The sequence below is a fragment of the Dama dama genome, chromosome 2, assembly GCF_033118175.1.
Source record: "Dama dama isolate Ldn47 chromosome 2, ASM3311817v1, whole genome shotgun sequence".
NCBI lineage: Eukaryota > Metazoa > Chordata > Mammalia > Artiodactyla > Cervidae > Dama > Dama dama.
This window is the reverse complement of record NC_083682.1, coordinates 6,828,525-6,945,209: the sequence shown is the minus strand read 5'-3', so window position 1 is coordinate 6,945,209 and position 116,685 is coordinate 6,828,525. Positions and strand designations below refer to the sequence as shown.

The following is a 116,685-nucleotide window of genomic DNA, read 5'->3' as shown; positions in this document are numbered from 1 at the left end:
TACCACAGGATAGGCGAGCTTCTTGGAGGTGACGCCTGAGCTGACTGAGCTTTGTAGTAGGATGAGCAAGAATGCTTCCTGGGGGGTACTAACCACCAATTCACACCCCCCCCCCCCATCATTAGGGCCTGTGGCTCCCATAGCCCTGTTTCTCCCTCCAGGCACCAATGGCCCTATATTAGCATCTGCCCACTTAGCATCTGTCTACTCCTGTCCTCTTAAGGCCAGATCCATCTCCACATCCTTAGGATTGCCCAGGACAGGGTTGGCAGAGGGCCTCTGCTGAATAAAGACAAGAGGTGGAGTGGGGTACTGGCAGGCAGGGGCCATGCAGGGACAAAAGCCTGAAGCCCTCTTGTGTATGTGTGTATGGGGGTCCTCCTCCCCCTCCTGACCTGGTTTCCCTTTTGTGGTTTCTCCAGCTCCACCCTCTCAGCCCCTCCACCTTGGTCTGCAGTTTCCTGCCCCAGACACTCTAGTCTGCTGCATCATGGCACCAACTGTCCATCTCTCCTGCCTTCTGGCCCTGCTGGTGGCAGGCTTGGCTCAAGGCATCAAGGGCTCCCTCAGGGGCCAGGTAAGTGTCCCCAACTTTCTCCCCATGCCTGGGGCTCACCCTGGCAGAAACAGGGCTTTGTTCCTACTTCTCAGAGGGAGCGACTGAGACTGAAGGGATGATCCATGTGCTCAGGCCCACACAGGGAGAAAAGCGGGTGAACCGGCTGCTTCCCTAGTCCAGTCCCAGCTTGGGTGGGAGCTGAGGTGTGGTCCCGGCCATGACTCCTCACCTCACCCCCTCCCCACTACTCTTTCTTTTTACACCCCCCCTGCCCTGCACCGCCACCCAGGACCCAGGTCCCCAGCCACTGGAGCTGAAAGAGGTCTTCAGATTGTTTCAGATGCAGTACAACCGGAGTTACCCAAATCCAGCAGGTATCCCGGGGCACGTGCATCTCCAGTCTAACCCCTGCTCTCATTTAACAGACAAGGAAATTCAGGCTCAGGGTGGGGAATGCATTTGACCAAAGCCACTCAGGACAGTGACGCGGGGCTGGGAGTGTACTCCCTGGTTTCCCAAATGCAGAGGCGGGGACAGGATCCTCCTTGGCTATGAACCTGGAAGGAGGTGGTGGCTGTTGGGGGTTTGACTGGTCCGAGAGGATCTTCACGTTCCAGAGCCACTTTCCTGTGACTACAGTAGCAGGAGACTGCTAGTCATCCAGCAAGCACCAAGGGTTACCCATTTTGTGGATTCCCTCTCCACCCCCATGCGTTGCCAGCCCTGTTTCTGCCCTCTGGATCTCATCTCCCATGGGGGAGGTCTATTGGCACCTTTCAGCCTGACTTCCTGTGCCAGGGACTTGTACCCCAACCCTCCCCATCCATGTTCCAGCCACAGACTTGCGGCCAGAGGTGTGAAGTATAGATAGATATGACCTGGCAGGAAGTCGGTCTCTGACCACCCACCTTTCTCTTGTCACTAGCCCTCGACCTTTCACTTGGCTTCTTCCCCAGGTGGGCAGATACTCTCTTCCTGCCTTCAACGAAACCCCAACTCTAGGGGGAATGGGGAGCCACTTCCTTGGTCCAGGTGTCTGTAGCGGGGTCTGCAAGGACCATAGGAAAGGAGCCAGTGCTTACCTGGGAGAGTGTGGGTGGGAAGCCAAACTGGTGGCTGCTTCCTGTCCCTGGGGGCTTGTGAGCCAGACTAGGACAACCTCCTTTCGGTCTAGAGCATGCCCGCCGCCTGGACATCTTTGCCCAAAACCTGGCCAACGCTCAGCGGCTGCAGGAGGAGGACCTGGGCACAGCCGAGTTTGGGGTGACTCAATTCAGTGACCTCACAGGTACTGGACTCCCGGCCCTGGGTGGCAGGCAGGGAAGCAGGATCTTTCCCAGCAGATACCAGGCTGACTTGGCTTCTGTTCCCCAGAGGGACTCCTGAGGACCACAGGCTTGGGGGTTTGCCCCGAATCCGAGATCAGGGCAGGAACTCTGTGGAGGCCTGGGCGGCAGCCCAGATCACACAGACAACAGGTGCAGGGCTGTGCACCCCAGCCAGGAACCTGGCCTTCTTCTAGGCCTCAGGGTCCTTATCTTTCTGCCTCCCGGGGCATTACAGAGACTCAAATGGCTCTGGATGTGGATGGCTGGGGTGGGAGGCAGGATGTGGCGGGGCGGGGCGGGGTTCAAAACAGTGAACTTCATGGCCCCATGTGTCCCCAGAGGAGGAGTTTGTCCAGCTTTACGGAAAGCGGGTGGCTGGAGAGGCCCTCGGTGTGAGCAGAAAGGTGGGGTCTGAAGAGTGGGGGCACTCAGTGCCCTCAACCTGTGACTGGCGCAAGGCTGGCACCTTCCCACCCGTCAGGAACCAGGTATCTGCCTCCACACCAAGCCCAGCAGCCTGGCCCAATCCGGCCCTGGGCGGGGGCGGGGGGGAGGAGGGGGTGCACGTGGGGAGGCGGGGGCCTGCAGTCCTTCCCCGCCCCCACCGCTACCATCCTTTCACCATTAGCAACACTGCAACTGTTGCTGGGCCATCGCGGCAGCGGGCAACATCGAGGCCCTATGGGCCATCAAGTTCAATTGGTCTGTGGAGGTCTCCGTGCAGCGTATGGCTGGGGGCTGGGGCGGGGGGCCGAGGGAGGCGGGGGTGCCTGAGGCCTGGGCACACACACTGTCCCTTCTGGCACCAGAGCTGATCGACTGTGACCGCTGTGGGAACGGCTGCAAGGGTGGCTTCGTCTGGGATGCATTCCTCACTGTCCTCAACAATAGTGAGTACCTGGCTGCTCCGGGCAGTCGTGGTGGGGGAAGGACGGGGTGGGTACTGTTCCCGAGCTGCACTGAGCTTCCTCCTGGGCCTCGCTTATCTCTAGGAGGCCTGGCCAGTGAGAAGGACTATCCATTCGATGGGAGTGGCAAAACTCACAGATGCCTGGCTGAGAAGCACAAGAAGGTGGCCTGGATCCAGGATTTCATAACACTGCAGGCCTGCGAGCAGAGTGCGGGCAGGATGGGGACACGGGCGGGTACAGCGGGGAGACAGACAGACTAGGACAGACGGAGCTATAGACAGAGACGGAGGGATCTCTGGGGGCGGGGGGTAGAGGGCAGGAAAGAGGAAGAAATAGATAGAGAGAGATGCCTATGAGCCAAGAGCAGGGGTCGAAGGAGAGGCAAGGCTAGATGGTACCTTCCACCCCCAGGCATTGCCAGGCATTTGGCCACCCAAGGCCCCATCACCGTGACCATCAATATGACGCTACTGCAGGTGAGATAAGGTAGGGAATGGGGCGGGGGGGGGGGGGGGGTGGCGCATATAGGGGAGGTGGCCCCAGACTCAGCCTCTCTGCCCCTGCAGCATTACCAGAAGGGTGTGATCAAGGCCACACCTACCACCTGTGACCCCACACAAGTGAATCATTGTGTCCTGCTGGTGGGCTTTGGTAAAACCAAGTCGGTGGAGGGGAGGCAGGGGAAGGCGGCCTCATTCGGATCCTACTCTCGCCCTCGCCGCCCCATGGCATACTGGACCCTGCAGAACTCCTGGGGGACTCACTGGGGTGAGAAGGTGAGTGTGATCTGCTGGGGGCAGACAGGGCGGACAGACCTCTTCCCACTGTCTGGCGCTGATGGGCCCTAACTTCTTAGGGCTATTTCCGGCTGCATCGAGGGAGTAACACCTGCGGCATCACCAAGTTCCCGGTCACTGCCATAGTGGACAAACCTAATAAGCAGCAACAAGTCTCCTGCCCTCCCTGAGGCCGCCTGGCTGCCCTTTGGCTCTCTCCTGCTGTGCCAGTTACCTCCCCCTGCCACCCGCCCCAAGGTTTTTGCAGCCTCCCAGTATTCTTGCTGGGGATTGAATAAAGCAAGACAAGACCCCTGTCTTTGGAGTGGACACAGCTGGGGTGGGGAAATGGATGGGGAGCAAGTAGATACCGTTCTCCGACATGTCCTTGTCCCTGTGGGGTCAACAGACACATACATCCTCGTACACCATGACACTCAAAAAGAGACGTACATGTGCAACGGGCACACACTTGCATGCGCGGACCCATGTGTGTACCCACTCACAGCCTCCTCCAAAGTCATGGCAACTTTATTGTCAATGTGGCCAGGGCGGGGGGAGGGGCCTCAGTCATGATAGAGGCGCAGGAGGCAGCCACGGAGGGTGCCCATGTAGCGGTCCCAGAGCGCCTGGTGCCTGCAATGATAACAGTAATGGGTTGGCTGATGTTGACTGGATCCCCATGACCCTGCTCCGCGTGCTCTCTACACCTTCACTTGTTTAATCCTCACAGGATTCCTCTAAGCCTTACTGCTGTCACCCCCAGCTTATGTCTGAAGGAACTGAGGCACACAGAGAGAAAGGAACTTGTCGAGATCAGGTCAGTTTCTCAGCAATGGAGCTGAGACTCTGGTCAACAGAGTGACTTCCAACCCCAGGGCCAAAGAACAGGGAACTCAGAGTCTGCAGGAGGGCTGGGCCCCAGCAGGAGGCCAGCAGGATAAGGAGGCCTGAGGTCTCTCACCGGAAGCCATCCAGGGAGTGGACCGAAGCCGAATACTGATTCAGGAAGAGCCGCACATCATTCAATGGCCAGTGGTCGGAGCGGCAGGGTTCCACGAACTGTGGGTCCAAGGTAACATCTAGCACTGGCACAGGCCAGGGACAGGCCAGGATGGAGTCAGAGGGCAGCCGGCAGGACAACTCACCTTCTCCACGAGGTCTACAAACAGGTCTCTGACATCCTTATTGTGGGTCAGCTTGGCGGCGACATTCACCAGCCCCCGGGACAGGTTCTGTGGGGCAGGGAGCCTGGGAGTTCTGCCTTCTGCCCGAGAGAGGCTGGGGGCTGAGACCACATCTATCCACCTCCCTCAATCAAGTAATTCCCCAGCGTTTAAGAGCTGGCTCCCCCCAGGGGCAGGCAGAGGGAACAGCAGCACCGCCTGAGGCCAATAGCAGAGCTGCTGAGGGGACAGGGCTCTGGAGGCTGAAGATGCCCCAGTTACAGAGGCTGGACTGGGCCACAGACCTTGAAGTTGGCTTCCATCTCTGAAAAGACACCAAGCTTCCCCCGGAGGGCAGTGCACACCAAGCTGAAGGAGGATAGGGTCAAGGCCTGTGCTGCCTGGGCGCCCACTTCAGGCCCTGCCCCACAGACCCCTCAGGTCACCTCTTGTGCAGGTCTAGAAGGTCCTTGTCAGCCACAAGCACCTTGAGCTCCTTCAAGTCCTGGAGAAACTCCTTGTCTAAGTCCATGTCCATGTCATCCACCTGGGAGTCTGAGTGAGGCCCATGAAAGGAATGGAGGTGGGAGATAAAAAATACCTCCTGTGATAACTTGAGCCTTCCCCCCACCACCTCATGGCACCCCACAAGACAAAAGAGCATGCTGGGTGTGAGAGAGCTGGAGGGACTGGCCCCAAGCCAGAGAGACGCTGTGGGTCCCTTGTTTGCAGACAAGCTATGTGTGGGGGCGCTGGGCCATGAGCAGAAGCAGCTGGGCAGGGGCCCTGAAGAAGAAAGGCTGCTGGGAACGGGGGCCTGCACCTGGGTCAGTGGGGGCCTCACCGACGGCTCCGAGGGTCCAGTTCTGGATCATGAGCTCAGCACAGAAGGCAAAGTCCCCAAAGCTCAGATACTGCAGTTTTTTCTTCCCTGTCTCAAAGCGATTGTTGGCAAAGAAGACGATGGCTGCATAGTCCCTGCGGGGTGAGGTGGGGGGGCATCCATCAGGGCTTGAAACTGCTTCTTAGCAAGCAGTTCCCAACCACAACATTGGCGCGACCGCCGTGTTCTGGCCTCTCTCTACCCTAACTCACTGTGTGATGTGTTTCAAGTCACGTCTCTCTGGGCTTCCTCCTCTGGGCAAAGAGAAGGTTTAAGCCCGGATCTCCTAAGGGACACAGTGGGAGACCACAGGGTAACAGCGACCATTTCCTGAGTACTTACTAAGCCCCAGGGACTGTGCCATCATGGGCTTTACCCATGGCACCTCACAACAGTCTAGCTGATGAATGGCCAGGCTGAGATTCAAACCCAGGCCAGTCTGAACCAAAGTACAACCCAAGAGAGGGATAACCATTGCTCCCGTACAGTAAGCAGGTCATGCGGGTTGGGGCAGAAAATAAGGGTCAGCCTCAGGGCACAAGGAAGGAGTGTGCAGGAGGGGGAGACAGTTGGCTCCTCACCTGGCCCCTCTCCTGGCCCCTCACCTGGCCAGCCGGTCGGATAGGAGGAAGTGCTGCTGGATGTTATCCACCAGGGAGCCCCGCATTTCCTCCACCACCTTGAAGACGCGCTTGAAGTTGTCAAACTGCAGGGCAGTTAGAGGAGGAGGAAGGACTGGTCAGAGCTTGCTCACCCAATAAACTGTTGGGTTTATCCACAGTCACTTTCCCACCTATCCAGTCACCAGACACTGATGAAGCATTTGCTATTCCTTCAACAAACTATTATCTCCTGCATAGGCAGGTGGATTCTTTACCAATGTGTCACTTGGGAAGCCCTATTAATTATTAATATCTCTTATCAATCCCCCAAATGTTCACCAGCTTCTGCCATCTTGCCTTGGATAAATGTTTACTCACTCTTATCAACAAATTCACCGCGATTTTAGCATCATGCTCTCTAGTTCTTCACTAGTTTGTGCCGAAACTGACCTTCCTGGCTAAGTCCCAGGAACTCAAAAAAGAGCAAATACTAAGCCATCTTGGGGAGCTCACAGGAGTCACAGAGGAAAATGCTAAAGGCCCAGTAGAAGGGTTACTTCTTCCTGGCACCACTGGCAAGGCTTTTGGAGAAGGTGGTATATGACCACGCCCCTCAATCCCCAGCCATGCCTTAGATTTCAAGAGGTAGATATGTCCTAAAATAATAACCTATAAAAATAATACAGGTAGGGGCAGATGAGCAAAAGAAAGCCAGGGGCTGGGGAGTCTAGAGAAGGGGGCAGGGACAGGATGATAGGAGGGTCTGAAGGTCAAGACCAAGGAATGTGGCTGCTATAGGAAAGAATGGGAGCCATTCAAAGTTCGTAAGCAGAAGAAAGCTAAGGTAAAAATGTAGGCTTCTGAGAGGTCACTCTGGCTCAAGAGTAGGGGATGGCTTGGAAGGAGCTAAAAGAGAGGAGAGTGGAAATGAAGGCACTGCCACAGAGGTGTTGGAGTGGGCTGGAGGTGAGGCAGGAACCAAAGGGATGGTGCAAAGGGCTGGGCTGCAGACGGGTGCAGTGCCCACCTGTCTCCGGCAGCTCTTGAGGGTGATGCCTGTTTTGGTGCTGATATCATCCAGGTCTTTCTTGGTGCCCTTGGACAGTTTTTTGCCCAGCACCTCCCGCACGAAGGCCTCGTCAAAGGCATAATACCTGTGGGGAGTTGGGGACGACACTACTGACTTCCCATAAAAAGAGGGAAAAAGAAAGCTGGCAGGACCTGGGTTTGGCCCCTTCCGCTCTCAACATTCTCCCGGCTTGGGTAAGTCCCGTCCGTCCCCGGGCCCCATCGTCAGCCTGCAAAATGGGTACATGGACAGACTGGTTGGCGTCCCCACCACCCGCCAGGTGAGCACCTCTCGATGAGCAGCGCCTGTCGAGAGGGCGGGATCTGGAAAATGAGCTGGTGAAGCAACTTGGGCGGCGCGTGGAGCAGGCGCTCGAGCATGTGGAAAGTCCGGTAGTGGTCCATGGTGTCGCTCTGCAGCACCGCTGCTGTGGCGCCGGTCTGCTCCAGAATTCCCGAGCGCACCCTCAGGGCCACCGCGTCGCTCACTGGGAAGCGAGCGCTGGCATCAGGCCCCGCCCCGCCGACCCTAGAGGTTCTACAGGGATTTCAGCCCCAAGCCCCAGACATTTCATACTCCCAGGCCTCTGCCCACTGCCCTATAGGATGCCTAGTCCTGGTTCTGCCCCCTCTCCCATCCAAAACAACCGCTCCGCCAGACCGGCTCCCCCAGTCTGTCCCCCACAGACCCGAATAACCGTCCAGCCAAAGGCGATACACGTCCTCGTCGATGAGGGTCGTGTTCCCCACGAAGATGTCCAGCTCGCTGGTCATGGCGACGCCCGGACCCGGGCGCTACCGCAGCGCCCCAGCAGGAGCGAGCACTGCCCGGGCCCGGCGCGCCGCCACCGGGCCACTTCCGGGAGCACCGACATTCGTCTCCCGGCACCCGGAGCCAGAAAAGGACCACTTCCGGGACAGAGCGAGTCTGGGCAGGAGCCGCGAAGAAAGAGGCTGAGGCCGACACGGTTGGGTAGCCCCTCCTCCCAGCGGGAGGGGGAATCTCGGGATCCTCAGTTCCCAGCCCAACCCAGCCCAGCCCACCCCACCCTCATGCCAGCCGGGTTTGCAGGAGGGCATCCAGAACCAAGGCCTCTGGCTAGTTGCCCCTATCCCGGCAACCTTCACCCTCATATCCTCCTGGTTATTCTGTGCTCTTTTGCGGGGAGCCCCAGTACTTTGACCTGTATCCTGAATGTAGGAGCTCCACAGGGCTTTATGGGGGTTCCTGGTGGCTCAGCGGTAAAGAATCCACCCGCCAATACAGGAGATGCCGAGTTCAACCCCTGGATCGGGAAGAACTCCTGGAGAAGGAAATAACGACCCACTCCAGTATTCTTGCCTGGGCAGTCCTTGGGGTCGCGAAAGAGTAGGACACGACTGAGCGACTAAACAACAACAGGGCTCTATCCTGAATCTTTTTTATGCAAAAAAAAGTTGTCTGGAAAAAAAAAAAAAAAGTTGTCTGGCCCGTCTTCAAGGGCCCTTGCTGAGAGCCCCTCAGCCCATCCTGCAGATGAGCCCCTCCTGAACATGGGGTACCTACTCCCATGGTTTTAAGCCAACCGCCCCGCCTCCACCCCTCCAACTAATGACCTCCCTGATACAGCTTAGAGCTCTGTCTGGAAGTCCACATCCAGACGGCCACCAATCTGTAACTCTTTCCACTCTGTTCCCCACAGCCAGACCTGTTGGTTTCCTGATCTGTTCCCACCCCCATCCCCCACCCCGTGTTCCTATCTCAGGAACAGCCTCTACATCCACCTTGTTCTCATACCAGAAACCTGGGCTTTCTCCCAGACTCTTCTCTCTCCACATTCAGGTCTGCTGATTTGCCTCCTGAATATTTCTAGTATCTGTTTTGTCCTCTCCACCCCCACTGCACTGTCCAAGCCCAGTCCTTCTGCATAGCTCTCCTTGCCCACTGACACATTGTTCTCAGTAATCTTTCTGCCTACATTCCCTCCCTATGGTCCATCCCACACAGAGCAGCCCAATCAACTTTTTTTTAAAATGTATTTTCAAAAATGTTACTCCCCTGCTGAAATCCTTACTGGCCTGTGTAAATGCTCCAGCTTAGTATTTAAAGCCCTTAAGAATCTGGCTTCTGACTACCTTTGTTGCCTGCCTTCCTCTCTTACCACTTTCTCTAAGCACTGCCTTTCCAAAACAAACATGAAAAACCAGTTTACTCTCGCTGTTCCTAAAGCATGGAGGCTCTTTCAGTCCCCAGACTTTCATCGTGCTATTCTCTCTTCCTCAAATAGCTCTCTCATTACTCGCCAAAGTCCTATACATCTTTCAGGGTCCCTCAGGTAGCACCTCTTTGGGGAAAGCTTCCCAGATGGCCGTAGAACCCGCCTGCCAATGCAGGAGACATAAGAGATGTGGGTTCCACCCCTGGGTCGGGAGGCTCCCCTGAAGGAGGGCATGGCAACCCACTCCAGTATTCTTGCCTCGAGAATCCCCATGGACAGAGGAGCCTGCCAGGCTATAGTCCATAGAGTCGCAAAGAGTCGGACACGGCTGAGGCGACTTAACACGCACTTTGTGGGTGGGGGCAGTCCCTCAAAATGTGGTCTTCCTCCATTTGCTTCTTCTTCATCGCAGCTTGTCGCCTCTGCCAGATCAAGACCTCTTTAAGGACAGTAGACGGATATGACTCGTTTATTTCTGCTTAACTCTTACACACAATAAAAGTTTACTGAACAAACAAATCCGTTGTATGCCCCTCCCACCGGACAGGAAACGGTCTGTGAGAGGGAGAGTAGGCTGATGATGTGAGCCAGGACGTTTGGACTTAGGTTTCCAAGGACTGAAAGCGATGCTCAGTGAGTCGAGACTCTACAGTTCGAGCAAATCTAGGAAGGATGGAAAGGCGATCCGTCTGGATTTTGTCAGAGGGTGGGCGCAAGAGTCGGGGGTCGACACTGGAATCTTGGTTCTCAGAGGGAGTCGAGAGGCCTGGGCTCGAGCTTGAGGCGGTTTGGAATTGGAAGGTACGAAGCGCCTACTTTGGGGCTGTCTGGAACCGAGGTCGGGGACGCGGATACCCAGTCAGCGAGCGTCAGGGACTCCGCGGTCCGAAGTGGGCGGGGAAGGGCTTCATTCTGGGCGCCTGGACCCCGCCCCTTTCCGAGGGCGCTATCCCGGATTAGCTGTTCGTCCTTGACGTCTTGGGGCCCCGCCCCGGCGCGCGCCCCGCCGCGTGCCCACCCCCGCGCGGTTGCTGCATCCTACTCTAGCTCCGCCACAGCTTGTCCACTGAGCGGGTGCCTGAGCCCCAGCGGCGAGGAGCTCGTCGTGGGGCTCCTGGGCCGCGGCGGCGGGCAGGCGATGCTCCAGAAGCTTAGGCAGCCATGGAGGCCGAGACGGGCGGCCTGGAGGAGCTGACGGATGAAGAGATGGCGGCTCTGGGCAAGGAGGAGCTGGTGCGGCGCCTGCGGCGGGAGGAGGCGGCGCGCCTGGCGGCTCTGGTGCAGCGCGGCCGCCTCATGCAGGAGGTGAATCGGCAGCTACAGGGTCACCTGGGCGAGATCCGCGAGCTCAAGCAGCTCAACCGACGCCTACAGGCCGAGAACCGCGAGCTGCGCGACCTCTGCTGCTTCCTGGACTCGGAGCGTCAGCGCGGGCGTCGCGCCGCGCGCCAGTGGCAGCTCTTCGGGACCCAAGCATCCCGAGCAGTGCGCGAGGATCTGGGCGGTTGTTGGCAGAAGCTAGCCGAGCTGGAAGGCCGCCAGGAGGAGCTGCTGCGGGAGAACCTGGCGCTCAAGGAGCTCTGTCTGGCGCTGGGCGAAGAGTGGGGTCCCCGAGGCGGCTCCGGCGGCTCGGGGGGCTCTGGCGCTGGGCCGACACCCGAGCTGGCCTTGCCCCCCTGCGGTCCTCGTGACCTGGGCGATGGAAGCTCCAGTACCGGCAGCGTGGGCAGCCCCGATCAGTTGCCCCTGGCCTGCTCCCCAGATGACTGAGGGCACAGCTTCCCGCCGATGCCCGCCCGGATTGCTCCTCAAGCGACGAGACTGCGGTGAACCTGGGGACCCAGACGCCGCCCCGGCCGCGCACGAAGGGCCGATGGAATGGACTTAGAAACCCTAACACTGAGGAAGGCCCCTGGCTCTCGCTGGCGGGGCAGTAGGGGGACTGGAGGCTGGAGTGGAGGGACTTACTGGGGGCTGGGTGGAGGCTAATAAACTGAGGCGGAAGCAGAGCCCATGGCTCGGGCGCGTCTGTTTGGAACTCGCCGGCGTTGGGACGAGGGCGGGGACCATTGGGGGTACCATTCCCATCTGGAGGGACTGTAGAACTAAGGTGGCTGACTCCCTCATTACTTCAGTCCTGGGGCGGGATGTGGGACAGTGGTGAGCCATTGGCTCCCCCCATCAGGCCCCAGGACAGGCCGTGATCCGGCCCCAGAAGTGGCTCCAGCTCCCTTCCCGGCTCCTTCCTGTCCAAGACAATGGAGCAGGAAGCAGGTGCTGGGGGCCTAAAACCCACTCAGCCGCCTCCCGAGAGGCTGGAAGGGGCCTAACAGCGCCCTCCGGTGGCACAGGCGGGAGCACTGTGGGTCCCCCACCGGGAGGAGGATAATCCTCTTGGCTTGGCACCTCACAGCACTTCTCTTCATCTTCTCAGTCCTGGAGATGAGGCAGAACAGATGTAGCCTCATTTGTCAGATAAGAAAATCGAGGTCCAGAAATATCAGTTTGTCCAAGGTCAGGTAGTGAGTTGGTGGAGCTGAAATGGGAGCCTGAGGCTTCTGGTTCCAAATGGTCTCCCTTTAGCCTCTGGGTCCAATGAGAGCAGGCTAGAGCTTCAAGCCTTTTATTCCATTTTGGCAGGTTTGTATAAAAATACTCTCTTTAGGAAAATAAATAGCAGCTGCCCACGCTGTGGAGGCTTGGAGCTAAAGTCTTCTCAGAGCTGGGGGCCGCAGGTCAGCTCTGGCACTCTCCTGAGCCGTTCCTTTTAGGAGGCGCTGGCAGAGTGTCCTGGTTCAGTAACCTGGTGCTGCTCGCAGTGCGGCTGGGTGAGTTAGTGTTCTAGGCTGGTAGAGTATCATCATCTGTCAGGGGTAGGGTTGGGTGGATCACAGGAAGAGGCGATGAAGACCATAGGGGTGATCTGCAGGGGATTAGGGCTCCAGAGGACCTCTGAGAATCTACAAAGTCCCTTGGGAGCTGCCCAGAATTCCCTCCAACAAGTGGGAACTATTTTGTCTCTGATTTAGTGCAAATTGTGCTAGAGAGGCCAGCTCTGGAGAACCAGTGGGCAGCTTTGGCTCTACTAGGAAGCAAAATATGCTCAGTCTCGTCTGGAGGGATGGAGAAGAATCTGCTGGGGTTGGACATGGGATATGATCCAGGCCAGCTGGACTAATGAGCAGGGAAATACTGGTTAGGGTGGCACCCACAGGGAGCAGGAGCTGGAGTGCCTCATAAGGCCAGGAGGGTTGGGGAGCCCAGGGGATCAGAAGAGGGGTCCCCACTGCTGCTGCTACTCTTGCGATGAGCTGAGGCACAGGGCTCTGGCGTGCTGGGGTAGGTGAAGACCAGACTGGGGGTGAAAGGAGTCAGGGAGGGTGTGGTCATGAGCGTGGGAGTGTGCAATGCTTCGGGTTCAAGTACAGGCCCTGGGGAAAGGGAGATACATGGCACAGGGCGGGAGGGGCCTGGCGGGCTGCTGCTGCCGCTGGCACCGCCTGTGCCGCTGGGTTCGCTCTCCTTGGCCCCTTCCGGGATTTTGCAGATGGGGCGGTGGGCTTCGAGCACCAGCTCCAGGCGCTCCTTCTGCTTCTGCAGCTCCTCAATCTCTCGCTGCAGTCCAGATTTCTCATCTTCCAGTTTGTCGGTCTCCTGTGGACGATAAGGAAAGGAGTCAAGAAGAAGAGGGCTGAATGTCGCAGAGCCTCCCGCGGTGGTAGTGATTGGCATGTTGGGGCGCGGGGGAGGGGAGGCTGGGGGGAGTAGAGAGTCTCCATCAAGTCTGGACTACAACTCCCATGAGCCCATAGGAAAATAGGGGCACGATTCCCATCAGGCTCGGGAGCACCTTTGAAAGATATTGTCGGGCCTGCTTCAGCTCTGCTATGTTCAGAGCGAGACACGCTGCAACTAATTTTTAACCACTTTTTCCTCGTCTCAGTGCCGCTCCAACGGGGAGCTTGGGGGAGGGGATGTATCTAATGGCGCCCCCTGCGGCCCTTGGGAACTGGGGGCTCTCTGAGGTTGGGTGGGCCGGGACCAGGGCACCCTCTGCACTCGCTGGTGCTCACCGCCTGCAGGAAGTCGGTCAGTTCTTTCCTCCGGTTCCTGCACTTGGCCGCAGCTAGCTTGTTCCTCTCTCGCCTCACTCGACGGCGTTCCTCCTCCTCGGGGCTGATCTGGGGGAAGGAGGGTTACAGAGAACAGTGAGGTGGACTCTGTGCTGCTGGCCCAGTGGTAGGACCCTGGCAGAGGGCATGGCAGCGCAGGGGCGCCTTCACACTGCACTCTGGGGACCTCCCCACCCTGACCCGTTCCATATTTAGTAAGCTTGGATTAGTCAAATTTCCTCCTCCCTCCCAGCTTTTGCTACCTATGATTCCTCTGGGAATGTCCTCCCTGTCCCTCTATAAATCCTAACCCTCCTCTCCCAGGACTCAACTGAGATCCCTCAGGCCACCACGACCCTTCCTGGAAGTCTTCTTTCATTCCACAGCTGTAAGTGGCCGTTGCAGCCACTCTTTTTCAAAGGAACCTCATTCTTTTCAGTCACTTGATAACCAAACCTCCTCTTCCCCAGGAGCTGTAAGCACTAAGAGGGGCTAATGAGAGCTTCTATGTAGTTATTTATTGGGAACCTACTGTGTGCCAGCTAAGTGCTTTATATGAATCCTTAACCCAGCTTCTCTTGTAAGGACCCAAAAGCCAGGGAAGATGAATAACTTGTTTGTGGTTCCAGAGCAGAAATGAAAATCCATGTGGTTAAGAATCTGCTTTGCAGTGCTGGGGACACTGGTTTGACCCCTGGTCCAGGAAGATCCCACATGCTGCAGAGCGACTAAGCATGTGTACCACAACTACTGAGCCAGAGCTCTAGAGTCTGTGCTCCGCAACAAGAGAAGCCAACACAATGAGAAACCTGCACACCACAAAGAAGAGTAGCTCCTGCTTGCTGCAGCTAGAGAAAGCTTGAGAGCAGCAACAAAGACCCGCCACAGCCAAAAAATAAATAAATCTTAAAAAAAAAAAAATCCATGCAGTCTATTTAACACTGAGAAAGGGGCCAGCTGATGGACACCACCTCTCCCAAAAAGGAGCCCATTCATACCCCATCTAGGAGTACCCAGGATCAAAGAAATGTGGCTGAAGGAAGTCCAGGAGCCTGCCTCTGGGGCTTACACCATAGTCTCCTTCCATCTGGTCACAAAAGCCAGCCATTCTTTTTCTGGAAAAGCCACCCCTGACTAATCGCACATTTCTCAGGATTCTAACTGTCCTTTCCATCCTCTACCCTGCTGTCAAAGCAAACTCATTAAGGGGCAGCCCTCACCCACTACAGTCTCAGATACTGAAATGCCCCAGGGAGAGCAAACAGGAACCAGTACCTTAAAGACCCTCCAGCTCTTAATCATTTATTTGGGCAAGGACTTTATTACTAGCAGTGAGCAGCCAAAAACCCTGGTTTGGAAGGCAAGTGTTCCCAGCTCTTTCAACTTTAAGCCTCCTCTTACCACCTGGTGAGACACTGTGGCTTGGTGGGTATGATCTGACTTTAGAATTGGACAGTCCTGTCTCATTACTCACTCCTTGTGTGACCTTGGGCAAGTGACTATCTCTCTGTGCCTTCATCTCTTTAGCTGTAAAATGGGGGAAAGCCAGAGTTCATTCCCAAGAGGGTTTTTGTGAGGATTAAATGAGTTAGAGAAATTGAGACTCAGAGTAGCTGAAGGAAACCCTTTCTGTTTTCACCTCGGCAACACAGCCAGCCTAAGCCCACCCTCTCCACACCTGTCAGCAGGTGGAGCCCCGCTACTGCCCACACAAGCGTTCCACATACACACCTTACATGTTCTCACCTCTGCCTCCTTTCCTGCTCCTGCCATCCCCTCTACCTGGAATGTCTTTTCCATAATCTTTCTCCCTATGCAAATCCTACCCATCCTTCTAGGCTAATATGCCTCCACCTCCAGGAAGTCTTCCCTGATCGAGAAGTGACCGCATTGCCCTCTGGGTCTCCCCAGGGGCTCTCATCACTTTCTGTCTTGGCCAATAGTAATCAGTGAGCCTGTTCTCCCCACACCCCTTCTCAACCTGTGTTCTGCTTCCAGACAAGAGTTTATTTTCTGCACCTCAGCACCCCTGTGGACTCAAGAACCTTCGTGAGCACCTCTGCTTCTTACCTGTTCACAGGGCCGGCGACGCACCCCTGGAGTTGGGCCCAGGGCCCGGATGACTCCTGGCCGGGGCTGCGGGGGACTGTACGGGGGATAGGCCAGAGGCCTGGGGTAGCTGCTGGGTCCCAGGAAGTGAGGCTGAACCATCCACTGCAGCTCCTGGTTGCCACTCACAGTGTTGATGCTTGGCACGAGGTGGAACTTCTGAGGGATAAGACATGGAGGGCCAAGGATAAGGTCTGTGTGGACTGAGGGGCTTCCAGTAATAAAGTGTGAATTCCAGGTGCTGTCCCAGACACTTTAAAAATACTGACTCCTTATAATTTGCACAACAGTATCTTCATTTTAAGGGCTTCCCTGGTGACTCAGCGATAAACAGTCTGACTACATTTCTGATGCCAATGCAGGAGATGCAGGTTTGATCCCTGGGTCAGGAAGATATCAGTTAGTGGAGAAAATGCTAACCCACTCCAGTATTCTTGTCTGGAGAATCCCATGGACAGAGGAGTCTGGTGGGCTGCAGTCCATGGGGTTGCAAAGAGTCGGACACGACTTAGTGACTAAACAACAACAAATCTTCATTTTCAGACAGGAAAACGGTTGTCCCTAGATAGACAGTCAATAAGTGGGAAGTGAGGTTTGGGCCCAGGTGGTCAGGGTCTTACCAGCTCCTGCACCCTGCCTGAGTCCCATTTTCACAAGGAAGATAATGACAGCCCCAGGAAGATTCCCTGGGGAAGGAAACGGCAACCTGCTCCAGCATTCTTGTCTGGGAAATCCCATGGACAGAGGAGCCTGGCGGGCTACAGTCCATGGGGTTGCAAAAAGTCAGACACAACTGAGCAACTTAGCACAACTTCAAGCGTGACGATGAGAATCAGGTAAGAGAATGTGTGTGCGACAGAGCCTGGCAAGTGGCAGGTACCCAACATACAGGGGCCATGGTAGGCAACAGCCACTGCTCTGGGTTCAAGCTAGCCCAGTTCTGATCTTACCTCAGCCATTTACTGGCTGTCAGAGTAAATTATTTATCCTCAATATGCCTCCATTTCCTTGTTTTTAATATTGTCATAGGTTAAGATCATTTCCCTGATGCCAAGAAGTACCCTTCAGTAGCTCTGAGGTCACAGTTTAATTGACAAATTAAAAAAAAAAAATAGTGGCACAAAATAACGGGTTTTAAAATCAATGGGGTCTTAGGTTCTGTGAGACAAGGTAAAAAATGAGGTGGAAAGTGCCCAACACAATGCAAGACTGCACAATATGCGCTGCCACGATTCTTTCAGCCAGAAATGTGAGGAATGGGTTGAGATAGGGACTCAGTGTTCCGGAGGAGAACTGAGTTCAAGCCCTGGGGCTGGGCCCTGGGTGTGGGCGCCCAGCCGTCCGGGAAGCTCCCTCAAGCCCAGGCAAGTCTAGACAGCAGTGTCCCCGGCTCAGCGCTGCGGGCCCAGTGGCCCAATGACCCTAGTTCCCGGCCTACGTACCGCCGGCGGCATCTCCTGCTCCCGACGTTGTCAGGGCCCGGGCCGCTCCGGGCCAGGAAGGGAGGGGCGCCCGGGGTGAGTCACCCACCGTGACTCGGCCGCCGTGACTCGGCGGAACGGACGCCGCTCCTTTCCACCCCTAGCGACACGTGCTCATCGCCCCTCGACAGGAAATGGGCACCTGCAGCCTCCCGGATCCCCCCAACCGGCAGCGGGCGCCGTTCGATGTCGAGAGTCGGGGGCGCGGGAGTTGCCGGTTGCACTACCCCGCGCACGTCCTGGCACCTCGCGGTCTCCACCCGCCCCAACCCGTAAAGGGGTCAAGAGCCAGTCTTCCGGAGCCCACCAGCTCCACTGCGGCTGGACGGGGATGAGAACTTGGCGATGGGGTGGAGAGGGACAAACAAACAGGCAGGCACACGGACAACCACAGACAGACTGCTCAGGATTCCCAGTCTGTCCGGGCAAGCCGGCTGGGGGAGCCAGTGCGTGGGGACCTCTCGGCCGCGGCTCAGACTCCGGACCTCGGAAACGTCGTCCGAGATGGATCGGACCCTCTCTGATCCGGTCGGGGCTGGGACTAATCCCGGACCAAGGGGGTCCCCTTCCGAAGCAGATGGGACAAAGAAATTAACGGTGAACAGGAGGAAGGAGAGGAGGTAACAGAGACGGAGGGACAGAGAGACAACGGACAGAGGGGGAGGGGGACGTGCGCTTGGGCAGATGCTCGCAGAGATGTGTTCCTCCCGCCGTGCGCGCTCTGCTGGGCTGTGGGGCAGAAAGTGCCTTTGGACAGCGGAGAGTGGGCAGAACCCGCTGCCACGGCTCCGAGACCTGGTCTCTCCCCCGGTTCCCGGTCCCAGTCCCCGAGTGTGCCGGAGCGGCCCGCGCTCTCCTCGGCGCTGTCCACCTGTGGACTCCAGGTGTCTGGTTCCTCTCACCTGCTGGCCTGTGGCCGGGGGCTGCGTCGGGCCGCCGTACGCACCGCCGGCGCCGGAGCTCGGTCCGGGTTCCCCGTAGTCTCGGAACATGCCCTGGGTTGGCGGCTCTGTGGGGTCCGCGTCGGCGGCTTCGGTTCTGACTCACTCGCTCCTAGCGGAGTCTTTTCTTTTTATGAATGAAAAGTCCTCGGGCTGAACCACTTCTACTGGGGGGGTGGGGGGGGTGGGCGGAGGAGGGCGGGCGTTTCGCCCCGGCTCTGGTCACCTCCAGGCTCCACCTCTCCAGACGCGCCGCCTTTTATCAATCCGCCCTGAACTTTTCTGTCGCCTCCCACAGTCCAGTAGCCACAGACTCTCGGTGGGGAAAAGGGGCGGATCTGGCGGCTCCCAGGGACAGCCGCGGGCCCGCCCCCTCTGACGTAGCTGCCCAAACATGGTGCGATTTCCTCGCCGCGCCCAGGTGGAGCGAAGGATTCCCCCGCGGACCTACGCACCTGCGAGCAGCCGGGCGCCCCGCCCCGCCTCGCCCCGCCTCGCCCCGCCCCGCCCCCAAGAGCCGATTAGCCTCCCCCCCCCCGCCCCCCGCGGTTCCCCCCGCATCCCCACTGCTTGGTCTAGCCTAGTGTTTGCATGCGTAAAATGGGACAAAATAATCACAGAGCGACCTTGCCACGCGTGGGAAGTTGGAATGAAGAATATGAAAGAAGTCTGGAAACTGTACATCGGATTATAAATGTGATTGATGTTACTAGTATTACCATCATCATCACCTACTGGGTGCTTATTCATGCCCGGAACCATGCTACTGCCATCCAAGTCGTGACATGAGTCCCCTTCACTGGCGCTGTTTTAAGGTTCAAGTACACGAAAAAGTGAACAAATGACAAACCAGAGTTACAAAAATGGTGTGTATTTTAAATAATTATAAGGACATGTTAATACTTTGAACTACCCACAGATACAAAGCAATACAATTGCCTTACTCGCAGGATAATTTCAGGAACTGTAGCAAGGTTTAATTCAGAGCCCCTACCAGTAGTGAGAGCCTGTCACCTGAGCCAACTGGACACAGTTCTGTGTTCTGATACACGCCATCTTCCTTAAATACTGTAACGGCTTTTCCAGGACTGTGTTGTCATCAGCCTTGTTTGGAGATTATGTCAAAGGTTTGTGTGAATGTGAGGCCAGGACCAAGTGTCAACAACCAAAAACCAACAACTCTGGGAGGAAGGTCCCTTTATCAGCCCCATTTTGCAGATGGGGAAACTGAGGCCTGAACAGAGTAAGGAGCTGCCGGAGTCACACAACTACAGAGAGAGAGAGCTGGGCTGTCCTGCTTTCCACTGGTACCTCCTTTTGACTGGCTCCAGTTTTGTCCTCAAAGAAGGGAAATTTCAGGAAGATGGGGTCCTGGACTACCTTCCTCAGGGACAGACGCCATGGTTGGTGGATGTATTCAGGACTTAGAACCAAGAGGCCAGCTTGGCCCTGGGCTTCCAGTCCCAGAGTTACCATTTTCTGTCTCTGTTACCCTGGGCAGGTCACCTTCCTTCTGAGTCTTGCTCCCAGTGGGAATAATTGAGCCTCCTGCTGACCTCATGGGGCGGCTGTAGGATTAAATGAGATCACAAATGTGAAAGTGCTTTGTAAGCTGTAAAGTGAGGCGCACTCAGAAGGTGGTTACGTCTGGTGCCTCTCCCTTTTCCTTATTCTACTCAGTGCTTGTCATTGTCTAAAAAGAAAAGAAACCACCAGCAGTTTGCCAGAATGAGAAATACATGGGTGTGTGTATGTGTGTGTGAGTGTGCATGCATGCGTATGTGCACACATGTGTGCATAAGTGGGGGGGAGAGGCAGTGTGACTCATGGAAAAGAACATATGTGCTGGAATCATATGCCTGGGTTCTGAATTCGAATTCTTCTTAGGCTGCTCGCCAGCTGTATGACCTTGGTGAGGCACACAATCTCTCAGAGTCTCATCTGTGAAATGAGGACATCTGATGACTACAAAATGATAAACATCTCAGGGTTGTTGGAGAATAGATATCAAATAATGTTTCATGCTGCGTACAGCATATAGTAAGAATTTGACATATAGCAACAAAAAATGCACGTTAAGAAAAAGCCCCATGGGTGGAAGCTTTGGGGGTTCTGATCACATGCTAAGGTACTTGTGCGTATGCACACACACTGATATCTGAAATTCTTGGCTGAGCCTAAGCAGGACAGGTCAGACTGCAGGGGCAGACAGGTGGTGGCACATGGGAAGCCTAACAGGTCAGCCTTGACTGCATTTGTCTGCCAGCTCCAGAAACACAGACTGGGACAGTGATTGAGCAGGGGCTCAGGTCTCAAGTGTGTGTGTGTGTCTGTGTGTGTGTGTGTGTGTGTGTGTGTGTGTATGATTACATGGCTCTCAAAGTCCCTTCCTGCCCTAACCGTCGGTGGAGCCACAAGGAGGTCTTTTCAGAGGCTGCACATTCCAAGCTTCTCAGTCACTAACTCCCGCCTCGTGGCTGCAGTAACGTTCCTGGCCCTTGACCTCACTAGCTCCCACCCAGGGAGGCCTGGTGAGAATTCCAGGGGGCCACAGTGATTTCAGGAGTCTGGGGGCTGGGAGGTCTGAGAGACCCAGGACTTGTCCTTTGGCAGCTGTGTGAGCCTGGCTCTATCAATTTCCCTCTCTGAGCCCACCTCCTGGGGCTGCAGTGAGGCAAAAGGAGGTAGTGGATGAGGCTGTTCCGCACCCAGTAGGTTCTGTCAGTGCCCTCAGGGCACTGAGGTGATGTTTATGTTTTCCAGTTTCCGTTCACTTTTTACGTTGAAGTTTACTTTTTTAAATTGAGGTGAAATTCACATAACATACAATTATCCATTTTAAAGCATACACTTGAGTGGGATTTTGTGCCTGCATGAGATTGTGCAATCACCACTTCTCTCTAGTTTCAAAACTTTTTTTTTTTCAAAACTTTTTAAATCGTTCCAGATTTAAAACACTCCATGTCCATTAAATGCTAGTACTCTGTCGTGTCTGACTCTTTGCGACCCTGTGGACTGTAGTCCATCAGCCTCCTCTGTCCATGGGATTTCCCAGGCAAGAATATTGGAGTGGGTTGCTACTTCCTCCTCCAGGGGATCTTCCTGACCCAGGGATCAAACCCACATCTCCTGCGTCTACCTGCATGTCTACCTTCATTGGGAGGTGGACTCTTTCCTGCTAAACCACCTAGGAAGCCCATTGAGTAATGGCTCCCAATTCCCTCCCTGGTAACCATGCTCCCATCCCCTAGTAACCACTCATCTGCTTTCTATTGCTACAGATTTGCCTGATCTGGACACTTCATGCAAATGAAATTATACAGTTTGTGACCTTTTGTGTCTGGTTTCTTTTACTTAGCATAATATTTTCCAGGCTGTCAATATTATAGGATATATCAGCATTTCATTCCTTTTTATGGCTGAATAATAGTCTATTGCATGGCTATACCACCATTTATTTATTCATCAGTTGATGGAATTGGCTTGTTTCTACTTTCTGGCTATTATGAATAATGCTTCTATGGACATTTGTGTACAAACTTTCATGTGGACATATGTTTTCCATTTATCTTGGGAATATACCTACACTGACTGTAATGGAATTGCTGGGTCATGTGGTAACTGTATGGATCACAACAAACTGTGGAAAATTCTTCAAGAGATGGAAATACCAGGCCACCTTACTTGTCTCCTGAGAAACCTGTATTTGAATCAAGAAGCAACAGTTAGAACCTTACATGGAACAACTAACTGGTTCAAAATTGGGAAAGGAGTATGACCAGGCTGTATATTGTCACCCTGTTTATTTAACTTACATGCAGAGTACATCATGTAAAATGCCGACTGGATAAAGCACAGGCTGGAATCAAGATTGCCGGGAGAAATATCAATAACCTCAGATATGATACCACCCTAATGGCAGAAAGTGAAGAGGAATTCAAGAGCTTCTTGAGGAGGGTGAAAGACGAGAGTAAAAAAACTGGCATAAAACTCAACATTCAAAAAACTAAGACCATGGCATCCGGTTCCATTACTTCCTGGTGAATAGAAGGGGAAAAAGTAGAAGCTTGACAGATTTTATTTTCTTGGGCTCCAAAATCACTGCAGCTGGTGACTATAGCCATGAAATTAAAAGATACTTGCTCCTTGGAAGGAAAGCTATGACAAACCTAGACAACGTATTATAGAGCAGACATCGCTTTGCCGACAAAGGTGCATGTGGTCAAAGCTATGGTTTTCCCAGTAATCATTATGGATATGAGACTTGGACATAAAGAAGTCTGAGCACTGAAACACTGGTGCTTTCTAATTGTGCTGGAGAAGACTCTTGAAAGTCCCTTGGGAAGCAAGGAACTCAAACCAGTCAATCCTAAAGGAAATCAACTCTGAATATTCATTGGAAGGACAGATGCTGAAGCTGAAGCTCCCATACTTTGGCCACCTGATGCAAAGAGCTGACTCACTGGAGAAGACCCTGATGCTGGGAAAGATTGAAGGCGGGAGGAGAAGAGGGCCGCAGAGGATGAGATGGTTAGATAGCATCACCAACTTAATGGATATGAATTTGAGCAAACTCCAGGAGATAGTAAAGGACAGGGAAACCTGATGTGCTGCAGTCCATGGGGTTTCAAAGAGTCAGACACGACTTAGGGACTGAACAACAACGATGTTGTTGTAATTTTCTGTGTAATCTTGTGAGGAACTGTCTCACTGTTTTACAAAGTGCTTGTACTGGTTTACATTCTTACTAGCAGTGCCTGAGGGTTCTAATTTTTCTACATTCTTGCCAACATATTATTTTCTGTATTTAAAATACATCCTAGAGGGTGTGAAGTGGTGGTATCTCATTGTGTCTTGATTTGCATTTCCTTAACAGCCACTTGTGTTCCTTAATGACCAGTGAACATCTTTTCATGTACTTGTTGGCCGTTTGTATATATTTTTTGAACAAATGTCTATTTAGATCCTTTGCTATTTTTAATTTTCTTTTTTCTTTTTGTTGTTGAATTATTTGAGTCCTTTGTTTATTCTAGCTACCAAACCCTTATCAGATAAATGATTTGCAAATATTTTCACCCATTCTGTAGGTTGTCTTTTTACATTCCTCATGATGTACTTTGATGCACAAAAGGTTTTATCATTTTTTTGAAGTCCAATTTATCTGTTTTTCCTTTCATTGCTCATGCTTCCAGTGTCCAATCTATGAATCTATTGCCAATGTTGAGGTCATGAACATTCATCCTGATGTTTTCTTCTAATAATTTTAAAATTTTGATTCTTATTTTTAGGTTGTTGACAAAATTGCAGTTTAATGAACATACAATAAAGTCCACTCATCCATATGTTCAGGTCAATGATTTTTTTTTACATATATGTACACACATGTAGCTGCTGCCCTGATCAAGGTATGGGATATTTCCAACAGCCCACACCTCTTTGTGTCTCCTCCCAGTCACCACCCACCATCCATATGTAACCACCATACTGACTTCTATCGTCACAGATCAGTTTTGCCTGTTCTTGAACTTCATGTAAATGGAACCATATAGAGTGCACTCTCCTGGGTCTCCTTTCTTTTACTCAGCAGATCTGAGGGATTCATTTACATTGTTGCATGAAGCAGTAGCTTGGTCTTTTCCATTACTGTGTAGTATTCTATTGCACAACTATCCCATAATCCTCCTCTCCATTCTCCTTCTGCTGATATGGATGGCTTTCTGAGTTTGGGCTCTTATGAATAAGACTTCTGTGAGCATTCTTTTTTATTTTTAAGTTGTGCCCAAACTCATGTGAGATCTTAGTTCCCTGATCAGGGATCGAACCCATATCCCCTGCAGTGGCAGTGTGGAGTCCTAACCACTGGATCACCAGGAAGTCTGTGCATTCTTGGTATGTCCTTCCACGGCCAATTGCACTCACGTCTCTTGGCTGTCCGCCCAGGGGTGGAACTGCGGGTCACAGGGTACTCGTTAGTTTGGCCTTCATTCTCTCCAACGGTTCCCATCCCGCCAGCAATAGGTCAGAGTTCCAGTCTTCCTACATCTGGAGGTGACATTTCAGTTCACGTCCACAAAGCTTTCTTCCCCTTGGGCCTGGCCCCATTCTATCTAACCTGGATATTCCCCACAGACTTCAGCTTGCTCCCTTCTCTTCACTTCCCACCCAGCAGCCCGAGAGATTTTCTATTTTATTTTTATTTACTTATTGTTGGGCTCCTGGTTTGTGAGATCTTAGTTTCCCAACCAGGGATTGAACTTGGGTCCCTGGCAGTGAAAGCAGCAAGTCCTAAACTCCCCGAGGAAGTCCCCTGAGGAAATTTTAAAATCCTGACAATATTCACAGAAGAACCTTTCATAGTTCTGACCACTACCACTTTGCCCTGACTTGGACCTTTCCAAGACACGGAACATTTCAAATTGCTTCTTAGGAGGGTCTGGGGTCTGGGAAGGGGTAGGGTCCGGATGCGTGACATATTCTGTATTGTTTTAGGTTGTGTGTTGATTGAGAGGATCGAAGGGCCAAGAGAGTCATACACTAGTGTCTCACACTCATATATGCTGTTGTTATTGTTTAGTCTCTCAGTTGTGTCCGACTCTTTGTGATCCCATAGACTGTAGCCCACCATGCTCCTCTGGCCATGGGATTTTCCAGGCAAGAATACTGGAGTGGGTTGCCATTTGCTTCTCCTGGTATCTCTTATGAACCAGCCACTATTTGAAGTAATGCATTAATGGTCACAACCATCCTGTAGAGACAGATAATAATGTTCACCTATTTTATAGATTAGGGGATGGAGGCATAGAGAAATTGAGCAAATTGCTAAAAACTGCACAGCAAGGAAATGGTGGAGCCAGGCTGTGAATGTAAGCAGTCAGTCTTCAGAGCCTGAGCTTCTCACTGCCTTGTTAGTCTGTCCCTTGAAAGCAGCCAGAATCCTGAACATGGCGACAGGCTGTTCCCTTTGCCCAGGATGCTTGCCCTCACCCCCTTGCCTGGCCAGCTGTCATCCTGCAGGTGTCAATTTCCCCTCCACTTCCTCAGGAGGCCTTCCTAGAGTCCTTAACCCAGGTTAATCTCTCATGCAACAGAGCCCCACAGCATTATGCAGGCTATTCAGTTCAGTTGCTCAGTCGTGTCTGCCTCTTTGTGACCCCAGGGACTGCAGCACACCAGGCTTCCCTGTCCATCACCAACTCCCAGAACTTACTCAAACTCATGTCCGTAGAGTCAGTGATGCCATCCAACCATCTCACCCTCTGTCGTCCTTCTCCTTCCACCTTCAATCTTTCCCAGCATCAGGGTCCTTTCCAATGAGTCAGTTCTTTGCATCAGTTGGCCAAAGTACTGGAGTTTCAGCTTCAACATCAGTCCTTCCAATGAACACCCAGGACTGATCTCCTTTAGGATGGGCTAGTTGGATCTCCTTGCTGTCCAAGGGACTCTCAAGAGTCTTCTCCAACACCACCATCGTAATGTAAGCTATTACATGTTTTTAATCTGCTCAGAATAATTTTTAAGAATTTTATGTTTTAGGGATTCTCCCTATCTCTTGTTCTGTGTGTGTGTGTGTGTGTGTGTGTGTGTATAGATGTGTGTGCAAGAGAAAAAATATTTTAAAACTTGATTTTTTTTACTTTACCTTATGTTTTTAAACTTTCATCTCATTTGTTTTTCAACTAGGAAATATGTTTACACGCTTCAAGATCCAGAAGTCACCCAAGCATATACAGGGAAAAGCATCCCTCCGTGTTGTAAGCAGTCTCTTGTGTATCTTTTTACCCAGAAGTTAAACTGCTCTACACCCTGTTGGTTTCTGTTTTATGTTTTGTTTATCTGGCTCAAGTCATGTGGGATCTTAGTTCCCCAACCAGGGACAGAACCCGTGCCCCTGCAGTAGAAGCATGGCGTCCTCAACTCCTGGACCACCAGGGACGTCCCCTTGCTGTTATGTTCTGTGCCGTGTGGACCGTTTCCTCTGAATGCAGGACACCAGGGGCTCTGCTGCTGGAGCCCACGAGGCTCTGCCCGCTCAGCTTGGCCCCTTGGGTTTCTTAGAGTAGCTCCTGTCCCCTGAAGTCCCAGGCCTGGGGCAGTTAGGGCCTGTCACCGAGATCTTGGACTCTCCTACCCTCCTAGGCTGAGGCTTCCTCCCACCCCTGGGCTCCGGGTGCCAGCCCCGGCTTCGGGCCAGCCCAGGGATGAAACTCTTATCCTGGGATGAAAGGCTGGCAGGCCTGGGCTGGGCCTAGCAAACGCTACACCCTCCCTGGGAGGATCTCTGGGCACCGGTGTAAACTGAGTCATGGGGGGCGAGGGGGTGAGTCATCGGCCCATGAGTGTGTCTAGATGAGGCAGAGGCTGTCTGCATGGAGCCCTCCCTGGGCCACGCTTCCCAGAGCCACGTTCTCAGGTCCCCTCCAGCCCCCAGGGGGACCCTGGCCCAGGGCAGAGGGAGCGGGGCCCACCGGGACCAGGGCCGGGAGGCCAGACTCTCTGCGCGGAGAGTGTGCCTGTGTGTACGTGTGTGCGTGTGTGTACATGTGTGAGTGTGTGTGTGGGGTCAGGGAGGGGGGAGGCAGACAGGAAAGGAGGCTCTGACTCGGGAGGAAAGGATTGGGGTTTGGAATCGAGTCAAAGCCTCCAGAGGCAGATTTTGGCGGGATTGCCTCGCTGCTCTCTCCCGACCTCTGCGGGTTCCGCCGAGGTTTCTCTGCAAAAGCCAGCTCTCTCTCCCTTTGGCCTGGGAGGAGCCAGCACCCCATGTGTGACCTGCCTGTCCTCAAGGGTTTCCAGGGGCCTGAGCTGGGAGCTGAGGGTAGAAGGTCCCCAGAAATCACTTCAGACGTCACCCCAGGGAGGCCTCTGCTCAGGGCACAGGGGAGAGCACCCTGCCTCAGGGGTGTGTGCAGGGCTCTTGGGAGCTGTGGAGAGCCTCCGGAGCGTTTCCAGCCTTGACCGTGGCCAAGTGACTTAACCTCTTTCTGCTCAGTTTACTCCTCAGGAAAACGAGGGCTGTGAGAACCGAAATGAGTGAATGTGTACACATTGCTTAGAGCAGTGCCTGGAGCAGCGCAGATCTGCGTGTGTGTCTGCTCTGGCTCTGGGAGCCTCTGTTTTCTCATCTGAAAAATGGGTGAGGGGGGACACCTGAGGAGCCCCTTGTCCGGTTGTTGCTCTGGTTCCAGTCGCTGTTATTATTTCCTAGGAAGCTGCCCCGGGGCCCTGCTGCCCTGCCCAACTCTGTCCCTGGGTGGTTTTCCAGCCCTGCTGGGAGGCCGATAATCAAGGAAAGATAGGTTTGGTGGGTTTCTGGGCTAGGTGCCCTTGGGTTACCCCTCAGCATCTTGGGGATGCGAGTCAGAGAAAATGGGGAGTTTCCCTCCTCAGATGAATCAGTTGTGTGACCCAAGCCAGGTCCCTGCCAGGGCCCCTCCCAGTGGGCGGGAGTGGGGCACAGTTGCCCTTCTGGGAAAATCCCCAAAACCTCGCCAAAGCTCTGGCTGAAGCTTTCTCTCGACTCAGCTGTTTCCTGTCCTCCCAGGTTCAGCCCCTAGCCCCAGCTGGAATCAGGGGTCGGCAGGGTCCCCTCACTCACAGGCCAGTCCCTCTGGAGCCTTCTCTCCAGGGGCTGGGGGTTCGCCGTGGTGGGGGTGGGAATAGGTGGAGTGGGGGTGTCATCCTTTTCCTGGCTCAGTCGTCCTTCTGTGGTTTCATAAAAGGGAGCAGAGCACAGAGCCTGTCCAAGTTTACCCAGCCTAACCTGCCCCGGGTCTGGGCTGCTTCCTGAGTCCCGCACAGGAAGGGGCCGGCCAAACAGTGCAGAAGCCCCTGCCAGCCTGAGCAGGGGGTCCCACTCGGAGGGGCTCCTGCTGCTGCTCCTGGCAGAGGGGCAGTCCCCACTGGAGGCAGGTAGATCCCTCCTGCTCGGTAGGCTTGGTCACTATACTCTCTGGGCCTCAGTTTCTCCATCAGTAAAATGGGAATCTTAGTCTTGGCCCAGCCTCTCTCAGCTGGTTCAGAGGACTGAACCTATGTGCTTTACACATCAGATCCTACGTCCTCGCTGGGTCTTGTTTATCTCTGCAGCGCGCCCCTTCTCCCCAGCAGCACTTTCATATAGTAGGGGCTCAACAATGCACTGGGCACTCTGGTGTGCCCAGTTGCTTACTTGTGTCCTACTCTTTGTGGCCCCGTGGATTGTAGCCCACCAGGCTCCTCTGCCCATGGAATTTTCCAGGCATGAATATAGAGTGGGGTGCCATTTCCTACTCCAGGGGATCTTCCTGACTCAGGGATCAAACCTGTGTCTCCTGCGTCTCCTTCATTGACAGGTGGATTCTTTACCACTAGTGCCACCTGGGAAGCCTGGAGCTGGATGACCTGGATTGACATACTGAACTTTGTAACCTTGAACCAATGACTGAACCTCTCTGGACCTGTTTTACAGAGCTGAGAAAGGCGTAGATGAGAAACATAGCTACATACTTAGCACAGTGCCTGGCTCTTGTTATGAACAAAATGAGGAAACTGAGGCCCAGGCACAGAGGGTGACTTTCAGTCAGTCACTCATTTTATTCTTTTTTTTTTTTTTGGCACTTAGCTAGGCCAGGTCCTACGCTGAGGACACCCTGGGGGATAAAGCGCAGCCACTGTCCTTGAGGGGCTTCAGATGCCCAGGCGAGAGCCACAGGTAGGTGGGCATTATGGGAAACTGGGGAGCAGGCGAATGAGGGAGGGGAACCTCTGAGAGGATGACACCTGAGATCTGGAGTCAAGCACAGAGCGGAGGAGATGAGGCTGGAGGGACTGGCAGGGGATGGATTTGAATCATTCATTCATTCAATAATATATGAAAAGGTGGCTCTGGCCACACACTGTGCAAGGCTCTCTGGGGACAGGGCTCAGATTTAGGCATTGTTCCTGCCTTCACAGAGCACAGTCTGGGGGGCCAGCGAGAGACAGACATTAATCCAGTGATTACAGAAGGAACCATTCGATCCTTGCTGCAAAGCAGGTTGTTCAAGCAGAAGGAAGAGCCTGAGGCCCAGCGCTGTGTGCCAGGGGGTGAAGAGAGAGCCAGCTGGCTCCAGCGTGGTGAGCATGGGCAGAAAGGGGGGCCTGAGGGAAGCTGGCGGGGGGCAACTAGGTCATAACAGGTGCAAGAGTGGACTTAAGTCACAGGCTGTGGGGGGGTCACAGAAGGGCTTTCGGGAGCGGACAGACGCTGGACAGAGGCTGCCCTGCAGGACAGCTGGCAGTGGGGGGAGAGGGGAGAATGGGGCAAGTGGCAACGGTTTGGGAGAGAGAATGAGGAAGGGGCTCAAGTGGGACCGAGGAGGGAGAACAGGGACGAAGTGTGTGAAATGCTGAATTGTGGAAGAACCAGGTGGGGTTGATACCACTTGGGCATCTTTGTGGGACCCACGAAGGCCTGGTCAGGAGCCCCCCAAGCCTTGGCTCAGTTTGGGCAAGTGCAAGACACTGATCGTCTGAGGGAAGCAGGGCCCCAGGCTCCGGCCTGGAGACCACTCAGCGCTGGGGACTTCCCAGGGCTGGGCTGAGGGGGACTCAGCTTAGGGCGGAGGAAGCTGGGAAGGGGGCCGAGCCAGCATGACTCACCTACTTCCACCCAGTCAGCCTGGTGGCATCTCCGCTCCCCTGCTCCAAATTCCAATTCGATGAGGCTGCTGGAGGCTGAGTCAGTTCCAGCACGAGAGCCGCATCCCTAGGGGCTCCCTGCCAGACGCCCTGGCCTCCAACCAAGGCCAAGGCCAGGGCCAGGGCTGCAGCGCCAAGCTCCCAGAAGCTGTTGCAGCCTCAGCAGAGGGCATGGCCCAGGAAGATCACGTGAGTGAACATGCCAGTTGCATTGTAGAGTTCACTCTAGGTGAGGCTGGAGACCCCTATCAGCCTGGTGAGGACTAGGGTAACTTTTTAAAAAATATTTACTTATTTTTAGTTGTGTTGGCTGGATCTTAGACTTGCCACGTGGGTTCTCTAGTTGAGGTGCGTAGGCTTAGTTGCCCCATGACACACTGGATCTTACGCTTCCCGACCGGGGATTGAACCCATGTCCCCTGTATTGGAGGGTGGAGTCTTAACCACTGGACCACCAGGAAGGTTCCTGGGGCACAAGTCTTTTAACGCTCTCTGCCCATGACTCATCTAACTCTCTCCCCTCTTGGTCTCTATTTTCTTGACCATAAATTGAGCCAAAATCTTCTGATGGGTTGTGAGAATTAAACAGTCCATATGGAAGAGCTTTGTAAACAGACCGGTGGCTTCTGATGGTCTGGGTGGTAGGAAGCAAGTATAAACAGGAGAACTTAGAAGGCTTTTTAAGGCTGTGTACTGCACGATATTTCACTGCACAAGTATATTTCAGCCAAGCAGGTCGAAACCCAATTTAGCCTCTACTCACTGGACCATGTGCCCTCGTGGAGAAGCAGGGCAGGAGCAAGGAGGTACCTTTCTCTAACGGGAAAGGGTCACAGAACAAGGATATTTCAGCCAAGTGGGTCAAAACCCAACCCACCCTCTACTCACCGGACCATGTGCCTGGTGAAGCAGGGCAGAACCAAGGAAGTACCTTTCTCTAACTGGCACGAACACACCCTGTGGGCTAGTAGTAGTCCCTCAGACTTTACTGGGCCAAGTCCTTGAATTTGTGGGAAATCACCGAACAACTGACTCTGATTCTTGGGATGGAGGTGAGACAGGACTGACTTTGAAGAGGCTCTCAGAGACATTCCCAGCTTGGTCGTTGAGGGCAATCAGGACAGAGGGGGCAGTCTCTCCTGGCCCTGCCTCTCTCCACCAACCAATGCAGGTAACCACCAACACAGTATTGTAAAAAACACTCAAGACACAGACCCAGGCTGGGTTTATTGAAATGCCAGGAGTACGCATGTGACAAGGGAGCCAAAGAAAGGAAGAAGGTGGTGCGGGCTATGAGGTGGCAGGGACAGGCCCTGTGTCCTTGGCCCTGGCATGCACGCTCTCTGCTGGAGGCAGAGTGGGAACCATTACCCACTCTCTCCCAACAAAATGAAATGCTCAGGCCCACAGGACCTCTGCCCCCTGCACTGTGAAGGCCCCGAGGAGAGGGATTGGAAGCACTAGTTTTTTCTCTTGTAAAAGAGGAGGAGAAGGGGAGGATGCAGGAGGAGGGGGAGGTGCAGCCAGGGATGACGGTGGCCAAGGAAGGTTCTCCTGCTGGCATCTGCAACCCCGCCTGTGGTTCTGGATGACCAAGGGGAGGCAGCAGCTAAGAGAGGCTGAGGGTCCGGCCCTCAGGGAGCCATTGCCTCCAGCCAGCGGGGACTGGAGTCACCCCGAACACAGGACAGAGGTTCAAAGAGATCAAAGATGCAGGCAGTTCCCGAGTGACCCAGTCCTCAGAGCTGGAGAGGCTCGGCCTCCGTGGGACAAGGAGGGGGAAGACAGACGGAGGCTCCAGACCCAGCAGCGGGGGCAAGGGCCGTCTCCCTCATGTGGCCCTATTAGGTCAGTTCCACATTGTTGGCACGGTCCAGCACACGGGAGCCACGGGCACTGCCCCCCAGCTGGAAACGGCTCTCATAGAGAGTGGGGCAGAGGTGCCAGCGGTTGGCCCGGTAGATGCCCAGGTAGGTGTAGACGTCAGGCTTGTAGGTAAGCAGACACTTCACACCTGCCGCACGGATGGCTGCATCTGCCTCCAGAACACCCAAGCGGTCCGTGAAGTCGTCCGTATAAACACAGATGACCTGCCGCCCTCCCTCCTTGGCCCGTGGGCTCACCTTGGCCACCTGCAGCCGGCCCTCAACCACGGCCCGAGCAATGCCAGCCCAGGCGTGGTCCAGCTTGAAGCCAGGTGCCAGGTGTATTAGCCATTTGCCAGACAGCACCTGGTGGGTGATGGCCAGCTGGCGCAGGGTACCAGGCGTTATGGGCCGCCCGCTGGTCTGCAGAGCTTCCCAGGCGGCCTGCAGGCCCTGCACATCACCCGAGTTGGGGATGTAGCCCTGCCCGTACGCTGCAATCCAGCCCACGGGCTCAGAGTTGGGTGAGCCAGGGTCCCCATAGCGGGTAACTTGGGATGGCGGGTACTTGGCCAACCAGGCATCCAGCTCTGTGGCAGGTGTCGTGCGGGCATCAAACACCAGCCAGGGGTCCATGTCGGCTGCCATGGCCTCCGCAGCCAGGTGCTCAGCAGTGAAGCCATCTTCACGACCACCTGGAGAGTCCTCTTCCTCCAGCTCCTCACCTGGTTCCATCCTGTGGGAGGGAACGGAATCAGGGCAGGGCCGGGACAGACTCAACTTGCTGGGTCCTAGGGGGTGCCAGGCACTGAACTGAACTTGAACGGTGTGGGCCCGAGCCTCCGCTGCCGCATCTCCACGATGGATAACAATTTGTTACTGCCTCAAGCAGTTGTGCAGAATTAACCGCCTGAGGTGGAACAAAAGCTATATAAATGTAGTTAGTGTTATTACTGCTCTCCCTGACCTACAAACGGGGAAACCGAAGCTCAGAGAAAAGAGCCTCACTGCAGGTCACACCTTCAGTGAGTGACAGGGCCGAAATGGGAACTCAAATATGGGAACCGCCGGCCGAGCTACGCCTCCTGGCCCTGCCAGAGCCTGGTCGCTCTCCCGGGCGCTGGGATTTAATGGAGGGAGGCAAAGCACACGTCCTCGCAGCACCGAGGCAGGGCCCATGGGGCCAGGCCTCCGGGCGGGCGTTATCCAGCCCACTTACAGACGAGGGCACTGAGGCGAGAAACGGCAGTGTCCGATCCGAGACCAACGGGGCGGTGCCTGGACTCGAACCCAGGCTGTATAGAGGCTGCAAAAGGGCCTGCCCCCCGCCCCGCCGCGCCCGCCGCCATTAGTGCCCGCGGCCCGAGCTGCGCCCCTGCCCTGCCCTGCCCCCTCCCGCCAACCCCAGCGTCACCTCCGGCCTTCGCTGCGCTCGGCGCCCGCCCAGCCCCGGGCCCGGCTCCGTTCCTGCCGGGGTTCTGCGCCGCCGCCACCGCCGCGCCCCGCCCCCGCCACGGCTGCCGCCGCCGCCGCCATCTTAATGCCCCGGCGCCTCAACAACAACTTTATAGACAAACGCACACAGGGCGGGGCCGGGGAGGGGGCGGGGCCATATGGGGCGTGGCCATCGGGGGAGGCGAGGAGGGGCGGGCCTGCGGGAGGCGGAGCTAACGTTCGCTCTTCAGGTCTTGGGGGCGGGCGGGAGTGGCGGTTCTGTCCCGGACGGACGCGCACAGCCCGGGAGGCTCTAAAGAGGAGGGCGCTCGGGCCCTGCGGGCGGAGTCCTGACCGGCGGTGCTAGGACCCTGTGGGGAGCGGAGGGGGCGGAGCCGGCAGCACCAGGAGCCGGGGGAACCGCGGCGGACGGGCTACGAGCAGGCCCGGGTGCCGGGAGGCTGCGGGCGGCGGCACTGGGCCCGGCGCGGCGGGAGAGGCCTCGAGATGCCGAGCAAGAAGAAGAAGTACAACGCGCGGTTCCCGCCGGTGAGTACGTGACCGGGCACCGGAGGAGCGGGCCGGGCTCTCGAGAGGCTCCGGCCCAGGCCCGGCTAGGGAGGCGGGCGCATCGCGGTGTTCGGGGGCCCATACGCCCCGCCCTCTTCCGTGCCCTTCTAGCGTGGGTGCCCCCCGCCCCCTTTCTCCCGGGATGGATGTTCCCTCTCTCTGCCCGGCTTAAGCACCCTTTCCGGGATGGAGGCGACGGGGTCCGAGCTGTCTGCCCCCTCCCCAGGCGCGAATCAAGAAGATCATGCAGACGGATGAAGAGATTGGGAAGGTGGCGGCGGCCGTGCCTGTCATCATCTGTATCCTGTCGAGAGCTGTCGGGATGCGGGTGTGGGGGAGCCCGGCAGCCCCGGGGTCACTTTTTGTGGAGTGGGCCACCACCCCGCGTTCTCCTTGACCCTCCTCAGCTCGGGCGCTCGAGCTTTTCTTGGAGTCACTGTTGAAGAAAGCTTGCCAAGTGACCCAGTCCCGAAACGCCAAGACCATGACCACATCTCACCTGTGAGTGGCTCCGATCCTAGAGGGCCCGGTTGGGGTCTTCCTCCAGGAGTTCACACGCCTGGGGGAGGCTGTGCCCTGATAAGGAAGTGGCAGGCTGCTGGGAAATTTGTGGATTTGAGGAGGAAGGTTAGGATGTTCTGGCCAACGGGGAGGGTTAGGGTGGAAATTTTCCAGGTTCCAGTCCCCTGACATCCACAGAGTCCGTACTGTCCCCTGCTTAGGGCCCAGATGTCTGGGCCCCATCTGAGTGCCATCCCCTTCCCACGTCTTCCAGGAAGCAGTGCATTGAGCTGGAGCAGCAGTTTGACTTCTTGAAGGACCTGGTGGCATCTGTGCCTGACATGCAGGGCGATGGAGAAGACAACCACATGGATGGGGACAAGGGTCCCCGCAGGTAGGGAGCCGGGGTCCAGTGTCCAGGTGGGGAAGGCCAAGGCCCCTGGACTTAGGAATGGCTGGGGGGTGGCAAAGGAGTGGGGAGACCTGTGGGCAGATGTACTGTACCTTCCTGAAGGGGCCGGAAGCCAGGCAGCAGTGGCCGGAAGAACGGTGGGATGGGAAGCAAAGGCAAGGACAAGAAGCTGTCAGGGACAGACTCCGAGCAGGAGGTGAGTGAGGCCTTAGGCTTCTGCCCCACAGGGTGGACAGGGCAGCCCTACACCAGGCCAGGACAAGCTGGCTGGGGGCCTGGTCCCTCACCTGTGACCTTTGTATTGGTTTCTTTGTAAACTGGGGTTACTGAGGTCAGCCTCCTGTCCCTGCTTTCAAGTGATGGGCCCATGCCCTTCTAGTCTCTGATTCCTGTCTTGTTCTCAGGATGAGTCTGAGGATACAGACAGTGACGGAGAAGAGGAGACACCACAGGTTCCGCCCCAGGCCAGCCACCCCCCTGCCCACTTTCAGAGGTAAGCAGCTCGTGGCACTAAGAGGGGGCCGACTGACCCCAAGACTGACCTGTCTGTCCCTCCTGGCCTCCCTGGCCACTTGGTTCTGTTGGTCTTGGCAGATTTGGGGGACGGAAGGGGAGGAACTAAGAAGGAGTTCAAGGCTGGGGGCTGTGCTCTCAGAAGGTCTCCTTCTGCTAGGTGGGGCTGTGTGACCTGCCCTGGGTCCTTCCCTTCTCTGGGCTTGCTCCCTGTTGGTACAGAGGGCGGTGGGCTCCGGGGATGCCCAGGTGGGGCTGAGTGGGGGATGGGCACCAGAGAGTGGCCTGATCTTTCTTTCCTGCTTTCTCCCCTGCAGCGCCCCGACACCCTTCATGCCCTTCACCCCGACTCTGCCTCTGCCCCCAGCACCCCCCGGCCCCTCAGCCCCTGACGCAGAGGAGGAAGAGGATTATGACTCCTAGCGCCCTCCGCCCCCCAGGCCGCACCCCCTTTTAGTTTGTTTTAGTTGCTCTGGGGGGAAGAGAGACCATAGAGCTGTTCTTAAATTTATTAATAAAATAATAATAAAAGGGAACGCTCATGTCTGTCCCGGTTTTTGTCCAGGGTTTGTGGCCTCCTTCTCTCCTTCCACCTCCTTCCTGACACTGAGCTGGGACCTGGAGCCCCGGGGGGCTGGGCAGCAGCTGACTGAAGAGGGGGAGCGTACGGGAGGCCATGGTTCTGCCAGCGCAGGGCCAGGGGTGCCAATGGAAGAAGGCCGGTCAGAGTGGCAGAGAGCCTGAGCCAGCTGGAGCTGGTCATGCCGGGGGACAGCCTGTCTCATGGTGCTGTCTGACCCTGGGCAGCTTCCTCTCCTTCTCTGAATGGCTTCTGCTTGGCTCTCAGATGTGGACCATTTTTGTTCACTCTGGGTTGCTGCAAAGGGACATGTAACAGAAGTGAGTCTGGGAAACTAGAACTTGGGCCACTTGCCTTAAAGGACATGAGGCACGGTAGTGGGGGCAGAGGCAGGTGGTGTGGTGGGGGCCGTGAAGGCTGGCTGGTGAGCAGGCACTGACTGAGCAGACCCTGGAGCTATGCGAACGAGGCAGATGTGTGTCTTCTGGGAGCAGTGGCTTGGTGAGGCGGGCAGGAGGCGTGGAGTGCTGCGGGCAGTCTGGAGGCCTGGGTTGGGAGTAGACTCGAGTGCTGATGGAGGGAGGGGATCTTCAAGGACTCTTGGGTTTCTTTGGGTGGGGACATGGGGACATAGAAGAGGGATCTCAAGTAAGATCAGTAGGGATCTTAGTTAGATCTCAAGTTTGGCTGTGATGAGTTTGGGGTGCCTGTGAGGCCGCTGAGGAGAGGCATGGGGTGGGCACTTGGATGTAGGGAGCTAAAGACAGGTGTGTGAACCTTGAGAGTCGGGGAGAGGGGAGGGCTGGGGTGGCCCACCAAAGGAGACTGAAGAGCAGTGAGCCCAAGGGCCCCTGGGAGCCTCTCTGGTGCCCACCCAGGGGCGTCTGGGAGGAGGAGAGGTCAGCTGTCAAACGCCTTGGTGGGCTGGTGGTGCTTGATGAGACGGGGAAAGCTGGAGGTGAGAAACTCAGAGGTGAACGGAAGCAACACTCAGAACCATGCAGTGGAGATGGGAGAGGGCAGAGGCTCAGAATGAGGACAGAGGAACAGATTTGGTTTTGTTTTTGAAAATAATTTAACTAAATTAATTATTTTATTTTTAGATGTGCTGGGTCTTCTTTGCTGCTTGGGCTTTTCTCTAGTTGCAGAGCCAAAGCTTCTCATTGCAATGACTTCTCTTGTTGCAGATCGTGGGCTCTAGGACACGCGGGCTCAGTAGTTGCAGCTCCTGGGTTCTCGAGCTCAGGCTCAGTAGTTGCGGCACACGGGCTTAGCTGCGCCATGGCATGTGGGATCTTCCCAGACGAGGGATGGAACCCATGTCTCCTGGATTGGCAGGCAAATTCTTTACCACTGAGCCACCAGGGAAGCCTTGGTGTTGGTTTGTTTTTTTTTTTAAGATGGCAGATATGCAGGCTGAAGTGGCTGAAGGGATGAGAGAAGAGGACTAATGGAGTGAGTGAGGTGGGGTTGCCTGAGGCCAGCCCCAGCCCAAGAGGGGAAAAGGTGAGTGGGTTTTGGTGGGAGGTTGAGATATTCAGTTTTTATCTGGTGGCGTGTGACTTCTTTATGAAGTCAGAGTCAGGGGGACAGCCTGGAGGGGCCCAGAGCAGCTGGAGCCTGGGGACACGTGGTCCTGTCTGCTGCTCATCTGTTCCCGCTCCAGGTGTAAGAAAAGAAAGCGTTTTCTTTAGGGGTGGCTTCCCTTGTGGCTCAGCTGGTAAAGAATCTGCCTGCAATACGAGAGACCTGGGTTTGATCCCTGGGTTGGGAAGATCCCCTGGAGAAGGGAAAGGCTACCCACTCCAGTATTCTGGCCTGGAGAATTCCACAGACTGTATAGTCCATGGGGTCGCAAAGAGTCGGACACGACTGAGCGACTTTCACTTTCACTTTCTTTAGGGAAAGCATTTCTACTCAGCCTGTGGTGTATGCAGCTGACCTCACTTTGCGGGGTGGGATTGAGGCATGGAAACCGCCAGCCTGGTCAACCAAACAGGCCTGCAGGCAAAGCAAGGAGATCAAACCAGTCAATCTTTTTTTTTTTTTTCAAATACTCCATAATAAATGTTTATTAAAAACTTAATAGATTTTTACATACAACATGTTTATGCCATTTTGTAAACATATAATCACTGCTGCTGCTAAGTCGCTTCAGTCGTATCCAACTCTGTGCGACCCTATAGATGGCAGCCCATCAGGTTCCCCGTCCCTGGGATTCTCCAGGCAAGAACACTGGAATAGGTTGCCATTTCCTTCTCCAAAACCAGTCAATCTTAAAGGAAATCAACCCTGGATAATCTTTGGAAGGACTGATGCTGAAGCTGGAGCTTCCAATACTTTGGCCACCTGATGGGAAGAATCAACTCATTGGAAAAGACCCTGAAGCAGGGAAAGATTGAAGGCAGAAGAAGAGGGTGACAGAGGATGAGATAATTGAACTGGCATCACAGATTCAGTGGACGTGAACTTGGGCAAACTCTGGGAGATGGTGATGGACAGGGAAGCCTGAAGTCCATGGGGTCATGAAGAGTCAGACATGACCTGGCAAATGAACAACAAAAATATGTACTAGTTGTACCTATTAATTAGGGTGAAGGATTCTCCAGGCAAGCATACTGGAGTGGGTTGTCATTTCCTTCTCCAGGGGATCTTCCTGACTCAGGGATCGAACCTGAGTCTCCTGCACTGCAGGCAGACTCTTGACCGACTGAGCTACAAGGGAAGCCCCAGGGTGAAGGACTAATGTAAGAAACTCAAAATGTATAGATTCAAATATAATGGAAGTTTATTTCTTGTCCACATAAGGTTCATAATGAGATCTATCTGATCAGTGGGCTGTGCTTCTTTAGGAGGGACTTCTGGGCTCAAACTCCTTCCATCTTGTGGCCCCACCATCCTCAGTTCATGGCTTTCAGAATCGCTGTGGAGGGACTTCCCTGGCTGTTGAGTGCTTAAGACCCTGCACTTCCATTGCAAGGGGCATGGGTTTGATTGCTGGTCAGAAAACTAAGGTCTGGTGTGTTGTTTGGCATAGCCAGATGAATGAATAAATAAACAAAAATACAAGGTCACTGCGGAAGGGGAAATCTCAGAGGCCAGGGAAGTCTTCCTGGGCCAAGACAGGCAGTGGCCCCACTGCCTCCGTTTCTCTCTCCAGTGACCTGTCACAGGGTCCCACTCAAGGGATGCTGGGAAAGGTGGTTGAGCCAACCTGGGTGACAAGCCAGTTTCAGCCACAGGACCTCACACACCTTTGGCAAGGGTCTGACCCAGCCTTCAACAACTGTTAGGAGTGCAGTCAGAGGGCAGGGGCCCAGGGAGACAGTGCTCCTGGCTGGGCCTGGCCTCTGGATAGCTCCTGGGAGTGGGGAAAGATGGCTCTGCCCTGCTGTGTGTATCAGTGGGCATGGGGAGGGGGCACCTGCCAGCACCCCATCTGCGGAGCTCTTTTTGGGAACCAGGTGATTTTCATTCTTTATCCACTGGAGAGCCTTGAGCCTGAATGCCTTAACCTGGCGTTGACTGTGCCCCAGGTATGAGTGACCAGAGTGTGAACAGAGGAGCAGCTTCTGGGGCCAGCGTGGCAGCCAGGATTGTGATCCTCAGGTGAGGAGTGTGGGTCCACCTCTTCCTGCCACTCCCCTGCTCCACAGCCCATTTGGGAATCCATTCAGCAAACACTTATTGAGCACCCAGCATCATCACCCAGCAGGGAAATGAGGTTCCACAGTCATCCATCAGAAGCCTGAAACTAAAAAGTCTTATATCAGGAATTCCCTGGTCCAGTGGCTAGGGTTCCATACTCTCACTGCAGAGGCACATGTGTGCTCAGTCCTGTCCGACTCTTTGCAGCCGCATGGACTGTAGCCCGCCAGGCTCCTCTGTCCATGGGGATTCTCCAGGCAAGAGTACTGGAGTGGGTTGCTATGCCCTTCTCCAGGGGATCCTCCCAACCCAGAGACTGAACCCAGGTCTCCTGCGTTGCAGGCGGATTCTTTTACCATCTGAGCCACCAGGGGAACCAATGAATACTGGGAGTGGGTAGCCAATCCCTTCTCCAGGGGATCTTCCCGACCCAGGAATTGAATTGAGCTACCTGGGAAGCTGGCCCTCACTGTTGAGGGCCTGGGTTCAGTCCCGGGTTGAGGAACTAAGATCCCACAAGCTGTGCCATGTGGGCAAAAATAATAATAATAAATAAATAGTTCCTTTATTAAATAAATAAAAAGTCTGATATCACCAATGCTAGGGTTGGAAGTGGTGACATCAGAACTCACATTACTGAGGGGAAAGGCAGTTGGTGAGGCCACCTTAGAAAACGGTTTGGCAGATTCTCATGGAGTCCACGAACATGCACTTCATGTGAAATGGCAACACTACCCCTGGGCACACGTCCACCAACAGACACACACGAGAATGTCTGTACTCCCAACTGGGAACAACCTGAATCCCATGAACAAGATCATGAGTAAATAATAGAATATTGTATAACAGAACAGCAACACAAAAGAGCAAACCACCATGACACAGAACATCAGAGTCAACCTTGTAGATGTTATGTTGGCAAAAGAAACCAAACAAACAGAAAGCAACCAAACAAATTACAGCAGTTCATTTAAATAAAGTTCAGGGGCAGGTGAAACTAGCTGATGGTGATGGAAGTCAGTGTAAGTACCTTGGTGTGGTGACTGATGGGGGGCACGCGGGAACCTTCTGGAGATTTTCTATAGCTTGAACTGGTGGTGGTTATTTATAACAATGAATCCAGCTGCCCACTTCAAATACATGCACCTTTATGATACCTGCTGAAAAATTTTATTTTATGTACATATCTATTGGGCGTTTCCCTGGTGGCTCAGATAGTAAAGAATCCGCCAGCAACGTGGGAGATCCAGGTTTTATCCCTGGGTCAGGAAGATCCCCTGGAGAAGGGAATGGCAACCCACTCTAGTATTCTTGCCTGGAGAATCCCATGGACAGAGGAGCCTGGTGGGCTACAGTCCACGGGATCACAAAGAGTCGGACATGACTGAGTGGCTCACACACACACACATGTCTATCAAGAACCGATTGCATGCCAGCTGCTATTCTAGGTAGTGGTGATTATATGAACAAAGTGTTTCCTGGAGTTTATTTCTGATGGGAGGAGACAGACAATAAAGAAGATAAACAGTATGTCAAATGGTGATACATGTGCTGGGAAAGGAAAGTGTAATAAAGAAGTGGGGAGTCCCGGGCAGGATGCTGGCCCAGCCGTTCTACGCAGTGCTCAGGGGAGACTGAGACGTGAAATTTCGGTAAAAAAGCCTACTAAGCGCGGAGTGTGGAGGCCACAAGCTACCTCTGGGGAGAGGGCAGAGGCAACAGTGAGGGCAAAGGCAGGGATCGAGACTTGGTTCTGCCAGGTTTCCCTGTGGTCTCCCCACCGCTGGCCCTCATTTCCTCCTCCACCACCCAAGCACCCAATTCAGGAGCCACCAGCCCCAGACTCGGCTCACCTCAGCTGAGGGGGTGTCCGGGCATTGGCAGCCCCTCAGGGTCCCAGAAGCTTCGTGGAGGGAGAGAAGACAGCTGTGTGGGCTCCTCCCCGACACCTGCCCTTCTTGCTTCCAGATGAGCAAGCCCAGGGGCTGAGGAGGAAGTGAGGGGCGGGAGAGATTCGGGGTGGGAGTGACCTCACCCGCCGCCCACTGGCCTGGAGGAAGGACCTCCGAGCTGTGTGACATGTGTGACTTCACCACCTCACCTCTCCAGCCTCCATGTCCCTCATAGGGGGCGGTTTTTATTTTTTTAAGTTCTTCCTTTTTCTCTCTTTCTTTCTTGAACAGCTTTCTTTCCCTATGGCTGCCCTGGGTCTTCGTTGCTGCATGCGGTTTTCTCTACGTGGAACAGTGAGGGCTACTCTCTAGTTCTGGTGCGCGGGCTTCTCATTGTGGTGGCTTCTCTTGTTGCGGCGCACGGGCTCCAGAGTACAGGCTCCATAGTTGTGGCACATGGGCTTCGCTGCCCAGGGGCATGTGGAATCTTCCTGGACCAGGGACTGAACCCGTGTCCCCTGCAGCAGCAGGCAGATTCTTAACCGCTGGGCCCCCAGGGAAGTCCCCACCTGAAGCTATTGATACCGCCCCTCATGGTCGCCAGGACACCAAATGTGCTGCAGTAGCTCATCGTCCTGCTCTTGTTCATCTGAGTCCACTCTCTCAGAAAGGTGTCCTCGTCACCACCCATTTCACAGAGGAGAAGATTGAGGCTCAGCAAGTGAGATGAGTGGCCTGAGTTTGTTCACTGGCACAGAGATTGTACACAGGCTTGTGCAGGGGTCCAGAATGTGGGAGGTGGAGTTCATGAGGTTTCCCCCCCATTCTTCCTCTGGTGTGGTAAGTTTGTCTCCAGGACATGGATGGGACCAGGTTCCCACCCTTCTAGGCTATGGGTACTGCAGCGGGGGCATGGCAGCTGTGACCCAGGTGCTCCACCAGGGGCCTGGTCCCTCCTCTCCTTGGGCAGAGTGTTCGGTGAGAGTGGCAGGTGGCTCTGGACTCTCAGGGGGCTCCGTGTTGCTGGGGAGAGGGGCAGGACATGGGTGACCCTCAGCTTCCATCATTATAGTTGAGCTATCTTCGTTCTGAAATCATGTCTTTTCTATTTTGTGTGCTCATGTGTGTTCAAATGTTATTTTTAGAAATGGAACAAGGGCTAACACTTCTGCGCCCACTTCAGTAATTGGAAAGCTACAAGGGAAAACAAGATCTCACACAAGACACATCAGATTGGCAAGAACAGAAAGTCAGATAAGGAAATTCCCTGGCAGTCCAGTGGTTAGGACTCCACACTCCCAATGCTGGGGCCGATCCCTGGTTGAAGACTGATGATACTGCCAGCCCTACCCAATCCGAAAAGGAAAGCCAGATAAGACTGATGGCTGGTGGGAGCGGGGGGCACATGGAAGTCTGGTGCTTCTGGTGAGAGTGTAAACTAGAGGCATGTCTGAAACGGCAGCTTGGCAGTTAAGTGACCACCAGATGTTCCATTTCTGGGTAAAACCTCTCACAGGAAGAAAGACATATCACAGGCGTGGTTAGAGGTGGCAAAGAGGTGGAGGCTCCAAGTTATCTGTCACTGGGGCGCGGCACGGCTGGTAGCAGTGTGGACAAATCTTCCCCGCATCCGAAAAACAGGAAAATGCAGAACAGATCTATAACACAGCAGTGTTTATGGAAAGTCAAAACACAGACAGCACAACAATGCTATACATTTCTGTCACTTACTCTGTGACCTTGAGCCAGTGACTTAAGCTCTCTGTGCTTCAGTTTCCTCATCTGTAAAGTGGGGACAATCATAGCACCTCCTATGACACATAGAGTGCTTAGCACAGTACCTAGCACATAGTGATAGGGATAAAGTCAAGGGACTAAGTAGGTGTTTAAATAGTTAATCCCACTAGGGTATTGTAAGTAGAAAACTATGGGAGACCCCTGTAAGTTAATGATCACTCAAGAAAGCAGGTTTGTTTAACCACAAAACCAAGCAGGCTTAGAAGCACAAGATGTGCCCCCAAACAATAAAACAATGGTCGCATGAGACCCACATCCTGCCCAGTGAGCTCAGCAAGTTAATGATCCCTAGGACATGCTCTCTGTACATATAAAAACAATAATTTTGTGGACTTAGCGTGACCATGTAGGGACAGGAAAACTTCCCTGCTCAACCTGGAGGAGGAAATGATAATGGAAGCATGATGTCTACTCAAGAAAGATAAAGAAATTCTTCTCCTCCCCACTCTTCCTTTGGTTATAAAACCATAGCCCATGGAGAAGGAAACGGCAACCTACTCCAGTACTCTTGCCTAGAAAATTACATGGATGGAGAAGCCTGGTAGACTACAGTCCATGGGGTCGCAAAGAGTCGGACACAACTGAGCGACATCACTTTTCACTTAGGCTCCAATCTGTTATTCCCCAAGGCAAAACTTAACTACCCTTTACTGGCAAGAGGCTGATCTCTTTTCTTCCTACACAATCACTTTCAATAACTGAAAATGAGATTAATAAACTTGTTCAAATCTTAAAAAAAATAAACCAAAAAACCCATAGCCCAGTAAGTTCTCAGGGCATGACACCCCCTCGCCTGCCTACTTGTAAGTTTCACAAGCATCCTATTCTAATAAATCACTTCTAAAAAAATTATTTATTTTTTATTGAAGGATAATTGCTTTACAGAATTTTGTTGTTTTGTCAAACCTCAATATGAGTCAGCCATAGGTATACATATATCCCCTCGCTTTTGAACTTCCCTCCCGTCTCCCTCCACATCCCACCTCTATATCTAGGTTGATATAGAGCCCCCATTTGAGTTTCCTTAGCCATACAGCAAATTCCTATTGGCTATCTATTTTACATATGATAATAAATCACTTTTTATCTATCACTTGCTCTCAATGAATTCTTCTCTGTACTGAGACATAAAAGACTATGGTACCAGAGCTCTTCAGAGCCCCAAAATGACAGCAACCTGGTTGTCAACTTAAAAAATAGTCACAACCTAAAAGCTGAGAGAGATGTTTTACTTGGTGGGAATTTTCAGGCCTTCAGACTGGGGAGACATCATCTCAAGTGACCCAAGAGAACTGCTCAGAGAAAGTGGGGGTGGGGTGAGGTCAGGTTACATGGATGTTTGCAGCCAACAAAGGACAGGTAGTCTGAACATCAAAAGTATTTTTGTGAATTAAAGAAAACCAGATGTCTCAAGTTAAGGAATTTAGGGCTTTTCTACATATGGGAAGATGCAGGAGTTTGGGCTCACTGAGATCATTCCTTTCATGTGCATCTCAGCTCTCTGGGGCCAGCATCCCGTGTTTTTCCTCCGTGCTCACCTTAGGGAGCAGCTACGGCCTGGTGGCTGCTGGATCCTGGTATTGTTCTTCTTCCTGAGTGGCCTGGAGGGCTGGAATCCCTGATGACTGTGATATCCTTGTTTATTGATACGGCAGGAAATACTCCACTTCTCAGGTTTCAATAGTAAGCATTCAATAAATGGTGCCTGTAACTGACACGTATGGAAATAAATGCCTGGAAAGCAGATTGGAAGGACATGGGCTAGACACACGAGAGTGAGGTGCTGTGGGGAGCAGGAATGGGACTGGGGATGGGCTGAAAGGGAAAGTCTATTTTATTTTACTTATTTATTATTTATTTTGTGGCCATGCTGCATGGCATGCAGGATCTTAGTTCCCCAACCAGGGATCAAACGTGCGCCCTCAGCATTGGGAGCAGAGTCTGAACCACTGGACCACCAGGAAAGTCCCTGAAAAGTCCATTTTAAAGGGAGGCTTTTCAGGACCATGGGGATAACCTGGAATGCCCAAACCAAGGAGATAGACTGCTAGGTCCATGCAACCCATGTTGAAAGCAAAACCAAGAAGTATTGTCAATCGTCATCTTCAGAAAGGGTCAAACCAATTGATCCTCCTGGATAGTGTCTATAAAGACAGGTAAACAGTGGCCCTGTGGTGTTCTTGGGCTTATAGGCGCCTCCTTCCTTCACTCACTCAACAAATATTTCCTGAGCACCTATTCTGTGCCAGGTATTGCTCTGGGCTCTGGGGACAAGAGCACAGAAGAAAAAGGACAACCTGCTCTGGTGAACAAATGCTCAGAGGACCAGTGCCTAGGGTGTGGGGATGGGGTAGGGTGGGGTGGGGATGGGGTGGGGTGGGGTGGGAAGTGTTGTGAAGGAAGCAGGCAGGGAGGAGGGAGAGGGACGGGGAGCAGTGTGCTGGCTATTCTGGGAACTTGGAGGAGGCCAGTGTGTGGAAGTAGTTGCAAGCGGGTGTGTGGTGGGGGGAGCCTGACCATTTGCGAGAGGGGCAGGGGGTGGGGAGGGGCGAGTGCCACCCTTTTTTCCAGCCACCAATTCCCTCCCACCCCCTGCCCTGTGCTGGGGTTGGTTTCACTTTCCTATTCCCCTAAATTCTCTGAGTTTTGTTTCTGCCTGTGGGTTCCCCACCTCCACCCACCACCTTTGTCTGGAGCCACCGCTGAAGTCAAGCAGGGAAGCTGGTCACTTTTGGGGTGGGGCTCCATTCCTCCTCCAAAGGCCCTATTTCATCCCTGGACTGGTCCCATCTCCACTCGGGATCCACCTTCCCATCATTCTCAAGGGACTGGAGTCCTCCCAGGAAGAGTCTTGGCTCTGGGCTGATACTCCTTGTATGTATTAAATATTTTGGTTCTAGTGTCACTGCTCACCAGTCTTGTGGCTTTGAGCAGATAACCCAGCCTCTCTGTGCCTCAGTTTCCTTATTAAATTAACATCGTATTAGGATTGTTTACAGGGATATTTGGGCTTCCCTGGTGGCTCAGTGGTAAACAATCCACCTGTAATGCAGTAGACGCAGGAGCAGGTTTGATTCCTGAGTTGGGAGGAGAGCAAGGCAACCCACTCCAGTATTCTTGCCTGGAGAATCCCATGGAAAACGGAGCCTGGCGGGCTACAGTCCACAGGGTCGCAAAGAGTTGGACATGACTGAAGCTGCTGAGAACACACGCATGCACGGAGATATTTATAGACATCTGCCAACCACCTACCTTGTGCCAGGCTGTTCTAGACTCTGGCCTTAGGCCACGAACAAACTCAGCTCCTGGCCCCCGTGTACCTGACCTTTGTTGAGGACAGGGGTCTAACCTTTGACCACATATTGGAATCACTGGGGATCTTGGAAGGTGACTGATGCCCGGGTCCATCTCCAGAGATTCTTGTCTAACGAGATGAGGGCCCAGGCCTGGTATGTTTTAAAGACTCCCATGTTGTTTAGTCGCTCAGTCGTGTTGCAACTCCATTTGCGACTCCATCAACTATAACCTGCCAGGCTCCTTGGTCCATGGGATTCTCCAGGCAAGAATACTGGCCTGGGCTGCCTTTTCCTTTTCCAGGGCTCTTCCTGACCTAAGGATCGAACCTGTGTCTCCTGCACTTATTCTCTACCACTGAGCCACCTGGGAAGCCCATTGTATTTTAGATACTACTCTTTTATTGGATATATGATTTGTAAATATTTTCTCCCATTTTTGTGGACTGTCTTTTCACTTTTTTGATGGTGTCCTTTCAAGCACAAAGTTATTTAAAATTTTATTTCATTGAATAGTTGATTTACAATGTGCTTATTTCTGCTATATAGGAAAGTGATTTGGCTGTGCATATATATATATATATATATATATATAGATAGATAGATAGATAGATATTCTTTTTTATATTCTTTCCATTATAGTAGAAACCAATAGAATGGGAAAGACTAGAGATTTTGTAAAAAAAAAAAAAAAATAGAGATATCTAGGGAATATTTCATGCAAGGATGGGCATGATAAAGGACAGAAATAGTAAGGGCCTAACAGAAGCAGAAGAGATTAAGAATAGGTGGCAAGGATACACAGAAGAACTATACAAATAAGGTCTTAATGGCTTGGATAAACACGATGGTGTGATCACTCACCTAGAGCCGGATATCCTGGAGTGTGAAGTCAAGTGGGCCTTAGAAAGAATTACTATGAGCAAAGCTAGTAGAGGTGATGGAATTCCAGGTAAGCTACTTCAAATCCTAAAAGATGATGCTGTAAAAGTGCTGAACTCAATATGCCAGCAAATTTGGAAAACTCAGCAGTGGCCACAGGACTGGAAAAAGTTAATTTTCACTCCAATCCCAAAGAAAGGCAATGCCAAGGAAAGTTCAAACTACCGTATAATTGCACTCACTTCATATGATAGTAGACTATGTTCAAAATCCTTCAAGCTAGGCTTCAGCAGTATGTGAACCAAGAACTTCCAGATGTACAAGCTAGATTTAGAAAAAGCAAAAGCACAGAGATCAAATTGCCAACATCTGTTGAATCCTAGAAAAAGCAAGGGAATTCCCCAAAAACGTCTACTTCTGCTTCATTGACAGTGCTAAAGCCTTTGGCATTGTGGATCACAACAAAGTGTGGAAAATTCTTAAAGAGATGGGAATACCAGACCACCTTACCTGTTTCCTGAAAAACCTGTATGCAGGACAAGAAGCAACAGTTAGAACTGGACATAGAACAATGGACTGGTTCAAAATTGGGAAAAGAGTATGTTAAGGCTGTATATTGTCACCCTGATTATTTAACTTATATGCAGAGTACATCATGGGAAATGTCGGACTGGATGACTCACAAGCTGGAATCAAGATTGCTGGGTTATATAGATAGGTTTACACTAAGTTTTCTTTTTTTTTTTTTTTGGCGTGCTATACAGCATGCGGGATCTTAGTGAGATGGAAGTGTGGAATCTTAACCACTGGCCCACCAGGGAAGTCCCTCCACTAAGTTTTCAAATCAGGAAATGTAAGTCTTCTAACTTTGTTCTTCTTTTTCGAGATTGTTTGGCTACTCTGGGCCCCTTGACTTTGCATGTAAATTTTAGGATCAGCTTGTCAGTTCCTGTAAAAGGCAGCTGAGATTTCAATAGAGATTGAGTTAAGTCGGTACGGAGAGTATTGCCATCTTCTGGGTTGTTTTAATTGACAGATATTTTCTCCTGGTTATTAATCAGAGTATTCTTTGTATATCTGTTAATTGTTTACTGGACGCCAAACATTGCATTGTGAATTTTACATTATTGATCTGGATTTCACTGAATTTCTTTAAAGAGTGTTGGATTCTTCCTGGCAATTTGGTTGTTACTCCTGGGTTAGCCTGATCATTTCGAGATTTGTTACAAGCTCCTGAATGGTGAGTCTAGAGTAGCCTTCATTAGGGGCTGATTTAGGTTCACTTCTAAGACATGGCTCTTCTGGGTTCTCTACTGAATTTTCTAAGCATTCAGTGAAATCTCTCTACTTTAACTGGAGAGAATCTTATAAGGATTTCTAGCCCTGCGTGAGCTCTGGGAATTATTCCTGCTTCCCTTTCCTCGGGGATTACAGTCCTGTGCTACCAGTTTTCTAGCATCTGAAAGCAGGGTTGTTTCTTATACTCATTGGAAAAGACCCTGATGCTGAGAAAGACTGAGGGCAGAGGAGAAGGGGACGACAGAGGACAAGATGGTCGGATGGCATCACTGACTCAATGGACATGAATTTGAGCAAACTCTGGGAGATGGTAAGGACAGGGAAGCCTGTCATTCTACAGTCCATGGGGTCATGAAGAGTTGGACATGACTGAGCGATTTAACAACAACAATCCAGTTTCTTAGTTGTTTGCAGCCAAAGGATCCACCTGACTTGTTTGTGGCCAGAATCAGAAGTCCTCTCTCCTTTGAACTCCCCAAGTCCTTTGCCCATCCCTCTTCCAAAGTTCTGCCCATGTTGTGGTTTGGATTACAACTGTGTGTGCATGTTTTACCTCCCTCACTGGTCTGTGACCATCTCAAGGCAGGGAGGCTTATCTTATTCATATCTGCATCTGTAGGATATCTGTTATAGAGACATGACAGGCATGTTTTTGTACTATGGTCTGCCCTGACCCTCTGCCTTCAAGTCACCCCACATCACATCCCCAACCTTGTAAAAATTAATGCAATTAAAACTTTCCCCTTTTAAAATTTGAAGTATAGTTGACTTACAATATTGTACTAGTTTCAGGTATACAACATAGTGGTTTGGTATTTTTATAGATACTCACCATATTGAGTTATTTATAATATTGTTGACTATATTCCCTGTGCTATAGATTACATCCTTGTGACATTTATTTTATTGACTTGTTTTGTTTTTTTTTTTTACTGGCCATGCCTCAGTATGTGGGATCTTAGTTCCTCACCCAGGGATCAAATCTGTGCCCCCTGCATTGGAAGTGTGGAGTCTTAACCACTGGACAGCCATGGAAGTCCCAAGGTTTTTGTTAGCTTTATATATGTGTGTGTGTGGGTGTGGGTGTGGGTGTGTGTGAAGTGAAGTGAAGTGAAGTCGCTCAGTCGTGTCTGACTCTTTGTGACCCCATGGACTGACCTGTGTGTGTGTATACATGTATATGTACATATATAACTGGTAGTTTATACCTCTTGCAAGCATGTGTGCTCAGGTCACTTCAGTTGTGTCCAACTTTTTGTGACCCTATGGACTGTAGCCCGCCAGGCTCCTCTATCTATTGGATTCTCCAGGAAGAATACTGGAGTGGGTTGCTGTGCCCTCCTCCAGGGGGTCTTCCCGACCCAGGGATTGAACCTGCATCTCTTGAGTATCCTGCATAGGCAGGGGAATTCTTTATCACTGAGCCACCTGGGAAGCCCAGTTGACACTTCTTAATCCCCTTCTATCTGCCTATCCCCTCACCCCACTCTCTTCTGGCAACAACCAGTTTGCTCTCTTTATCTGTGAGTCTATTTCTGTTTTGTTGTATTAGTTTTCTTTTGCAGATTTCATGAAGTAAAACATACAGTATCTGTCTTTCTTTGTCTGACTTATTTCACTAGCATAATACCTTTCTGTTCCATCCATCTTGTCACAAATGGCAAGATTTTATTCTTTTTTTTTTTTTATGGCTGAGTAATATTTTAATATCTGGCTAAGGAAATGGCAACCCACTCCAGTATTCTTGCCTGGAGAATCCCATGGACAGAGGAGCCTGGTGGGCTACAGTCTACAGGGTCGCAAAGAGTTGTACACAACTGAAGCGACTTAGCAAATATTCTAGTATCTATCAATATCTATCTATTTACATATCACATCTGCTTTATCCATTCATCTATCAATGGGCACTTAGGTTGCTTCCATATCTTGGCAATTATAGATAGTGCTGTGTTAAACATTGGGCTGCATATATTTTTTAGAGTTAGTGTTTTAGTTTTTGTTGGATAAATATCCAAGAGTGAAATTTCAGGATTGTATGGTAGTTCTATTTTTAATTTTTTTGAGGAAACTCCATACCATTTTCTATCCTTGGAACACCGCTCCTCCCACTCTACCCAGAAGGTACCACAGTACAGCGGGTCACAGTCCTTGTCCCACTAGGTCCCTGGGATTGGTCCAGGGGTGGCCTTGAGACTCAAGGCAGGAAATGTCAGAATCCTTGCCTGGGGTTTGCTACCTGTATATTTGGGAAGAGTCCTCTCGCTACTCTGGTGGCAAAGGTCCAAGGACAGCAATCTGGTGCTGCCCTCAGCCAACACTCCCATTGGAGAAAATGAAGCCAACACAGAGGGAGAAATGACGATGAAATGAGGAAGAGAGAAAGACATTCACACAGACACACACGCACACACACATACACACACGCACAGACGCATGCACACACACACATGCAAAGGGGCTCAAGCCTTTCAATCCAGGCAAAATTGAGGTCAGGCCCTTTTTATTCATTAGTAAAATAAGCCAATTACTTTGTTTATCCTTTTGGCTTAATTTAGCTCTGTCATTTGCAAACCAAAGGAACTTAACTAGTATAAGTCATCGCCATATATTTGCTGAATGGTAGAATTAATTTGCATACCTGCCTCATTCCCAATGTAAGTGAGGTAACTTCTGACAAGAACAAAGAAGATAAAATCTTAAAACAAAAATGGAGACTCAGGAATGTGAAAAGATAGTTGAAAAGAAAATGTGAGGATCTGGAGCAAGAACATAAAGATATAAATATGCAGGTCTATTATTAAGTAAAGCCCATAAGACACTCTGGGCTTCCCAGGTGGTGCTAGTGGTCAAGAACTCACGTGCCAGTGCAGAAGACGAAAGAGATGCTAATGCAATCCCTGGGTCGGGAAGATCCCCTGAAGGAGGGCAGCACCACCCACTCCAGAATTCTTGCCTGGAGAATCCCCACGGACAGAGAAGCCTGGGGGGCTACAGTCCGTAGGGTCACGAAGAGTTGGACTTGACTGAAGTGACTTAGCATGCACACATAAAGCATTCTATTATCTGCAGATCAAATTTGGCTTTGAGCTTCCAGGGAGCCAAAGCAAAAAGGGAGATGTAGTAACTCAGCTCCACCACCCACCCACCCCCGCCCCCCACGCCAGAGATAACAGGGTACAAGTTCCTCAGGGGAAAGAATATTTTTCTGAGGCCAATCTTAGCCACATTTAAATAGCCAACGTTTGTAATGCACCTTCTACGTCTGGCCTTTGGAGTTAGGCCTAGGGAACAAGTGAGGTTGCCAAATTTAGTTCACTCGGTCAGCCTTGCATTGACCTCTCAGTGGCTCTTGTCAGAGCTGATCACCCACTCCTTTTTGAAACACTTACTTCACTTGGCTGGGAGCCCTCCTTCTCTGGGCTGACTTCCTCCCTGCCAGCCTCTCTTGTCTGACGTCCATGGCTGTTTCCCTGTCCTCCCCTGATCTCTAAATGGGGGTGGGCCCAGGCTCAATCTCCAGACCTCTCCTCTTCTTTCCTCTCTCTGCCTCCCTGGCCCAAGTCCTCTAGTCCCTCTCCTGGACAATGGTCCCTCTTTCCACCCTGGTCCTCCAGTCTAGTCTCTACACAGCAGCCAAAGGGAGCTTTTAAAAAACCTCAATCAGGGTGACTTTCCTGGTAGTCCAACGCAGGGGGCCTGGATTCCACCCCTGGTCAAGGAATTAGATCGTGCAACTAAAACTCTGTATACCTCAACTAAGGATCCTGCGTGCTGTGGCCAAAGTCAAAGATCTCATGTGCTGAGACTAAGACCTGGCACAGCCAAATAAATTAAATGCATTAAAATAAATAAAAATGTTAAAAAAAAACCCCTGAGTCAGCTCCTCTCACCTCCTCTGCCGTGTGTGTGCTCAGTCATGTCTGACTCTTTGCGACCCCGTGGACTGCAGCCCGCCAGGCTCCTCTGTCCGTGGAATATTCCAGGCAAGAATACTGGAGTGGGTTGCCATTTCTTTTCTAGTCCAGGGGATCTAGTCCACTCGGGAAGACCCAGGGATCAAACCTGTGTCTCTTGTATGTCATGCATTGGGAGGTGGATTCTTCACCACTAGTGGTACCGGAGAAGCCCATCACCTCCTCCCCCCACCAAATCTTCCACTGTGATGACTACTGTGACCAAATGAGATGCACGGGATATAATAAAAGATAATTTTTGTCTCCCAATGTCCCTCTGAAATCCATAAGGAAATTTGTCTCTGCCCCCAGATGAAGTCTTGACTTCCTGTGCCATATTTCCTGAGTGCTGGCCATTCTGACCACGGCTCTGAAGTCCTTCTGAAAGTTTCCTGTACACTTGATCCATGGGCCTGCCAGGATCTCAGGGAGCCCCTCTCAAATTCCCTAGATTTAGGATTTGAAAGCAGCCCCTAGCCCCAGCCCCAATCTCATCACAAAATTCCCTTTTTAGAATCCACCTTCCAACCCTTCATAATCTTGAAGCAGACTGGGAGTTTTGTGTTGACAAAATGGGTTCTTCTATAACAATATCCTTTCACCCTTTCCATCATGCCTAGGGCAAATCCCAAGACCTTCCCGCAGCCACTGGGCCCTACATGATCTGAACTCTGAGCCCCCAAAGAAATCTAAAATGTCAAAATATCAAAGAATATTACAAATAATTGTATGTCAGTAAAAATAAAAATGTAATGTAAAGGCATTTTCAGAAAAAATAGATCAATAACCAGTAAAAAAAAAAAAAAATGATAATCTAAGACTCCAGTGCAAAAGAGTCCCAGTGGAAGGGGAACAGATGGTCCTTATCTGATACTAGTTGTTCCAGAAAACAGAGAATAAGAAGAGGCTGCCCACTTCCTCATCGACTCCCAAACCAAATAAGGACAGTATCAGAAAAGGAAGAGTATAGAGCATTCCAATCTGAACCTGGAAGTTAAATTATGATCTACTAGAATAAAATATAGGAGAAGGGTCCAGCTAGGAGTAGGGTAAGGATTTAAGACATTCAAAATGCAAACCCTCATGCAAAACCTTTATGGATCTGACTACATCAAAATTAAGGATTTCTCCAAATCAGGGACACAGAGAATAGACTGCTGGTTGCCAAGGGGGACGAGGGTGGGAGAGGGTTGGATTGGGAGTTTAGGATTAGCGGACACAAACTGGTATATATAGAATGGATAAGCAACAAGCTCCTACTATGTAGCACAGGGAGCTATATTAAATATCCTGTGGTAAACCATAATGGAAAAGAATATGAAAGAGGATAGATGTACACATGTATAACTGAGTCACTTCACTGTACAGCAGTCATTAACACATTGTAATTCAACTATATTTCAATTTTAAAAAATGAAAAAAATTAAGGATTTCTGTTCCACAAAGGCCCTCAGAGAAAATACTGACAGAAAGCTGGTTGCAATCTAGTGAATACGGAACTCCTGCACAAGTTAATAAACAAAAGCCCAGAAGTATAATACGCGGCCATGAACAGAAACAAGCAGCTCACAGGATGCGCCCAGAGGCAAAAAATAATGAGGGGTGGGTCAAAGAAGTAATCATCACAACTCAGTTAAAATTACAATGAGGGGACTTCCCTGTCTGTCCAGTGGTTAAGGCTCCGTGTTTCCAATGCAGGGGGTGCAGGTTCGATCGTGGAAGAAAGTGAACGTGTTAGTCGCTCAGTCGTGTCTGACTCTGTGACCCCGTGGACTGTAGCCTGCCAGGCTCCTCTGTCCATGGTATTTCCCAGGCAAGAATACTGGAATGGGTAGCCATTCCATTCTCCAGGGGATCTTTCCAACTCAGGGACTGAACCCAGGCCTCCTGCGTTGCAGGCGGATTCTTTACCGTCTGAACCACCAGGCAAGTCAATCCTTGGTGGGGGAATTATGGTGCCGCATGTGGCATGGCCAAAAGATTTTTTATTTTTAATTATAATGAGATATCATTAAAAAAAAAAAAAAACCGGGAGGCAGGGAGAGGGAGAGGGACACGGCAGGTACTATCTGCTATCTTCACAGGGTGTGAAGACCCTTTGGGACGGGTGGTCCAGAGATTCCTTTGAGAGATGGAGAAACACAGGCTGAGCAAGGGCAGGGGGATTACACCGGGTCCGCAGGAGTCCTGGAGAGGCAGGACTTGACCTGGACTCTTCCTCAGCGTCCTGGCGAACTCTCCCTGCTGGAAGGAAGCTAGCCTTACATAGAGCCTTCTTGGTCTGCTTTGGCCAGAGCCCTTAAGACAGGCTGAGGACTGGTTGCCATAGAGATGGTGGGCCGGGCAGTTCCAAGGTTGGCAGATGGGGGTGGGGGATGGGGCAAGACACCAATATGCTAAACGCCCACCAACAGTTGGTCAGGAGACCTGGGCAAGACGCACGGCAGCAGGCTCCGGGGACGGCCACAGGTCTGCTCAAGCTCCTCTCAAGCACCCACCACACTGAGCAGGTGAGGGAGGCCCTGCGGGGAGACTGGCAACCGCTCAGAGGTAGGCTGGCTCTCTGGGGTGCGAGGTCAAGGCTGAGGGAGGCCACAAGATTGAAGCCGAGGCCCAGGAGAGAGTCAGGGAGGTCCGAGATGCGCAGGGACGTGGGATGAAGGGGAGGATGATGCCCAGTTATGACCCCCAGGCTTCTGATGGAGCAGTTTTGGCAAATTGGGAGGATTTGAGTTTCAGGGAAAATAATGAGTTTTTCCCTCCTTGGCTTTGCAAGTCCAGAGTCCTGTGGGGCACTGAGAAGAGCTGTCCAGGACCCAGAGGCAACCCAGGGCAATGGGGGCAAATCTGGGCTTTAGGATAGTCCACATGTTAGATCCTGGCTCTGCTTCCTGGCTGCGTGACTTTAGTCAAGTGACTTCGCCTCTCTGAGCCTCAGTGTTCTCATCTGCGTGATGTGGGTGAGAGTAAGCAAGGACCTCATAAGATCCGTGTGTGTGTGTGTGCGTGCGCGCACGCACGTGTGAGTTCAATTGCTCAGTTAAGTCCAACTCTCTGCGGCCCCGTGGACCGTAGCCTGCCATACTCCTCTGTCCATGGAATTTTCCAGGCAATCATACTGGAGCCAGTTGCCATTTCCTTCTCCAGGGCACCTTCCCGACCCAGGGATCGAACCCACACCTCTTGTGTCTCCTGCATTGGCAGGTAGATTCTTGATGACTAGAGCCACCTGGGAAGCCCCAGAGGGTCCTTGGGAAGGAAGGCTAAATGAGTTAATGCATGAAAGTCCTGAGCATGCAGCAGGTGCTCTGTGAATAGCACTGTTGGTTTTTAAGATTTATTTACTTTTGGCTGCTCTGGGTCTTTGTTGCTGCAGGTGGGCTTTCTCGAGTTACAGTGAGCGGGGGCTGCTCTTCCTTGCGGAGCTTGGGCTTCTTATTGCAGTGGCTTCTCTTGTTGCGGACCACAGGCTCTAGGTGCTCAAGTTTCAGTAGTTTCGGCTCATGGGCTCTAGAGCGCGGGCTCCTGAGTTGTGGTCCTCAGGTGCAGTGGCTCTGCAGCATGTGGGATCTTCCCGGATCAGGGATCAAACCCGGGTTCCCTGCGTTGGCAAGCAGATTCTTAACCACTAGGCTGCCAGGGAAACTCACTGTTGCTATTTTAACATTAATAATTCAGGTCGTGACCCGTCAGTTCCAGGGGTAACAAGGGCCCAGAGGGGCCAGCCAGGGTGCGTGGGACTGTCCCCTGGGTGAGTGGCTCAGAGCTAGGCCTCCTCTCCTACCTCCGCCCAGAGGAGTCTTGGGAGCGGTGATGGTGTTATCCACGCCCAGAAGCAGAGGTCTCGGAGTGCGGGGCAGACACCAAAGAAGGACCGGAGGCTCAGAGGCCGGAACAAGAAAGGGCAAAGCTCTGCGGAAGCTGAGGAGTAAGTGGCTGTGGAGGGCCGGGAGGGATGCAGGGGGCCAGGCCCCGCTGGGGGCCGACTTCCGGACCCTGACCCCTGCCCTCTCCCTCCTCAGTCTCATCCCCTCTCCTCCTCGGAAACCCTCCTTCCCCTTCCAGTGGGCCTGGGAGAGCTTCACCACAGATGGCCGGGTCCTGCATCAGCCGAGCTCCGTCTCGGCCCCTGGCCACCAGGCCCTGCCCTTGCCCCCGGCGGTCCATCACCACAAGTTCCGGCACAAGTCCACGGCCGCCCTCCCAGAGGCCCACGGCTTCTGCTGGAAGACAGACGGGCAGAACCTGGAGAGGAGACAGCAGCTCAGGTCCAGCAGCTGCACCTCCATCCCTCCGGGCAGGGGAAAGAGCCAGGAGCTGGAGCCGCCCAGGGAGTCAGGCCTGCAGTCGCCCAGGAAGTCCTCAAGGTCCGGGTCGGAGCCCGAGGAGTCTGAGCCAGAAGACCCGGGGGCCGAGGAGGCCGAGAGGGGTCTGATTCCAGGGGAACTGCCCCAGCTCCCCAGGAGGGGGTTGATCTTGGAGGAGGAACAGTTTTCAGAGGCCACAGAGGAGGCCGAGGACGGGGAACACCAGGCCCCCTGGAGAAGGAGAACCAGTTCTCGAAGAAAGGGGCGGAATTCTGGTGAGGAGGCCTGGGATGAGAGTGAAGTGCGGTGCCTGGGGAGCGTTTCCAGCTCCACCAACCTCCGAGGACCTCAGAGGAGGAAGCCAAGGGCCAAGGAGCTGGAGGGGCCGTGGGACCTGGAGAAGCTGCAGAGGCAGCTGCAGCAGGAGTTGGACTGTGGTGAGTCCTGGGGCTCAAAGCCCAGGTTCCCCACAAAGTCACACAGTGTAGAGAGGGGCTGGAGCCAGCGACCTGGGCCAGGCATTCAGACATGGCCGGACTGGGCTTCAGGTGCAGGGAGGGATTGCCCAAGGAAACAGGGGGGACAACAGTCCCTGACTTGTCCCTCTGTGGACAGGCCCGGAGAAACAGCCCTGGAAGTCTTTGCGGGCTGCTGTTCAGGCCTCCAGCTGGAGCAAGAAGGCCCACGCCTTGGGAGATGATGAGACTTTTCTGTTTGCAAACTTCCCTACCCGCACCTTCCACAAACGACAGGAGGCTACCAGGTGAGGTGGAGAAGGAGGGTGGGGGCGAAGCACAGGGACTAGAGACGGAGCTAGTTCCCCAAGAGACACTCATTCATTCATCCCTTCATTTACCCATCCATTAGTCTTTCTGATCATCCAGTCATCCGTCCAACCGTCCATCCATCCCCTTGGCCAACTGTTTATTGGCATAAGCCACTTTTCACTCACTTCTACCCACTCATTAATCTATTAGCTAAATGATTAATGCAACATACATTGAGTATCTGCTCATGGGTTCTCAGGATATAAAGGTAAAAAAAATTGGTTTCATCCCTAAGAAGCTCAAAGTCAGCTGCAAAAGGAGACAGATGGGGGAAAACAGGGACAATGGCAGAAGAGTTAGATCATTACTATCCTTGGGGCTTGAACAAGAGACAGTGGGAGCAGGAGGGAAGAATGGGGTGGGGGCTGCTGGCAATATCTAGGTGAAGGCTTGAACCAGGTGGTCATGTGAGTGAAGAGAGAAGGATTTATTTGAAAGGATATTTGGAGGCTGGCTTAGTGGGCCTTGGTGACCAGTTAGAAGTGTGGGGTGAGATCCAGTCAGTATTCTGATAGCACCCTTTGAGTCTCCCCCTGTCATCCCTGCTTGAGATCTTCCCATGCTCCCCAGCGCCCCAAGGATAGAGCCCAGATCCCTTGGGAAGGTGCCGGGCTATGTGTCTATCCCTTTGCACAATGTGAAGGCTCCTCCAGGGAAGTTGCTGGATCTTTTTGATAACAGCCCCTGTCTGGTGCCCTAAAAGGGCCTGGCACAGGGTTGGTGCTCAATAAACCTGTGCTGAGTGTATGTTTGCATCTACCCCTCTGTATGTCTACCTGTCCATCTTTCTATCTGACCATGATTCATGTCCTTACTGGAAGGACTGATGTTGAATCTGAAGCTCCAATATTCTGGCCACTTGATGCAAAGAACCAATTCATTGGAAAAGACCCTGATGCTATGAAAAATTGAAGGCAAAAGGAGAAGTGGGCAGCAGAGGATGAGATGGTTAGATGGGGGTGTCACTTCTCAACGGACATGAATTTGTGAAAAATCCAAAGATAGTGAAGGACAGAAGAACCTGGGGTACTTCAGTCCAAGGGGTCACAAACAGTCAGACACAACTCAGGGAGTGAATGACAACAATTATGCATGAACTCACTCATATTGAGTTTCCGTCTATGTTAGGCACTGTTCTATGTGCTGGGGATACTTTGGTGGTGAAGAGGACAGACAAGGAATCCTGCTCTCATGAGGCTTACATTCTACTTGGAAAGAAGGATAATTAATAAAGAAATGAACAAAACAGAGCTAGAGATGGAAAATCTCTGGGAGGTAGATGGGGTGCTGAGGTCTCACTTTCTCTGACCTTTGAGCAAAGACTTGATTGGCAAGAGGAACTGATCATCAGACCCGGGGGAAGGTGTTCCAGTGGACTAGGTACTATCTATTCAACCATCCACACCATTCATCCATTACACCCACGGATCCCAGCACCATTTCTTTCTCTTTCCCATTCATTCATCTGTCTGTCCCTCAAACCAACGGGCATTACTCTAGCTCCTACTAGATGTGGGGGTGAGAGAAAGAAAGATCTGGGCCCTGCTGTTAAGGAGAGCTGCTTTGCAAGGGGAAGGTGAGGTCACAGGTGTGTGTGCTGAGCTCCACAAGGCTGAAGACGGTCAGAGTTGGGGCACACCACTGGCTGGAATAGGCAGGAGGCTTCCAGGAAGAACTGAGAAGGCCTGAGCTGGGCCCAAGGGCTGAGATCCCAGAGGCAGCCTCCATCCAGTTCGACTTCCATGACAAACCCCATTCCCTAGGCCCCTGGCTCTCTGGGCTGTGGACTCTACCTGCCCCTGGGCCTCCATGAGGCTCCTGTTCCCTGCAGACTTCTCCCACCTCTCTGCTTTTCCTCTCCCCCCGACCCAAGAAACCTGCTGCGGGCCTGGGAGCGGCAGCAGCAGGAAGAGCGGCAGCAGGCCGAGGTGCGGCGGGCCCGGGAGCAGCGAGTACAGCATCAGGTGGCTCGTTGCCTGGCAGCCTACGCGCCCAGAGGGAGCCGGGGGCCGGGGGCTGCCCAGCACAAGCTGGAGGAGCTGAGGTAGGAAGCCCAGGGTTGTGGGGGTCTTGGAGGGGAGAGGGCAGGGAGGTGGTGCTATCAGACCGAAGGACCAAGGAGACCTCGCCCTCACCCCACCCATGGGGCTGAACCCCCAGGACCATCCTCCCTGCCAGGTAGGCAGGTCAGGTCACTTTGCAGATGAAGACACTGAGGCCCAGGAGGAAAAAGGGCTGGGACAGGTCACCCTGTTATTTATTTATTTATTGGCTTCACCTTGTGGTATGCGGGATCTTAGTTCCCTGGCCAGGGATTGAACCCAGGTCCCTGCAGTGGAAGCATGGAGCCCTAACCACTGGACAGCCAGGGAACTCCCAAGGTCACCTGGTTAATAATAACCATCCCAACAGCTGTCAAAGGCTCAAGTTTGAATTGTTCTACATGCATCATCACACTTTCAAATCTTGTTTTCTGATTTCAGATGCCAGGTGTGCATACTATAAAAATTCATGTATTACAGAGATAGTTTGTGGAGAATGTAAATAGTGCCTATGATCTGATTCCTGGAGATAGCTGTTGTTCGTGGTTGGGGCAGAGTCATCCGTTTCATTTTCTTCCTATGTTTTGATCATAAAAAAAGCAAATTAAGATTTAAAAGCAAACCTTTTTTAGACTCATAAGAATAGGTATTATCACCACTCCCATAATTTTACAGATGAAGGAAGCTCCAAGAGCTTAAATAATTTTTCAAAAGTCACAGGTGAGCAGCAGTTCTGGGATTCCAACCCAGGCAGCCATTTGGCCGCCAGGAAGGGCTCAAATGCCCAGTCTCCAGCTACAGTATACCAGGATCTTCCCTGCAAAGTCCAAGCTGGTAAACCAGATAACTCAAAGAAACATGATCGCTGATTCCACTGACACCAAGCACCTCTAGGGAGGAGCTGGCACCAAGGCAGCCCTCCCATCTGGGGAGAAGCACTAGGTCAAGGTGGGTGGGGTGCGGCTGAGAGACCAGGGGGTTCCTGCCCTGTGATGGGGCCACTGAGGATCCAGTGGGGCTCCAATCACCTACTCTTTGAGGCTCAGCCATATCACCCCCAACTTTGCCAATGAGGAATCCTTGATCAGTGAACCGGGAGATGCCTTCTCCCTGCTGGACTTCAAGTTCACTTTTTTTTTTCTCACAAGGCAGGAAGCCGAAGGCTCCGACTCCAGTGGCAGGTGTCAGTGAGAGGAGTGTTCCCGACACAATCCTTTCATTTTCTACTTGGGAGCAGATATTTCCCATGGGGAGTGTCTCAGTGCTTCCAGCCCTTGACCTTAGCTCTGAGCTGCATGCGAGATTCTGCCCTTCCTAGGAGGGAGGGCACAAAAGGCATAGCCCTGTGGTGGGGAGGCTCTGAACCTTCCTTTTATTCTGAGATAATAGACAGGGCAAAACCCCACTGATATGTCTTCCTTTCTTGCTTAGAGCTCCAAGACGTGGGCTTCCTCTCAATTCTAACAGAAATAGCCTCAAGAACCACGCAGGAAAAATGTACGCGACATCACGGGCAAGACAGAGATATAGCTCCGGCCTCCCGCACCCCTATTCCTTGAAACTGCTGTAAAATTCCCCCCTTGAATGATGAAGACTCTTCTTTGCAGTGACTTCTGTTCCCGGTCATGGTTTTCAAGTCCATCTTTTTCTTGAATGGAGGAAGTTTCTTTACCGGGCACATAGCCAAGGGTCCTGGCCCAGCAAGCCAGTGTGCTTTTCTGTGGGGCCCAGCACATTTGCTGGAGGCTCCCAGCAGAGGCTCAGAGTCTTGCGTGCCTCTCCCCCACTGTCCTGTCTCTGCGTGCTGCCGCCACAACCCTCAGCCTCTCTAGAGTGCTCAGCAGAAGGATGCCTGGTCCCACGTGTGATGCGGTCAGAGGACCCTTCTCACAGCCAGGACTCACAGCTTGTAGAGCCGACAGATTTCTGACAAGCACACGAACTGGGTTTTTGTAAAAGGATTGTGCTTCTCCAGTGGAACCTGGATCTTTCTGGGATGTGTTCCTTCACTTGCAGTTTGTTTGTTTTTCAGTCACTAAGTTGTGTCCTACTCTTTGCAACCTCGTGGACTGCAGCACGCCAGGCTCCTTTGTCCTTCACTATCTTCCGGAGTTTGCTCAAACTCAAATTCACTGAGTGGGTGATGCCATCCAACCATCTCATCCTCTGTTGTTCCCTCCTCCTCCTGCCCTCAATCTTCCCCAACATCAGGGTCTTTTCCAATGAGTTGGCTCTTCGCATCAGGTGGCCAAAGTATTGGAGCTTCAGCTTCAGCATCAGTCCTTCCAGTGAATATTCAGGACTGATTTCCTTTAGGATGGACTGGTTGGATCTCCTTGCAGTCCAAGGGACTCTCAAGAGTCTTCTCTAGCACCACAGTTCAAAAGCATCGATTCTTCATTTGCAATACATTTCTTTAGTTCCACTGTCCCATTTTCTAAACTATCGGCTTACAAGAAGCACAGAGAATGCTGGCAAGCTTGTCCCATACTGGCTTAAAATACAGAGAAGAAAACCGAACCCAGGGTCTAGAGTGCGATCTTGCCCAAAGCCACAGCCGACAGTCATAGCGTCTCCTTCACAGGCAGAGAGGGTGCAGGGGAGCGCAGGGCTGTGCACGCAGACGTCCAGTTCCTTAGAAGCCAGTGCTGGCCCCTCTTCCTTGGGGATGGCTGGGAGGATGGGCGAGCCTGGCGGAGTCTGCAGACCCAGGCTCCACGCTCGGTCCCTCACTTCCCAAGTCCCTTGACCCTCCTGAGCCTCAGGCGTGTCATGGACAAAATGGGGGCTGATGATTCTCACTCCCTTCACGTCAGGGGGAATCTCAGCGGAAGACGGAAATGAAACAACTTTGTAAAGCTAAGGGCGGGAGGACAAACAGAAAGTCCTCAGTGAGGGCTCACGAGTGGCGATGGGCACCGTTAGCTGCCCAGAGGCCTGTCTCCCCTCAGGCGCCAGGAGCGACAGCGCTTTGTTGAGTACCAGGCAGAGCTGCAAGGCATCCAGCACCGGGTGCAGGCCCGGCCCTACCTGTTCCAGCAGGCCATGCAGGTGAGGCTGGCACCTGGGCAAGCACGTGGGCTCCCCGAGAGCAGGGCTTCTCACCGGCCGAGAGGGTAGGGAGATGAGGCGGGAGGGGCCCCCTCAGTTTGGACCCTTGAAAAGCCCTGGGGCCCCCTCAGTAATCAGAGTCTCACAGTGTCCTCGGGGCAGCCCAGGTGAGAGAGGGGACCCCTCTGCTTTCTCCTCAGGCCAACGCCCGGCTCAACGTGACCCGCCGCTTCTCCCAGGTGCTGTCGGCGCTGGGACTGGATGAGGAGCAGCTGCTGGCCGAGGCGGGCAAAGGGGACATGGAGGGCGCCCCCAGGAAGCACAGGTGAGGCCCCGCTGTGGGGAGAAAGGCCATGGTCACCAGCACCCTGCCCCGCGGGGTCTCACTCAGCTGTCACCCTGCCCAGGGGACAGGCTAAGGGGCCTCCACCGGCAGCCACGTGGGTCCACCCTGAATTTAGACTTCCATGCTGCCGTGTCCACTCGTTGGCCAGGAGGACTCAGTCCAGCTTTCGCAGTCAGCAGGGCCGTCCCAGGGCCCTGTCCTCCACGTCACCTGAGGAAGGCTGGGCCAAGGTTGTTTCCCCACAGAACGCTTACACTTTAGAACAACTTGGTGCAGAGTAGAGGTTATCAGGCTTGGGGGGCGGGGGTAGTCTCCTGCTCAGGGTCTCAGAGTATAGGAGCCACATTTGAAAGCACTGACATTGGTGATGAAGGCGTTGCCCCTCCTACAGCCCAGGTCTCCTTGGTTACCGGGGTGGGGAGTTGCAGAGCCCAGTGGTCTCTATCTGTGTCTTCATCTTTAAGGAGCCACAGGTCAGTGGGGGCGAGAATGGAGCCCTCATCTCAGAGCCCCCCAAAAGTGGAACCCAATGGCAGCCAGGCTGGCCAGCACTTCGCCCCAAATCCAGACCAAGAGTTGAATCCCTGAGAGAAAAATTAAATGCTTTGTGAAAATACAGTGTGGGATTTCTGGCGGTGGTGGGAAGTGGCTGAGGGTTGGGAGTAGGCGGTGGCAGGTGGGTATGCAGCAGGCTTGGCTTGTGCTCACATCCACCAGGAACGCTGGTTGTTCCGGCGGCCCCCGCCCAGCACCCACGGCTCTGCCTCTGCCCAGAGGAGTGAGTGGGGCATCTCCCAAGAGCAACAGCTGCAACTCCTACAAATGCTGGGTACTGGAAACTCAAGAGTGAACAGGACAGAATGCCTTCCGACTTTGGGAACGCCCAGTCCTGTGGGGGAGGGGGCGGGCCTTTAAAAGGGCACATAATCACACCCTAACAGATGGGCTGGCAGATCGAGCAACTGGGAAGTGGGGGTGTCAGGAGGAATTGTGTGAACTGAGCTTTTACACTTAAGTAACTACAAGTTACAGTCTCCTCAAAGGAAAAGAAAAAGAAAAGCTCACACAGACGCATGTGCCAAATTTTGCATTCAATTTCAGGGGGTTTACAGACACACAGAAGCTCAACTCGACCTCCGGGGCAGTCACAGAGCTCATGGTTAAAAAACCCAATCCAAGGAGCGTGGCAAAGCAGCGTTGGCAGACAATACTAGTAGTAGGGGTTGGAAGCTGGACTGTGGAGCTGGGGGGTCTCGGGAGGAGAACATGCTACGTCGTTTAACACCTGATGGAGTCACGACCCCAGGCAGTACACTAGGAGGACGCCTACTGGAGAGTTGGGCGCTGCCCAGGGAGAGTCCGTGAGCCAGTGAGCATCCGTAATTGAAGGTGTGAAACAGAGGGAAGCCGGGAAGGTGCTTCCAGCTCTGGCGATCCTGGCTGGGATGGTCTCTAGGTCCCATTCTGGGATACTGTCTTCCCCGGACCCAGTCGCGAACCTTGAGGCGCGCATGCGCAGTCGGCCGGCCGGCTCGGCCACCGCTACCCCGGCCCTGCTGCCTGCGACTGCGCAGTCGGGTTCAGATACCGGCCTTCCCATGAGCCTTCGGGGCGGGCTCCGAGGCAAACGGCGGAAGCAGCCGCTCTTGGTTTCCGGCAACAGGACACCGGCTGTCGGGCGACCCGGAAGTGTTCCCATTTTGCGTCGTCGGGGCTCGGCGGCGGCCGGGCTCGGGGCGGACAGACCACCATGGGATCGTCAAAGAAGCACCGCGGGGAAAAGGAGGCGGCAGGAACCACAGCAGCGGCCAGCACTGGGGGCGCTACCGAACAGCCGCCGAGGCACCGGGAGCACAAAAAACACAAGCATCGGAGCGGCGGCGGCGGCGGCAGCGGCGGCGAACGACGGAAGCGAAGCCGAGAGCGTGGGAGCGAGCGCGGGAGCGGGCGGCGCGGGGCCGAAACCGAGGCCCGCAGCAGCACGCACGGGCGGGAGCGCAGCCAGACAGAGCCGTCCGAGCGGCGCGTGAAACGGGAGAAGCGGGATGATGGCTACGAGGCCGGTGAGGGGCCTGTGCAGGGGGCGGGGCTTCCGGAGGTGCCCCGGGTAGGGGGGCTCTGGGTTTGGAGGCCGAGGCATCCCCCAGCTTTTTCGTCAGCACTCTTTAAAGGGTCTTCCTATGGCTATTTGGGACTGAAGGTTGTCTTTCTCTGCTAAACTCTCTGAGGGTAGAGATTTTCTTTGTTTTCCTCAATTGGCATATCACGAGCCCTCCCTGAATGTGTTGAATGAATGAAGCGATGGCAGCATGTGCAGAGGCAAGAACAAACGTGTTATTGTCAAAGTTGTGTAGAGTTCATAGCAGAGACAGGAGTCTGTAAGAGAGACACGGTTCCGAACACGAAGGGCTGTATAGGCCCTGTTAAGAAATTGAAACTTGTTTAGAGAGGAAGCTGTGAATTTGAACTGACGAGTGAGTTGATCTCATTCATGTTTTGCAAAGATCACTGTGTTGAGAACTGGGACAAGGGCAGTAGAGACTGGAGGTGAGATGAAGACTGATAGTGGCCTGCACCGAGGCATCAGCCATGGGATGGAGAGACGTGGACAGATTGGAGAGGTGTTTTGGAGGAGGAGGTGATGGAGTTTAGCATTTGGATGAGGGCTGGAAAGAGAAAAAGGAATTGAGGGTGCGCCTTGAATTTTGACTTGAGCAATTAGTTGAGTGGTAGTGATCTCTACTGATGTTTTCCTGGTGGTTCAGTGATAAAGAGTCCGCCTGTAATGCAGAATACAAAGGAGACACGGGTTTTATCCCTGGGTCGGGAAGATCCCCTGAAGGAGGGCATGGCATCCCACTCCAGTATTCTTGCCTAGAGAATCCCATGGACAGAGGAGCCTGGAGAGCTACAGTCCATAGGGCTGCAAAGAGTTGGACACAACTGAAGTGACTGAAGCACGCCTGCACAGTGCTGTCGACTGAACTTCAGGAGTTTGAAAGAGAAACAGATTTTTGGAGGGAGACAACTGAATTCCGTTTTGGCGAGTGTTGAATTTGATGTGCATGGAGAAACCCAGGGTTTGGGCTGGATAGAGCAGTTAGGGAATCATGAGTGTTTAGGTGGCATGTGAAGTCCACTGAGAGACTAGGAGCAGGAAGCCAGGGTTGGTAGCAGAACCTGATAAACGCCAAGGTTTTAGTAGAAGGCTGAGCAGGAGGCTACAGAAAAAGGAGGGAGGCTATCCCCCAAAGCAGGAAAACCATACAGTCTTGTGTCAGGGGATCTGTGGGAGTGATCATCTGTGTCACACCCTACTGGAGAGCAGATGAAAACCAGAGCTGAAAAGAATCCTTGGGGTTTTGAAGCAAGGAGGCTGGTGATCTTGGAGAGAGCCTGGAGTGGTTGGGATTCAGAGTTCAAGTGGGATAAGAGGGACAGAGGTAGGCTGTGAGGTGAACATGCTGGAATGGTGAGCTGTGGTGGCTCCTGGTAGGGGCAGCTCCATCTGAGTCGGAATCTGACTTCTGCGTGTGGTGGTCAGTGAAGTCAGTTGCTGTTTGTGAGCTGAGTCGAGGAGGTCCTAAATGCTCCTTTATCTCAGTGATCTCAGCAGCATCACGGAAGAGGCTCCAATAAGTATATTTCTTCACTGCATGAATTACACAGAGGACATGGTTATGCTGCCAACACGGTCCCTACCCTGTGAGGAGAATCAGGTCCAGAAATGACTGTGACCATGTTGTGCAGAGGAGAGCAGTTAGTTGATGCTGATCAGTAATGGAGCAGGACTCCAGGGAGGAAGTGGGGGTCTGATAGGATTTTGTTAACAGCCTGAGGCCAGAGAGGGCAGTGCAGGTTGAAAGCACAGGATAGGCAAAAGTGGAGAGGTGGCAAAGTGAAGGACGTAGAAAGCTGGACCCTTTGGATCAGGAAAGGAAGGTGTGGGGAGAAGCAGCATTCTCGGAGCCTGGGACTTGGGTGGAAGGAGCTCCTGGCGGGGAGGAAGCAGGCCCAGGTGCTGGCCTCGTCTTCGGCCCTGCGCCTGGAGCCAGGGCTGCGGCTCCTGGGCCCAGTGCTCAGCTCTTGAGTCTTGCTGCTTCTTGTTCCAGCCGCCAGCTCCAAAACGAGCTCAGGCGATGCCTCGTCACTCAGCATCGAGGAGACCAAGTAAGTTCTGTCTCCTTTTCATGTCTCTGTTTTCTTCTGGGGTAGCTGGGGAGGCTTTTGTGTAGTACACGTTCTGATTGAAGTTTGAAGTGTCATGTAAATCAACCTAGCCAACCATCTGAGTTCCTGAACTGGACTCTGAGGCCCAGGAGAGGGTGGCCTTGCCCTGGCTAGGAGGCAGGCCAGGCCTTCCGCCTGATCAGGAGGCCAGTGCTCCTCCCACTGCTGGGTCAGGCCCGAGGTTTGAGACCCTTCGGACCGCCTAGTCCCCTCCTGTTTTCTCCCCATTTGTACAGAAATGCATTTGGTGCCCCCATTTCTTGGACAGCTCATAACGCTTGTATCTGTTGTCCTCAGTAAACTCCGGGCAAAGTTGGGGCTGAAACCCTTGGAGGTCAATGCCGTCAAGAAGGGTGAGTGTGGGGCCGAGGGTGGTGGAAGGGAGGGCATTTGGGGTCAAGGTGCAAGGCCGTCAGGAGGGATTTTTGAAGAAAATGGGCTTGGAGTGCAAATCAGCACCACTCAGTGGTCCCGCGTGGGTGCTGGCCGCAGGCCCGGGGCTTCCTTGCTGCTGTGATGGGGTCTGGGAGTCGGCTGATTCTTTAAGCTTGAGCAGTCGACGTGGCAGCCTCAGTCTGGCTGCGAGGTAGCGTTAGCGTTAGAGGGACCAGGAGATGCGCACAGTGCTGCAGACTCATCTGCGCTGTGCACATGTTGGGCTTTTTTGTTTTGGTTTTTAAGTATGACCAGAGGGGCTTTGGAAGGCATGGAGGGCCCCATCTTCTTGTGGGGGTGATGTGGGAGTGTGGGGTTACCTGGGAGTCAGGAGGCAGAGGATTCTTCCCCCGCTTCTGGCTCCTCTGGCCCCGTGAGTGGGACGGGGCAGCGTGAGTGGCTCCCTCCTTTCCCCACCAGCCTTGGGCAGGCATAGCCTCACGCCTGGGCCTCCCTTCCAGAGGCGGGCACCAAGGAGGAGCCCGTGACCGCCGATGTCATCAACCCCATGGCCTTGCGACAGCGCGAGGAGCTACGAGAGAAGCTGGCGGCTGCCAAAGAAAAGCGTATCCTGAACCAAAAACTGGGGTGAGGGTCCCTGCCGGGTGGGCCCAGGCAGGGCCCGAGGAAGCGCCCAGGAGATCTGGAGTCAGGGTGGGGGGAGCAGGAGCTGGTTCCCCAGAGGATCTTTCTCCTCTGTCTTCAGGAAGATTAAGACCCTGGGGGAGGACGATCCCTGGCTGGATGACACCGCGGCCTGGATTGAGAGGAGCCGGCAGCTTCAAAAGGAGAAGGACTTGGCAGAGAAGAGGGTGAGGTGCTGGGGTGTCACTCAGTGCCTCTGGTGGCCTGATGGCTGGTGGGGCCGCAGACGAACCATGGGGAGGTGAGGTGGGGGCTCAGAGCGGTGGGGGGCCTGTGGTCAGTGGTGCCTGCATTGGATTCTCAGCAGCTTGCTTGTTCAGGGCTGTGCTTTTTGCATCCCCACTTAGTAAGGCCCCCCCATCTTCCGGTGATCCAGAACAGCCTGAGGTCATAGGTCACTGCCCCGTCCCTGTCCTGTAGGCCAAGCTGCTGGAGGAGATGGACCAGGAGTTTGGTGTCAGCACCCTGGTGGAGGAGGAGTTCGAGCAGAGGCGGCAGGTGAGGCTGCGGCAGGTGGGGGGAGGGGCCGGGGAGGCTGCTGTCCCAGGTGCTGGAATCCCCGGGCCGGGTCCCGACTGGGCTGCACTTTCTGCCCCGCCTCTAGGACCTGTACAGTGCCCGGGACCTGCAGGGCCTCACCGTGGAGCATGCCATCGACTCCTTCCGCGAGGGGGAGACGGTGATCCTCACCCTCAAGGACAAAGGTGGGTGGCACTGGGGTGCTCTGGCTGGGGGCCCAGGCCCTGCTGGGTGGAGGGCGCGTGACCGGCCGCCTCCGCTCTGTCTGCAGGAGTGCTGCAGGAGGAGGAGGATGTGCTGGTGAATGTGAACCTGCTGGACAAGGAGCGGGCAGAGAAAAACGTGGAGCTGCGCAAGAAAAAGCCCGACTACCTGCCGTACGTGGAGGACGAGAGCGTGGACGACTTGGCCCAGGCAGGCCGGCAGCGTGGGCACCAGGCAGCGGGGGGGCGGGGGTGGTTTGGGAGGAGATGGTGGCTCTGAGGCTTCTCAGGAGCCAGACTGCATCCCAACCTGTCCCTCTTGCCTTGCAGCATAAACCTCGCTCTATCCTGTCCAAGTACGATGAGGAACTTGAAGGCGAGCGGCCGCAGTCCTTCCGACTGGAGCAGGGCGGTGTGGCTGACGGCCTCCGGGAGCGCGAGCTAGAGGAGATCCGTGCCAAGCTGCGGCTGCAGGCCCAGTCTCTGAGCACAGTCGGACCCCGGCTTGCCTCCGAGTACCTCACGCCAGAGGAGATGGTGAGTCCTGAGGCCCCCGCCCAGACGTGCGCCTCCCTCTTCTCAGGGGCCACAGGCTGCCAGAAGGCACTAGAAGGGGGATCAGGTAATCGCGTGGTACTTGGTCCCTGTGGAGAGCGGTGACTGGCAGCCCGGTGGCGGTGCTGCGGGGAGGCAGTCGGTGTAGACAGAACAAGGACTGTGAGCCAGGTGCCCCCGAGCTGGTGTGCAGGTTCTGCCACGTCGCCAGCTTGTGCCTGGGGTGTCATTTAACTGTGAGCCTGAGGCTCCCCCTCTGAAATGGGGTGGCAGGAGCCACCTCACAGGGACTGTTACAAGGGTCGGTGGTGGTCTGGTAAGTGGTCATTTTGTAGGGTGTCACCTTTGGGATGCTCTGTGGGCATTCAGGTAGACTGCTGGCTCAGTAGGTTGCTTGCCTACGTGGTTGAGAGCAAGACTCTGGAACCAGACACCAGGGATTTCACTGTCCTGGCTCTCCTGCTTAGGAGCTGGTGACTTTGCACAAGGTATTTAATTTCTTGCTGCTTTACTTGTCCTCATCTAACAGATGGGATGATGGTTGCTCACGTCTCACGTCTCGCTCACGTACGTGAACTGCTGAGTAGCAGCAAGCAGCGTCCACTCGTAGACTTGTGCTGTCTGCCTCCCCCCGCCCTCACGTCTCTCCTCCTTTCAGGTGACCTTTAAAAAGACCAAGCGGAGGGTAAAGAAGATCCGCAAGAAGGAGAAGGAGGTGATCATGCGGGCCGATGACCTGCTGCCGCTTGGGGACCAGACTCAGGATGGGGACTTCGGTTCCAGGTGGGCTGGGAGATGGCTGGGAGACGGCTGGGTGTGGGGGCTGGGCCGGCCCTGGGGCCAGCGTCACAGAGAAGCCTCTGCCCGTAGACTGCGGGGCCGGGGGCGGCGCCGGGTGCCTGAGGTGGACGAGGAGCCCCAGGAGGAGGGGGAGAAGGAGCCTGTGCCTCAGCTTCCACCGTCAGATGACACCCGCGTGGAGAACATGGACATCAGTGATGAGGGTGAGGGCCCGGCCTGCGGGGTGGGGGTGGGACCTGAAGGGCCTGGAGAGGAGCTGGGCTTTGGTCTGAGCGGGCGTCTTCTGTGTCTTCCCCAGAGGAGGGCGCCGCGCCGCGCTCTGGGTCCCCAGAGGTGCTGGAGGAGGACGAGGCTGAGCTGGAGCTGCAGAAGCAGCTGGAGAAGGGGCGCCGCCTGCGGCAGCTGCAACAGCTACGGGACAGCGGCGAGAAGGTGAGGGGGCTCCAGGGGCGGGGGCCCGTGTGACAGGTGCGTCTGTGGTCACCTGTCCTCGGGGGCACGTGTTCCCACGCCGTCGTAGGCAGTCCCCGTATTCCATTTTGCATCCTCTTTTGTTCCGCACCGTGTTATTGGTGGGTTTCTAGGTTTCTGCCGTGTTCTCACTATGGGATGCTTTAGCGGTTCGTTGTTTCCATCTTCTTTCCTTCTGGTGTGTGTGTTGTTGCCTTGCTGTGAGTGAGGCGTCATCCTAGGGCTGGGAAGTCACTGGGGGACAGGACAGCCAAGGGGTCTCCTGCCTTTCATGGGGCAGAAATGGCAGTGAACCTGTGAACACGAGCAAGCTGAGTGATCTCTGCTGGTGACAGCCGTGCAGACAGCACAGGAGTACCCGGAGTTTGGCCTCCCAGGCCCTGTGTTCAGGGAAGACCTTTCAAGGGGTGCCTTTGAGCTGAGACTGAAGTGACGCCGTGGAGTCTGCCTTGCCCAGATTCAGAGTGGACAGGCATTCAGGCCATGGGGACAGCAGATGTCCTTTGGCGAGATGACCTTAGAATGTGTGAAGACCAGGTGGGCTGGAGCAGGGGAATGGGATGATGCTGTGAGCTGAGGTGGAGAGTTGAGGGGGCCTTGAGACCGTGGTTGTTGCTGTCCCTCTTGGAGCACTGATATGCAAGGTTGCTGGATACAAGATTAATAGGTGAGAGTTCACTCTGTTTCTATACACCAGCAGAAGATGGAAAATGTAATTTTAAAAAGACACCATTCATGAAAGCAGTATAGATAATGGAGTAACACAGATAAGCAATAGAAGGCATCATGGATAATGAATTATCAGCTTAGCAACAAAGTTGAAAGGAATGAATGACACGCAAGGTCTCTATGAGGAAAACTGTAGTCCGTTTTTGAAAGGTATTAAACAGGACATGTTGTTTTAGTTACCCAGGGCTGCCATAACAAAATACCACAGATCCGGTGGCTGAAACAGCAGCAGTGTATTCTCACACTTCTGGAAGCTTCAAGTCCAAGGTCAGGGTGTTGGCAGGTTTGCTGTCTTTCGAGGCCTCTGTTCTTGGCCTGTAGGTGGCCGTCTTTTCACGCTGTCCTCACATGGCCTTTGTGTGTAATTCCCTGGTGCCTCTGTCCTTCTTACAAGGACACGAGCTTACCGGATTCGGGCCTACTCTGAGGACCTCATTTGGCCTTTACTGTCTCTTTAAAAAAGGCCCTGTCTCCAGGTGCAGCCACACTGGAGACAAGGGCTTCAATGTATGAATATTTTGGGGGGACACAGTTCAGTCTGTAACAACCATATTAATGAATAAAAGTAATGTTGTAAAGATGTCTGTATCCTCGCAGTTCCAGTAGAAATCCCAGTAGGCTTTTGAAGAATCTGGCCAAGTGATTCAAAAATTTACACAGAAGATCCGAGGGCCCCAAATAGCCAAGACCCTTGGACTAATCAGGTGGTGGGATTTGCTGTAGTAGATACCAAGTCTTTTTGTTGTTCAGTCGCTAAGTCGAGTCCGACTCTGGCGACCATGTGAATCATAGCCCACCAGGCTCCTCTGCCCGTGGAATTTCTCGGGCAAGAATACGGAAGTGGGGAGCCATTTCCTTCTCCAGGGGTTCTTCTCAACCTAGAGATTGAACCCTCACTTCCTACTTGACAGGCAGATTTTTTACCGCTGAGCCACTGGGAAGCCACTTCCAAGTCTTTTAAGACAGTTGTAATTGAGGCCCTGTGATATTGGGGGCATTGAGTGTGGCCCCCACACTCCAGAAACAGACTCCTGCTGCAGAACATGAGGTGGCCCAGTGTGAAAGGTGCTCAGCTCGGTAAACGGTGTCAGGACAGTCAGTTATCTATTTGGAAAAATATGAAATGTGGTTTGTACCTCACACCTTGTGCAGAAATTCACATAAAAGATTAAGAACTTAAAATTTAAAACTTAGTATTTGAGAAAAGCGTGAAAAATTTTGTTTATGACCATGGTAGAGGTTGTTTTTTTTTTAATTGTGTTAAAATACCCGTAGGATTTATCATCTTACCAATTTTTAAGTATATGGTTCTGTGGTGTCAAATATATTCACCTTGTGTGCAGCATTTAACTACTTAGAAATTAAAAACTTGATTTTCGTTTAAAAATTTAGTTTTATTTTAAAGACACCCTGAAGGGAACTTTCCTGGTGGTCCAGTGGTTGGAACACCCCACTTTACTAGCACGGGGTGCTGGTTTGATCCCTGGCCAGGGAACTAAGATCCCACCTGCCTTGTGGCACAGCAAAAAAAAAGAAAAAGATGTCATGAAGAATGTAAAAAGATAGGCCAAATGGAGAAGATATTTGTCTACGTGCAGAAGGGCAGTTCACAGAGGTGCAAGGATGCGTGACCACTGAAACACAAGGTGAGGCCCAATCTGGGTAGCAGTGGAGGAAAGACAGCTGAAACAGTAGATCAGGTCACACCCGCCTCACTTGGCAAAAATGTCAGGCTGGATAATGTCAGGTGTCTGTGAGGATGTGGAGTAGCCAGAATTCTTGTCCACACTTTGCAGGGGCATGTAAAGGAGTCTGATGAGTGGGACTCCTAGCGGGACGAGCCTCGTAGAGTGAGATCACGTGTCTCAGCGGACCACACCCCATGTGAGCCCCCGAGAAATGCTCGCGTCAGGCTGCATTAGCTGTGCTGCCCGTGGTCCCAGGAAGAGGCTGTGTTCGGTGCGCGGGAGAGCTACACTGGTACAGTCACAGCCCGGAATGGGATTCTCTAGTGAAAAGCTGTTCAGCTGTAGTTGCTTACGTCAAGACTGACCTTAAAATATATGCTGTGTATATGTGAAAACAACTTGTAGTAGAATCAGACAGTGTGCTTCAGGTTGAGTGATGTTTGAAAAATGCATAACAAAACAACAGACTGTTCATGGGGAGGTGTTTATGTGCTAAACTGTGAAGGAAAGGCCGTGAATCGTGACCACAGGTATGTGGGGAGGAGGCCTGTGGGGCCTGAAACGGTGTTACTAATGCTCTTCAGCCAGGTCATGGGGACATGGTGTTTCTTCGGTGGTGGTGATTTTTAAAGGCATACGCGTGTGTTACAAGTAAGCTTTTTATGTGTAGGATGACATTTATTTAAAAGTGTGATGTCATGTAAGGAAAGGAGTGCAGAGGTGGACACGGGAGCTTTGACGAGTTTGCTGTCAGGGGCAGAGCAGGAAGGCTGGTGTGGCAAGAGGAGTTCTTCAAAGAGCAGAGAGGGTCTTCCCTGATGGTCCAGTGGCTAACACTCCATGCTTTCCCTCGGGTTGCTGGTTCAGTCCCTGGCTGGGAACTAAGATCCCACATGCCCAGCAGCCAAAAATAAAAGAGGGAAAAGGGGGGAAGATCCTGGACAGTCCCTGTGTGCTGGTGGGAGTGGTGTCGGGGGCGGAGTTCTGGCGGCCCTCGGAGCCCTGCCAGGTGGGGTGGCCTGTGGTGGGCGCAGGGTCAGGTGTTGGCCGTGAGGAGTGGGGAGGGTGGTGGGTGGTGGTTCAGAGCTGGAAGCAGGGGGCAGGCCCACGGAGCATCCAGCCTGTGCCGGGTCTGTTCAGGGAGGAGGGGGTGGTGGAGGAGGGGCGGGAGAAGGAAGGCGAGGGGTACGAGAATGAGCGGAGGAGGAGGAGCGACAGAGGCTTGGGGCCTCTGTCCTCACGAGGGGCCGTGCAGGATTCTGGATATTAATTCAGAGGACAGAGGGGAGCCATTGCCGACTTCGGAGCGATGAAGAGAGTGGGCGAGATCAGTGCAGAGCAGACTAGGGGTCAGGGAAGAGGAAAGCCCAGTCTGGTCCACTGTGGGCGGTGGAATGGCATGCTGTTCTGCCACTAGGGAGGGTGGTGGAGTCCTGGGTCTCCATGGCACCCCCCTAGAAACTTCTGGGTTTGCCCACAGCTGCTCCCTCCCCCAGGTGGTGGAGATTGTCAAAAGGCTGGAGTCTCGGCAGCGGGGCTGGGAGGAGGAGGACCCGGAGCGGAAGGGGGCCATCGTGTTCAACGCCACGTCCGAGTTCTGCCGCACTCTAGGGGAGATCCCCACCTACGGGCTGGCCGGCAACCGGGAGGACCAGGAAGAGCTCATGGTGGGTCCTCGGGCAGCCCATTCCCGCACACTCCCTGGGCCTGCTCTGCTCTTGGGCGCCGGGGGTGGTGGCTCTGCCAATTCTCAGTGACAAGCCTCAGTGCTCAAGGGGGACGGGCTGGCTGGGGCCTGGACTGAGCCTGGTCATCCCTCCTCCAGGACTTTGAACGGGACGAGGAGCGCTCGGCCAATGGCGGCTCTGAGTCCGACGGGGAGGAGAACATGGGCTGGAGCACCGTCAACCTGGACGAGGAGAAGCAGCAGCAAGATGTGAGGAGGGCGAGGAGCCGGGCTGGGGGCCAGGAGGGGCTGCCGGGTGCAGGGGCCCATCGGGGTAGGCGCTGGGCTGGGGGCTCAGCTCTGCCCTCCCCACCCTGGGGCCGCCGTGTCTCAGAGCCCTGGCCTCTTCCTGCGTAAATGGGGTGTGTGGACCTCGCAGGTTGTTGTGCTTTAAGTGAGGCGTCTCGTCGCGCAGGGCCCGGAGCACAGCAAGGACCACGGTCCTGGGAGGGGTGACTGTCGGGCAGAAGGGTAGCCCACTTAGCACCCCCATCATTGTGTGCTCCGCCCTCCCCGCCCCCCCAGTTCTCTGCCTCCTCCACCACCATCCTGGACGAGGAGCCCATCGTGAATAGAGGGCTGGCGGCCGCCCTGCTCCTGTGTCAGAACAAAGGTAAGGGGCTCGGGCTGCCCCGCGGTGGCCTGGGAGCTGCCCTCTGGCCCCCTGCCCTCTTCCTCCCCGCCCCCTGGGCCCGGCAGTCACGGGGCTCTCTGCGCCGCCTTACCCATTCGCACTGCCTGTGCGCACACGCCCCCACCAGGCCCCACTGCCCCCTGGAGGCTCGGCCTCTCCGCGGGGAGCAGTGGCGTGGCCACGGTGCAGGCAGGGGCACAGAGACCTCGGCGTCGGGATCACAGCCCTGCTGTGTGCTGAACCAGTGGCCCTGGACGGGCGCCTGATTTCTCTTGACTCTCCGTTTCCTTTGTCTGCACGAGGGGACTGATGTCTGTCCCTTCCCACAGCACAGCTCGGAGGGTCCCCCAGGGGCCACCGTGCTGTTGGGGGCACTGGACAGCCTGGACTCTCACAAATCCCCCCTTCCCCAGGGCTGCTGGAGACAACGGTGCAGAAGGTGGCCCGGGTGAAGGCGCCCAACAAGTCCCTGCCGTCGGCCGTGTACTGCATCGAGGACAAGATGTGAGTGCAGGGGCCCGCCGGGGCCACGCTGCTGGGGTCCCGGGCGGGGGGCAGCGCCCAGCGCTGAGGTCCCATGTGCCTCCAACAGGGCCATCGATGATAAGTACAGCCGGCGGGAGGAGTACCGCGGCTTCACCCAGGACTTCAAGGAGAAAGACGGCTACAAACCTGATGTGAAGATCGAGTATGTGGACGAGACGGGCCGGAAGCTCACACCCAAGGAGGTGAGTGGGGCTGCGCCCTGGAGTCTGGGCCGGGGGACCGTGGTGTCCATCGCTCTGGGGGCACAGCGGTCCCTCCCTTGCAGGCCTGGCAGGAGGGTGTCTTTGCCCGCCTGCCCCCTCCCCAGCCAGCCCCGCAAGCTCTCACAGCTGGTGGCAACTGTCCGCCTTTTCTCTTTCCCACGTTCTTGGGGTTTGCGGCTCCCTCACTCCAGCACATCCTTCCCTCTCTTCGGGGGCTCCCGGAGGGTGCCAGGGCTGGGACCATCTCCCAGCCCCTTCCCAGCCGCACCCCCCCCAACCTCGGCTCAGCCGGGCTGGGGAGCCACCGCCCTCCCCTGCCCCGAGGGCTCCGGTGGCTCTGATGGTGTTCTGCCCGGGTCACAGGCTTTCCGGCAGCTGTCCCACCGCTTCCACGGGAAGGGCTCTGGCAAAATGAAGACAGAGCGGCGGATGAAGAAGCTGGACGAGGAGGCGGTGGGTGCCCCTGGGGAGGTGGGGGTGGCCTCTGGGGGTGTGTGGTTGGGGGTTGGGGGGGTACTGAGGTGCTGGGGTGCTCCTGCCATGCTGACTGGCCCTGACCCACAGCTCCTGAAGAAGATGAGCTCCAGTGACACACCCCTGGGCACCGTGGCTCTGCTCCAGGAGAAGCAGAAGGCCCAGAAGACCCCGTACATCGTGCTCAGCGGCAGCGGCAAGAGCATGAACGCGTGAGTGGGGCGGCGTGGGGCCTGTGTGCGGTGGCAGCTGGGGGGGGGTCCCAGCCCTCTGTGGCCTCACGCTCTTCTTTTTTCCGCAGGAACACCATCACCAAGTGAAGCCGGCCTCCCTTCTGATCCCTTCCCCGACTTTAATATTAAATAAAGCTCCCTCCTTATTTTTTCCCCCGGTCCTGGTGCAGGTTCCAGGGTCAGACCTGGGAAGAGGGCAGGCGGTGCCAGACGGAGCATTGGCGACACTGCCCTCCGGCTCCGTCATCACCTGTGTGACCTCAGGCAGTCACTGAACCTCTCTGGGCTTTAGTTCTGCCGTTTGTTTGACCAAAACACCTTTGCTTCATAGGATGGCTTGTGATGATTAAGTGAGCTCATTTCATTCACTTACCTGGAATGTGGAGGTGAGCAAGGCCCCTCAAGAGGTGGCTTAGGGTCTGACTTCTGCCAGGTGAGACCTGGTCGTAGGTGACACAGATAACAGAGATGCAGGCAGAGAACTGGCCTGGCTCCTCTCAGGCAGTTCTCCAGCCCACGCTAGGCCCAGCCAGCCAAAGGGAAGCCAGCTGGTTTGCTTTCTCACCCTCGCCTCCCCCAGCCGCTCCCGGCATGGTCGCATCGGTCCTGGCTGTGGCTGTTAAATGCCACGCCTTATCCTCTGCAACGCTGGCTTCTGGGTAAGAAGTGGGATGTGTTTTAGAGGCTCAGTCACTCTGGTCTCTCCCAGTCTCCAGTGCTACAAGAATCGATCTGTTCACAGCCAGGATGGGCGCAGCTGGGTCTGGGGGCATTACAGGCTCCTGTAGTCTATGTGGAGAGTGAGAGGCCCGGTTCCTCAGAGCACCCACCTCCTGGGAGCCTTGTCCCCTTAGCAGGGCAGGTGAGATTCCTCGGCGTGAACTCCGTGAGGGACAGTAAGAGCCTGAATCAAGGGAAAGGTGACTTCTGGTCACCTGGTGATTCCCATGGGAGTCACAGAAAACCAGCATCCCACCACCCCTACCTCCACCTGAACGCGTGGCCATCCGATGGTTCACAGATTTTTTTTTTTTAATGAAAAGAAAAAAGTGGATTAAAATAACCTTAGAAAATGTAAGAAAAGAACAGAAAAATGTAAACAAGGGACAAAATATAGTTGCCTTAACCTGTTGCTTTTGATGACAGTTATTTCATGGCAGACCCACCCAACACTGTAATGTCCTTTAGTTTGTCTCCTTGTTTTGGGGTCTGATTCTGATTTAATTTTCACTGGGGCAGGTTCCTCAGGGAGGGTCCCTGTGGGATGCCTAGGCTGGGTCTAGGATCTGGGGAATCGCAGTCTGTTTCTCCCAGAAACCTACGCGGCACGTCCGGTGTTGCGGACGATGGTCCACTGTTCCTGGCGGTGGAGCGCCAGATCTGGCCAAGCTCTTGTCAAAGCTCACACCTTACCCGCTGCAGCCTGTTAGGAAGCTGTTGCCATCATCAGAGCCAAAAACATCCAAGGTCATGTCTAGAGCAGCGTGGACCTGGGTCGAACTGACCAGCCGTGTCCCACGGTGTCTCCTAACACTCTGACCCTGTGGCTGAGGGGACAGTAAATGGTGAGCCAGGGACTAGGAGGGGCTCCTAGGGGCCCGCAGGAAACCTGCCTGGCTGGCAGTCCATCTCCCCGCTCCTGTGGCCTCGTCCCGGCCCTGTGCTTGCTCTCCTGTGCCCGGAGTCATGCTGCCCCCTACCTAGGCTGTGCTTGCCCACCTGACGGGGGCGGGGAGGCAGCGTGGAGTCCGGTCAACTCCAGGGGCGAAGCGGGCAGCACAAGTCTTGCGAGGCCTGAGCTCCCAGGGCAGGCAGAGCCCAGGGAGAAGGTGGGGACTGAGAAATGGTGTCAGCCGTCAGTGAGCCCAGCCCTCCAGGGCACCCGGGAAGGATGCTGATGCCTTCCCTCTAACAACCGTCGGGCAGCAGCTGCTGCCTCCAGTGAGCAGTGAGAGTTCAGGATGTGAAGAGCTGCAGGATGCCGGCCCCAGAGCTGAGATGCGTACGAAAGGAGTGATTTCAGGGAGCCCAGACTCTTGCATCTTCCCTTACAGAAAAAAGCACTAAATTCCTTGAGATCCACGGTTTTAATTCACAAAAATACTTTTGATGTTCAGACTACCTGCCTTTTGTTGCGAACTTCTATAAAACCTGACTCTTCCACCCCGCTTCCTTGGAGCAATTCTCAGGGTTACTTGAGATGCTGTCTCCCAGGTTTGAAGTCCTGAAAATTCCCACTGAATAAAACGTCTCAATTTTTAGATTGTGACTATCATGTAAGTCGCCTGGACCTACCAGTACCACTAAGCCCCTTGGAAACAGGGCAGTGATGCCTCCACTCGGGCTGATGTGGGGGTCAATGTGGTCTTTTAGCCAAGGCCTGGGGAGAGCCAGCTGGGCCACTGTCTGCAGCAAATTACCACTGACTGCGTTCTACGTCAGACTTCCAGGGCTGGTGTAAAGTGGAGTCGAAAATGTTCACCCTTTCATTACTTCAGCGAATATTTACTGAGCATCAGGGGTGCTGGGGCTGAGGAGGAGCAGGGCCAGACCGGCTCCCTGGGCCCCGAGGGTCTGATGGGTGAGCAGCCATGAACAAGGACACTGGCAGGTGAGAAGGCGACGGGAGGGAGTCCCTGCTCAGTGTGACACGTGCCTTCAAAAGGGCGTGGGAGCCCAGCTTTAATTTCCAGAGGCCTGGGTGGCTGCCTCTCCACCCCCAGCCTGTGTGGCATCCTTGCTAAGGCACCAAGGCCTGCCCAGGACCCCTTCACTTGCTGCGGCTATATTCCCTCGCAGCCCCCAAGGAAGCCCGCCCTTCTAGGCCTAGTGATGGGAACCTCAGCCCAAAAGCCGGTGTCAGCTGTGGCCTGCAGGTGAAGCCGGGGCAGGATGGCCACCCCCACCCCGAGGTGTCCTCCCCTCTCTGAGCTGTGCCCACACCCCGTCCAGGTCTGCTGAAGCCCGTCAAGCCGCAGTGGCCAGTCCTGCCCTGTGGCTCCTGCCAGCTCATCCAATTCTGTTTCCCCACAGGGAAGCCGTCCCCCACTCCCCTCAGGGTCCCTGCCTTACCCCCACCGCCCACCCCGGGGCTGCCTGGTGAAGAAGATGCCCCAGCTCATATCCTGGGGCCCAGGCCAGGCCCCCTCCTGGGATGTGTCCTCTGACCCCCCGAGAGTCAGTCTGTCAGAGTTCCTCGAGAGAAACAGATCTTTAGGGTGTACACACATACCTGAGGAGGTTTATTGCAGGAATTGGCTCCCGTGACCATGAGACGTTCCCATATCTGCCATCTGTGAGCTGGACACCCAGGAAGGCTGGTGCTGTGAGTTTGGTTTGAGTTTGAAGGCCTGAGGAGTGTGGACACCTGAAGGCCCAAGGCGGGTGTACCATCTGAGGCTGAGGGCACCTGCCGTCCCCCACCTCTCTGTCTTCTTCGGGCTTTTGGTGGAGCGGTGAGCCCACCTGCACTGGTGAGGGGAACCTTCTGTGTTCCGTCTGCTGCTCCAAACACACCCTCCCAGACCCACCAGAATAACATTTCACCAGCTATCTGGGAACCCCTGAGTCCAGTTAAGTTGACACAAAGATTAACCATCACAGTGAGTCACCTAAAATGGTCTAGAAAATCCCTCTTCTTCTTAAACAGAGTAGTTCCTCTTCTATACAAGTAATACTTCCTTTTTAAAAAATTTTATTTGTTTTTGTCTGTGCTGGGTCTTTGTGGCTACCCTTGGGGGTCCTCCTCGTAGCATGCAGACTTAGTTGCCCTGTGGCATGTGGGATCTTAATCCCCTGACTAGTGATCGATCGAACCAGAGTCCCCTGCATTGGAAGTGTGGAGTCTTAACCTCTAGACTGCCAGGGAAGTCACTAGTCTTACATGTTTTCATTCTCCAGGACATTATCTTGACTTTTTTAAGAACCACCCCCTAATCGGACATCTTCCATCAAGAATGAACTCCTCCTTGTTCCTTCTTGCCTCTCATCTCTCCTCTGGAGTCATTTTCATTGTTTCTGAAGTTCATCTTCTAGAAGTTCTGTCTAGATGAGCTCCCGTACCCTGCCGGTCTGAATGTCCTCATCGTGGTGTGGGCTGGAGACGGCTGTGCTCGCTCACAGGGCTTCATTGAGAGTCCAAGTCGCTCCCCCGGGGCCACTTCCAGAGTCAGAGTCAGCTTCACTGGGGGTCTCCATTCCTATGATCCCAGTGTTTCCCTCAGTACCTGTTTTCCCGTCTGACTCCTAACGCACCAGATCCTGTCAATTCAGGCGACTCATCAAAGCCCCCTAGCCTGGTGCTCCAGGCCCCGTAGCTGCCACACCTAACCCAGCCCTGTCTAGTGCAGACGCTGATCCCTGCCCTTCTGCAGAGCCTTGCCTCTTCCCTCGCCTGTACCCCTGCTCGGGAGACACTAAGCGGGGCAAGCTTGCTGAGTCATTATGTGCTCCCCAGTAGGGGGAGGAGACGGGAGGCAGAATGTGCCTCACCTGTCAGCCTGGGACAGAAAGGGAAACCAAAGAAGGGGAGGCCCTCCCCACAGAGGCCATGGATGGTAAGCAGGCCGGTAAGACAGGTCACCCACTACTCTCCAAGTGCTCTCGAGCACGCAGTCCAGTCTGTGCCCTGGAGGGTTGATGGACTAAGGCCTTGTAAGTGAAGTCCCCTCTGGGTGGTGGAACATACCAGCGGCCCACCAGTCACAGCCGCTCTCGGACCCGTGCACCGTGTTGGCCGCTGTCGTGTCCCTGGATTGTATCATCCGAGCGACCCTTTGGGCTGCTGCACCCAGGACCAGGGCTGACCTGCTGGCTGGACATGCTTATCGTGCCCCTTGTTGGCAGCGTCCGTGAACGTTGACTGAATATGGAGCCAGGAACTGATGACACCTCTCACTGGGCCCAGCTCATGCAGTTTGAACCCCAAGGAAGAGAAAAGAACTCTTCTCCTGGAAGTTAATGAAACAGTGTCATAACCCTCTCTCCATGCTGAACCACCCGGACTGGCTAATAATGAGGGTTTCTGGTGCTCATCACTGTGAACAAGCAAAAGTTACATAATGAAGTGGATATTTAAGCATCATCGGATGCTGTCCTAACAATAGCTGAAGAAATTGCCACCACTGAGGAGACAGCCTTGATCATTGCTAACGGTTTATTCCTGTCACCAGGCGGGGTACGCCGTGTGCCTTGACACATTCCACAAGGATTCTGGATTCCCCGAGTGTGTCATCCATGAATCACATGTGAGCACGAGCACTGCCGGCGTCCCGACCTCCCTCGCGTCGATGCTCTTCTCTCAGTGGCTCCTGCTGAGAAGCTGCCTTACGTGTTCCTCAGACGTGGGAAGCGGAGATGGTTGGGCCTTGAATGAAGACAAAATCCAGCGTCCCTCAGCCCAAGGAATTTTCTAGGGGGACATGTGGGCAATTACTAAGGACAAGTTGTTGGCCTTTTCCTCCAACTACAACGAGGCCCTGTACCAATGTGGCTTCTTTGCACACTGAAGGCTCTCCCACATTAAGAGCCTCTGTACTGGGTTCCTGGACAAGAGATCAGTGTGTGGGGGCTGGAGGAGGGGGTGCGCCTGACACTCAGCCCCATCTCCCTCAGACCCCAAGGAACTGTCTCAGCCCTGGGGACTGGATTCCTCCAGCACTCGGTGGCCCCAGGCTTTTGCATTCACAGACTTCCTCCTGCTGCTCAGCACACTGTAAAATCCCACATGTATCCCCTCAGCCCAGAAGAGACCCTGCGTGCTGCCAGATCTCAGTGGCCATGAAGCCCAGTCTGCTCACATGGGGCGGGTCAGAAGCTAACACCCCCGGGGCAGCACTGCAACAAGAACCCAGGGGTTGGTGGGAAAGGCTGCCTTGCTCCCCAGGCGGCTATTGCTCAAGGGTGTTAGACACTGGATCCCAGAGTTTCTATAAAGGAAAGTCCCAGCACCATCCACTGTGGTTTAACCTGCTAGAGAACTCAACCTGAGCGGAAACAAAGAACACAATAGACAGAATACACAATGGAAGGGCTACAGCTTAGGAATCAGTCAGTTATAAGACCAGACTAAGAAAATCGTCAAAGAAGAAAGACTGAAGAAATTAAAAATGTAAAAGAAAACCTAAGAGATGTGGGAGACAGTAAAGGGACTAACATTTGAATAAGAGCAATTCTAGAGAGACATAAACGTGGGGGGAGAAAATATTTGAAGAAATAATGGACACAAATTTCCTGGAATAATACAAACATGAAGCACACTGGGCCAGAAAAGCCAAGTGCCAAAAAGAGAAAAAAGGAACAACGCACACCTGTATATATATCACATAGGACTTTAAGAATATCAGAGATAAAGCTTACAGAGAGAGCCAGTACATCACATATGCACAGGAGAGAGACTGACATCAGGTTTTTCAACAGCAACACTGATGCAAAAAGACAATGAAGTCGTGTTTTCTAAGTGTAAGGAAAAGAGTTTAGAATTTTACAGCCACCCAAACTGTCATTCAAATTAGACAGTTGGGTCCCTATATACCAATTATTGCAGAGTTAATAGACATTATCAGTTAAAAATAGTGACTCTATTTTTAAGAATCCAGATGCAAACAAAAATAAAATTTTAAAAGCAAAAAGAAAAAAAAAAAAAGGAGAAACAAGAAAGAATCCAGATGCCCTTAGAGACATCTAAAACACGTACAAAGAGTGAAAGCAGGGGACCTCCCTGGTGGTCCAGTGGCTAAGATGCTGTACTCCGCAATGCCCAGGTTCAATCCCTGGTCAGAGGACCAGATCCCACATGCTGCAACTAAGACCCAGTGCAGCCCAATAAATAAATACATATTTTTTAAAAAGTGAAAGTAAAAGGATTAAGATAGAGGGTGAGAAGAAGGGAAACTGGAGAAAGGTGGTTGAAAGGCACAAACTTCGAGTTAGACTTAACAGCTGTAGGACAGACACACAGGAAAAGTGTTGACAGAGGAAATCCTGAGAGTACTTATCACTAGGAAAAAAAATTTTTTTCCCTTTCTTTTTTTTTGGCATATCTATATAGGAAGACAGATGTTAGCAGAACCTATTGTGGTAATCATTTCATAATATATGTAAATCAAACCACCACACTGTATGTCTTAAACCTAGTGATGTATGCCAATTATTTCTCAATAAAACTGGGAAAAAAAAAAAGACAACTTACCAGGCAAAAATACTAACTAGAAGAAATCTCGGATAGCTATACTAACGTGAGATGAAATAAACTAAGATAAAAGGGAACTGTATGGTGGAAAGAGTCACCTCATAAAAAAGGGTCCTGTTCACAGACACAGCAATTTTAAACATGTTGCACTTAAGGTAAACTTAAAAAACAGCTTATGAAAAAACCGACAGACTATAGGAAGAGGCCATTACCTCCACCTTAAGGATCCACAGTTGGTGAATGTCAACGGTGCAAGCACTTTGGGAAGCATTTGGCGGCACTGACTAGAGTTGGGACACAGAAATCTCACACTCAGGAACTGTCTCATGAGAAACACACACAAAGCACAAAGACACAGGCACAAGGATGTCTACAACAGCGAAAATGTGCGGAAGACCCAAAAGCCATCAGAAGAAGTGAATGGATACATTTGATACAGTCCCACAGGAAACAGTATCAACGGTCAAACAAATGAACTACAGCATTATATAGCAATAAGGAGAAACACAGTAATGTAATGGTAAATGAAAGAGCCCCAAAATATAATATTCAGCGTGTTATCCTTGTCTTAAAGTTAAAAATAGCTTTACAAGAAAATCACAAAGAAGGAAAACAAGAGCAAAGGTAATTCAAGAAGACAGTTACTTGGGGTGGGAGAACAGAAAATGGGAGGGGTGGGGAGTAGGAAGGGAGAGTGGAGGCATATGGTAGCTTGGGTTATTGTCAAGTCCTGGCTTTTGTTTTGTGGTGGTGAGTTGCAAGGCGCTGTCGTTAAAAATTACCAATGATGGGACTTCCCTGATGGTCCAGGGGTTAAGAATCCGCCTTCCAATCAATGCAAGGGACGTGGGTTCAATCCCTGGTCAGGGAACTAAGATCCTACGTGCCACAGGGCAACTAAGCCTGAGTATCACAACTACAGAGGCTGTGCGCTTGGGAGCCCGCATGCCACATCTGGAGAAGCCCACCTGCTGCAGTGAAGAGCCAGCACAGCTGAAAAAAAGAGGTATCATGATGGAAACCAAGGAACACTAAAAACGGAATACTTCACACCTATCAGGATGGCTACTATCAAAAAAACAAAGAAAAATAACCTGTTGGCAAGGAAGTGAAGAAACTTGAATGCTCTGTGCACAGATGGTGGGAAATGAAAGCTGGTACAGCCACCATAGAAAACAGTATGGTGGTAGCTCCTTAAAAAATTACAAACAGCAATTCCACTTCTCTGTATATATTCAAAAGAAAGCAAGATTTCAGAGATATCTGTACACCCATATTCACAGAAGCATTAGTCACAACCGGTAAAAGGTGGAAAGAATCCAAGAGCTCATCAATTTAGATAAAAAAAAAGTGACACAGGACAAACAATGGAACAGTAGTCAGCCTTAAAGAGGAAGGAAATTATGGCATATGCCATAATTTCTCATAGATAAACCTTGAGAACATTATACAAAGTAAGAAAAATAATCATGTTACAAAAAAGACAACTATTGTATGAGCCCACTTATCTGAGATATCTAGTCAAACTCATCAAAAACAGGAAGTAGGGAATTCCCTGGTGGTTCAGTGGTGAGGACTCTGTGCTCTCTCTGCCGAGGGCTCAGGTACAATCCATGTTCTGGGAACTAAGATGTGCAAGCCATGAAGCGTGGTGGGTGCCTCCTTCCTCAAAAAGAAAGAAAGTAGAATGGTAGTTGTCAGGGACTGGAGGAAGGGCAAATGGGGAGTTGATAATGGGCATGAAAACATTCTGGAAGTTGGCTGTACAACAATGTCACTGTACTTAACACTACTGAACTGCACACCTAAAAATGGTTAAGATGGTAAATTTTATGTGTATCTCAATTCAAAAATTCAACTCAAAAAACACCTAGACACAAATACTTAGAGAGCTGCATTAAGGGAAATTTTAGTCCTAAAATATAAGACTGTTTCACATATCACCTAATTACAAAAGGAAAATGGAATCTTTATAGGGAAATGACCTAGAAGCCATCCCTTTAACCAGGTGATCAAAATGAGTGTCACCAATAGTTGGGCATCCTGTATCACCTGCCTTGTGATCTGTGACAGATGAACATCAGTTCCGCGCCTGGTGATGCACCCGGTCAGAGCACATAAGCTCTAGGTTATTTTTGCTAAAACTGTTTAACCCAAATCTAAGCATACAAAACAATCACACAAATCCAAGCCCAGGATATTTTTGTAAGAAAACTGGCTTGAACTGTTAAAATGTCCATTTTATGAAAAACAGACCAAAAAGATGTTAAGAAGTCTATTCTAAATTAAGAGAAGCTAAAAAGATACAACAACTAAATGTAAAAACTATTTGGAAAAAAAAACACACCTTTTTTTTTTTTTATGAACAAAGTCGACTGTGACAGAATGTTATAAACTCGTGGCCCTGTTGAAGGTACTCACTTCATAATTCTTTCACTTTTTCTTCAGGTGTGAAAATTCCCTAACTAGTCTAGGGGAAGGGAGGAGATAAAGCTGAAAATTAATGAGTTAAGGACAAAACCAAACGGGTTAGAAAAAGAACCACAGAATAAACTAAAAGGCAGTATAAGGAGAAATACAGTAAAAGCAGAAATTAATGAAATAGAAAAGAAACTAACAACGAGGCATGACAACAAAAAGTGCTCAGGAGAGAGTAATAAATGAACTTCTGCCAAGATCGACAAGATTGAAAAAGAAAAAAGCACAAACAAATACTATTAGATATAAAAAAGGGGGATACAACTTTGGATACAGTTAAGGTTACAGACTTAAAAGTCAATTAAACTTTGTGCCACAGATGAAATAAGAAATAAATATCACTGACTCAAGAACAGAAACCTGACCAATCCTATTCTCAATAAAAATCTAAAGTTAAAAATCTACCACTGCAAAAATGCCAGCCACAGTTGGCTTTAGAGTTAAGTTTTACCAAAAATTTTACAAGTGTAAAATTTCAACCTTACACAAACACTTATATAATGAGAGAGAACACATATATAGAGAACATTCTCCAATTCATTTTATGAGGTTGGCATAACCTTGAAAAAACAAAACCACCCAGACAAGGGAAATACTGGAAAGGCAAAGCTTCAACCATCTCACTTATGAACCTGGATGCCAAAATCCTCCCAAATATCAGAAGACCAGATCCAGCAATATTCTGAAAATGCATCATGGCTATTTTACTCTAGGAATGCAAGGATGTCTTAATGTGAGAAACTGTCAAAAGTATCTCATGTTTGCAGATGAAAGGAGAAAAACTACGCGGCCAGTTCAGAGTGCCGTGGGTGCTCCTTGGCACGGATATACGGCTGGTTGGATGACAAGGGAGGAAACTGAGCTGGGCTGCATCGGGAGGCTCCAGTGGGAACGACCTGGCTATAACGGTTGTCCTGAAGTGACAGACACGTGGAGTCTGACGGGCCCCAAGTCTCAAAGCTAACTGCAGCAGGGTCAGGACTGTTTGGCAGTCAGTCACCTGGACTGGCCATGGCATTGAGGAAGAAGGGCTTGGAACACTCAGCTGACCTTGGAAGCTCTATTCATATGTGGTTAGACTCCACAAGGAAGCTGAAAGAATAGAGGTGGGACTCAGCTGTGGAGAATGACAAAGGGGAATGGTATGCAGATTCTGCCTCTATCAGAATTCCTAGCTATGACCCACAGGAGCTAAATGGCTAATAAGGGAGGAAGCAGTGGAGGTTAAAAGGTTTCAGGAAGTAAAAAACAAGGTTATAAAGTAGGTCATAGAATCACTAAGGGATGGAGAAAAGTACAAGGCCAAGCTTATAGATACAACACTCCCTCCCCTCAAATCACACAAATATACCAGGTAAAGTGGGAAACTGGGAATTCCCTGGTGGTTCACTGGTTAGGACTCTGGGCTCTGTCAAGCCCCCCAAGTACAATGCCTGGTCAGGAATTGTAAGATCACACAAGCTGCATGGTGTGGCAGAAAAATAAAAACCCAAAACAAAAAACAAATGTTTGCTGTTTTATCTGCTCTCACCCCTTGCGCCTTTTGGGTAAAAGAACTTCTCTATGCTATGGGAAACATGTCATAGGGATCAGGGTGGCTCATCTTGCCTCCTCTTTTTCCCCTTACTCAGCCTTGGCCACAGTGGTTTGCTCGGGAGAGGTAAGTAACCTGAGGAAAGCCAGTGAGCCTTCCCTGAAATTCATGGAGCCTGAAGAAGTAATGCTCTGTAAGGACTGAGTGCAAACTGGAGCTTCCTGAAAAATACACCTGTAGAGAGAAAGGAGTTGGGCAATCAAGAGAAGCAAAGACAATCCAAGAAGATGTGAACCTTGACAAAACCACGCTGGCTGAGGTCAGCTCTGCTCTGCAGACCACAGACCAATGGGCCCTTGTTTGTTTCTGTTGGTTTGAATTAGCCTTTGTCACTTTTAAGTAAGACAGTCCCAAATGATACAAATACTATATATGACCTTTTACTCCCTCAAAACTTAAATACACATAAAATATACGATTCTAAAAATATATAAATTACCAAAGTTGACTCAAGGATAGAAAACGTGAGTTCCACAGGGGACTTCCCTGGCACTCCAGTGGTTAAGACTTCGCCTTCCAATGCAGGGGGTGTGGGACCAAGACCTGGTTGGGGAGGTAAGATTCCACATGCCTCATGGCCCAAACACCAAAGCATAAAACAAAACAATACTGAAACAGATTCAATAAAGACTATTAAAAAAAAAACAAAAACAACTAAGCAGGAAATTCCCGGTGATTCAGCAGTTAGGACTCTGCGTTCTTTGCCAAGGGCTTCAGTTCAATCCCTGGTTAAGGAATTAAGATCCCGCAAGCCATAAGGCATGGGCAGAACAAAAACCAACACAAACTAAGCAGAGTTACATCAGAATTCAAGGATGGTTCAACACCAATGTAAATCAGTGCAATCATTAAAAATAAATCTTTTTTGACTATTTCAATGGATACCAAAAATTTGTCAATGTGGAATAAAGGGAAAAAACATTATGTTGGGTACAGAAAGAAATCTTTTCAGCCTAATGAAGTTTACCTACCAGAACCCTAAAGCAAGAATAATATTTCATGGTGAAACCTGAGAACCATTCTCACTAAAAGAAACAAGGGTGTCAATTGACATTATACTGGAGGTCCTGCCCTCTGTAATTCATAAAGAAAAGAGTGTAAAGAATAGGGTAAAACTGATTCTAGCAGGATATGATTTGACTTTCTATCCATGAAGCCAACAGAATTAACTGAAGAACTATTAGAAGTAATGAGAATTCAATTAGATCAAATAGGCAGGTGCACAGAAATGGACAGCTTTCCCACATGCCACTGATGGTCGGAAATGTAATTTCAAAAGAGCCCATTCATAACAACAAATAGCTACATTAGAATTCTTAAGGCTACATTGAACTAGAAACATCAAAGACCCACAGGAGAACTACATCTTAGAAAAGAATACACATAATTCATTTCTGGATAGAAGATCAAAACTGTTGAGTATGACTCTTCTCCAAATCAAACTATGAGATTTAAAACCATGCCAATGGTAGCACAGGGAACTATATCCAATATTCTGGGATAAACCATAATGGAAAAGAATATTTTAAAAAGAACGACTATGTATGTAAAGCTGAGTCACTCTGCTGTACGGCAGAGATTGGCACAACATTGTAAATCAATTACACGTCAAGAAAAACAAAACCCACGCCAATGGAAATCTTAATAGACCTTTTAAATGAAAATTGCCAAGTTCATTCTAAAGTTCTTACATAAAAGAAAATATGAAAATTTCAAGGAACAGTGGGGCAACAGTGAAGGAGAAAGAAATAACAACCATGCCATAACATATGGCATGTGCACAAAGATCAAATAGCCAGATTTCAGAGAGATTCATAAAAACGTGGAAATTTCATTTATTTTAAAAAGGTACTTTAAACCAGTGAGGAAAGAATGAGCCACTAGATTAATGGTACAGGGACAAGTGGCTATCCCTTAAGGGAAAAAAATTAGTCATCTCCCATAAAAAATAAACTTCAGATGAGTTAAAAATATACCCACACATATACATCTTTAACTCACCTGGTAAATTTTTTGCATATAAATGTACATACATTTCTATACATGCGTATATACACATGTACATACATACAGGTATATGTATACATGTAACACTATACTGAGCAAATACAAAAGAGTGAATGAGGAGCAAGTAAATGAAATGGTAGCTGGAGAGGGTGTGGGATCACTGACAGGCTTTTCTGATTGTTTTTTAGATGGGAGACTCTATCATACTTTTGATGCTAACACATCCAGTAGAGAGGATGATAAAATCAAAACTGACACAAAGTCCTATAGCAGAGACAGGCTCCAAAGTACAAGAGGAAAGGCTTAAGTCCCACTGGGTTAGTGGGCAGTAAAACGACAGGAGGATCAGTGAGCACCATCTAGGGCAGGTAACAGGTGAGAGTTCCCTCAGATGGCTACTATTTCTTTATGAACAATGAGCTGCTGTGTGTAATTAGCAGAAGGGGAGTTAGTTAAAAAGTTTTCAAATACAGCATCCTAGGGTAGATCTCCTAGGCAGGGCTGAGTGGCCATCTGAGACTTGTAATTATCATTTTCAGGTAAAACTAGTGAGCCAGGATGGCTGCTTTCTCTAATAGTTCCTTGTGCACAAGCACAGACGTGCACGACTGGGTTGACCATGGTCAGATTTGTCTAGATGAACATGACGGAGGCAGAAAGGAAGTACAGGGCATACACTGTGGAACTGATGCTGCGTGAAGAAGGAAATGAAGATAGGAGCATGATGGTGAGAATGCGGCACGGCTGGAGGATGAAGATATAGGATTTCTTCCAGGGGTGGGGAGAAGCGTTTCTGTGGGAGGAGGGGGGGTAGTTGAGTGAGTAAGCCTGGAGGTGGTGATTATATAGGTATCTGAATTCAAACGGTGCTGTAGTCTCTAGTGACGTTAGGGGCAGAGAGTGACTAGGGATACAGGCAACAGGCCTGGAATAGAAGGGCCTCAGTGATGGGGGCATCAAAGACTTAAGGGGCCACAGCATTGAACAGGCCCATCCATGGATGCAGACAACAATGACAGATGCAGAGAACAATGACAGAAGCAGGGGAGGAAGACTCTGAGCCAGGAGGTAAACTTCAACGTCTGAGCACTGACTACAAGGTCAATGCCAGCATGAAGAGGGAGAATGTACAGTCAGAAGTTAAAAGCTTCAAAGGAGAAGTGAAATGATGTGGGTGGCCAGAAGGCTGAAGAGTGACAGTCTGAGCAGCCACAAAGAGGACACCGACCAGGGGACATACACGCAGCATCGTGGTGGATACTCCTGTGGTCACAGGTGATGAAAGAGGCGGGCACAGTGGCTCATGAAGCACCACGAGATTCACCCTGAGTGTCTCATAGAGGCAGGCGGGCACTAAGTCCCACTGTGATCCTACATGCCCGAGTCAGCATTAACTGCAAGCAGGCAATGAAGTGGGAATGCCCCCATGCATTAACTACATGCAAGGAAGCACACAGGGCCTGGCATTGACTTAAGTCCTGGATGAGACAGGGAGAAACTAGGAAAGATTCCAGAAATTCCCCATTTCCTGCCCATTCAGCCCACCTGCCCACGAGGCCACCACCGAGGAGCAGTGTGTCATCTTATCCACGTCCCTCCTTCCTCCAAAGAGCCACTCCAACACCAGCATGAGTCAGCACCCACCAGGGGTTTAATTCTCCTATGTCAGAAGGTCAGTTCAGAGAGGGGCCCTGCCTCGTCCCCATCCAGGGGGAAAGATCCGCAGAGCCCCCTGGGAATGTCCATGCTCAGGGGAGCCCAGGACTAGTCTCTGAGCAAGAGGAGAAGTGGGTCCCGGGGTCTCAGGTCGCCTCCTCCTCTTCACTCTCCTCCTCGCTCTCATGATACTGTCTGCGGTTGGTGTTAACAAAAAGGTCAGAATCGTCTTCAGAGCTGGACTCTTCTCCTGACGACTGTGGCTCAGCTGGGAGTTCTGGCTGAGTCTGTCTGCACGGGGGAAATGGAGAGAGTTAACCCAGTGCCTTCTGAGAAGACCTGCAAACAAGGAGCCTCACAAAGAGGACCATATGGCCAAGCAGTCAGGGCTCGGTGAGCCAGACAGGGAAAGAACTGCAGGAAAACTGGGCCAAGGAACGCTGGCAAAACACTACCTCCCCACACCCATCTCAGAAATTCATTAGAACTGCTCATTTTAATAGTAACGATTCTACTATGACCAACTAACACTCAATGAACTCACACTGCTTACCAGGTACTATACTAAGCAATTTTACAAGCATCAGTCTCTTTAATTCCTACAGACCTCCCATTTTAGAGGTGATGAAATCTGAGCCTAAGAGCTTAACCTGCTTGAAGTTGTAACTTGCAAAGCCCAGACTTTAACCCAGGAGATCTGACTTTCAAGCCATACTCATGACCACATATTCAGGCACTCTCACCAGGGACCTGATATACAAAGAAAGGAAAACTGTATTTCCCCTCAAGGTACCAAGGTCTGAATCCCCATTTTCTGTCTTCCTCATCCCAAGACTTGTGTCTCACCTGTTCCTATTGTTGTGTTTCTCAGCCACTTCGGAGAAGGCCTCAGGCCTATGCCAAGAGAAAAGCCAAGGTCAGAAAGGACAGAGAAACCTTCTCAGCAAGAGCTGTTGCAGCTGTTCCTGCCTGAAATGCCACGACCTTCCCTCCCCTAAGCCCACAGGTATGAACGAAATCCCGAGAAGTGGGGCCGCCAATGACCATGAGGACCACCCTACCAGTGCCCATCCTTCTGCAGAGAGCGCACGTGGTCTTTGCAGAGCACAAAGGAGATCTCAGCCTTCACCTTCTCTCCTTCTTCAATAGGGTCAACGATGAGAAAGTCCCCTGCAAGGGAAGGAGAGGAAAGCACAGTGGGTCCTGCTTGTGGCGGGGGAAGCCGAGGCCATAGGAAACGGTTCAGTCTCCCAAAAGGCTGCCCCTCTCACCTCTCTTGATCCAGATGTTCTTGCGGTACTTGGAGGGCATGCTCACCAGGAAGCGCTGCCCCTGGGCTGTCTCCACCTCGTGTAGATTGTTCCCTGGGGTCCTGAGGACCTGGTCCAGGAGAGACCAAGAACCAGTCAGCTTCATCAGTCAGTTCCAACACCTGCTAAGCTGTACAGCACCCTGCCCAACCCCAGGGGCCTAAGAGGGATGGAGGACTGGGGGAGGCAGAGCAGACGGTCCCTGACGCCACTCACCCTCACGATCTGCTGCTGGTCAGAGGGCACCATGTGCTCCCCCAGCACCTCCTTCACCACATGTTTCCTCTTGGTAGCCTGAGACATGGTGGGTCCTGTCCCAGGGAGGTGAGGGATGCAGAGACTCTCAACTCTTCCTCCTGAGTGTTTCAGATGGTAGGCTGAGAGGCCAGGACTCTTTTGAAGATGAGGACGGGCCTTTTACCGAGGAGTGACACAATGTCCTGGGGAAGAACATGGGCTCTGAAATCCAATTAACTGGACTCAAATCCCACCTTGGTTATTTTCTGGCTTTTCAATTTCTCTAGACTTCAGAGAACTAACCCAGAGCATTAGTATTATAACAAAATAATCATAAGCAAAGCAGGAAACACAGCATAAGACACATAAAAGTAACTTGTGTTTATCCCTTAAGTACTGGCATAACCATAAAAACTAAATATACGTTTTAGAAAAATAAGCCCTTCTGGGAACCACTTGGGGAAGAAGCAAGGTAAGTCACTTCTTCCTTAACCTGCTTGTACATCTCAGGTGTGACACAACCACACAGATGTTCAGTCTCTCAATAGCCTACAGACACAGACCAACTAAGACAAGCCAGGTCAGGAATGAGCTAATTTAAGGGCAAGGTAGACTAAATTGATGCTTTTGAACTGTGGTGTTGGAGAAGACTCTTGAGAGTCCCTTGGTCTTCAAGGAGATCCAACCAGTCAATCCTAAATGAAATCAGTTCTGAATATTCATTGGAAAGACTGATGCTGAAGCTGAAACTCCAATACTTTGGCCACCTGATGCGAAGAATTGGCTCACTGGAAAAAACCCTGATGCTGGGAAAGACTGAAGTCAGGAGGAGAAGGGGACGACAGAGGATGAGATGGTTGGATGGCATCACCAACTCAATGAACATGAGTCTGAGCAAGTTCCGGGAGTTGGTGATGGACAGGGAAGCCTGGTGTTCTGCAGTCCATGGGGTCGCAAAGAGTCACACAACTGAGCGACTGAACTGAACTGAGACCGATTTGATCTTTGGCATCTACTGTTTCTGACCCTGGTACTGCAAGACAACGACTGATGCGTACTCAGAAGACTGTTGTTCACTCGTTAAGTCATGTCCGACTCTTGCGACCCCATGGACTGCAGCACGCCAGGCTTCCCTGTCCTTAACGATCTCCCCAAGTTTGCTCAAAGTCATGATGGTTTCCAAAGGAAACTCCGAAGTGTCATCTCTAGTTGCCGTTCCCTGCCCTCCTCCTTCCCTATCCCGGAGGAAAAATGCTCAGAGGGAAAGATCCAAACTTACTCTCTAGCCTTCGGATCCCACGAGAGCTGCCAGAACGACCCGGTTCTCCAAGCAGGACGCTGAGATCGGCTCGTCCACGACTCACTTCAGAGCTGAGGCAACGAAAGCAGAGAAAAAGGACTCGCCAGTGGTCACGACGGTGGAGTCGGCTTGGACTCAGGTCTCGGGCGCATCCGGTTCCCGTCCGACTCTAACAAGTCCGGCAGTGAGGAGAACAACGCGTGTAGGCCTGAGTCGGACACCGTACTTCAGGCACTCTCCCGGAAGTCTCCTGGTCACGCCTCTCTCCTTGTCCGTTTCTCTAATTCTTCCCACCACCAGGTCGGCCAAGGTTAAGTGGTTAAGTTCCGCATGCCGTGCAGCAGATAAATAAAGTTTTCTTCTCACAGGTTTCTGTTCCCTGAGGCCGGAAATGCTTCCCAAGAAGCAAGGCTACAAAAGGCAGTCCGGTTTCCTGAGAAGCAACCGGAAATAAACACCTACTAAGGGCGCTCTCGAGGTCCGGATGGTGTCGCAACTCTATGACTCTAAGCGGCTAGAAGTGCCCAATGTAGGTTTTTTTTTTTTTTTAAGGCGGCCCTTGAGGCGACCCGGAAGCGGAAGTGGAAGAAAGTTCTAGTGGGCTGAGGTAGCGGCGGGAGCAGCCGGCTGGCGGGAGAAGCCGTTACAGAAACGGGAGCTGCGGGTAAGCGCGAGCCGCGGAGCAGGGCTCGGGCTGGAGGCCAGAACGGGCGCGGGGAGGAGGGGGAGGCAGGGAGGAGAGGGGCCGCAAGCGCTGAGAAGGGCCAGACGATGCGCTCTCCGAGAGGGCTCAGCGAGGCGCTGGGAGGGGGCGGGGCGCGGCGCCTTGGGGGCGGGGTCCACGGCGTAGGGCGCGGCGGGAGTCCAGGTGTGGAGCTGACGCGGCTGGCTGAGCGGGTGTGCGTGCTCGGGCTGCGCCTTCGCTCTGGGCGCAGCTGTGCGGCGGCTGGGTCAGAGAGCCCTTCATTTGCTTTTCGGGCCAAGTGGCCATTCCAGACCCGAATCAGTGTTGTTTTTGCCCAGCCAAGGTCACAGAGGAGTGACAGCTTCAGGGCGGGCCCTGGGTGCTGACCGACTGTGGAAATCATACCTTTGTCCTGCATGCGCCGCCTGTTAGGGCAAGATAGTTTCTCCTCGGGGGCGGTACCAAAACCCAGCTCCCACAGGGACTGGGAGAGACTTCGCTCTTAAACAGTGAGGAAAAGACTCTGCTTAGACCTCAGTTTTCTCATCTGTGAAGTGGGGGGAATCGAGAAAGCTCCCATAACAGCTGCTCTGGCATTCTCTTCCTGTGAGATTGCGAGTGGGTTTGCGGGCGTTCCCGGGTTTTCAGGCCTAATTTCCCTTTTCTTGGGATTCCCAGATTAAGCTTGATCGAGATGACAACCTCCCAAAAGCACCGAGACTTCGTGGCAGAGCCCATGGGGGAGAAGCCGGTGGGAAGCCTGGCCGGGATTGGCGAAGTCCTGGGCAAGAAACTGGAGGAAAGGGGCTTTGATAAGGTGCGGAGTGGCCGCCTGTAGTTGGCCGGGGCACGACTACAGTATTTCCTGGCAGCTGGGGAGTGAGGAGGGTGTGTATATCTGGGGGGCGGGAGGGGTGGACGCTCGTGTGTGGTCTTCAGAGTCAGCCGGGAAGAACCCACCCTGCCTCTTGGGCTCTTGTGTGGGGAGCCACAGGAAAGTGGCCCTTTTTTCCCCCGTGATGTTTTATTTCTGTTTGCCCTGGGGTCTTAGTTGCAGGATCTTTCATTGTGACTCACAGGCTCCAGAACCCACGGGGCTTAGTTGCCCCACAGCAAGTAGGATCTTAGATTCCGGGCCAGGGATTGAACCCATGTCCCCTGAATTGCACGGCAGATTCTTCACCACTGGGCCAGCAGGGAAGTCCCAGGAAGTGGTCGTCTTGTCCGTAGTCCTACAGAGCACTCAGCAGCCCATCTTTTGCTTTGCCCGTTTTGCAGGCCTATGTGGTCCTCGGCCAGTTTCTGGTCCTAAAGAAAGATGAAGACCTTTTCCGGGAATGGCTGAAGGACACGTGCGGCGCCAATGCCAAGCAGTCCCGGGACTGCTTTGGCTGCCTGCGGGAGTGGTGTGACGCCTTCTTGTGATGCTCTCTGGGGAGCCCCCGATCCCAAGCCCCAGCATTGAGTCTCCAGAGTTTGCAGCCTAGTGAGGACTCCTCCTCCGTCCTCTACAAAGGAAGAGATTGCTGTTGTCGTGCACACCTCCCATGTACTCCAGGGCCTTTGGGGAGTTCTCTCCCCTCACCATTTCAACTTTTTTGGAATTCTCACCCTTGCATGCATCTTCCTTCTCTCCCTGCCAGTTTCATGACAATAATTAACAGCTTTTTTGAGTGGATTCCTGGCCCTGTCCCTCACCCCCACCCCCACCTGTGGTCTCTTTTATGCCATTTGGCAGTCTTTTTGGCAGAACAGTCACTGTCCTTGTAAAGTTTTTTAAATCAATAAAGCCAGTGGCCTTCATGACTGGGCTTTGTATGTGGGAAGCATGCGGGCTGGGAGTTGCCTGTTCCTCAGGGGCTGACCAGGTTTGCCACACTGCTTATCAGTGCAGACTGAAACTGGCAGCTTCCTTCACACTCCTGAGGGCGGCCGTCCTGGCGATACGGGCCTTGGGCAGGTGCTTCAGAGTGTCTCAATCCCTCACTAATGTGGGAGAGAGAGTGGGTTGGTTCCTTCCCGGGGTTCCAGATGTCCGTGTGGTCAACAGCTGAGTTAGTCAGCACCTGGTGGAAAGTCCGAGGGAGCCAGAGCCGGAAAAGGGTGGATGGGATGTGGGCTAAGGTCTACCTGCCATTGGTCATGTGCTCTCCTGGCCTCTGTGATGAGTGGGCAGGGCTCATGCAGTCCGCCCTGTTCTCTCAGGGAGGCAGAAAGTGTGTGGGCAACACAACTGGGTGGGCAGGCTTGAGTGAGTTAGACTTGTATTTGGTGTATTTTCATTTTCTGTTCATTGGACTTAGTACGAACCAGGTTCAGAGCTAAGGTCTGTGCACATTTTTTTTTCTTTCATAATAAGTAATAGTTTTCCACAGATGAAACTAGAGGCTCAGGCTAACATGTCTATGGACTTAACTACTGGGAAGTAGCCAGACTGGTCCTCAAAACATCACATGGAAACCCATGGACCTGAGAGCCATGGGTGTTCTTTGCTCATGGTGCTTGGTCTCTCTGAGACTCAGTTTCCCCACCTGGAAAATGAAATTGTTGTAAGGATCAGATGTAGTGCTGGTGTTGTTCAGGAGCTACTTGTTTATAGAATTTTCCTCATCCTCGGGGCTTACTTACAGTCTGGTAAGGGGAGAAATGACATCATAAATAGAAACATTGAGGAGATTTTCATGATCTCAGAATAGGGAAAGATTAAAAAGGTGATAAATTCAACTCCATCATAGAAATTTTGTTCAAGATAATCAGAGTGAGTGAGGAGCCTAACCTAGGGTGAGAAAGGATCTTTGTGACCCACATAGATGACAAAGGACTCCAGAGCTGCAGTCAAGAGAAAGCAGACGATACAATAGAAAAATGGGTGAAAGACCTGGAGGGCAGCCACAGAAGAATACCTAAGTGGTGAATAAGCATGTTAGAAGGTGTTCAGTCACATTAAGTCATCAGAAAAGCAAGTAAGATGCCATTATACACTTGCAGGATTGGCAAATTTTAAGTCAGACAATACTAAGTTCTGATGAGGAAATGGAGCAACAGGAACAGATAGCCAACTAGTGGGAGTGTAAATTGGTGTGAACAATTGGGGAAAACAGTTGGGTGTTTGCCAGTAAAACTGAAGACCCACCCTGTGAGCCAGCAGTTCCTCTCCAGGGACGGGACAGGACACAAGGCACACCTGCGTCAGCACCTGAGCAGATGTTCACAGCAGCTTTGTTCATTCACAAGGGTTCCCCGCTGGATCCATGTATGAGGATCTTTGCAGAGGCAGTGAAACTAGACGGGGAAAAATGCTTATTGCAAAAGAAAATGAAGTCACTGAGTTGTGTCCAATTCTTTGTGACCCCAATGGGCTGTAGCCTGCCAGACTGCTCTGTCCATGGGACTTTACAGGCAAGGATACTGGAGTGGGTTGCCATTTCATTTTCCAGGGGATCTTCCCAACCCAGGGATCGAACCCGGCTCCCGCACTGCAGGCAGACTCTTTACTGTCTGAGCCACCAGGGTAGCTTATTGCAAAGGTCATTGGTAAAGAAAGAGAAGTGGGGAGTGATTGCCTTTGGGGGAAGGAGACAGGTGTGATGCATGGGAGCATAGAGGACTGAGTGGCAGTTTCCACTTCTTGACCTGTATGGTGGTGATCCAAGACACTGTACTTTTCTATATGTTAGCTACATCTCAGAACAGTAGAAGATAAAAGGGAGAACAAAAATAAAGACCCAAGGATAGAGCAATTAGGTAATTAGTCAGAAATTATGATGGTTATTAGTAGGGATGAAGGTTCAGTGTAAGCCTGGGTCTTGGAAGTGTGAGAGGCCCCCTGGAAGGTCACCAGGTGGCCAGAGCTGGGCCCAGCTCGTGTTACAGGCTGCTTCCTTGGAGGGTGCCAGTCTGTAGCCCAGAAAGGTAGTAATGGGGACTGTCCCTGGAGTTTCAGCCCATACCATGTTTCTAATGTTACTCTGGTTGGGTCCAGGGTCTTCCAGCTGTCCTGACCTCTGATTAATTTTCTTCACCTGCAAAATGATGGTGCTTACTAACTCAGGGTGTTTGTGAGAATAGACCAGTGGGTGAAAAGTCTTTGGAAATTGTTAGGTTGCTGTGCAAAAGATTTGTTGGTGTCAGCACAAAGGAATGACAGGGTGGGGGCAAGTGAGCTGGGGGCACTGGCCCTTGGTGAGTCGAGAGACTGGGCCTTGGCTAGTTTCCCAGGGAGCTGGTGCAGATTAAGTGCGGCTGCAGCTGAGTTCCACGTGACAGAAGAGCAGACCTAGAAGAACCCGAGGAGGTTCCTGGCCACTTGGGGCTGCTTCTGCACCCCTCCCAGCATGTGCTGCAGCCTGGGCCTCCTGCTCCCCCACTGCCAAGTTCTCTTGATCGGGCTCCTGCCTGGCCTTGGTCTCCTAATCAAGCCAAGCTCTCCCCAGCTCTTGCACAAATGGGTCTGTTGCAGAGAAGAACCAGTTCTCACTCCACACTGGAACTGTTTCTTTGACTCTCTTCCTGCTCTTATGTGTTGTGTTAGTCACTGAATCACGTCTGACTCTTTGCGACCCCCTGAACTGTAGCCCACCAACCTCCTGCCTATGGAATTCTCCAGGCAAGAATACTGGAGTGGATAGCCATTCCCTTCTCCGGGGGATCTTCCTGATCCAGGAATTGAACCCCAATCTTCTGCATTGTAGGTGAATTCTTTACTGTCAGAGCCACCTGGGAAGCCAGGACATAATGGCCTGCCTCAAAGGACCCTGGCCCTCTGCCTGACTGTGAAACTAAAGTGCCTTTGTTCACCTCAGAGAGAGAGAATCTGACTCTGTCCCCCGGTGAATGACTACAAAAAAGGGATTAACACACCCTTCCCAAATGCTGGCCCTTCCCGGAGATGTTTTGGAAGACTGAAGGCCCTTTTTACTTGACTTCCTCACTGCCTCTCCCTCTCTGTTGTGCCTTTTGACTTTAGCTCCTCATTGCTTCTCCCTCAGGTTCTATAAAAGAGCCTGGCATCCAGAACCCAACAGGATGGTCATTTTGAGACATTAGTCTGCCATCTTCAGTCAGCCAGCTTTCCAAATATAGTTGTGTTCCTTGCCTCAGCACCTTGTCTCTGGGATTCACTGGCCTGTCGAGCAGAGGGAGCTTGGACTCCATAACTGGTCTGTCCCTTTAAGGCAGACACCTGAGCCCACAACAAACTTGTGACTATTCCTTGGCATCCCAAGATTGTTTTTCACAGCTGTGCTGAGGGGGTGGGGCAGCATCTGGACTGGGCAGTGACTACATGCTGGTCCTGGTCTCCCTGGGAGAAATCCCTGCCTTTCCTGACCGTGGGATTCTGAGGGTCTGAGAATTGGGGTTGGGATTGGGGAATCTTGGATGCTTATTCATAATATTCACCACAGTAATAGCTACCACTTACTAAGCACCAATACTTCATTGCTTATTGAAAACCACAACCTCTCCCCATCCCCAGGTAAGATCCTCAGAGGCCCCGAAGCACTAAAGATTAGTGTCCCCAGAGCAAAAAACACCCCCCCCCCCCGCCACTGCAACAAGTTAATTAAAAGTACAAATTGCCCTGCACTTGGCTTCCCTAGTGGCTCAGCGGTAAAGAATCTGCCTGCAATAAAGGAGACACAGGAGATGCTGGTTTGATCCCTGGGTTGGGAAGATCCTCTGGAGAGGGGCATAGCAACCCATTCCAGAATTCTTGCCTGGAGAATCCCATGGACAGAGGAGCCCGGCGGCTACAGTCTATAGGGTCTCAAAAAGTCTGAAGCCACTAAGCACGCACCCTGAATTCTTAAAATATTAATTGTAGAAAATTCTAACAAATGTCAAACTTTTCCTGTGTTGACTACTTCAGTGCTGCTTTTTATATTTTGTCAGATTATTCCCCCCAGAAATCATAGCCCTGGGACTTGCCCACTGGTCCAGTGGTTAAGACTCCCTTCCAAAGGGGGATGTGCATTCTATCCCTGGTCTGGGAAATAGGATCCTACATGCAGGGTGTGGCCAAAAAGTTCAAAATCGTAGCCCTGTTTTGCTGGTACCTCCAACATATGCCCACTTTACCTATGGGTGACCCAGTTTTAGGCCATTATAATTAGCAAGACCTTAGAAGACAAGAATTGTCACCTTTCTTCAGGTGAGGACTGAGGCTGCTCCCAGAGGTTACAGGGCTTGCTGGCAGCCCCCCAGGCAGTAAATTGCAGAGCTGGGACTATTCACACTCCTGGCCAGTTCTCATCCTTTGGGGTCCCTCTGGATTGAGAACACAGATTTGAGTTAGACTGTGTCTCCTGTGTGTGTGTGCTCAGTAGTATCCAAATCTATGTGACCCCATGGACTGTAGCCTGCCAGCCTCCTCTGTCCATGGGATTTTCCTGGCAAGAATACTGGAGCGGGTTGCCATTTCATATTCCAGGGGATCTTCCCGACCCAGGGATTGAACTTTTATCTCTTACGTCTCCTGCATTGGCAGGCAGATCCTATACCACTAGCGCCTGCCTGGGCTCAAAAGCCAGTGTCACCATTTACTATTTACCAGGCTGTGTTCTTGGGCAAAATCAATGGTTTACTCTGTGTCCTGTTTACTCCTCTGTAAAATGGAGCCCTTGCTCACTGATCCCTACATCATGCTGGTCATGAGGATTAAACAGTGCCCGGCTAAGTGCAGTAAGGACTCCTGCTTACCTGCTGTTTATATAGCACCTGGCCTCCCCTAAGCACTTATTGAAGCCTGGAAGCAACCCATTTCACAGAGGAGGAAACTGAGGCAGTGAGGGTTAAGTAACTTCTCCAAGGCTACGCACTGGAGACAGTTAAGAGCTTGCTGGTAGCTGTTGTTGGTTTCTCATATGGGATAGGTCTCTGTGAACTGTCCCAGTGCTGGCACTTGCGGCTGGGAGCTGTCGCAGTCCTTGCCTTCACCAACCAGGTGTGCCTGGAGGGCAAGCAGCGTGGTGGTGATGCACAGGTGTGCTCGGGCCTGTCCGCTGTCCTCCTCTGCACCCCGAAGGCGGCCTCGCGGGTGGACCGCCCCGGCTGGGTGGATTCCTCCCCGCCTGCGGGGGCGCGCGGCGAGCGGCGGGCGGGGCCGGGCGGGGCCGGGGAGCGCATAAAAGCGGCGCCAGCCGCCGGTCGGACACCGACTCCGACGACCATGGCGCGTCCCAGCCTCCTGCTGCCGATGGCCCTGGCCTTGCTCGCATTCTGCCTCCTGGCGCTGCCCCGCGACGCCCGGGCCCGGCCGGGGGACCGCAAGGTCGGAGAACTGCAGGAGCTGTCGCCCAGCGACCCGCAGGTGCAGAAGGCAGCGCAGGCGGCCGTGGCCAACTACAACATGGGCAGCAACAGCGACTACTACTTCCGCGACATCACCATCCTCCGGGCCCACAGCCAGGTGCGGGCCGGGCTGGGCCGGGGAAGGGGCGGTGCCGGCAGCAGGGGGAGGCGAGTGCGGCCCCAGCCGGGCCCCAGATGGAGGGGGCGACCAAGAGTAATGAGGGCGGCATCTTAATACAACAGTTTTCAAAATCTAATTAATGTCACAAGTCCATGCGGAGCAGAATCTCAGACTTTAAAATAAGATTCAACCCTGAATCAGCCTTGTCCTGAAAGGCGGATTGGGGTGCGGTGGGGTGAGGGAGAACGGGCAGCTGCCTGGACTTGAGTCTCAGGCTCCTGCCGGGCCCAGGCTCTGCCCGCCTCCCCAGGGACCCCCACGAGAAGTCCCTGCTGCCCTCTCCCCGCCTTTCCAGTCCCCCCAATCCCAGGTCTGAATCCAAAGGCGGTGTACTGGCTATGCCCAGGGGAAGGTGATGGGTGATGGGAGGACACAGAGGGAGGTGAGTGGTCCAGGTCAAGGGTTGTCTCCAGGCACCCCTGACCTGTGCCCACCTCTGCCCCAGCTGGTGGCGGGCATCAAGTACTACCTGACCGTGGACATGGGGAGCACGGCCTGCCGGAAGAGTGCCGTGGCTGGAGACCACGTAGACCTCACCACCTGCCCCCTGGCCGCAGAAGCAGAACAGGAGGTAACAGCTGTGTCCCCAGTTAGGCATCAGCCCAGCAGCCGGCCCCTCAGGTTGCCCAGCCTGAACTGGTCTGGCTGGCCGGGCTGATATCTGGCTGACTCAGCCCCGAGGCTAGGGTGAGGGTGCAGAGAGGAGCAGACTGGGGCTTCCCCTGGACTTGGCGGGGGTGGGGGGTGGGGGGTGGGAGGCCGGGGTTGGCTGGAAAGATCTGGGGTCTGGTGGTCCTGGCCATCTAATTTGCTGTCCCTTCTTGCATCCCAGAGTGTCACAGGCACAGGGCTGCTGGGAGGCGGCGGCCTGGGGCCTGGGCTCACCCCACCTTTTTCATCCTTCTCTCTACAGAAGCTGCGCTGTGACTTTGAGATCCTTGTGGTTCCCTGGAAGAACTCCTCCCAGCTTCTAAAGCATGACTGTGTGTCCCTGTAGAGACCCCTGTGGGCTCGGGGGAGGGAGGGAGCCAACGAGGCTGGGCAGGACTGGGCGCATGGGTGGAGGGCATGTCAGTTCCTTGGACCATAGCTACGGCAATAAATTGCTAGCACTGCTTCTGGCATTGGTCTCTTCTGAGTCCCTCTCTCATCCCCCACTCCCACTCCCAGCAATCCCCCTCCAGCTGACAGGGTGCCCACACCACCCCAAGCTCGGCCTCTGCCCTCTCAGCCCAGAAGATGCTAAGGGTGCAAAGTTCAGCTCCCAAATTTGGAGTCCGCCAAATATCCCAGCATCACAGACAGAGGAATGAACCTCCAGAGTCTCCCAGAGTTTGCCAAGTTATGGGTGGGGAAACAAAGTCACAGGAGAGAGATGATACCCCAGGACTAGAAGGAGATAGCAGCCAGGGGGGACTGAGGGGCACCTGAGCCCTGCTCCCTCTCAGCTGCCAGGACGGCTCAGAGTGGCACGTGGGGGGTTCCGCCCGCCCAGCCCCAAAACACTGAGCTCTCATCCCATGAGATTCTTAGACTAGCATGTGGCCCAGAGATGGCAGAGCCCCTGCTGGCCAAGACACACACACTGTGGGCCCCATGCCAGGAGGACTCCCCCACTCTCTGTCCTGAGCAAGACCCCCGAAGGGGCTGAAAGGGAGCGCCCAGGGGAGCGAGGTCAAATCCACTGTGCAGAGGAGGGGTGAGGACACAGATGCAGTTTAATGTCCTTTAAAGAAATAGAGTTGGAACATGTTTAGCACACCTGAATCTGTGGCTGGAATTAACACTCACTACACAAGATGCACACCCGCATCCAGAACTTATCAAGACGCCAGACACACAGACACACACACCCACCGTGAACCCTCAGATGGCTCCCAGACACCACACACATATCCAGAAACACACACACGACCTAGCAACCCAGAAGCGCAGACACAAACACACGGGAACAACACCCCCACACTGAGGACAACCTGGAGATGTATACACAGCCCCCCAGACAGACGCACAGGCCCCGGCTGGAGCTGTCTCAGATGCACAGAGGCACACCCGTGCGTGCCTGGGACAGGATGGGCGGGAACCGGGTCCTGTGGGCGCACAGAGGGTGGGCAGCACCAGGCTCCAGGGGGGTGGCCGGGGCGGCTGCGGAGAGCACCAGGCGCCCCTGCCCGCGGCCCAGCCAGGCCTCATGCCCACTCCTGCCTGGCCGGCTTCCGGCCCGATGCTGGGACTTAACAAGGAACAGCCCCTGCTCCCGGGTCCTGCTCCCCTAGAGCCCTCGAAGGCCGTATGGGATGGGGGTGGGCCTGAGGCGCTGAGTCTGACAGGATGGAGCGATGCAAGGGGAAACTCAAGCCTGTCAGATATGGCCACTGCAGTCGGTCTGCGGCTGGCCGGCTCCCAGGTGCCACAGGGCAGGAGCCTCCTGCGTGGCCGGCATGGGCTCAGGGGCAGGGAATGCTGAATGAATGTGTGAGGTCGCGTGGTGAGGTGAGGCCAGTGATCTCTCCACCCCTGGAATCTGTGCCCAAGTCCCAGGTGGCGTTTCCTCCGCACAGTTGGTCCGTCCTCTCGGCCAGGCCCGGGCTTGGGAGGAGGCATGCTGCTTCTCTCTGGGGCCCGGAGACATGGCCACTGTCTGGTCCAGAGTGGATGTAGACGGGGTGGCTAGCGAAATGGTCACCCCTCAGCCCCTACTCTGGGGTTCTGTCCCCGATTCCCTCCCGCTTCACTCTGCTACAGGTAAGGTGGGTGTTGTGGGTGGTGGGAGACCTCCCTCCGGCTGGATGTGAGCAGGACTTAGTGCTCGGTGCCCACTGCCATCCCGGGCATCCTATGGGGGCGCTCATCCCTCGCTTTCCACTACCAGAGGCTCGTCCCCGCCACACACACCCCTCCCCATCCCCACCCCGAGACCTGGAGGACTTGAGCAGCCTCCCTCCTCTCCCTCCCCGAGGCTCTTTAGCCTGACCCCAGGCAGGGCAGGGTATGGTGATGACCTCTGCCTTCTGGGCTCAGGCTGCCCCCAGTGAGTTGGCACCCTGATACTGGATGCTGAGGGTGCCGGTAAGCCAGAGTTCCTGGGCTCTGAGCCTTCATTCCTGGAGCATCCTGGTCCCTCGGGCTCTTGACAACCATGGGCTGTTCTAACCTGTTCTCCCGTCTCCTAGGACAGACCGGCCTCCCTCCCTGAAGCAGGGTGATTGCCCACTCTCTGTCCATCATTGAGCCTGGTCCACTTTCCACATCACCCCACCCCACCCCCAGCTGCTATTAAGGCCCTGCCAGGCCCAGACAGGATGCCAGGCCCCAGTGGGGCAGGAAGGGATCCAAGGACAAGCGTGTCACCCAGAACACTCCCGTGTATACGTGATGCAGGGTGCACGTGTATGCGTGCACACAGGTTCCCTTGTGCTTTGGCCGGGCCAGTGAAGACGCAGAGCCACCTGGGGTTTTAAAACTCTCTTGGCTGCCTACCCCCTCCCCGCCTCCCCCACCCCTGCAGGCCCAGTGATCCTTCCGGCGGATATGGGGACTTGGCCGGAGTCGGTGGACAGCCAGCCAGAGGCTGAAGTCTGGACCCAGGCTGCCTCTCTGGGGGTCACTTTCTGAAGTCCTCTTCTCCAGCCTGCGGGGGAGGGGGTGGGAAGTGATGGCGCCGGCCTCTGCTTCCAGGAGGCCCACACTGCTCTCCTTTGGGCCACTTCCGGGCACAAGCACCCGAAGCCTAGCCTCCCAGTGCCCCGCCCTCTCCACCTGGCTCCTCCCAGGTCCTGCCTGGTTCACCTCAAATGTGGTGTCCACAATCTCATCGATGACAGCAGCCTGGGAGCGGAATTTCAGCTGGTAATGCTCCACGCCAGCCACCAGCTGCAGGAAGTGGAACAGGGTCTCCAGCTGCCTGAGGGCGGTGGAGAGGGGGCAAAGCCAGGCCATCTCAGCCCCCAGAGTGCCTCCCCACCCCTCAACCCCCGCACTCATAGCACCCTATGCCTCCATTTTCAGCCATGACCAGACCTTTTCTGTGTGGGCCCTCCATGGTGTATCTCCTTTTCCACATATACCCTGCAGCCCCACCATCTGCCTGGACCTCGGAGAGTTCTGACGATTGTTTACCTCCCAACTACCTGCCCCTGCATCCGTCCAACCTACCCCACCCTGACTCATGCACCCACTCAGCCACCTACTGGCACACTTGCCCGGCTATCTATCCATTGACTCATCATGGGACCACCCCACCCTGTCCCTCTCTCACCTATCTCTCCATCCACCTGCTTTTCCCTGGCCCCACCCCCACCCACTACCCATTCATTAACTCCTTCACTGCCAGCCTGCCTTATCAATGCAGCCATCAAATAACACTGAAATCGGTGAACACCGCACGGTGCTTGGAGGACACAGGAACAAAAAAGAAACAGCGCCTGCCATCAAGCAGCTCAGTCTGTGACAGAGCCAAGAAGGCAAACCAAGGGTGTTTACACTGGTGACAAGTGTAAACACAGGGCACTGAGGGACCCAGAGGAGGAAAACCTGATCCGGTACTAGGGGATCAGGAAAGACTTCTGGAAGAAGCATCACTGGGCTGAGCTTGAAAGACACTTTGAGGGTTTGCTAAGCATAGACAGGGTTCCAGCGCGCCCAGATCTGTGAACAGTGGGGAGTGTCCTGAGGACCAGGCGAGCTTCAAGGAAAGAGTTTTCTGAGGATGGATGAATTCAAGATGAAGACATTCAGGGAAGGTCAAAGTGAGGTGCCCCGAGCTTAAGCAAAGGGAGGCAGGAGCCCTTATAAAGCTGCAAACTCAGAGAAGGCAGGAAAAGCCAAAACTTTTTTTTTTTTTTAAACAAAGATCGCTAAATAAAATAAAAGAAAGTAGAAGTAAGAAAGATTAAAACCAACAGGCAAAACAATAACAAAAACAAAGACCACTCTCAGTGGAGGCGAAGGTGGGCCAGTGGGGAAGAGTTTGGAGGCTGAGAAACCCCCAAAGAAAATATCACAGAGGAGTCAAGTCCCAGTCCACACTGGTGCTGAGGAGCTGGGATGTGGAGGGTGGAGGGCAGCTGGGAGAGCAGCCAGGAGGTGAAATGAACAGGACTGCATCTCAGTTCTTCCAGCTCTTGATCACCTATGCCTGCTGTCGGCAGCCAGAGAACAGCCAGAGAACGTCCCAGCAGAGAGAACAGGGCGGGCGAAGGCCTGAAGGTGGACACGTGTGTGCTGTGCTGTGCATAAAGCCAGGATGGGCCAGGGCGGTGAGGGGGAGCCATGATCACAGAGAGCTTGGGGCCCGAGCTCTGCCGGCAGCAGAGAAGAGCCTGAAAGGCTGGTTTGGAGCCAGTCTGGATGAGGTGGGGCAGGCCTGGCTTTCCGGGAGAAGGATCTCTGGGGAGTCAGGCCTAAGAGCCAGGAGTCTGTGCCAAGGACCCCTCCCGTGAGCACAGCCACGAGTCCCCAGCTGTCTGGGCCCAGCCGGCCCCTCAGGTTGACTTGACATCTACCTCCCAAGCCTTTCCTGGGCTGTTTCCTGACCCACCCACCTCATTCCTACAGCCAGAAGTCTACCTGTCCTCTGCGGCCCCAGGCAGCTCTTTAGAGAGGGTCCTTGGTGGCTCAATCGGTAAAGAATCTGCCTGCAACTCAGGAGATGTGGGTCCAATTCCTGGGTCGGGAGGATACCCTGGAGGCGGAAATGGCTACCCACCCCAGTATCAGTTCAGTTCAGTTCAGTCGCTCAGTCGTGTCTGACTCTTTGCGACCCCATGGGCTGCAGCACACCAGGCCTCCCTGTCCATCACCAACTCCTGGGGTTTACTCAAACTCATGTCCATTGAGTTGCTGATGCCATCCAACCATCTTATCCTCTGTCATCCCCTTCTTCTCCTGCCCTCAATCTTCCCCAGCATCAGGGTCTTTTCCAAGGAGTCAGCTCTTCACATCAGGGGGCCAAAGTATTGGAGTTTCAGCTTCAACATCAGTCCTTCCAATGAATATTCAGGACTGATTTCCTTTAGGATGGACTGGTTGGATTTTCTTGCAGTCCAAGGGACTCTCAAGAGTCTTCTCCAACACCACAGTTCAAAAGCATCAATTCTTCAGCTCCCAGCTTTCTTTATAGTCCAACTCTCACATCCATACATGACCATTCCAGTATATGGAGGAGGAAATGGCTACCCACTCTTGCCTGGGAAATCCCACAGTCAGAGGAACCTGACGGGCCCCAGTCCATGGGGTCACAAGAGTCGGACATGACTGAGCGACTAAACCAACACCACCTCATGAGTTGGTGCCAGTCTGGGGCCCCTTTGTGCCTCTGAAGTCCTTACAAAACCCGGCCCAGGGCAAGGACCAGGCATGATTCTCAGATAAAAAGATGAGCAGAACCCCTGCTCCCGCAGCCTCTGTCCGCCAGCCCTGCCCTGGCCCTTGGCCTCAGGGGGGCTCTCGTGGCCCTTCAGGCGCTGGTGGTAGGATCCTCTTGGTGGTACCAGGGGACTCTGGGTGAACAGAAGCTACTCAAGGCCTCCACAGCCCACCCAAAGGCTCCACGTAAGCCTTAGGGCTCTACTCCTCTTTCAGAGAGGCAGGCAAAGTCCCTTTCCCTGCCGCCCACCGGTCAGGCCCCCAGGCCTCTCCCCTCAGACCTGACACCTCCCCGCCCTTTGCCTCTCCTTACTTCTCAGTCAGGGCTCCAAATTTTTTCTCAATGAGCTGCTTCTGTATAGTGTGTTCACTTAGCACCTCTTTAGGCTCTGGTGTAGAGAAAGAAAGGGGAAGTCAAGCTGCTGCCTGGCGACTTCCCCGGTTGTCCAGTGGTTAAGAATCCACCTTCCAATGCAGGGGACACAGGTTCGATCCCTGGTTGGGGAATTGTCCCCTTCTCCTCCTGCCTTCAACTGAAGACAAGCTGCTAAGTAATCTGAGACAATTAATTCCTCTTTTTGTCTTAAGCTTTTTTTGCATTGAGTGCCCAAGATGGAGGGGGCAGGTGAGGGGCCAAGTGACACTAGAGGGCCCTTAATCCTTTGGTGTTGATGGTCCTAAGAGTGGGATTCCAGAGCTCAGATTCTAAAGCTCTGAACATCTTTCAGCAGGAGGCAAAGCCATTGGCTCAAAATCTATTCACCCAGAAAGTCAGATGTGTTTAAACGAACATGTACAGACTCTCAATCCACTTTGAGTGACTCTGGACAAGCGTGTATAACACCTTGACAAAAGCCTCAAGGACAGTTGAAATCATCTCATATAAGACCAACTGTTATAAACTTTGTACATTATTAACAGAAATGAATGTTTGGTGAATCGTAATGTGACTAGATCTCAGAGATTGCTGGGAGAAATATCAATAACCTCAGATATGCAGATGACACCACACTTATGGCAGAAAGTGAAGAAGAACTAAAGAGCCTCTTGATGAAAGTGAAAGAGGAGAGTGAAAAAGTTGGCTTAAAACTCAAAACATTCAAAAACTAAGATCATGGAATCTGGACCCATCACTTCATGGCAAACAGATGGGGAAACAATGGAAATAGTGACAGTCTTTATTTGGGGGGGCTCCAAAATCACTGCAGATGGTGACTACAGCCATGAAATTAAAAGACGCTTGCTCCTTAGAATATGACCAACCTAGACAGCATATTAAAAAGCAGAGACAATACTTTGCCAACAAAAGTCCATCTAGTCAAAGCTATAGTTTTTCCAGTAATCATGTATGGATATAAGAGCTGGACTATAAAGAAAGCTGAGCACAGAAGAATTGATGCTCTTGAACTGTGGTGCTGGAGAAGACTCCTGAGAGTCCCTTGGACTGCAAGGAGATCCAACCAGTCCATCCTAAAGGAAATCAATCCTGAATATTCACTGGAAGGACTGATGCTGAAGCTGGAACTCCAATACTTTGGCCACCTGATGCAAAGAACTGACTCCTTGGAAAAGACCCTGATGCTGGGGAAGATTGAGGGCAGAAGGAGAAGAGGACGACAGAGGATGAGATGGTTGGATGGCATCACTGACTCGATGGACATGAGTTTCAGTAAACTTTTGGAGTTGGTGATGGACAGGGAGGCCTGGCGTTCTGCAGTCCGTGGGGCTGCAAAGAGTCGAACACGGCTAAGCGACTGAACTGAACTGAATGTGGCTAGTTAGTTGTTTTGCAAATGGGTCTATCAAGAATTGACTCTCAGTGTGGTGGATAGTCGTGGAGTTCTTTGGACCAAAGTTCTAAGCTCTGAAAATTCTCCTGAGTCTCAGATTCTAAGACTCTAAAAGCTAGGCCAAGAGTATTCCCTGGTGGTCTATTGGTTTGGACTTGGCACTTTTACTCCTGGGACCTGGGTTTGATACCTGGTCAGGAAACAGATCTCGCAAACCACCCAGTGTGGCCAAAAATAAATAAATGTAAAGTTGGTCCTGGCACTCTTCATCTGTCAGGGAAGACGTGGGGTGCTGGTACCTGCTTCCATGAGCTTTGTCACTGAGTCATCCAGCAGCTCTTCATGGAGCTCAGCCGCCTTCTGCAAAGAAGAGGCTTCCATTCTGCCAGAGTCCCATGTCTGCCTGTCCCAGAGCACCCTCCATCCTTCCCTCCAGCTTCTGTGCCCCCCTCCCCGTGCCTTCCCGATGGGTCCACCCGCCCCATCCCCTCAGTACCTCCTGCTTCACTTTCTCCAGGCCTTTGAGCAGCGCCATCTGGAAGTTATCCACCAGGACAGCAATCACCAGGCTGAGGCGAGAGACAGGAGGGGGCTGGAGGGGAGGCTGCACCCTCCTCTGGGTTCGTGGTGGCAAAACCATAGTGAGAGGGGAGCAGAGGGGGTGCCCCTGGGGTTAGGCTGGGGGAAGTGAAGCTGGGGCGGGCGTGCAGTGGGGCGGGCCCTCACTTGAGGAAAATGAAGTACTGGATGATGATATAGATCATGAGAATGGGGATGATGTACCAGGCGCCTGGAAGAGACGGAGTGGGCTTCTTTGAGCTTCGAGTGCCTTGCCAGTCCTCACCACACCCCGGCCAGCACGGCTCAGAAGTCCCACTTGGCAGATGGGATAACTGAGCCCTCAGGGTCTGCCCACCTAGACAGCCCCTGCCCTCCACCCAGCCTGAGGCCTGCCCTACCGTGGGCCCGGCTGTCCAGGTAGATGAGGGACCAGTCGTCCAGGGTGAGCATGGTGAAGAGGGTGAAGATGGTGGTGAAGATGTTCTGGAAGCGTTTGGGATCAGAGTGGCGGAACAGTGCCCGGAGCACCACAGAGAACAGGACTGGCTGTTGAGGATCAAATCTGGCTCACGGGGTCCTCTCCCCCTCTTCCTCTCCCCTCACCGCCCCCCAACTTCTGATTCCACCTCACCACTCTGTCCATGACAGCACCTTACACTCCCGCCCAGCCCCGCGACATGGATACAGAGGCAGGTAAACATGAGGATGAGGATGGCAGTGATGGACGGCAGGGACCGGGCCAGGGTTCCGGTCACTTCCTGGAGGTTGGTCAGGAATCTGTGGGCAGAGGTTTAGAGAGAGGCTCTGTCAGTGGGGTGGGCGTCTGTGCCCAGAAACCGATGATGATGACACATTTCAGACTGCTGATGACTGAGGTGGTAGGTCCCTGGTTTGCTAGTTACTTTGCAGAAGGTCCCAGCCCCTCTCTGGAAAATAAAGAGATTGAGCCTAGTGAAAGGCAGGAGACTCATCAGAAAAGCATTCTGGAAACCTACAGCTTTGTCGTGGGCAGCTGTGGTCCTGCTGACCTGAGCCTCCGAAGGACTCGGATCGCGCGCAGGGCTCGCAGGGTCTTAAACACCTTGAAGATGCGGAAGACGCTTTGGTTGTGGATCGCACGCGTGGAGGAAGAGTTGACCTGTATGAGCGTGAAGTCCACCACACCCATTACCATGATGAAGAAATCTGCAGACACAGGGATGCCCGGATGTCACGGACTGCTGCCCAGGCCCCGTGCCCAGACCCACAGCCCTCCCAGCACTAACACCCCCTGCTTCTGTCACCTCTGGGCAGTTCAGGGGCTCCCACTACACACACACACACACACACACACACACACACCCAGGCCCCAACTCTACCCACCCAGGTTGTTCCAGGGGTCCAAAAAATACGCGAGGCCGAGAGCAATGATTTTGAGCACAGCTTCCACCACGTAGATGGAGAGGAAGATGTAGTCCAAGGCCGTGAAGTACCACTCTGTGAGGACACGGGGTGGGGAGGGAGGAAGGAGCCCTCGCTTAGGCCCACCCTTGCCCCCAGCAACCCTTGCCTCCTCCTCCTCACTGGAACCTCACTTGCAAGCAGCCATTTAGGGAGAAGCTGGCTCTGTCCAATGGCTGTGTGTCTCAACAGCTCTCTGCCTCACTTTCCTCGTCTATGAAATGGTGATAATAACACTCTGCCTGATAGAATTTTCATGAGAATTAAATGCATTTCACATAGTAAAGGGCTTCCAAGGGAGCCTTAAACCGCTTGCAAGAAACATCAGCCCACTCTTTTTTCTCCTTTGTTTATGGGTCCTGTGGCAGGTCCTTTCCTTCGCTCTGCTCCCTGGAGTCTTAGGGACGGTCTTCCCAGGTTTCCCAACCTCCTCCCTCCAGGGTCTCCTGGCCTCCAGGGCCTCCTGATCCGTCCAGCAGGTGTGGGTTCTGGGCATCCTTCCTGCGCAAATCAACATACTTAGAGCTGATGCGCCCCCTGGTGGCTGTAGTCATAAACAGCATACACTCAAGCTTAGAAGACCCTCCTGTCTCTGGCGGTCTGGTTGACTTCAGCAAAACTCTCTGAGCCTCACTCTAACTGCTGGGCAATGTCGCTCACCTCTCAGGGTGAGGATCAAATGCGCTAAGTTGTTTAAATCACCCGGAACTTGGTCAGGCTCACAGGAGGCCCAGAACAACATCAATGGCCTTCTTTACGTGAACAGGGCTCCCTAGCTCTTACCGCCCCGGATCTCGACTTCAGCGAAGGTCTGAGCCACAAGCATGATGGTGTTGAGGCAGACGATGAAGATGATGAAGGTTTCAAGGGCCAGGGAGTCAACCAGTTTCCTAAGCATTCTCCGAAGGCCCCAAATAAGATGGCTTAATTTTTCCCACAACCAATACAAGAAGTCCGAAGAGTGCACCTTCTTGTGGGCCCGTGGGGCTCGGCCAACTGTAAGGGGGCCAGAAAGGCAAGTTCTTGAGGGCAAGGGACCCAGGGACCTGGGCACCCTCCCAGGCCTGCCTGCCATGGGCTCACTCAGGGGCTGGCATGCTCATCCTGCGCTGGTATAGAAGCCAAGGCTTGACCCTTCCTTGCAGGTGCCAGCCTGCTTGGGATTTGAGCATATTTCAGGGGCTCGGGCTCTTACACTCCACGCTTTTTACTCACATGGCAGCTTACACATGGAAGACCCAGTCTTCCTCGCCACCCCATCCTCTTGGTAACCTCGTCCTCTCCCTACAAGATGCTTCTGACATATCTTCCCCCTCTTGACTGCCTTATCTTCCACAGTTAGACACACATCCCTTGCTTCTTGTTCAAGAAGCTAATGCAGTGTCTACTGAACTACTAGGGAACAATCTGGGGGGATTATATGTTAGCAGGCAAGGTCCTCCCTGCCCTCCAACCAGGCCCTTGTTCAGGCACTGGTTCCTCCCTCTGTCCTCAACAAGGTCACAGTTTAGTGGGGGAAATGTGGACAAACAGAATCCACAATGGTAAATGTTCTGATACAGACAATGGACCCCTTCACTGGGCAGTCTGGGTTTGGTTGTATAAGTGACCTACACCAGCTTTCACATTGATAATAGGAAACGTTTGAGAAGTGAACATGAGAATGAAGGACAGTGACTGAATGAACCAACAATTGATGTCTGAAGAGGTGCCTAATTCCAGGAATAAAAAACTGGAGGATGAATGGTCAGGCACGTTAAGAGCCAATGGACTACACCTGCAGGCGAGAGCGAGCCTTGTGAAGGACGTGCCAGGCCTGGCTCAGGTCTGGAACCTGGGCCAGGCCGCTGGAGCTGGGGGTAAGGGGTGAGCTCAAGACGCACCTTTGCGCTTCTGAACGTGCTCGTCTTCTTCAGGGCAGCTTTCCGAGGTCTTAGAGGAGGAGTCCTGAGGATAGACTTTGTTGGAGGTCTCGGAGGGGTGCGAGTTCACTGTACTAAGGGAATGAGCCAAGCTGAAGGCTGAGGTCTTTCGGTCTGGCTTGCTGGGTTGGAAGACTGCTGGACGAGAACAGGCAGAGCCGAGGGAGCCCAAGGTCACGGTGTGGGGCGTGTATGAGCCAAAGAGTTGGGAGCTTCCATGACGGTACTCCCCACGGTGGTGATCTCGGTGGGGGTAATCATGAGGATGTACGCCGTGCTGGTGCTCGCCATGGTGGTGCTCACCGTGGTGGTGTTCGCCGTGGTGGTGTTCGCCGTGGTGGTGTTCACCGTGGTGGTGTTCGCCGTGGTGGTGTTCACTGTGGTGGTGTTCACTGTGGTGGTGTTCGCCGTGGTGGTGTTCGCCGTGGTGAGGTGGGCCACGGTGGTGGGACATCATGGAGGTAGGCCTTCTGTGGTGGTGCCCACCATGACGATGGGCCTCACTGAGGTGGGAGTGGTTACTAGATTGGGTGGAGTCTTTATGGTGGTAAGCCTCACTTTGGCGATGGAGCCCACTATAGTTGGGAACCTCAGTGTGGTGATGAAACCCACCATGGTGGTTGGGCTCCCTGTGTTGGCGGGACCTCCCATGGTGTCTCCTGCCATGGCGGTGCTCATGGTCAAAGTGGTCCTCACCGTAGGACTGGTGGGAGATGAGAGTGTCACGGGAAGGATCCTGGGGAAGGGATGTGGAACAGTGGTCTCCACCATGATGGTGGGACTCACCATGACTGGGGGAGTGATAGGAGTGGTGGGCATGGCGGGAGAAGACATTGTCATGGAAGTCTTGGAATTCATCAGGGTGGTGAGGTCCACCACGATGATGGGATAAGCCATGATGGAGGGACTCACCATGGTGACGGGATGCACCTTGGTGATGGTGGTGAACTCCACCGCGGCCTGGCCTATGGTATGGGGTTGATGAGCCAGGGTGAGAGAACACATCTGAGTCATCAGTGTCTGCCTCATTTTGAGCCTTTGCAGACATGGAAGGTTAATCTGAGACTATGCTGGGAACCCTGGAATGAGGAAAGCTTAACACGTGGGTCCAAAAGAGCCCTTTCTGGATCACCTGTCTCGCCTAATCACCTAAGCCATCACACTGGGGCTTCTAGGAAAGCCTGACTTCTCATGGAATTCTACCCTCTATGATGTCACAGGCAGACCTCTACTCAGGCCTAATTTCCAAATGCCTCCTCCTAAGCTACAGTTCAAAGATCATTGTGTCCAACTCTTCATTGTGAAAGGAGGAAACTGAGGTCAAGAAGGGGAAGGGACTGGCCCAAGGTGACCCAGTAGGTCAATGGCAAAGCTGGACAAAGAATTTCGGGGTGACATCAGAGGCCCAGCAGTTGCTTTACCTCTGTTACTGGAAAAAAAAACTTTAAGAAGCCAGATGGTCCAGTTCTCAGTTGTACCTAGATACCAACTGGCTCTGAGGTTCAAACTGCCCACTTCCACTGTAAACAGGTATGTGACCTTGGTCTAGTTGCTTAATCTTCCTTTGCTTCAGTTTGTTCTTC

The 116,685-nt window shown here is 52.8% G+C and overlaps 12 protein-coding genes across 18 annotated transcripts; 7 read left to right on the top strand and 5 right to left on the bottom strand.

Annotated features, from left to right (window-relative positions):
* Window positions 1-426: 426 nt before the first annotated feature.
* Window positions 427-3,885, top strand: CTSW (cathepsin W). The gene is made up of 10 exons (XM_061163323.1): window positions 427-577; window positions 849-933; window positions 1,734-1,847; window positions 2,227-2,375; window positions 2,516-2,612; window positions 2,697-2,777; window positions 2,880-3,005; window positions 3,210-3,274; window positions 3,365-3,574; window positions 3,655-3,885. The coding sequence occupies exons 1-10, from the start codon at window positions 491-493 to the stop codon at window positions 3,763-3,765; spliced, it is 1,125 nt and encodes a 374-aa protein (XP_061019306.1). The 5' UTR covers window positions 427-490; the 3' UTR covers window positions 3,766-3,885.
* Window positions 3,886-4,089: 204 nt separating this feature from the next.
* On the bottom strand, window positions 4,090-8,178 carry FIBP (FGF1 intracellular binding protein). 2 transcript variants are annotated; one of them, XM_061163336.1, is made up of 10 exons: window positions 7,983-8,178; window positions 7,583-7,781; window positions 7,253-7,379; window positions 6,229-6,329; window positions 5,564-5,718; window positions 5,187-5,295; window positions 5,046-5,109; window positions 4,723-4,809; window positions 4,539-4,636; window positions 4,090-4,210 (listed from the first exon to the last, which is right to left on the bottom strand). In XM_061163336.1, exons 1-10 carry the CDS (start codon window positions 8,065-8,067, stop codon window positions 4,141-4,143), a joined length of 1,095 nt encoding a protein of 364 aa, XP_061019319.1. In that variant the 5' UTR covers window positions 8,068-8,178; the 3' UTR covers window positions 4,090-4,140. The 2 variants fall into 2 exon arrangements, with proteins under 2 accessions (XP_061019319.1, XP_061019328.1); XM_061163345.1 differs by having other exon boundaries at window positions 5,585-5,718.
* Window positions 8,179-10,207: 2,029 nt separating this feature from the next.
* CCDC85B (coiled-coil domain containing 85B) lies at window positions 10,208-12,517 on the top strand. The gene has a single exon (XM_061163309.1). It carries the CDS (start codon window positions 10,653-10,655, stop codon window positions 11,259-11,261), a length of 609 nt encoding a protein of 202 aa, XP_061019292.1. The 5' UTR covers window positions 10,208-10,652; the 3' UTR covers window positions 11,262-12,517.
* Window positions 12,518-12,659: 142 nt separating this feature from the next.
* Window positions 12,660-18,249, bottom strand: FOSL1 (FOS like 1, AP-1 transcription factor subunit). 2 transcript variants are annotated; one of them, XM_061163295.1, is made up of 5 exons: window positions 18,096-18,198; window positions 15,982-16,092; window positions 15,674-15,871; window positions 13,565-13,672; window positions 12,660-13,145 (listed from the first exon to the last, which is right to left on the bottom strand). In XM_061163295.1, the coding sequence occupies exons 3-5, from the start codon at window positions 15,812-15,814 to the stop codon at window positions 12,726-12,728; spliced, it is 669 nt and encodes a 222-aa protein (XP_061019278.1). In that variant the 5' UTR covers window positions 15,815-15,871; window positions 15,982-16,092; window positions 18,096-18,198; the 3' UTR covers window positions 12,660-12,725. The 2 variants fall into 2 exon arrangements, with proteins under 2 accessions (XP_061019278.1, XP_061019269.1); XM_061163286.1 differs by lacking the exon at window positions 15,982-16,092 and having other exon boundaries at window positions 18,096-18,249.
* A 12,732-nt stretch (window positions 18,250-30,981) lies between these two features.
* On the bottom strand, window positions 30,982-33,193 carry C2H11orf68 (chromosome 2 C11orf68 homolog). 2 transcript variants are annotated; one of them, XM_061163265.1, is made up of 2 exons: window positions 33,072-33,193; window positions 30,982-32,393 (listed from the first exon to the last, which is right to left on the bottom strand). In XM_061163265.1, the coding sequence occupies exons 1-2, from the start codon at window positions 33,191-33,193 to the stop codon at window positions 31,637-31,639; spliced, it is 879 nt and encodes a 292-aa protein (XP_061019248.1). In that variant the 3' UTR covers window positions 30,982-31,636. The 2 variants fall into 2 exon arrangements, with proteins under 2 accessions (XP_061019248.1, XP_061019258.1); XM_061163275.1 differs by lacking the exon at window positions 33,072-33,193 and adding an exon at window positions 32,877-33,038.
* Window positions 33,194-33,465: 272 nt separating this feature from the next.
* On the top strand, window positions 33,466-37,143 carry DRAP1 (DR1 associated protein 1). Of its 3 annotated transcripts, none has more exons than XM_061163253.1 (7): window positions 33,472-33,640; window positions 33,888-33,960; window positions 34,069-34,162; window positions 34,437-34,556; window positions 34,677-34,770; window positions 34,979-35,067; window positions 37,068-37,143. In XM_061163253.1, the coding sequence occupies exons 1-7, from the start codon at window positions 33,599-33,601 to the stop codon at window positions 37,102-37,104; spliced, it is 549 nt and encodes a 182-aa protein (XP_061019236.1). In that variant the 5' UTR covers window positions 33,472-33,598; the 3' UTR covers window positions 37,105-37,143. The 3 variants fall into 3 exon arrangements, with proteins under 3 accessions (XP_061019230.1, XP_061019236.1, XP_061019220.1); XM_061163237.1 differs by lacking the exon at window positions 37,068-37,143 and adding an exon at window positions 35,405-35,623 and having other exon boundaries at window positions 33,474-33,640; XM_061163247.1 differs by lacking the exons at window positions 34,677-34,770; window positions 37,068-37,143 and adding an exon at window positions 35,405-35,623 and having other exon boundaries at window positions 33,466-33,640.
* Window positions 37,144-54,806: 17,663 nt separating this feature from the next.
* On the top strand, window positions 54,807-63,592 carry TSGA10IP (testis specific 10 interacting protein). 2 transcript variants are annotated; one of them, XM_061156518.1, is made up of 9 exons: window positions 54,807-54,941; window positions 56,226-56,359; window positions 56,454-57,175; window positions 57,354-57,501; window positions 59,439-59,609; window positions 62,559-62,658; window positions 62,773-62,788; window positions 62,821-62,983; window positions 63,469-63,592. In XM_061156518.1, the coding sequence occupies exons 1-9, from the start codon at window positions 54,807-54,809 to the stop codon at window positions 63,590-63,592; spliced, it is 1,713 nt and encodes a 570-aa protein (XP_061012501.1). The 2 variants fall into 2 exon arrangements, with proteins under 2 accessions (XP_061012501.1, XP_061012508.1); XM_061156525.1 differs by lacking the exon at window positions 62,773-62,788 and having other exon boundaries at window positions 62,859-62,983.
* A 1,087-nt stretch (window positions 63,593-64,679) lies between these two features.
* Window positions 64,680-78,227, top strand: SART1 (spliceosome associated factor 1, recruiter of U4/U6.U5 tri-snRNP). The gene is made up of 20 exons (XM_061163230.1): window positions 64,680-65,067; window positions 67,117-67,174; window positions 67,532-67,587; window positions 68,131-68,257; window positions 68,376-68,481; window positions 68,735-68,812; window positions 68,919-69,018; window positions 69,105-69,247; window positions 69,367-69,573; window positions 70,250-70,374; window positions 70,462-70,595; window positions 70,691-70,824; window positions 74,777-74,947; window positions 75,106-75,216; window positions 75,532-75,619; window positions 76,054-76,144; window positions 76,233-76,368; window positions 76,753-76,842; window positions 76,954-77,075; window positions 77,165-78,227. The coding sequence occupies exons 1-20, from the start codon at window positions 64,755-64,757 to the stop codon at window positions 77,181-77,183; spliced, it is 2,409 nt and encodes an 802-aa protein (XP_061019213.1). The 5' UTR covers window positions 64,680-64,754; the 3' UTR covers window positions 77,184-78,227.
* Window positions 78,228-89,609: 11,382 nt separating this feature from the next.
* On the bottom strand, window positions 89,610-95,360 carry EIF1AD (eukaryotic translation initiation factor 1A domain containing). The gene is made up of 6 exons (XM_061163218.1): window positions 94,847-95,360; window positions 93,547-93,770; window positions 93,292-93,400; window positions 93,082-93,190; window positions 92,867-92,914; window positions 89,610-92,311 (listed from the first exon to the last, which is right to left on the bottom strand). The coding sequence occupies exons 2-6, from the start codon at window positions 93,631-93,633 to the stop codon at window positions 92,167-92,169; spliced, it is 498 nt and encodes a 165-aa protein (XP_061019201.1). The 5' UTR covers window positions 93,634-93,770; window positions 94,847-95,360; the 3' UTR covers window positions 89,610-92,166.
* Window positions 95,361-95,382: 22 nt separating this feature from the next.
* Window positions 95,383-97,145, top strand: BANF1 (BAF nuclear assembly factor 1). The gene is made up of 3 exons (XM_061163222.1): window positions 95,383-95,531; window positions 96,231-96,369; window positions 96,831-97,145. Exons 2-3 carry the CDS (start codon window positions 96,247-96,249, stop codon window positions 96,975-96,977), a joined length of 270 nt encoding a protein of 89 aa, XP_061019205.1. The 5' UTR covers window positions 95,383-95,531; window positions 96,231-96,246; the 3' UTR covers window positions 96,978-97,145.
* A 5,517-nt stretch (window positions 97,146-102,662) lies between these two features.
* Window positions 102,663-104,133, top strand: CST6 (cystatin E/M). Its single transcript, XM_061163219.1, has 3 exons — window positions 102,663-102,960; window positions 103,469-103,594; window positions 103,937-104,133. Exons 1-3 carry the CDS (start codon window positions 102,721-102,723, stop codon window positions 104,018-104,020), a joined length of 450 nt encoding a protein of 149 aa, XP_061019202.1. The 5' UTR covers window positions 102,663-102,720; the 3' UTR covers window positions 104,021-104,133.
* A 2,423-nt stretch (window positions 104,134-106,556) lies between these two features.
* Window positions 106,557-115,559, bottom strand: CATSPER1 (cation channel sperm associated 1). The gene is made up of 12 exons (XM_061158670.1): window positions 115,064-115,559; window positions 113,964-114,176; window positions 113,103-113,216; window positions 112,769-112,925; window positions 112,426-112,517; window positions 112,139-112,282; window positions 111,906-111,969; window positions 111,676-111,748; window positions 111,479-111,536; window positions 109,703-109,778; window positions 106,813-106,927; window positions 106,557-106,654 (listed from the first exon to the last, which is right to left on the bottom strand). Exons 1-12 carry the CDS (start codon window positions 115,557-115,559, stop codon window positions 106,628-106,630), a joined length of 1,629 nt encoding a protein of 542 aa, XP_061014653.1. The 3' UTR covers window positions 106,557-106,627.
* Window positions 115,560-116,685: the final 1,126 nt, after the last annotated feature.

Bases quoted from the DNA above. Each gene is read 5' to 3' on its own strand.
- FIBP (XM_061163336.1), bottom strand. From the start codon at position 8,067: ATGACCAGCGAGCTGGACATCTTCGTGGGGAACACGACCCTCATCGAC. The intron at 5,296-5,563 runs GTGCAGGCCCCC...GGCCTCACTCAG, and splicing joins TGAGGCCCCCACTGACCCAG to ACTCCCAGGTGGATGACATG. The intron at 4,211-4,538 runs GTGAGAGACCTC...TTATCATTGCAG, and splicing joins CACTCCCTGGATGGCTTCCG to GCACCAGGCGCTCTGGGACC.
- CTSW (XM_061163323.1), top strand. From the start codon at position 491: ATGGCACCAACTGTCCATCTCTCCTGCCTTCTGGCCCTGCTGGTGGCA. The intron at 2,613-2,696 runs GTATGGCTGGGG...TTCTGGCACCAG, and splicing joins TGTGGAGGTCTCCGTGCAGC to AGCTGATCGACTGTGACCGC. The intron at 2,778-2,879 runs GTGAGTACCTGG...GCTTATCTCTAG, and splicing joins CCTCACTGTCCTCAACAATA to GAGGCCTGGCCAGTGAGAAG.
- CST6 (XM_061163219.1), top strand. From the start codon at position 102,721: ATGGCGCGTCCCAGCCTCCTGCTGCCGATGGCCCTGGCCTTGCTCGCA. The intron at 102,961-103,468 runs GTGCGGGCCGGG...CCTCTGCCCCAG, and splicing joins TCCTCCGGGCCCACAGCCAG to CTGGTGGCGGGCATCAAGTA. The intron at 103,595-103,936 runs GTAACAGCTGTG...TTCTCTCTACAG, and splicing joins CCGCAGAAGCAGAACAGGAG to AAGCTGCGCTGTGACTTTGA.
- C2H11orf68 (XM_061163265.1), bottom strand. From the start codon at position 33,193: ATGGCGGCGGCGGCGGCAGCCGTGGCGGGGGCGGGGCGCGGCGGTGGC. The intron at 32,394-33,071 runs GTGACGCTGGGG...TCCCTCCCACAG, and splicing joins GAGCGCAGCGAAGGCCGGAG to GATGGAACCAGGTGAGGAGC.
- FOSL1 (XM_061163286.1), bottom strand. From the start codon at position 18,185: ATGTTCCGAGACTACGGGGAACCCGGACCGAGCTCCGGCGCCGGCGGT. The intron at 15,872-18,095 runs GTGAGAGGAACC...CTTATCCCTCAG, and splicing joins CCCCGGCCACAGGCCAGCAG to AAGTTCCACCTCGTGCCAAG. The intron at 13,673-15,673 runs GTAAGAAGCAGA...TCCTTCCCCCAG, and splicing joins GTCGCCGGCCCTGTGAACAG to ATCAGCCCCGAGGAGGAGGA.
- DRAP1 (XM_061163237.1), top strand. From the start codon at position 33,599: ATGCCGAGCAAGAAGAAGAAGTACAACGCGCGGTTCCCGCCG. The intron at 33,961-34,068 runs GTATCCTGTCGA...GACCCTCCTCAG, and splicing joins GGCCGTGCCTGTCATCATCT to CTCGGGCGCTCGAGCTTTTC. The intron at 35,068-35,404 runs GTAAGCAGCTCG...TCTCCCCTGCAG, and splicing joins CCCCCTGCCCACTTTCAGAG to CGCCCCGACACCCTTCATGC.
- CATSPER1 (XM_061158670.1), bottom strand. From the start codon at position 115,559: ATGATGTCCCACCACCGTGGCCCACCTCACCACGGCGAACACCACCAC. The intron at 111,970-112,138 runs GTAGGGCAGGCC...CGTCTCTTCCAG, and splicing joins CCTGGACAGCCGGGCCCACG to GCGCCTGGTACATCATCCCC. The intron at 106,928-109,702 runs GTAAGGAGAGGC...CACCGCCCTCAG, and splicing joins TTTGGAGCCCTGACTGAGAA to GCAGCTGGAGACCCTGTTCC.
- SART1 (XM_061163230.1), top strand. From the start codon at position 64,755: ATGGGATCGTCAAAGAAGCACCGCGGGGAAAAGGAGGCGGCAGGAACC. The intron at 69,574-70,249 runs GTGAGTCCTGAG...TCCTCCTTTCAG, and splicing joins ACCTCACGCCAGAGGAGATG to GTGACCTTTAAAAAGACCAA. The intron at 70,596-70,690 runs GTGAGGGCCCGG...TGTCTTCCCCAG, and splicing joins CATGGACATCAGTGATGAGG to AGGAGGGCGCCGCGCCGCGC.
- TSGA10IP (XM_061156518.1), top strand. From the start codon at position 54,807: ATGGGGCAAGACACCAATATGCTAAACGCCCACCAACAGTTGGTCAGG. The intron at 54,942-56,225 runs GTGAGGGAGGCC...ACCTCCGCCCAG, and splicing joins GCACCCACCACACTGAGCAG to AGGAGTCTTGGGAGCGGTGA. The intron at 57,502-59,438 runs GTGAGGTGGAGA...CCCCGACCCAAG, and splicing joins AAACGACAGGAGGCTACCAG to AAACCTGCTGCGGGCCTGGG.
- CCDC85B (XM_061163309.1), top strand. From the start codon at position 10,653: ATGGAGGCCGAGACGGGCGGCCTGGAGGAGCTGACGGATGAAGAGATG.
- EIF1AD (XM_061163218.1), bottom strand. From the start codon at position 93,633: ATGTCTCAGGCTACCAAGAGGAAACATGTGGTGAAGGAGGTGCTGGGG. The intron at 92,915-93,081 runs GTAGGGTGGTCC...CTCTTGGCATAG, and splicing joins CTGCAGAAGGATGGGCACTG to GCCTGAGGCCTTCTCCGAAG. The intron at 92,312-92,866 runs GTGAGACACAAG...TCCCCCGTGCAG, and splicing joins AAACACAACAATAGGAACAG to ACAGACTCAGCCAGAACTCC.
- BANF1 (XM_061163222.1), top strand. From the start codon at position 96,247: ATGACAACCTCCCAAAAGCACCGAGACTTCGTGGCAGAGCCCATGGGG. The intron at 96,370-96,830 runs GTGCGGAGTGGC...CCCGTTTTGCAG, and splicing joins AGGAAAGGGGCTTTGATAAG to GCCTATGTGGTCCTCGGCCA.